The sequence below is a fragment of the Cyclospora cayetanensis genome, unplaced genomic scaffold (genome assembly GCF_002999335.1).
Source record: "Cyclospora cayetanensis isolate NF1_C8 unplaced genomic scaffold, CcayRef3 CcayRef3_contig_20, whole genome shotgun sequence".
NCBI classification, from domain to species: domain Eukaryota; phylum Apicomplexa; class Conoidasida; order Eucoccidiorida; family Eimeriidae; genus Cyclospora; species Cyclospora cayetanensis.
In genome coordinates this window covers 590-134,251 of record NW_020312148.1, presented here as the reverse complement: position 1 = coordinate 134,251, position 133,662 = coordinate 590, and the positions used below count along the sequence as shown (strand labels likewise).

At 52.9% G+C, this 133,662-nt stretch overlaps 18 protein-coding genes, 1 non-coding gene and 1 pseudogene across 19 annotated transcripts; 11 read left to right on the top strand and 9 right to left on the bottom strand.

The window, feature by feature from the left end:
* The first annotated feature begins 3,848 nt into the window (after positions 1-3,848).
* On the top strand, positions 3,849-4,232 carry LOC34622052 (small nuclear ribonucleoprotein SmD1b). Its single transcript, XM_022735233.1, has one exon. It carries the CDS (start codon positions 3,849-3,851, stop codon positions 4,230-4,232), a length of 384 nt encoding a protein of 127 aa, XP_022589005.1.
* Positions 4,233-6,557: 2,325 nt separating this feature from the next.
* LOC34622053 lies at positions 6,558-15,700 on the top strand. The gene is made up of 17 exons (XM_026337764.1): positions 6,558-6,678; positions 6,922-7,394; positions 8,148-8,272; positions 8,727-8,781; positions 9,259-9,375; positions 9,576-9,875; positions 10,246-11,444; positions 11,683-11,983; positions 12,388-12,510; positions 13,034-13,261; positions 13,503-13,868; positions 14,108-14,154; positions 14,289-14,358; positions 14,566-14,736; positions 14,867-14,997; positions 15,182-15,285; positions 15,501-15,700. The coding sequence occupies exons 1-17, from the start codon at positions 6,558-6,560 to the stop codon at positions 15,698-15,700; spliced, it is 4,131 nt and encodes a 1,376-aa protein (XP_026193549.1).
* Positions 15,701-18,802: 3,102 nt separating this feature from the next.
* Positions 18,803-23,483, top strand: LOC34622054 (glutamine--tRNA ligase). Its single transcript, XM_026337763.1, has 10 exons — positions 18,803-19,092; positions 19,245-19,496; positions 19,798-19,925; positions 20,146-20,350; positions 20,965-21,147; positions 21,528-21,663; positions 22,127-22,255; positions 22,428-22,564; positions 22,859-22,970; positions 23,079-23,483. Exons 1-10 carry the CDS (start codon positions 18,803-18,805, stop codon positions 23,481-23,483), a joined length of 1,977 nt encoding a protein of 658 aa, XP_026193548.1.
* Positions 23,484-25,413: 1,930 nt separating this feature from the next.
* LOC34622516 lies at positions 25,414-27,381 on the bottom strand. Its single transcript, XM_022735675.1, has one exon. The coding sequence runs from the start codon at positions 27,379-27,381 to the stop codon at positions 25,414-25,416; it is 1,968 nt and encodes a 655-aa protein (XP_022589604.1).
* Positions 27,382-28,748: 1,367 nt separating this feature from the next.
* Positions 28,749-29,912, bottom strand: LOC34622515. Its single transcript, XM_022735674.1, has one exon. The coding sequence runs from the start codon at positions 29,910-29,912 to the stop codon at positions 28,749-28,751; it is 1,164 nt and encodes a 387-aa protein (XP_022589603.1).
* Positions 29,913-30,442: 530 nt separating this feature from the next.
* Positions 30,443-34,481, top strand: LOC34622514. The gene is made up of 3 exons (XM_022735673.2): positions 30,443-30,533; positions 30,769-32,294; positions 32,592-34,481. The coding sequence occupies exons 1-3, from the start codon at positions 30,443-30,445 to the stop codon at positions 34,479-34,481; spliced, it is 3,507 nt and encodes a 1,168-aa protein (XP_022589602.2).
* A 1,445-nt stretch (positions 34,482-35,926) lies between these two features.
* Trnal-caa lies at positions 35,927-36,010 on the bottom strand. Its single transcript has one exon. It is a non-coding gene; the product is annotated as a tRNA-Leu (tRNA).
* A 672-nt stretch (positions 36,011-36,682) lies between these two features.
* LOC34624117 lies at positions 36,683-47,211 on the top strand. The gene is made up of 19 exons (XM_026337762.1): positions 36,683-37,277; positions 37,386-37,660; positions 37,862-38,334; positions 38,750-38,882; positions 39,055-39,132; positions 39,576-39,644; positions 39,892-39,964; positions 41,746-41,842; positions 42,415-42,573; positions 42,712-42,817; positions 43,422-43,465; positions 44,279-44,498; positions 44,711-44,764; positions 44,983-45,082; positions 45,407-45,549; positions 45,956-46,032; positions 46,443-46,485; positions 46,609-46,707; positions 47,062-47,211. The coding sequence occupies exons 1-19, from the start codon at positions 36,683-36,685 to the stop codon at positions 47,209-47,211; spliced, it is 2,988 nt and encodes a 995-aa protein (XP_026193547.1).
* Positions 47,212-52,115: 4,904 nt separating this feature from the next.
* On the bottom strand, positions 52,116-53,637 carry LOC34624116 (calumenin). The gene is made up of 5 exons (XM_022737212.1): positions 53,263-53,637; positions 53,095-53,137; positions 52,843-52,934; positions 52,663-52,723; positions 52,116-52,459 (listed from the first exon to the last, which is right to left on the bottom strand). The coding sequence occupies exons 1-5, from the start codon at positions 53,635-53,637 to the stop codon at positions 52,116-52,118; spliced, it is 915 nt and encodes a 304-aa protein (XP_022589499.1).
* A 317-nt stretch (positions 53,638-53,954) lies between these two features.
* LOC34624115 lies at positions 53,955-65,308 on the top strand. The gene is made up of 13 exons (XM_026337761.1): positions 53,955-53,982; positions 54,137-54,594; positions 54,730-54,931; positions 56,047-56,127; positions 56,384-56,497; positions 57,008-57,120; positions 57,735-57,937; positions 58,064-58,226; positions 58,535-58,682; positions 58,802-59,239; positions 60,270-60,296; positions 64,360-64,382; positions 65,228-65,308. The coding sequence occupies exons 1-13, from the start codon at positions 53,955-53,957 to the stop codon at positions 65,306-65,308; spliced, it is 2,079 nt and encodes a 692-aa protein (XP_026193546.1).
* Positions 61,939-63,327, bottom strand: LOC34624323 (AF4/FMR2 family member 4). The gene has a single exon (XM_026337786.1). It carries the CDS (start codon positions 63,196-63,198, stop codon positions 61,939-61,941), a length of 1,260 nt encoding a protein of 419 aa, XP_026193571.1. The 5' UTR covers positions 63,199-63,327.
* A 2,743-nt stretch (positions 65,309-68,051) lies between the features above and the next one.
* On the bottom strand, positions 68,052-72,816 carry LOC34624325. Its single transcript, XM_026337760.1, has 10 exons — positions 71,815-72,816; positions 71,361-71,736; positions 70,774-71,119; positions 70,350-70,719; positions 70,109-70,217; positions 69,838-69,982; positions 69,382-69,537; positions 69,071-69,274; positions 68,849-68,987; positions 68,052-68,219 (listed from the first exon to the last, which is right to left on the bottom strand). Exons 1-10 carry the CDS (start codon positions 72,814-72,816, stop codon positions 68,052-68,054), a joined length of 3,015 nt encoding a protein of 1,004 aa, XP_026193545.1.
* Positions 72,817-74,849: 2,033 nt separating this feature from the next.
* Positions 74,850-78,589, bottom strand: LOC34621696 (uracil-DNA glycosylase). The gene is made up of 9 exons (XM_026337758.1): positions 78,380-78,589; positions 77,994-78,304; positions 77,630-77,767; positions 77,076-77,139; positions 76,595-76,664; positions 76,211-76,344; positions 75,677-75,752; positions 75,178-75,276; positions 74,850-74,929 (listed from the first exon to the last, which is right to left on the bottom strand). Exons 1-9 carry the CDS (start codon positions 78,587-78,589, stop codon positions 74,850-74,852), a joined length of 1,182 nt encoding a protein of 393 aa, XP_026193543.1.
* A 1,148-nt stretch (positions 78,590-79,737) lies between these two features.
* Positions 79,738-84,859, bottom strand: LOC34621697 (ATP-binding cassette sub-family B member 8, mitochondrial). Its single transcript, XM_026337757.1, has 12 exons — positions 84,578-84,859; positions 84,329-84,402; positions 84,012-84,090; positions 83,504-83,672; positions 82,948-83,054; positions 82,584-82,707; positions 82,013-82,374; positions 81,606-81,722; positions 80,954-81,414; positions 80,485-80,626; positions 80,122-80,291; positions 79,738-79,876 (listed from the first exon to the last, which is right to left on the bottom strand). Exons 1-12 carry the CDS (start codon positions 84,782-84,784, stop codon positions 79,738-79,740), a joined length of 2,151 nt encoding a protein of 716 aa, XP_026193542.1. The 5' UTR covers positions 84,785-84,859.
* A 2,550-nt stretch (positions 84,860-87,409) lies between these two features.
* On the bottom strand, positions 87,410-91,962 carry LOC34621698 (putative mediator of RNA polymerase II transcription subunit 26). The gene is made up of 12 exons (XM_026337756.1): positions 91,759-91,962; positions 91,336-91,438; positions 90,991-91,171; positions 90,736-90,848; positions 90,304-90,494; positions 89,970-90,084; positions 89,875-89,930; positions 89,419-89,598; positions 88,861-88,961; positions 88,539-88,764; positions 87,773-88,039; positions 87,410-87,589 (listed from the first exon to the last, which is right to left on the bottom strand). The coding sequence occupies exons 1-12, from the start codon at positions 91,960-91,962 to the stop codon at positions 87,410-87,412; spliced, it is 1,917 nt and encodes a 638-aa protein (XP_026193541.1).
* An 8,777-nt stretch (positions 91,963-100,739) lies between these two features.
* LOC113147386 lies at positions 100,740-101,478 on the top strand (annotated as a pseudogene).
* Positions 101,479-102,326: 848 nt separating this feature from the next.
* Positions 102,327-103,799, top strand: LOC34621699. Its single transcript, XM_026337755.1, has 4 exons — positions 102,327-102,542; positions 102,722-102,876; positions 103,065-103,195; positions 103,576-103,799. Exons 1-4 carry the CDS (start codon positions 102,327-102,329, stop codon positions 103,797-103,799), a joined length of 726 nt encoding a protein of 241 aa, XP_026193540.1.
* A 15,841-nt stretch (positions 103,800-119,640) lies between these two features.
* LOC34621700 lies at positions 119,641-120,590 on the top strand. The gene is made up of 3 exons (XM_026337754.1): positions 119,641-119,910; positions 120,050-120,151; positions 120,345-120,590. Exons 1-3 carry the CDS (start codon positions 119,641-119,643, stop codon positions 120,588-120,590), a joined length of 618 nt encoding a protein of 205 aa, XP_026193539.1.
* Positions 120,591-120,711: 121 nt separating this feature from the next.
* LOC113147385 lies at positions 120,712-122,357 on the top strand. The gene is made up of 2 exons (XM_026337753.1): positions 120,712-120,870; positions 121,194-122,357. Exons 1-2 carry the CDS (start codon positions 120,712-120,714, stop codon positions 122,355-122,357), a joined length of 1,323 nt encoding a protein of 440 aa, XP_026193538.1.
* Positions 122,358-126,785: 4,428 nt separating this feature from the next.
* LOC34621701 lies at positions 126,786-130,385 on the top strand. The gene is given in 7 exon segments (XM_026337752.1): positions 126,786-127,101; positions 127,288-127,407; positions 127,783-127,835; positions 129,018-129,110; positions 129,265-129,404; positions 129,622-129,695; positions 130,033-130,385. Coding segments are annotated over 7 exon segments (1,149 nt in total).
* The last annotated feature ends 3,277 nt before the right edge of the window (positions 130,386-133,662 follow it).

The following is a 133,662-nucleotide window of genomic DNA, read 5'->3' as shown; positions in this document are numbered from 1 at the left end:
TCCAAGCAATAATCGCTAGCGGCGCATAGACTCTACCGTACACGCACACAACATTGCGTCTTCTTATATCGAGCTAACAGTAGTCTACAATAATTGAAATATACGATCAGCCAAACGCAAAGGCCATTCGTTTACTAGTTCAGTGCCTTACAATGTGCTGCGGTGTGAACGCTTGCGCTACACTTTCTTGAAGTCAACGACAACTCACTACAAGTGAATTTTCCTTTTGTAAGCACCGTTAAGAAAGGTTGGGCAATGAGCATTGCAGTTTTGTACACAGGGCTGATTGATGCAATAGGTAAGCCATCGTTAAACTTGAGGGGATTCTCGCTAGACTAGCTTGTACGGTAAATTGTCAGCCCCAATCCAATCCCCAAACCAGTTACGAGTAGCGCCCTTCGTCGGGGGGCCATCCAGTGTAGCCGATTACCAGCGCACATAGCGCGAAAAGGCTTCAAGAAGCTAGAAATTTCCCGAATGAGACGTCCGAGGGTCAAGCTGAGATGTCACCTCTGCTATCTGCGACTGCTTGTCTGCACGAATCAAGCCCTTCATTGAAAACAAGGTAGTAGGAGAGCTCGCATAAAATCTCCAACATCCTCAACAGGATACTAGCAGCAAGTGGGAGGCTTAAGGGGGTGACAAAAGGGCCACGGTGCTTGATAGCCGTGATTCCAGAGTAGAACTAATTCCGCATGCATTTTGCGAAGCCAATGCCACATTGCGACCGGACCCCAGCTCCCTTCAAGCCTACTGGAGAGCAACTCTACCCACGTGGAATGCTCTGTGCCGCTACTGTGTGCCTCCGTTTGCTAACTGTCCAGCTGGGCTCTACAGCCACGTGAAGTGGTTTAAAGGCCTAACCTCAAGAGGCCTTGCTGCTGGTAAGAAGCCCAAAACTTAAATAAGGCCATCAAGGCCCCCCACAAGCGTAAACTGCGTAGCCTGTACCCCCACTGGTGATGCTCTCGAGATGCGCAATTCCTTTCCAAAGCAGGCTGAGGGTTTGCAGCTACCAGCTTCTTCACAGGTTCCAAACAACCAGATTGGAGTAGAGGGCCACCCACCTGCTGCTCACAGGACAACCAAGAAGCTCCACCGTTAAATTTTGGCCGTCTTCCCAATTATTTCCAGCGTTGGCAGGCTCTAGGCTTTTATAACGCAGAACCTAGAATCAGGCACCTTGATAATATTTGTCTCCTGAGGTATCGACTCGGCACCTTGGTGCAATGAGTACTCTCTAAGGCCCTTCAGTCCTTTGAGTAAAAGTGAGTGCAGTGCCCTCTCATTTTTCTGACCCGGCAATCGGATTCGTGGCCGCTGCGATGCATTAGCACGCTTTCTGTACAAGAGCTCTGCTGTGAATAAAAGAGAGACAAGGCCTAGGAGTAATGAGTCAGGAGGTAGGGCCGCTTCTGGCGCCCACTAGTACCTGCTCTTCGCCAACAGGTATGGCATGCGACTTTGGACTTGTCAAAAGAATTGGGACAGAGATAGTGTGGCGGTTCGATTTTTGACGCTGTCCACTGAGTAACGCTGGACTTGTTTATATGAGGCTTTACGCTCCGGCCTGCGTATTTGTATCTATCCTTTAGCCTTGCCGTGCGGGGCTGGTTTACGCTACTATCACAAGAGTCTATGGGGAGCGCACCTGCGTGCCCAAAAGTAAATGCGCAATCTTTGTGAAGTCCAGTGTAAAGATGATTTCACATAAGCTCCAACAGGCAGTTCTGTGAGTAGACGAGTACCGCACAAAGCAATTGCTATGTCATAAAGATTCAAAAAGAAGGCTCTGCAACCGAGTGCGCAGTTCGGATGCCACCACAAGATATGCCTTAAGGGCTAGCACTTGACCTCTCCTTTTGAATTCTGCGCGCTTGCTTGGGCTCTGCAGAGGGAGCAGATAGTTTTAGACTTGTTCATATCTGTTGCCTTTCAGCCACAGCGTGTTCTTGCTAAAGGGGCAAAAGAAGAAGGGCTGGGGCTGGAGGTGGTTTGGTTAATGCAGTCGCATCCTCTGAGCAGTTCAAGACGATAGCATACAACCTCACATTGTGTGTTTTTGTACTCACGCACATGATCTCTGTTCTTGCCCTGTGGGAGTGCATCGCTGCTTCCCAGAGGATGGACTTCAAAAAACAGGCAAAAATAAGCGGGCGTTTTACAGCTAAATTGTATGCAAATAAAAGTATTCTGGAAAAGAGGACCGAGGGTAGCCTAACGTGCTCCTTATAAGCACTGGACCGGGTGGCCTTAAAGCAAGGGATGAGAACACATCACTTTGTGAATAACATGCGAGAGCTTTCCCCTGAGTATTTGACTGGATTTCTAATATCGATAGCCATATGGCGTCCAGAGGAAGAATACTGTGGATCTCGCGTGTTGCACGCCTGTTATGGTCTCTATCAGGAGACATGTAGCCTTGAACCCTTCAAAATGAGAAGAAATAGAACAGCTCGAATGCAGGTTGCTGGACCTTCAGAGCACGTCACTGCATCATCTGAGCGTATCGACAATGGGCTTCCAGCTGCACGCAGTAGCTTAGCGTACAGGTACCCAAATCTAATGTAGTGGGCTATGCTGCACTTCCGTACCTACTGCAACGCTGGAAAGATTCACTTACGAACTCATAATTATTGAATAGTCTATTGATTGTTTGCATGCCGTATTGATTGCGGAGTGGCGTCAACTAGACAAATGAAAATCGTTATTGGATGCGTGTGAGCAGATTTGCATCTGCAATTTGTTTCGATTGCCTGGAGTGCCTACAGTTTGCAACATAGCGCCAACAAGCTGTCCTTCCATCTCCTTCGTCTTTCAGTGCTGAGGGGCGCGGGCAGGAAAAGGAGGGAGCTCGTTAAGAAGCACTTTGAATTTTTTTTTTATTCAGTTGGTACTGAGTGTAAAGTTAAAAGTTTTTTTACGGGGACCTAAGGAGGGGCGTTACAGATGTAGTGGTACAACTAATGCATCTTGCATGGGGAAATGCCTATTTTTCAGCCAACACAGAATTCAAGCAGCCCAGCCATGCAGTCTCTGCCTAGCTAAATGTTGAGTAAACCTAACTGGTGCAGATGCTTCCGCCAAGTGCAGCCTGGCCACCTAATGCAGTAGAGCCATGAAAACAGGATGTACACCCTAGCTTGCGGCTTTGTTGCGGATGAAAGATTTGAGGCCTTCTCGAGGGTTTCCAACCCACTGAAGTTAACATATAAGCATTGAGGGAAGAGAGCTAGGTCACCGCCATACTCTAATGTGCATACGCGCACTCTGTACGCGGTGAAGCAGTAACCACATATGGGGTGCAGTAGTCTATAAAAGGCGACCTCAGTAGGTATCTGTCGGATATGCTGAAGCTCCGTGAAATCAACAAAAGTACAAAAGTGCTCCCTTTGAGCTGGAGGGAACGGCGTTAGCCCCAGTGCCAGCGCCTCCTTGGCAGCCAGGCCCCTGGTGTACGTTCAGCTGCATGCATGTAGCAGCCTAGTGGGCTTGAGGTTGAGGGTACACTACTCTGCGTTTGGGCCTTTTTTCCGCGTATAAAAGGCGTCGCTATCCTATTCTTTTCTTCATATAGACCTGCTGGCAACAAAATTCTGCCTTTGGACTGCGGGGAGCAAAGGGAGGCCGTTGCCGCAGAGAACCTCCCTCTCCCATTCACATTTGTTCGTTTTTGCTTCGTCTGTGTGTTTCTGCTTCTGAATGCATTTCCCCTTCCTCCTTCCTTCCCCCCTTGTTCCTTCCGAAACGTAATCTTGGCGTCGCCTGATTTACCTTCCAGGCACTAAACCCGCGCAGCCTAATCCCTTTAACGAGCCTCAAGCTGGCTACAAACCTGCTCATCCAAGATGAAGTTGGTGCGGTTTCTGATGCGTCTTGCCAATGAGACGCTGGTTTTGGAGCTGAAAAATGGCACAATCGTGCACGGAACTATCGTCGGTGTCGATGTTGCGATGAATACGCATTTGAAGAATGTCAAGCTCACCGTGAAGCACTCAAACCCAGTTTCCATGGATTACCTCACCATCAGAGGCAGCAATATAAGATATTTCATTCTGCCCGACTCCCTGCCTTTAGACACCCTTCTTATTGACGACACGCCCGTTCAAAGGCCCCCGAGGGAAACTGGACTGCGACCCCTCGCAAGAGGAAGAGGAAGGGGCGGCAGGGGAGCAGGTCCGAGGGGTGGCAGAGGATCAGGCCCAAGGGGAGGAGGCTTCAGAGGGAGGTAAAGCAGAAGGGAGGCATAAGATCGCCCTGGCTTGGGGAGCCTTAGGGTGTACGTTACACATGGAGTGTCTACTGACTGTACACCTCTGGAGTGCATGTGCTGTTTGGGTGCATATCCACGTGGGGCGTATGCGCATATGGGCGCTTTATGCACCTGATGTGTACTTGCTATGCGCACGTGCTGAGGTGTATGTACACGTTGAATCAAGTTGAGAGGGAAGTATAGAGGCGACACAGGAGGTTGTGGTCTAGCACCGCTCCAAGTTCTGCAGTGTGTCTGCACCTCCTACGGATTCGGGCTTTTAGCCATTTCTTTGTGGACCAATTTTGCCAGTAAATATATACATTTACAATGGTATTTTGCGGATGACAGACAGAAAAGGGCAGCCGGAGGCGGCAGAGCCCACGAAACCGTCTGCTCCTCACGAGAAAGAGGATGCAAACGAACGTCAAGCCAGTTCTCTCATTGTTGCTTTTGCTGTATTGTCAGCTATCATATCGCCGCTGGCGTAATGCAGGATTCTTGTAGGTGGTTATGTGTGTGCATGACAACCACTTCGGGACACCAGTCGTCGCATTCATATTGGATAGCGTAGCTTCTGAAAGGTTCTGTAGATTAGCTCTTAGGGCTTGGTGTTTCTTGTTGTCTGCTTAGACACACGTATATAAATCGCAGCATGTACATACGTGTGGCGTTCCAGAGACTAATAACACGCGAATCTCCTGCTGCACGCAAAGGTATTCGTAGGCGTATGCGCACATGTAGTTTTACAGCCTAGGCCTTATAGGCTTTCTATTCCACTTGCAGCCTTTTCGAGTCCATCCACTATCATCTCTGGCTTCACCTTTACGGTGTTCCGCCCTTTCCCCCAAGCGCTGCTCATCGTTTTGCTTCTTTCTGACGTCCACTCTAGCAAGGCTCGCCTGCAGCCTACAAGTATACCTGTAAGTCGCTCTGACGGGGTTACTTTTGTGTAGCAGCATCACGCTTCTCTGATCCAAAGGGTAGCAGGGTTGACTGTAGCATAAGTAGGCGGCCCAGCAAGGGGTTTGCGTGTTCACGCATGTATACCTGTGAAGACATTTGCGTGTAGGTGCTCACCTCTGAGGTGAGGCATGAAAGCTGCACCTCTGTGTGAACTGATTTTTGTGGGTGGGGACAAATGCATGGCAGAAGGCAGCCTTGTAGACAGATGCAGGCGCCTCTGAGTGAAGGACCTGGAAGCGCATGTGTAGATACAGTAAAGGCATGCGTAAAGGCGTGAATGGGAGAGCAGGCGCCTATCTGCAATGCTTATCGGCGTCAACATAAAGAGAATGTTTGGTCGGTTGAATTAAGGGGGAGATGTGGCTGCGAAGCTCCAAACTTGTCTGCCGGTACAATGCCTTATTCCTTGAGTTGAGTGCACCGGGTAGCTCTGTTTGTGTGTAACACCCAGTTGCGCACACATTTAAGCACTGCGGATCCGATTCCAAGAATCGTACCTTGCTGAGGCTTGGTTTGGGGCTTATAAAGGTGCAGATGCGGAGGAGGAAATCTAGGCAAGGCACGTACAGCCACTGTCTGTTGTTGCTCGCGGGTGGTGTTATATGTTCACAGTACACCGTAAGTGGAGGTAAGTCGCGCTTTAGCGGCGGAAAAGTTTCATTTCAGCTCTTAAATAAACTTGCTCGGCGTTGAATAGCGCATGCCAGCATACACCAGAATCCCCACCGCTACCGAACGGTCTCGCAGCCCAGGACTCCGGTGTATGGACACCTACGGGAAGTTTCGGGGTTTCCGAGAAAAATGAGCAAAATTACATGAAATGCGACACCTTGTTTGTTTAATATCTCAGTTTAAGGCGTCAGGAACTACGTGCGTAGCTATCTCATCAGCTCGCCGAACCAGAGGCACCATCGACAGCCGAGGCTAAGTGGCAGCCGCCGCTCCCGCGGCTGCACTTACCCCATGTGCAGACAGCGAAGGCTTTTAAGACCCCGAGGGAACTTATTTAGTCCTTCTGCGCAGCCAGAATACAGAAGCAGAATTAGAAGCAGCACCATCCAGCCACAGAGAGGGCAGCAGACCGCGCTTCCGGATACTCGACGTACATACACAGCACCAGGGACCGCAGTAGCAGCATCTTCCCAAGCTGCAGGCAGCCGTTCTGGTGCTTTGCTGTGGGCGTAGCGGCTGCAGAACTCGTTCTTGCCACTAACGCTGCTGCCTGGACTCGCCAACCTTGGTCACACAGCGCTGTTGCAGCAGTCTCTGCATTTGCACCAGCGACTACGAAGGCTCCGGGCGCAGGACCTGCACGAAAACGGCTGCATCGGTCGCAGCAATGACACTCCGTCTGTCAGATTGCTTGCGGTCGTTGCATCGACACCGAAGGCCCCCGGAGCAGCGGGAACCCATGAATTCTGGATCGACCACGCTGCACCCTGGAAATACGTCTGGTGACTGCGAAGCCGTCGAGCAGACGCAGCCTCAGTCACGCGCTGTGGAGACGCAGCAGCAGCAGCGACCACCCAGCAGTAGCAGCCTCCTCAGCGCAGTCCACTGCGACTCAGGAATCCCTCCTCCCGTTGCTGCAGCGCACAGCGGATCCGTCTCGGAGTGCTCCTCCCTAGCCACGTCCATGTTGGCTCGTGCCGTGAGTCACAGAGGCCCTTCCTCCTCCGCCTCGCCTCCTGCGGCGCCCGCAGGGGGCCCCTCTTCGGGGGGGGGCAGTCAGCCACAGAGCGACGAGGCCAGTCGGACCACCTCTCTTCAGCAGCTCAACTCCGAGTGCCTTACCCCTCCGCACTTCGCTGTCTTTATGTGGGGTTTGAACGACAGCGGCCAGCTGCTAAGTGGCGCACAGCCACCCTCTAACACACCTCCCGAAATCCACACCGGAGGCGACGCCGCCGCCGCCCCCGGGTGTCCCCCTTTGGGGGGCCCCCGAGGGGCCCCCCCAACTGCAGTGGAACGCTTAGAAAACAAGAGTATCTGCGGGTGCTGCCTCGGGCTGGAAAGGACTTGGGTGTGGGATGTCACCCAGAATGTGTGGGGTGGGGGAGACAATGAGGGGGGCTGCCTGGATCCGGAGGGAGAAGCATTCATTCGAAAGCCTAAATTAAGCGATGCCGTACGAGGAGCCGTCTCTGTGGCGACGGGGGAGTCACACACTATTGCCGTTCTGGATAACGGATGTAAGACGCTTGCCCACAGGCAAACACGCGACTGTAAACACACACACACACATACACATACAGGGGGAAAGAGAGAGAGAGATAGGGAGAGAAAGAGAGAAACACAAATTCTTCTTCTTCGCCCACATGCCCAAGAGTTCTTCCAGAGGGATTGCAGGCTTTTTGCCCACGCGAACATTCGGAAGCACGCGACCCTGTCGTGCAGGTGCCATATGTTGGCGCCTTACGGGCTTTTGTCATAGCGGCGCTCTCGTGGGTGGTTTGACTGCCTTCTTCTGCCTCAGCCGCCATTGCATTTGGAAGCAACGAATTCGGGCAGCTTGGGAGGGGCCCCTCAGCGCGAGTCCTCCGCACTTTTGCGCCTCAGGCCATGCAGCTGGACAGGTCGAGGCCCCTTCTGCAGGGACAGGTGATGAGCGAGGGAGGGAAAGGGGCTGGAATTTCAAAGCCTAGAGGGATGTGTCAATGTTCATGGGGTGCAGGCGTTGCGGCGGTTGCTCCTTGGGCCAGCCGTTGCTGCTGTGCGTGGTTTTTGCAGGGGGGGGGCTTGAGAGCCCCCACGAGTAAACGCAAATGTAAATACGCCTATACGTATATGCACATTTATATGGATATGTATGCATATATATATATATACCCATCGAGTGCTGTGTAGCACATGGATGCAAGTATGAAGGTCTTTGGTTCGAGAGCGGTGTCCTCTGGGCTTTGCGGTGTTTTCGTTGTGGGGGCATTAGGTTCGTTTTTGCCAGGCAGCGTGTGGCGGCTGTTATTCCCTGGCTTTGACAGAGACAGGTATGCTGCTGGCCTGCGGATCCTCATCGCACGGCTGTCTGGGGATTGGCGAGGAGACTCAAGACGGGCAGCAGCAACAACCGTAAGGTGGACGCGCGCAAGGGCGAGTGGGGGGAGGGGGGATAAAACGACAAGGGTCAGAACTAGGATCGAGGGGTTCACAATCGGGGTAGCTGGGGGGAGGACGAGGACGTTTCCAGGGCACGTGGGGTCCTGCAGCAGAGAGGCAAGGAGGGGAACAAACATGCTACAGAGCGGTTAAGGAGGAATGAGGGGCCTTAAGCAGGTGCAAAGGGCGGGGGGGACATACACAGGAGACGCACGACTCTTACCCTATCGTCGCGTGTCTTGCTGTTTTTTCTGCCTTCATTACCCTTGGGCTTTTACCGTAAAGCCGCACTCTGCTTTCCCGCCCTTTGTGTGTATTTCACCTTGTGTGACGCGTTCTCGCCTCGCATTCACTATCTCACATAGTGCCCTGCCTTTTCCTTTGCCGCATGCCCCGCCGCCTTGCGCAGAAGCGTAGAGCCTCTGCTGCGGCCGATTCCTGCCCTCATCGGTCTTCCAATTAAACAGGTGCGCTTTAGCCTGCTGGAAGCTTCTTTCTTGTCCCTTCTTGGGTGGCTCCTTCGCTTCCTGAATGTCGCTATTGCGTGGTGCATCCTCTCGCTGTCTCTGACTCACTCCCTCCCCTTCTCTTCCCACTGCACAATGGCTCCTGGGCCTCTTCCCACACGGCGTGCTGCCATCAGCCTTCACAAATACGGCTCCCTTCTCGCGCCTACCTGCCACTTTGTCTCTCTACCTGCGACTGTGGAGCCTCTTTTCTCCGTGTGCTTCTCTGTGTGGCTCTGTGTTGGGTTCCCTGAATGCTGAGCCTGGACGTCGGTCGTCTCGTGTGTCTCTGCCCCTAGTTAGTTCTCTCTGCCATTCGCCCTTAGCAGCCTCCAGGATAGCTTATGGCCGCAGCTAACGTGGTGCGTCTAGGGCCTAGGGTTCGAGGCTACTAGGCTGCTGGGGGTTTGTGGCTTGGGATGTGCGGTTTTTTCGAAGGTGGCTGCAAGCAATGAACATGCGTTGGCTCTGAGCATCAGCGGCGAAGTTTTTTCGTGGGGTTCCAACAAGTGGGGGCGACTGGGCCTTGGGGAGGCGTTCGACAGTGTTAAGAACGTAGGGTCTAATTCCCGAGGCTCCTTGCTTGTATTGCACACCCCTCTCTCGTTAGGCCTTAAAACAAAGCGCCTCCGTCCTCTGAAGAGTAGAGGTCCCTCCTCTCTTCCAAGCAAGGCCCCTGGAAGCCGTTGTCAAGCTCCCGAGGCGCGATGACGCCAACAGACTAGGATCGGCGTGGTAATTACGGGTTGTTTCAGGTATGGACTCCGACGTTGGTGCGTCTGTCTCTGCGGGTGCGCTACGTGGCGGCTAGCGACACACATTCCGGACTGGTCGTGTCAGGAGGGCTGCTGTATTTGTGCGGCAGCAACAGCTACGGCGAGCTGTCCTACCCTGTGGGCCCCCTACCTGCTTCGCGAGACAGACTGCCAAGAAATGCAGCTGAGGAAGCTCCCATTGCCTGGAGTTCCCGCTTTCTTCTCGTTAGGAGCCTCCAACAGCACAAGATCAAGGTCGTGGCGCTCGGGAGGCACTTCACTGTAGCCCTTACGCGTTCGGTAAGAAGAAAGGGGCCTCTCTCAGACTCATGGCACTGCATCCTTGCCTATCTACACCTATATCCTTGGATACGCTTGTACATGTGCATGCACATATGCCGCACTGGATCTGGCAGCTTCTCTCTAGCAAGACCCTTCGGCGGCAAGGGCATAGAGCTGCAGGGCCATAGCAAGCAGGTGCCAAGAACCTAAGCAGAAGAGGAGCAGCTTCTGCGTGCTCTTTCTTCTCTGCGCGATCGCCGTCATGTGCCTGCCTGTCAGCGGTCTTATCACCTGGGGATGGGTAGATGTGTAGATGCGTTGCTATGTGTATATATGTTTGTATATATATATATATATATGTGCGCGTTGCCGCCGGCGTATTCTGCAGGGCAAGGTCTATTCTTGGGGTGTAAATGATGTGAACCAACTGGGAGTCTCTTCCAAAGCAGTATTTCCTCTGTCGCCGTATTTGGGTGAAGAAGCTGCTCCTCCGAAGCCCCACACCCCTCAGCCTCAGCTCCTGTGGCTGCCTTCTGAAAGCTCTGTGCAGCAGCAGCTGTTCTTTTATTTGATTGCCGCTGGGCCCTTCACAGCCTTTGCTGCTGCAGTCGAGACACAGCAAGGAGGCGCGGAGGAGGGGCACCTCAATCAAAGCTTGGAAACATTCTTCAAGAAGGTGCTCTGCCGTTCTCGCTCTTCCGTCGGCTGGGAATACCGCAAACTGACGGCAGCCTCTCACTCTATTGCCATGGCGGCGCAGCTAGCCGGGGGAATGGGCAGAAGGCCTTCAATCGGAGGATCCTCTGCTGGTGGAGCCTCAGGGCCTTGTGCGGTGCAGCGGCTGCTCACACTGAGCCGCGGAGAGAGTAACCTGGTGAGTGTCGAGGCTCCCGGAGGCTCTCAGGGGCGCATGCAAGGGCCACCCGACCAGCTGCTCTCCCGGCAGGAGAGCAGCACGCAGGAAGCTGCCTCATTTTTCCTTTCGGGAGTCTCGGTAGAAGAGGTGCTGAGCCTCCTCGAGGGTGCAAGGAGCACTGGGGACCTCTCAGCCTTGCGATCCATGGTAACCCAGGTGTTTGGCGATGTCTTTCGCTTGAATTCCTCGTTTGCTTATCCTGGCCACGGGAGCGTGCCAGACTTCGAAGGCCTCACCGCAGTGTACGGACAGCTGCCGGCTGAGCTGCTGCCCCTGGTGTGCCAGAGTTTCTCGCTTGTTGTCAGCAACACAATAAAGATGGCGCAGTTCTTACGAAGGCCGGACCAACTCAAATTCATCCTTTTTATGCTTGCATGCACGCCCATCTACGCTAGCTTCTGCGAGAGAGGCTCTCAGGAGGGGTCGTCGGGGTCTACAAAGCCAGAGAAGCACGAAGACACGGGCGCGGGGTCGCAGGGAGGCCTCGCGGAGACAGGGGCAGACAGAGGTACTTCGGACAAACCCCAGGAGATACATCTGCAAGCGCAAAGGCCAGACACCAGGGGAGAACTCTTGTACACGGCAGTAATCCACATGCTCTTCCACCTACCCGCCGACGGGAAAAGAAGCTTTTTGCGCCTTGCGAAGGAATTTCCAGATTCGATATTTGAGTGCGCACAGGGCGAGGACAGATATGGGGTGGAGCTGCTACTCAAACGTGTTTTTTTCTCTGCGGGGGCCCCTAGTGTACTTTACATGTTTTGTATGTATACGATCTAGCAACTTCGCTGCGCAGTGGCGAGGCTGTGTATTTCCTCTCTGCATGGGTATCTGGGGGACTGCTGCCAGTTTTTTTGTCTGTACTACGCCTTTAAACATCTATCTCTCTGTGCTCGTTACTTTTCGCAGGACGGCCCTAGTATTCCCAGCATGCCGTTTCCTGGCGCACGCTCTCTCAACCGCGGGGTCACGCTATCGCATTGTGGACCGAGTGTGGCACTGCGCAGCCTTGCTGCAGCTGTTATACCACGCCAACCTCAGCAGCAATCGAAAGGTCATTCTAGGTGGTGGTCGCGGCACGAAGATTCCCATAGAAAAGTTTCAAGTCGAAGAAATCGGGGTCTTTGTAGACCCTATTAAGGAGGTCGGCGCCTACATTGAGATAGCCCCGAGGGCGGCTCAGCAACAAGACCAGCAAAACACACAAGCCGTCAAAGAACAGCGATATCGCCGTGAGATACACAGACACACACTTCCACATGCATACACATACACACACATTTCCACATGCATACACATACACATACACGCACTTCCACATGCATACACATACACATACGTAAAAACCTAAAGGGAAAGCGTAGACATTTGGCGGGACTGTGTCTGGACCTGGCTAGCCTTTAAAGATATATTAGCTTCTCAGCTTGCAAGAGGTGGTTTGGCAGAGGAGCACCAGAGCCAGCAATGTTTACGTGGTCATCAGGAAGCCCCGTAGAGACACCTGCCCATGGGATGCCAGTCTGTTGGTGCAGCGTCTGTCGGGCTTCAGCTACAGAAAGTGCAGACTAGGAGATGAGGCTATGACTTTAAGCCAAGCAGTTTGAATGTGTGGAGTGTGCTGCAGCCGTGCGATTGTTTGAGCTTGAGCGGGATGTGGTAAACAACAGTGAGCTGCAGTCCGGGTGGTCTCTCTTCATGGCGCACTTGAACCTTTGCCCTCTATCATTTAAGCGCAATGTAGGGAGCTATTTCAAAGAAGCAGAGTCCTTGTTTCTTTATCGTACACTCAAAATATGCTATTTCGCTCGCAAGGTGTCGATTTGGCTCTCGCTTTTTCCCAGTGCTGCCCCCTGTCTTCCGTGCTGCCTGCCATTGCCCCAAAGTGTGTGCTTGCGAGCTTCTTTTTTGGTTGCGCCGCTCCTTTTTTTCTATATATATGTATGTACATACGTGGCTGTCTTCGTACATGTGCATATCGATAGACCTACGCGTAGACATGCATGCATGCATGTATGCAATTATACCTCGCATTTAGTCCTTGTCTTTTTCTTCTGCACCAGGCGGCCTTCACCGTCTGCTTCTTTTCCTCGGTGTTCGTGTCGGTTGCGCCTTTTCTGTCTCCTCCCTATCCCTAGCTACGCGTTGTGTGCAGGGAAAAGGCGGATATATTTTGTTGCCGGCCCCCTTCTCCGTCAGTCTTCGCGTAGATCAATGAGTTTTCTTCCTCTTGTCGCGTATGTCTCCTCGTGCGTGTGCGCAGGTCTTGCTGGTAGACAACGTGTACAGACAACACCACATGTCTCTTCAGTCTCTCTTGAACACGCAGCTGCCCTTTTTAATAGTGCGGGTCCGCCGCAGTGCTGCCGTCACGGACGCCTGTCGATTCTTGGGATCCAGCGACCCCAAAGATTTGCTGCGTCCCCTCAAAGTCATCTTCGATGGGGAGGAGGGTGTGGACGAGGGGGGTCTCCGCAGGGAGTTTTTTTCCGTGAGTTGACAACATTCACGCAATCACCCAGAAGGTGTCAATTTTCACCGCGCGTGAGCGTGGTTCTAAGAGATAGGCTGGCATGTTGTGTGCGCGAAAGCCAGCGTGCGCCACCACCTTATGGCCTCCCTTCACATTCTTCGCCCCTCTCGGCCGCTCTGTACTGTGCACTGTGTCTGTTCATCTCCTGGCCGCTTCCGATTCTCCGTGCTGCCTGCTGCGTTGCTCTCTCGCTGCTCAGCTGCTCACCAGAGAGCTCTTTTCTCCTTCTAGAGGGCTGTTTTCGTACAAGTCTGGGGTCAGGACTATGTGGTTTCAGCAGCAAGATGATGTGAAAACAGGCACAGAGCCTGGCAATGCTGCCGGTGAGCTACCGTCGATTCTTAGCACCTCCGAAGGTTGCGCCGAGCCTCAGGAAGCGGCAGCCGTGGCGCGAATCGCTTCCAGAGAGGGAGAAACAGAGGGAGAAGGTGAATGTGGGGCTGATAAAGGCAGCAAACAGGACGCTGTGCCAGAAGGGAAGGCTAAGGAGTATTGGGTTACTGGCCTGCTTGCCGCAATGGCGGTCTACAACGATATCCTGATGCCCCTTAACTTGCCACTCGTCGTACGCCTAATCGCTGTGCCGGCTACTGCTGTTCTTGCTGCTGATCTTGCTGTTGCCTTCGGGCTCTTGACGCCCTCAGAGTTGCTTTTTGGGTGCATTAAGAGTAGTTGTTGGAAGCACCCGTTCGTCGGTGCGCGGGATGCATTACGGGCCCTTTCGGAAAGGGGCCCCCTATGTCTCGTGTTTTCTTGAAATGCGTTGTGCATCCCCTTCTGTTTGCCTTTCGATTCTGCGTTCAGATCTATAAGCGGCTGCAGGGCGCAGAGGTCACCCTCGACGACCTGAGGTACTGCCACTACTACTGTGGGGTTTTGGAGGCTCAAGACAGATTGCACTACTTACTTGCCTCGTGCGCACAGTTTGAGGTCCAAGAGGGTGGACTGTGGAGGGTTGTGCTGCGTCGTTTTCGCGCTTTTGCAGCGACGTTTTCCCTGAGGAGCTCCACAGTTTCGAAAAACTGCTGGAGATTGACAATGAGGCAACCTTCAATGTAGGCATCCCGACGCTTCGTAGAGCTCAACTTCACTGTATCCGCCTACAGGGTGCCTTGTATTCCCTGCCTTCCACTCTTCCTTTTGGAGCCGCCTCCGCGTTGCCAGCCAGGTCGAGGCAGCCTGAAGCTTGCACAGGGGTTGATAATGAGAGGGGTCGGCGGTGCGTACAGTGTATATGTGTGACTGCGCGCCTGGTTTTGCAGGAAGCATTTGAGGGAATGACGTTTGCTGTGGACGTAGAACTGCCAGGGGGACGCAGAGGGCAGGTGGCGTTGAAGCCGGCTGGCGAGACCGTGGCCCTTACGATCCACAACAGACAGGAATTTGTGCATTTGTACACTCGCTACCTGCTTGTCACTTCGGTTGACTGGCAGGTAAAAGAAGCTCGAGCTTGCTGTTTAGCCCACACATGCCCCTCGCTTCCCCTTACTATCTTTCCACAGTTACTCTCGCGCCGTATCCGTTCGCTTTTTCCGTTTGCTGTCCCTGCGTTTGGTTTCGTAGTATTCACATTTCGAGAGGGGTTTCCAGCTCATTGCGCCGCCTCTTGTGGGGAGTCTTACTGGCAAAGAACTGCAGCTCCTCATTTGCGGCACGCCAGAACTGGACTTCAATGAACTCAAGGAATCCTGCAGGTCTGAGCGAGGGACTAATGATTGGGAATGTAAGGGGATCGGGGAAGAATGCTTTGGGGAGTTGGAGTCACCGCTCTCACAGCTGGGCGCAGGACCATGGAGTTTGGAGTCCTTTTGGACGATGCGCGGCTTGAGGCTTTGACTTAGGGGCTTGTATTCTGTGTCTCTTACTTTCTCACTGCAGGTATGAAGGGTATGCCGCCGACTGCCCCTATATACGGTCGCTTTGGGAGATCTTGACTTCATTCGATATTTTCCAGAAGCAAAATTTCCTCAAGTTTGTGTCGGGTAAGCAGGCCATAATGTGCCTGGTGGGCTTTTTGCGTCTTCATTAGTTCGGAAGCCCTTTTCCTATCCAGAATCCGACTCCGCCGGAAGCACCTGAAAGGCCACAGCGCTCGCTTTTGTATTTTGCCACGCCAGGCCTTCAATAAGTACCAAACTTCTCCCTGCCTCATACCTCCTCCGGCTTTTCGCTGCGTGGCTTGTGGGTGTGCGTCAAGGAAGTGAGCGCTCTCCGGCCTTTGGCTTGAAGGAGCTTCGCCTGGTGATTCAGAAAAACGGCGGGGAGCCCACTGAGCGGCTTCCAACCTCATTCACGTGTTTCTGCACGCTCCTGCTGCCCGAATACGCTTCCAAAGAGAAGTTGCAGAGGCTCCTCACCATCGCCATCGAGGCGTCCGAGGGTTTCGGATTGCAGTGAGAAGCTCATCGGGCCCAAGTGTTGCATGAGCACTCTATGAAAACAAATCTTTGTAGTTCGGGGGGCACAAAGGGGCTGCATTACTGCAGGTAAAGGTCCCTCGTTTGCGGGAGGGAGAGGCCACCCAGGGTCTCTTTAGGGCAAGAATCTTCAATACTTCTCACCTCCCAGGGGCCTTGCGGTTTACCGGCGTGATATTTGCACGTTCTACATGTACGTCGCGTTGCAAGAAGCCCTGCTGACCAGGGGTTCTTGGGGCCCCCGGCAATCCGGGGGGCCCCGCGAAAAATCGGGTTGCCCCAGCACTGCTGATGGTAGTTCCTCGGCGATGTGTAGCAATCCGTCGTGTAAGTGTGTGTACCTGTCTGTACGTATGTGTGTCGCGCCGCGAGAATGTGTGCCGATCTCCTGAATGTTGCCTATGGCCCCTCTTAATGCATAAAGTAGTCCATGTTGGATAGGAGGATCTGCTGCACCAGGAAGTGCAACCTTGAATCTGTTGGGCTCTTGAGGTGCTAGGATATAATATGGCTAAGAAGTATTGGGGGGCTTAAACTGCTGGGGAAGCGTGGGATAAATAGGGCTGGCTGGCTTGGGAAGGTGTTATTTGCCTTCTTTGCGAAAAAAGTAGAGAGTCGGGCTGCAGCTTTATGGGTTTCGTGGCAGAGGGGCGCTGCACCTTTACATAACGGACTAGGAATTATCCCCGCTGCAAAGGTGTCAGTTGTCTAGTGTAACCCCCAAGTTGCAAGAATTTGCCACCACTGCCGCACAGGCGAGGAATGCAGCTCTTTCAGGTAGGCCACACAACGTCTTCCCTAGCAGCAGCAGTGCTGTACACCAACGTGGCTAGCCGTTATGACCCTGCGCGACTCTGCCACATCCTGCTGGGCCGTACGTAGCACTTGAGAGGCGGTCGCCTCTCAACCCCGCGCGCCATATCGTTTACTTCCAACTCTAAAAGGCCGAAAACTGGATCGTGCCTCGACACAGGTCGCAGCTAGCCATGCAAGCAAGTCGGGCGTAAGGACATAGTAGAAGGTGCGAACCAAGAGGCTCAAGGCTCACATTGGAAAGACGCGTGCAAAACACCCTCCGGAAAATAAAACATCAGACACGCTATTTTTGGGCGTTTAAAGATCGTCCCTGATCTGGAGGAAAATAGACGCGGCCGCTCTGCCGCGACCATCTCGTGAGGAGATTGTTAATTGCAAAGGCGGGCAGACACGTGCTAACTACCCGCAGCGCGCCATGAATTCAACTGGCTCACTGGCCTATTTGACGCGCACATTCTGCATTTGCTCCCAGAAGGAGTAGCGTCCAATACCAGGGCTGCCAACATGGGGCCAGGCATCCCAGAACCTTCCAACCATCGGATACTGAATAAATGTATTAGCTCAAACTGCGGGGGAGTGGTGGGCAGAGACGTAGCGTCCATGCGAATGTCTCCTCAAGCTGCAGCCAGGCGTTCTCTTTCTTTATCCAGACTAACACAGTGCACAGTAGCTCGTTGTTCAAGAAAGGCAAGAGAGGGCGGTTGTCGCCCACTCTTCACAAGAAAACTTTTGCCATCGTCGGAACCGGCAGCATATTGAACGAGCATTTTCCAAGCCGACGTTCCTTGATTTAGCCGCGCTCGCGACTCGCGGGGAGGGATGTGGGGGTAACGCTCGAACCATGTGGCAAGAAAAAGGAGATGTGTGTTCCTCAATAGATGCAAAGTATCGGCATTTACAGTCACACGCCCCACTTGAGAGCCTCTTAATTCAATGCAACTGCACGAACGGTTTCCAGCTAGTGGAAGCTCATCACATCGTGGCCCTCGACAAACGCTTTAATCGCCTGAATCTCTCCGAGAACTGGAACACTAACGGACCAAGTTCTCTTATCGCAGTTTCCAGCAGACTGGCTGGATGTAAACGAGAGCTCGTAAAGAGGTGTATGATCGCTTTGCTTGTCTGCTACTTTAGCTCTAGAGTAGCGTAAGCTCGATGCAAGTCTTCAGCATCTTTGCGCGCATGTACGCTGGATGCGATGTGCGATTCGCTGTGAAAGGTCTGCGTGATCCGGGGGTGCAGCAAAGGGCATTATGGCTGTCTTTTTCTCCAGTCGCCCTTCGGAACCGACGGGTTGGTACTAGCGCAAGGCATGTGGGGAAATGCGCGGAGCAGCTCACTAGCGCTGCGATACCCCATCCTGTGGCTGATGACGGCTCTGTGTCGCGAGCAGGGAGGTGGGAGAGCTCTTTTGGAAGGAGACACGTAGCTTCCTTTCTAGTTTATCATAAAACTGTCGTGAAGTGCTTCTTCTCCACCGGGGCCTTACGCAGCCAGGGGGTGGAGTGAGTGGGGACTTCCCCAAAGCGCAATATTGAAGGAACCAAATGCTACGGAGTGTGTCTGTGACGGAATGCATGGCCTTGTATACACGCATCCCCGATTTAAGCCTGCGCTCTTGCCTCGGTAAAAAGCAGAACTCGCTGGTGCTCACGGTGGGGGGGTTCGGGAGCACGCGTCGCTCGCCTTCTATGGCCCCACTTTTCGCTCTCCGCCACTGCAGGGGGTCACCATAAGTAAGCGGAATAAACGCCAATTGGACGAGCTGCCGAGATCAAGTAAGTAGCGAACCAGCGGCTGCTCGAGCTGCGCGGTGGCTGCGCTGCTCGTTGGGACTGCAGAGGAAAGTGTCTACGCATATTCAAGGATACGCTAGTTTCGGGTGTGGCATCTGAAATGCCAACGAGGACAAAGCCAACACTCTGTTTTTTTTCGAAACGTCCTTACGCAACTCCCTCCTGCACCGTCTGCGCGGGAGCTCCTGCTACTGCTACTGCCACTGCTACTACGAGTACTACTGCGGACTCCGACTGAGGCGCCGTTCCCGCTTCCACTGGCATGCAAGGGAGTGCCAAGAGGTTTCTTCCACATGGAATCCTTTTTCATGCGCTTTTAAGGCACAAGCTTCTGCATGAGCTTTTGCTACCGGCTGCTTTTCCCAAGATCTCCCTTCTTGTCGCGTGTACTGCTCCGCCCGCGGCAGTCCCCAGGCTGCGCGTTTCGGGGTATTTTCTGTGTGGGCTTCGACACTTTGCGTGTTACGAGGATGCTCGCAGCAGATAAGACCGCTGCTGTTGCAGCCTCGGCCTCAGTCGACGGCATTGCGCCGGCTGGAGGCGTGGAAGCGCCAACAAATTTCTTGTCTCAGATCATGCAACAGGATCTGGCGACGGGGAAGCACAAGAGCATCGTAACTCGCTTTCCCCCCGAGCCTAACGGCTTTCTGCATCTTGGGCACGCCAAGTCCATCTGCATAAATTTTGGCCTTGCTAAGACCTTTGGTGGCAGGTGCCACATGCGGTTTGACGACACCAACCCTACGAAAGAGGAGACGAGGTAAGGCGGCTTCGGAGCCCCAGTGTATGTACGTCGTCGTCGGGGTGTCTGAGGAGAAGCTGCGGCTGCTTCCTCGCGCGACTGGACTGCACAGCCTCGTAGCGTCGGCGCTTATGCCTTGTTTGGATTGTGCCGTGCGCGGTGCCTGGCAGGTACATTGAATCGATCCTTCGAGACGTTCACTGGATGGGTGGCTCATGGGGTTCCCACCTGTACTACGCTTCGGATTACTTCCCCCAACTGTACGAATGGGCTGAAAAGCTCATCAAAAAAGGCCTGGCTTTCGTAGATTTCGACTCGCTGGAAGAGATCCGGAGGAAGAGGGGCAGCATCACCGAACCTGGCGAAGAAAGCCCTTACAGAAACAAATTCAGCGTGGAAGAAAACCTCATGCATTTTCGAAAGTGCGTGTTCAGGCTGCATTCTTGCTGGCCCTGCTGCTCCTCAAGAGCTCCCGGCACCCCATATTGCCTTGAAACGGTCATGCAACAGAGACAAAACTCCCCCCAAGCGCCTCACGAGCAGCCACGCACACACACACAGACACACACACAGACACCCTGCACGTAGGAGGGTGTTCTGAGGCTTTGATGCACATGCTTTTTCGACGCGCACAGTCACGGGACGGAGGCGAGGATCCGGCTGGACACGCATTGGCTTCTTCGCAGAGGGCTGCTTTGGGGGGGTTGTGCTGTGTTTGTGCAGGATGCGTGACGGAGACTACGAAGAGGGGCAGTGCGTTCTAAGGGCAAAAATCGATATGAAGCACAAGAACGTCATTCTCAGGGACCCTATTATGTACCGCATCCTTAAGAAGGAGCATCCACGAACTGGTCAGGGAGGCAGGGAAAGCGAGGGGGAGGGTGGGGGGAGGGAAAAAGGTTGTACTGCGGGGGCTATCCAGTGGTATGAGCTTTTTCTATGAACCACAAGGGTATCTATATATATATATATATATGTATATGTATCTATGTATATATGCAAGCATGCATGCATGCATCCACGCAGGTGGATTCGCGAAAGCGCGCCTTTTGCGTGTGCTTTGCTTTGCAGGCAACAAGTGGGTTATATACCCAATGTACGACTACGCTCATGGTCAGAGTGATTCCATTGAGTCTATAACACACTCAATCTGCACACTGGAGTTCGACTTGAATCGGGCGCTCTACGATTGGTTCCAAGAGGCGCTGGACATAACGAGGACTCGACAAATTGAATTTGCGAGACTCAATCTCACATACACCGTGATGAGCAAGCGGTCAGGCACCTTCTGCAGGCAGCAGCTAGGGAGGGCTTACGGCTGCGATGCGCTGGAGGGTAGTAGCTTGGAGGGGGAAGGGGTTGTGTGTGAGTGATGAAAGATCGAGGACGTCGTGGTGGCAGTCTTCCGCTTGTCTGTGTGTTTGTCAGTGTCTGTGTGCTTGTTTGTCTGTGTGTTTGTTAGTGTCTCTGTGTTTGTTTGTTTGTTTGTTAGTGTCTGTTTGTTTGTTTGTTTGTTAGTGTCTGTTTGTTTGTCTGTTAGTGTCTGTTTGTTTGTCTGTTAGTGTTTGTTTGTTTGTCTGTTAGTGTTTGTTTGTTTGTCTGTTAGTGTCTGTGTGTTTGTTTGTTAGTGTCTGTGTGTTTGCTTGCTTGTTTGTTTCTGTCTTTGTTTGTTAGTGTCTGTGTGTTTGTTTGTTTGCTTGTGTCTGTATGTTTGTTTGTTTGCTTGTGTCTGTGTGTTTGTTTGTTAGTGCCTGTGTGTTTGTGTGTGTTTGTGTGTCTGGTGGCTGGTTGTGTGTTTTTTTCCGGTGGGGATGGTGCAAAAAAGGGTCCCTTTGCGCCGAAGGCACTGTATGCTGGGGGGCTGTGGCGCATGCATGTGTTGTTTATCAGGAAGCTGCTGGCTTTGGTGAATGAGAAGGTTGTTGCAGGGTGGGATGACCCTCGTCTCTGCACGCTTTCTGCCCTCCGTCGACGGGGGGTTCCTCCAGGCGCTATTCGCGAATTCTGCGAGCGTGTTGGGGTGGCCAGGAGGCCCTCCACAATTCAAGTTGAGCTTTTTGACAGATGCATCCGGTAAGGCGCATAAATAAGGCGTAGATAGCCTGTAGAGAGTGAGAGTAAGTGACAGAGTGAGTGACGGTTAGAGTAAGAGAGTGCGAGTAGGAGAGTAAGGGTAAAAAATGAGGGTAAAAAGTGAGAGTAAGAGAGTGAGTAAGAGTCAGAGCTTGCAGGACGGGATGGTGGGAGGGGGTGGTTGGTTGCTGGGGTGGGATGGGGTGATTGGGGGAACGGGGAGCGCGGACGAATAGGCAGACAAGCAAACATGCAGGGCAGCAGCAGCAGCTGCTGCTGTTGCAAGTCTAGGAAAGGTGTCTGAAGTGAAAGCATGTCCTTACAATTTGTTTGGAGCTGCGGTGTACCGACACGAGTGCGCTACGATTTTTTGCGCGCAGGGAGTACTTGGACGAGAGAGCTCCCCGGCGTTTTGCAGTGAAGCAGCCTCTGTTGGTGAAGATCACCAATCTGCAGAAGGAAGAAACACTGGCAATCCCAGTGGACCCGAAGAATGCTGCAGCAGGAAACAGACAGGTGCGTGTCGGCATGTTCATGTACTGGGTGTTGTTGCGTGGGGTCGATGGGGTGGAGAAAGACTCGATGAGTAGACAGTGGAGCAGGGTTTGTGAATTGCGGACAGAAGCTGGATGCACAGGAGGTCAAGGAGCATCGCGGGGGCAGTCTTTGATTTTGGCGAGCCGTGGCTTGCTGCGTTTGTGTTGTGTGTGCCGTTAATATTTGTTTTGGATCTTTGTTATTCGATGCCGGTGTATTCTCGGCGTAGTTGTCAGAGTGATGTGGGTGGCCAGCATATATTTTGCCCGCTTTGTTTTCGCTGTTGTGTTGACACACCTTGTGCGTTTTCGGTTCTGCTCTGTTCTCCCTCTGGGGCTGTTCGAGGCATCTCCGTGTATTTTAGGTGTGCGTGGTAGATCGTGTTACTGCGTTGCGCACGCCAGTAGGGTTTTCGGACGCGATTTTTGGGGTGTCTGTACAGCTGCCCTTCACGAACGAGTTGTACATCGAGGCGGAGGATTTCATGGAGAATCCTCCCAAGGACTTCCACAGACTGTCTCTGGGCAAGGAAGTGCGCCTCAGATCCGCCTATTGGATTAAGTGCAACGAGGTAAAGAGGAGCGTTGTTTGATAGGTGGATCGGTTGAGTCGCTTTGTCTGTGCGCTGTGCAGGGAAGCCGAGTAGGGGGGGAGAAGGGAAGTGTATTCTGTTGCCTTGCGGTCCTTGTGCTCCCTACGCCGCTTGCACGTCTGGAGAAATGTGTTACGTGGTTTGTTTGCAGGTTGAGAAGGATGCGAATGGGGATATTACGGCCCTGCTGTGCTCGTACGATCCGGAAACACTCAACTGCTCGGCAGCTCCGGATGGACGGAAGGTCAAGGGGACTATCCACTGGCTCCCCGTCAAATACGCCGTGCCGTAAGCATTAAGGACTGCCGAGTTGTTGTATAATGGTTCTGGTGTACCAGGCTTGGGGTTGAGGGTGGGTGTGCGGCGAAGCTGGGGACCAACGTTCCTTTGAAGAGGGTCTTGGGAGCGGAAAAAAAAGAGCGAGCGAGAGACAGAGAGAGAGAAAGAGAGACGTGGCGCTAGTTCGGCATTTCATGTGCGTTGTGGCGTGTTTTGGGTGGTGTTTGGCTGGCACTTCCTAGAGGGTTTTTCAAGAGGTTTTTCTAAGGCCTTAAATTTGCTGGCTGCTGTGTGTTCGGATAGGGCGGAATTGAGGTTCTATGATCGCCTCTTTACAAAGCCTTTCCCGGAGGAAGAGGAACCGCAGAGGCCGGAGAGCAGCTGGCGCGATAATATCAATCCCAATTCGCTTGTGGTAAGGAGATCCAGGGGTTTGAACCTTGGCTGGCTGTGTGCGTGGTTCGAGTCTGCTATCTCTGAGAGGGCGCCTTCGAGGAGTTGCCTCCGCTGTGTGCTGCTGCAGGTGTACAAGGGCTTTGTGGAGCCTGACGTGGTTTGCTTGAAGGCTTTCCCGCCGCAGTTTCCTGTGCAGTTCGAGCGCCTGGGCTTCTTCACTGCCGACGCCCCTTGCGAGTACATTTACTCGGAGCCTGGCAACGACACCTCCAAAGCTGCTGGCGAGAGCTCTTGGGGGTTGGATGCCAGGGCATATGAAAGGCCGCAGGGTGCCATGCCAGTGTTTAATCTCACTGTGGGGTTGCTTGAGGGCTTTACAGTGTCGCGCGAGAAGGAGGAAGAGTCGCGAAGGCAAAAGGAAAAGGATCAGGAAGCAAGGCGGAAGGCTGCAGAAGAGCGGCAAAGGAAGAAAGAACTGCGTGAGGCAGCCAAGCTGAAGAAGGAAACCGAAAAGAAAGAAGCAGAAGCGTAATCGACGGTCGCTGCGCTTGTGGACTTCTCGCCCGCTCCTTCTCTTCTCCCCTCCTCCTTCCTCGCTGCCGCTGCGCCCACCGTACAGCAGTCGTCTGGGTTCTTGTTCGCGCGTGCTTCTCTGCGCCATCGGCTTTAATTTGCAACGCATAAGTCTGTGCATCTCAACATATGTATTGCACCACGCGTGTTACGCTTAACGGGCACCCAGTGTGCGCGTTGAGCCCCCCTTTCTCGCCCTCTGCTTGCCTCTGCATCCGCAATTCCACTAGGCAGAATGGGCAAGTGACTCACGCAGCTCCGCTGCAAGCCCTTCCTGCCTCGAGGATTAAGGCCTTCTTCTCAGATTGCAGAACCAGGGTTCTAGAAGCGGCACGGCTGCGCCCAGAGGCAGCAGGCTCACGCTCTGCACACAGGCAGCAGCAGCAAGGGCACTGCTTTGGCGATCTGCGCACCAAAGAAGGGTCGCTTGGCGTGTCTGTACCTCTTGTGAAGGGCAGCGGGCTTGTTGCATGCGCTGCCACGGCTTCCTCCCGCTACGGCGTTTCGTTCTGGAGAGGCGGCATCCATTGGCAGGGGGCCGATCTTCGGGGGCACAGAGGACTTTGAGGGAAGACGTAGTTAGGTCGAGAGAGCTATCGAGTGTGGGTGTCTAGAAGTGATATTCTTGGAAGGCGGGGGGGGGGGGGGGCAGGAGGGGAAGGTAGCGTTCGAATTGCGAGAGGATGGCGTTCCCTGGAAAGGCAAGCCTCACCACAGACCCTGGCTATTTACAGTTTCAGAAGAGCGAAAGGCTCTCAAGTGTACAGGTAGGGGGTGGCTATAAGGGATGCAACTAGGGAGCAAACGAAAAGCCTAGCGAACGGTGGACGTTTGCTACTCGTGAGCTGCGTGGCCTAATGGGCTACACCAACGAGCGCGCTCGAGGAGGTGAAATAGAGAAGTCTCGCAATGGCGACAGGTGTACGGTATAGGTGGCGCATAATGCCCTCCCATGAGCGACCAGGTAGAGGCTATGCAGCCTGAGAGTGGCGCTGAACCCTATTCGTGAGATAAAAGCGACACCCCAGCCGCCCCGGACCTCCGTAAGTGTATAGTTATGCGTGGCTTTTGAGAGCTGACTCCTGTGAAACGGATGCTGTCGCTAGTTTATTCGCGCGTCATTAAAAGCAAAATATACGCACGCGCCCCCACGAATTGCGTGCGAGTCGACGTGTGCACGCGTGCGAGTCTACATGTGCACGCGTGCGAGTCTACATGTGCACGCGTGCGAGTCTACGTGTGCACCGAAGCACACAGTCTGTACGCGCGGGTGTACATACGGAGTGTGCATTTCATGCATGCATAAAAGCACCAATAAGCTATAGATATTCATACAACTGCACTCCCGGATATATGCGGAACGCGCATATGAAGCCGATTTACCTGCGCATTTGCGCGCACGTGTATGCATATGCATGCATGCGCTACATGATGTATATAGATTAAGGGATGTGCACTGGCATCCGCAGGTATTCAATCGTGCACTTGCGTAAACTTCTATCCATGTAAATACATACAGAGGCCCTATAGACGGCACTCCAAAAGTGTAAATACGGAGGGGACGCGCAAGAAATTCACAAGGAGCCGGATTTGCGCGCACCCATATGTACCGACTTACATGCATACACATACACAGAGGGCTTTTCGAAAAAATTTAGCAGGAAGTGGCCGAAGGAAGCATGAATCTAGAGCGATAAATTTAGATAAATGCATACAATCTACACTAAAGTACGCGAGCATTTACAAAATTCAGTGTGTTGCTGCAATGTCATTTCTAAGCGCGCCTGCTGCGCTCTCCTTGCTCTTGATGAACGATTGCTGTTGGTGTGTAAACAGTGGTGAGAGTGGTGGGGTTGCTTTTGTTGTCCCTATTATCCCGGTTGGAGTGTTTAGACATTGTCGTCTTCGGTGAGTTGCTCAACGGTCCCCCATGGTCCATCTCCTTCTGCGTCTTCTTCCTCTTTGGTTTGAGAGGTAAGGGCGAGGGCGTTCGAACTGCACGTCACTTGCGCCTTCTGTAAGATTTCTTGTGCCTTCCGTGCCTTGTGCTTTCTGTCCAGGAAGAGGAGGGCAGACACGAAGCAGCACACGAGGCCTCCCCCCGCTATCATGACGCCATCGACGGGCCAGAAATTTTTAGGTTTGAGGCTGAGCAGCACCTCCGTAGACAGTCGGTACCAACCGATGCTGGTAAGCGCAAAACAGCCGCCGACGAGGGAGCAAATGCCGGCCAGAGATCCGAACACCCTGTTTGGGAAATGCGTCTTGATATAGCAGTAGATGCTACTCAGGACGAAAGACGCGTACAGCCAGAAGAAGACCACGGATAGGGCACGACTAGCCAGAGAGAGTGGCATAAGGAGAGCGTACATGCACATTCCCGCTACATTCAGGCATGCCAAGACTGCACAGACACCGAATCGGTCACTAAGGTATCCCATGAGAGGCCCTGGGATGAAAGAGAGAATGTTCATGATGGAGAAAAATGCATACAGATTGCGTCCATCTGGCAGCGCCAATTGCTCCTTGTTTGATTTCGTATAAAATTCGACACGCAATAGATTGACCACGAAAACGGGCATCAAAAGAAGAAATCGCGCGTCCAGAAGACATGTGCGCAGAGTCCCTTCCGGCTGCAGCTTCGCTTCTTCCTTCTCGACTGCGACAAATGTCGCCCCCACGATTTCGAACTCTTCCTTCGTTAGCAGCAGTTTGTATTGCCGGTCGGTGCTGCTGCTGTTGTTGTTGCTGTTGGCGTTGGTAGCGCTAGTGCTGGGGGCATTGTTGAGCGTCGTATCGTCCATCCACGGCTTGAAGAAGCTTGCGGGGACCGACGTAAGGATTCGTTTCCTGAGAGAGGTCACTTGCTCCTTCCTTTCCTCCCTGCGGAAGTCTTCGGCTCCCATGAAGGCCTTTGAGGGGACGAAGAGCACACATATGAACAGGCAGATACCTAACCCCACAAGAATGTAAAAGAGCAACACCTTCCAGAGCGACGCGCCCGAAAAGCTGCTTGCCTTGAAAACTTCCGCCATGATCACTGGGAGAGCAAAAGAGAGAGAGCGGACCGAGCCCATGACTCCCATCACCGTAGATTCTTGTTTGGGGAATAAGTTCGCCACGCACAGAAGAGAGAAATAGCCAGGATCCGCCGCCATGCCGATGAGGATGAGGGCAGGGACGTACGACATGACTGAGGCAGACGCAACGGCAAGCAAGGCCCACCCTACAGCATCCACCAGAATCGCTCCTAACACCGTCATCTTAGGTCCGATTTTATCCAAAATGATTCCGCCTGCAGCGGAGAAAATGAAGTTCGCGGCGAAGGCTGCAGTGTACAGATCGTTGATGGCGTTTTTCCTAGGCGGGCAATCCATGTAGAGCTGATCGCCGACTTCCTGGTAAACAATGTCGAGGCTTGTAGGTTCGCACAGCCATAGAAAAGCCCCAGACTTGTACAGCATGTCCTGAACGCCGTTCCAGCCCCAATACGTGCAGCCTCGTAGAAAAACAACCACCAGAAACAATGAGAGAAGAAGATACCGGTGAGCGCCTAGCGGCCTCCGTTGAGACCGAACCTTTTTCACATGCTCACAGTCTCTCGTGTTCAGGCACGGCTCCCTCTCCCACTGCTTCTCCAGGAGGAGGTAGGCTTCCATGTACTCGGCAGCGACGTAGTCCGTAAGGTGCTTCAGATCACCTGGTCCGCGAATGCGCAGCACCGTCGGGGATGACCCCGGGGGGGGGGTTGCAGTAGACAAGGCCCTATCAGTCATCTCGACTGAAGGAGAGCCAAAAATCGTCGGAGGTGAGGGCAAAGACCGGACGGCATTCGCCGGCTTACACTCTGCGATCATGGCTGCAGTGAGGGGAAGGTGGAGCAGCCAACGGGAAGACGAAGTGGCACAACCGCGAATCAGCAAAAAAACAGAAAAGCGTGCGTGAAAAGCACGAAAATAAGCATAGCAGAGCAAATGGAATCCGGCAGACGAAGGGACAAAGCGGATACTCATAAAACGGGAGTGTACATACAGACCAGTCCGGCCTAGCGCGTACGACCGCACAAAAGCGACTCCACGAAAATGTGGGGCAAACTCGTCGTCAACACTTTGGCTGAGCAAAAGACAAACAAAGAGATAAAACTGTTAAATTGAAGCGGAAAACCGCACGATGTACGAAGCGGCTGACCGTAAAAGTGGCCAGAGACTCGAGGAGTGGGGCATTACCGATCAGAGAAGAACGGGCTGTCTCAAACGAACTGCTGCTCGAAGCAACAAGCTAAGCGTGCACTTTTATACGATAATGAAACCCTCTAATTTAGTGAAGAGCTATGGTATCTGCTCGTGTTCGTTCAAGCTCCTTCCGTGACGGCCGTCACACCAGCTGTGGCATCAACAGCCAGCCGCGAGCGTCTGTCTGCCGGAGCAGTAGTAGTCCACTGGTCATTGGTGATGGATGGTGGCCTCCAGCGGCAATTAATTTCGGTGTGCTTTCGAGACCACTATGCTTTAAAGACATTAATTGCCCTTTTAATTCGACGATTCTCATTTTCTCCACTCAAATAAAATAAGATGACGAAGACGAGTGGCTAGTGCACCACGGACATTCCCGTCATTGCTTGATTCCCCCGCGTCGACGGAGAACGACGCGCCTCTCTCCCCCTTTTGGCTTGTCTTTTAAACCATGAGAAAATATATCCTGATTATATGTTTTGATAAAGTAATTTAGCTATAATGGTTTTAAAAATTATGGTGATCAGGAGCAATCTGCCCTCGGCGCCCGACGAAAGAGCCACAGGTCCCGTGATTCCTTTAAAAGACGGGCCGCCTGTCTGTACACTGTGGTAATGAACCTACCCTTGTAACTGAATTTCTTCGGCAGCCCCTCTGATGGCACTCTTCTTAGGATTTCTGTACAAGAGCGCGCCACGACACGCGGGTTCTACAAAATGAGCATTAGGGGTAGTGGCCAATTGATTATTAGTGCGTGGGCGTGAAATACGGATGAAGCGATTAAGTTATCAGGAACTCTCTCTGGGGCTTGCCGGTACACTTTTAAAGGCGTTCTCCGGAAAAAATAGAGAAGTTCTTTGAACTTTGTGGGATTATGATGGGCTGTTCTGACTTCTGATGTCTGGGGTTACCAGAGCTATTGCTGCTCCCACATTTGTTCCACAACTACTGGGCCGAAAGGGGCCAATTAAAAGCGAGAGCTCTATTTTTATTTATTCTTCCTCAGTCTTAAGCTTTTTGCGATTTAAATACCTAGCCCTAGCTGACGCAAGCGCCTTGTTAGAGAGCTTCTCTGGCACGGGTTGTACCTTTGGCTCAGCGGCTCTTTTGAAAGGCAAAACCATGTCACTTGTCAAAGGCATTTTGCTGCTGATACTGCTGGGTCCAGGGCTCGTGTCTAACAGCTGTTCTCCTTTGATTTCTTCATCCAGTTCCCGCCTTGCCTGACGTTCATGTTGCTGGGGTGCTGAGGATTGCGTTTTTACTGAAGAGGCCGCCGTTTCAGACCTCTTCACCGCAGGTGATGTCGGTTCTGCTGCAGCGGGGGCATGGTCTGCTGCCAGACATGTGTCTCCCTCACTGCGAGTCGCCGCTCCTGATTTAAGCAAGTAGGCATGGAAGGCGGAAAGGTCCTTCTGCTTGCCTCTAGCAGCGTCCCTGGCTTCCTGTCTCTCGAGCTCTTGCTGCACCTTGAGCCTTTCTTCTATTCGCGCTCTATATGCAGCAGTGACGAAGACTTCTTCCGCTGCTCCCCCCTCCCTTTCCCTCTCTTTCTGTACTTGCCTCTCTTGAATTATTTCGCGTTCCAACTGCCGCCGTTGCGCTTGCACGAGCAGCTTACCTATGAAACGCGCCGCAGGGCCTCTTCTTCCCTCCTCAGAGCCCGCTTCCCCCTTGACGCCCCCTAACGGGGAAAGAGAACAACCTTCTGTGGCGCCTGCATCCGCGGCGAGGGCGTCTGCTGTGGCACCGTCTTTGGCGATTTTATCCTTGATATCCTCTGTATACCCAAGGTACGTGCGCCTAGTTTGGGCCTTATTCTGCCTCTCCTTCGCTGAGCTGCTGCCGACCTGCTCATAGATGTCATCGTATGCGAGGGCTTTGGGGTCTTGTTTGAGGAGCTCCTCAGTCCGTTCCTGCTCCTTCTTGTTCGGTTTGCGCGAAAAAAAGGAAAGCGAAGGACGAACGACAGCCGTCTGCTGCTCCGACTCCGCGGACCCCTCAGCCTCCAAAGCCTCGCGAAACGCCGCCAACGTGCCCGTTGCTGCCCCCGTTGCAGTGCCTTGTGCCGCTGTGTTTGGGGCCCTCCTCGACGCAGCCGAGTCACTGGTGGAAGGCGCATTGGACGCCTTCTTGATTGAGAAGGAGAAACTCATCGGGGAGAGGGGGGACGAGGGGGGGGCTAAGGAGGGAACTAGTGGGTAGTTGACGGTGCAGCTGGCGGAAAGCTCGAGTCGAGAATTTTCGTCCTGGGGGATCTGCTGCCCTCTGCTACGGAAAAACCCAGGAGTTAGCACGACAGAAGCAGCACGAAAGCCTCCGCATAGACGCAAGGCCAGAAGGAGTCTCAGAAGACGAGGCAAAGACGGCCCCAGACGCTAAAATGCGCCTATGAGGGAGGCTGCGGAGTAGCCAGGCTGCGTTGAACCTCAGAGTCGCAGCGCCCTCAGCAGCCTTTCTCACGGCTCACCAAGAAGGCGATATCCTTAAGAAGCCTCTTGCCGCGAAACGAAGCAAACAAGCGCGGGAAAGGGGAAGGGTTGGGAGGGTGTGGAGGCAGAGGGGGCCCCTCCAAGAGGACTCGCGGCGCCGTGCAACCAGCCCCCGAAATCTGCGTGCTGCAGGAGGCAGCCTCAGTGGCGAGCCGGCGAAACTGCAGAGAAAGCGGATAATTCTTTCAAGAAACATGAAAAAACCTTTTCGAAACGCTGCGCCTTCTGACTCGCGGCAGCCTCTGCACGAAACACGACGCATCAGAGCCCTCTCCGCCGAGCGAAGCAAGGAGGGGGGAGGGGGCAGGGGCCTCCTCAGAGAGGCCTCATGGGGGCCCCCAAACCGTAGTGCCCCTTGAAAGGGGAACAGTCATGGCGATGCTTTGCAGAGTGCGGCTTCCGCTGCTGCTGCTGCTGCTGCTGCTGCTGCTACTGCTGCTGCTGCTCGCAGCCTTGCAGCGAGTTCGAGGAGAGCCGCTGGAGTGTCTCAGACCCCGACGATTCCTTGTATCCTCTCGAGGCTGCAGGAGGCTCCTCTTTTGCCAGTCGCCTCCTGCTGTCTGTACAGCAGCTGCGAGCGCCACTGCTGGGAAGAGCGCGAGCGTCGGCAGCAGCTGCTCTGCTGGCACGCGAACGCTGGGGGGCCGACTGCTCTCCATCGACTTCAACTGCAAGACACGAACTTTTGGCGAAGCCTTTGCGCATGCTCTCGGCGGCAGCAGCACTGCAGTGCGAGGCATTCCCCACTTCTACCGCTGGCTCTGCAATCAGTTCCCCAACTGCATCCGCCCGCTGCAAAAATACACGTGGCACAAGCCCAGAAGGCCCCCCAACAACAGCAGCAACAATAGCAAGAATAGCAGTAACAGTGGCAGCAACAGTGGCAGTAACAGTGGCAGTAACAGTGGCAGTAAAAACAGCAATCCGAAGGAGGCTGCGCGGCAGCGGATATTGCAGCAGCTTTTGAAGGAGGAGCAGCTGCTGTTGCGACGTGCCGAAGCTACAGCAAGCGGCAGCAAGGCGTTATTGAGTGAATCTGCTGAAGCTTCAGAAGCCACAACCTTCAGCTTGCTGCAGCGCAATCAGGAGGAGGAAGTGCCAATAGATGCTTTGCTGATTGACTTTAACGCCTTGCTGCATCTCTGCACTCATGGCCACCTCCCCTCCCCCCTTCCCGCCAGCCTGCAGCTGCAGCAGCATCTGCAACAGCTGCAGCCGTTGCTGCAGCAGCAGCATCTCCCGATGCTGTTGCGGCGAGTGCTCTCATATCTCGATCTCCTCGTGAAGCTCGTTCGGCCGCGAACCCTTTTGTGCATTACTCTCGACGGAGTGCCACCCATGGCTAAGCTGTCTCAACAGCGCGGAAGGCGATTTAGGCAGCAGCAGCATGAGGAGCAAAAGCAGCAGCAGCAGCAACAGCAACAGCAACAGCATGAGGAGCAAAAGCAGCAGCTACAGCAGCAGGAGGAGGAGCAAAAGCAGCAGCAGCAGCATGAGCCGCAGCTCGCTACTGCAGCCAGTGGAGTAAAGCATCCTCCTGCAGAAGCAGATGCAGAAGATGGAGAGGCGCCTTTCGACATCAACAGCATCGGTCCTGGCACACGTTTTACATTTATTGCGGAGAGTCTCCTGAAGCGATTTATTTTGTACAAACAAAAGAGCAGTCGAGTGTGGGGCAGCCTGCGCGCAGTGGTGTTCAGCGGATCGGATATTCCAGGGGAGGGAGAACACAAGCTTATGCAGCTGCTGACTTGGCAATCCTGGGAGCTGCCAAGCACTGCCTTGGCTAAGGCCTGGTATGGAGAAGTGCAGCAACAGCAACAACAGCAACAACAACAACAACACCAGTCCAAGCCCACTCAACATCGACGTAGGACGCCAGCAACACGCGTGCGCCTCCTGCTGCCTCCTTCCTTTGAGGCTTTCTGCGAAACGTCTGTCAGCAACTCCTCAGCAGCAGCGGCAACTGATGCAGCAGGGGGGGAGGCTTCTGCACGCCAAACAGGCCAGGATACACTTGGCAGTCTCCTACCTACTAAGAATCCCGCGCAACAACAAATGCAGCAGCAACAACAACAAAAGCAGCAGCAACAACAACAAATGCAGCAGCAACAACAACAAATGCAGCAGCAACAACAACAAATACAGCAACAACAACAACAAATGCAGCAGCAACAACAAAAGCAGCAGCAACAACAAATGCAGCAGCAACAACAAATGCAGCAACAACAACAACAAATGCAGCAACAACAACAACAAATGCAGCAACAACAACAACAAAAGCAGCAGCAACAACAACAAATGCAGCAACAACAAAAGCAGCAACAACAACAAAAGCAGCAGCAACAACAAATGCAGCAACAACAACAACAAAAGCAGCAGCAACAACAAATACAGCAACAACAACAACAAAAGCAGCAGCAACAACAACAAATGCAGCAGCAACCTAACCTTGAGGAGCTGTTGGTTCCCTTGCCTGGACGCATCTGCTTATACGGCCTCGACGCAGACTTACTCGTACTGGCGCTTGCGCGTCACCGCCCAGGGCTCTTAATTCTCAGGGAGAAGCAGCTATCTTTGAGAGGCACGAGGGATGCAGCTGCTCGGCAGGTGCTGCGGCGCATGCACGACGCCATCAAGGAGCAGGCGCAAGACGTAGCGTCGCAGGCTGCAGGAGAAAAGAGCAAGGCGAGAGGCAAGCGAGCGCATCCGGGGCAGCTGGAAAGGGCGCGACGATCCTCGTGTCAGGAGCTGCTGCTGCCTGCCTCGGGAGATTTCCTGAAATATACGGCGAAAGACTTTGAAGTCGTGTGCATCGACACCCTGCGGCGCCAGCTCGTGCGGTCCTTGACTACAGCAGCGGCAGACGAAGCAGCAGCAGCGGCAGACGAAGCAGCAGCAGCGGCTTCCCCTTCGGCTGTTGCAAGAAGAGGCACCGGAGCTGCAGACACAGTGCGCAGCAGTCTTCGCAAGAAAGCTCGCAAGATGCTGCATGCGGCCGACGACGAGGTTTCTTGGAGGGGCCCCCTGCCTCTCCGCGACCTCGCGCCGAGTCGGTTGGTCGATGATTTTGTTCTTTTATCATTTTTCGTGGGGAACGACTTTCTTCCGGCGCTGCCACACATCAACATTTTTGCTGGCGGTCTGTCCACGCTGCTTCAGACGTACGCGAGGGCGCTCCCCCGTCTGGGGGGCCCCCTGACTCGCAAGACGCAGATCCACCTTCCCCGGCTCATACGCTTTTTCGCGCTCCTTGCAGATCAAGAGGGCCCCCACTTCGAGCCTCAGGGGCCCCCCGGACCGCTGGGAAGGCCTCTCGCAGCAGAGTACTACGCGTCGAAGTTCCCGCTGCGCGAGCTTGCGGCAGCGGAGAGTGACCCCGCTGGGCAGGGGGGGGGCCCCTCTGGAGGGGCCCCGAGGGGCCCCCAAGAGCGCCTTCCTGCTGTCCCTTTCGGGGCGTTCCGCCACGCGTTGTGCGCGCGCTACGTGTCGGGTTTGTTCTTCTTGCTGCACTATTATCACAGCGGTGCCCCCTCTTGGGCGTGGACCTTTCCTTACAACTATGCCCCTCTGGCTTCAGACCTCGGGGCCCTTAGGGCCCCCGCGCTGCGGGTGACGCTCCCGCATGCGCAGCCGATCTCTCCCTACCTGCAGCTTCTGGCAGTGCTGCCCCACAGCAGCTGTGCGCTGCTTCCCGCGGCGTACAGACGCGTGCACACCGCTCCGACGCACACCCGCGTCGAGGACCTCTTCCCGTGCTCCTTCGCGGTGGATCCCTACCCCCTCCATGCGGTGCCGCTCCCTGGCAAGGCCTCTGAGCTGACTGAGGAGAGGCATTCGACTGCCGCAGAGGGGGAGCTCGCAGCGGCAGGGGTACGAGCCGCGATGGAAGAGGGGCGAAGCGCCCTAGAGAGGGCGCTCAAGAGGAAACCGACTGAGGACAAGGCAGCGCAACTCCCGGAGTGGCTCCATCGGCCCCTCATTCCCTTCTTAGACCTCCCAAGGTTGCGGAAGGCTGCGAAAGAGGCTCTGGAAGAGGGCTGGCCCTCCCAAAAAGGCCCTTGGAGGCCTGAAGACTTTTTCAGAAACAGACTGGGAAGGCCGCATGTGTTTCTTTCCCCCCAGCTGCAGCGCAAGACTCGAAGCTCAGGGAGCGGAGTTGCTAGCAGCCTGGCGCGGAAATCGCTCGAGCGCGCGAGCTCCAGCAAAACGCAGAGGGAGGCGGGCCCTTAACGTGAGGCCTGGGCCTCACGTTAAGGGCCCCCTGCACGGGGGTTCTGCAAAAAGGCACTTTTTGCGGAGCTCGACTCACCCTGCATGCTTGCTGCGTGAAAATCGGGGGTGCGCCGCTCACAGGCAGGTGTGCCCCTTGTTGCGTGTCCTCTTGTGCTGGCTGACTGCGGCTCTTTCGGCTGCGAGAAAAATGCCCTCCCAAGGGGGCAGGGTCTACAGACAGGGGAGGCCTTCTGCTAGGCTGGCTTGAAGACTTGAGTTGGGTTCGTTTCTCAGGCTGCAGCCATGCGAAGGCAGCAGCAACTGCCCCTTATTCGTTCCACCCTGCGCACTAGGCGCCAAGTTCCTTCGCGGGAAACTCCAATGCACAAATGCACTGCAAATGCATGCAGCCCCACGCATCGTTGTCGCTGCGTCTAGGATACGCGGCGTAGTGTTCGACAGGTACAGCGACGCAGAGGACACCTGCGCGTAGTTGGTATTGGTTTCGGTGTGTAAAAGGAACGAAGGCGATGCCGCCGCACAGCTTAGACGAAGTCGCCATACCTGCACGAAATGGGATTGGAAGTCATGCTGACTTGCACTTACCAGAACTCGAGTCTGGCGCCTTAGACTACCACTCGGTGATCCGTGCAAAGTCCACATGTCTGGCCGTGCCTATCCCGTACGTACTGCTGTGGTGCAGCATGCGGAGCAGCGCAGCTGCCCTTTAAGCAGACGAGCGTCGTGTGCGTCTCAGACAGGCAGATATATCATGAACCTAGGCTAGTCAGCACGTGTCTGTGCAACGGGGCATACGCAGGCGAATGAGGAAGCCTCCGACGGTCGGCGGGTTGAGGCATCGTTTTGCGCTCTCGCCCCGAGGATTGGCTCTGTAGCTCCCTTTAGCAAAGTCTTCTGCAGGGAAGCGAGCCAAACATATTGTGTGGGATCAACTGCGTGCAGCTTGTGCTTGCAACTGTGGATCTGGTCGGGGGAGCGTGGCGAAGAGGCACGCCTATGCATATCTATACATACAGGCGATGACTTTCTGCGTTTCCCCCTCTGGCAGTTTCTGCGAGGGCAACACACTGACTAAGATCTAGGGTTAAACGGGGTCGGCGCGTGTGCTGGCGTGGCCAGTTTCAAACACTTCCCATGCATGCGTCCAGCGCTATACCCAAGCAAGCCGCGAATCGTCGGAAGACACACCGCAGCAACGCATAATCTACACGTGTTCCCCTCCCCTCCCTATAAAAAGCCACGCGACACCCATAAAACACACAAGAAGGCCCCAGCCCTTTCTGCACCGCTCTGCCACTGTCCTTTGCCAGTGCCGCCGCTACCCCCCGTTTTTCGCGAGCGATCCGATATATTCGTACAGTAGCCAAAGGCAAAACAGCGTTCCAAAAAGAAAATAATCGTCAGCAACGAACTCGGAAAAACGTAGCGGAACCTGGAAAGAATGCACGAAGTGGGATTTGAACCCACGCGGACTTGCGTCCACCAGAACTTGAGTCTGGCGCCTTAGACCACTCGGCCATCCGTGCGGTGTACAGACAAATAGAGCTGCGCGTGGTCGCAACCTCGTGTAATTACAGTTGTAGATTTGCCATTCCTTGTGTGAGCTAGAATGCTTTCCTGCGGTGTAGCTAGCTAGAGGCAACTGCGGATGCTCTCCGCCTCCGAATCGTGCCGCGCTCGAGGGGCCCCCAGCGGCGGGGCCCCTGCGTCCCCATCGCTGCCCTGATGGGAGTTTCGCGCCGATGTTGCGTTTCGCTAAATGATCGAAAGTGATGGCAAATACCAAGCCACACAGACAGAATCTTCCGACGGCGAAGGCGCCTGCGCGTGCTACCCTTCTTGCCGAATGAGCCGCGTCTGTCGAGAGGCCTCCGCCGACACGCTGACTGCACGATCCCGCAGTCGTCGCACGGCACCTGCCGCCGTCGCGCATTGCTCTCACCTCCTGGAGGCGTGCCATCGCGCTGGAGGCGCCTTCCAGTGTCTCTGTGCGCAGCAAGCGCGGAAAATGAGGTGCATGGTAGAGCCGCAATAGGACAGCAAGACAGGGGGGAGGGCGTTGGGGGCAGCTCCTTTCGCAGTGCTTCTCGAGAAGGCTGCGGAGCCGACTCGCAGGCAGGGAAGAGGCCCCTCCAGACGATCGCACAGCCACCTGTGCAGCAAGCCACCCTCAGAAGCCAACGGGGGGCCTCAAAACAATGGCGGGTTCGTCCTCAAAGGGGCTTCGAGGCAAACTTTCTCGAGGAGGAATTTTGGTGTATTTCTGCGTCTGGCTCTTTCAGCCGACAGCCTCAATGCGCATGGCTGGTGCACCTGCGTGGCTCGAGACACCCCAGGCGCCTTCGGGCATTTCTCTCTTCCCTCCCCGCACCCTTGCAGAGCGTTCGGAAAAACATCGCCAGCAAGGCGAAGCCGCTAAGCTCTTCCGCGTCTCAGGATTCCGCCCGCTGCCCCTCAAATTCGCCGCTCGAAAAGACTTCATCGAGACTTCCCCCTTAAAGGCAACTAAAGGCCTTCCACGAGATACCGGGGTCTGTGCGGAGGGCGAGATTCTCGCCAAGAAGGCTGCCCCGCACCAGCCGCGCAGGGGGGGGAGCCCGTCGACTTCTGCTGGGAGGCGGCTTCCAGCAAGCTTCTGCGAAGGGGGTGTGGAGATCGACGCTGAGGATGGCGTGCAGAGGAGGGCTGCTCTGGCGCTGCGGCTGGAAGTTTTGCGGAAGGCGAAGGCGAAGGAAGAAGCTCGCAGTGCCTTCCCTGTTGCCCTCCGCATACCACACCCAGAGCTGGTTGCCGGTAAGGCTGCCTCGCGGGGAAGATTCGCATGTAGTACGCCTCGCAGGGGCACACACTGCGCGTTATTATACCTCCAAGGCAGGCTGCTGATGCTTCGAATGCGCTCAGGGGTCTCCTACCGTCGCTTGGGCAACCCGATGCCACAGCAAAAACAGCAGCAGCAAAAACAGCAGCAACAAAAACAGCAGCAACAAAATCAGCAGCAACAAAATCAGCAGCAACAAAATCAGCAGCAACAAAATCAGCAGCAACAAACCACAGGGCCTTTGGTGAGCTCGCTCTGCGTGGGAACTTCTCTAATTGGCGGCAACGTCATGCAAGATGACGACTCGGCCTTCAAGATGCTTTGTTCTGCATACGAGGAATATGGCATCAACTTTTATGTAGGCAGCTTAGATTCTGCGTTGCTTCGATTCTGTGTTGCGCTTCCTCGAGCTTCCCGCACAGCGCCGCCGATTGTTGCCAAGCCGAAGCAGGGGGAAGGGAGGGGGAAAGGGAGGGGAAGGGGGCTGGCTCGCTGCTGCTGCTGCTGCTGCGTGCTCGAGGTAAGTGGGTGTGGTGACCTCGCTACGCTGTACGTACAGGACGTTGGCGAGTTGGACCCCCTGCCCCACTCCCCCCAGCACCACGGCAGCGGTCACAGCGGGGTGCTTCGCCAGTTTTTTCGGAAATATCGCGGTCTAGGAGGAAGCGAAGGGGCCCCCTCCTCTGCCGCAGTAGCAACTGCTGCTGCTGCTGCTGCACCGGAAGACGAGGGAGCTTTGCGTGCCGAAGCGCAGCGTCTCTGCGTCTCCGTGCGGCTGCTCAGCGGCTCTGTGGGGCCTTTCGACTATGAGCGTTTCGCTCTCGAGAGGAAGCGGCGCGAAGCCACAGCCTGCGTTGCCGCGTGGGAAGCTGCAGCTGCAGGCGCTGACAGATCCGAAATTGCAGCCGTGGCAGCTGCTGCCGTCGAGGCTGCAGCTACAGCCGTAGGCAGAGACACGGAAGGCTCCACGCGCTGGGCAAGAGCGACGGGCTGGTGGGCACGGGGGGATCGTGGAGTCTCAAGACTAACAGCGTGAGGCACCACTGCGGCTGCCGGCTCGCCCTTTGCCCCCTTCTTCTCATGTGCAGGCTGCTACACAGACGCACAGACACAGACACACACTGCCCCACACACATACATACACAGACACACTCCCACACAGACACACACACTGCCACACAGACACACAGACATAGACACACACGCTGCCACACACACATACATACATACACAGACGCACGGCCACACAGACACACTGCCCCGCACACATACATACATAGACACACTGCCACACACACACAGACACTGCCACACTGCCACATACACACACACACCTCCCTCCCCTCCGTCCTCCCTCCTCCAAAGAGCACTCTGTGTTTAGGGCAAGCTGCGCGGCCTCAAGTGTCTGTCCTCTGCTCCCCGCGGCGCACTTTGAGTGCCGATTCAGGAAAGCCCTCGAGGCAGCTGTTGACGGCATGTTGGATCGTCTGGGAGTCGACTGCATCGACCTCCTCCAGCTTGCCGAGCCACACCGCTACGTTCCCCGCCACAGCATGGGGGAAGACACGTACTGCTGGGGAGTGCGTGTCGCTGGCCTCTCACCGGCTCGCTCCCTGCTGCTAATTAGGCTGCCGAGGCTCCTAGGTGCCAGCCTGCCTTCTCCCGCTTGCCAAGTCTACAGCTCGCCGAGCGTGGCTGTGCACAGAACAGTCCTTAGCGAGTTCCTTGCGGGCTGTGCGGGTGTCTCTGCAGCTCGAAAGACCGGCGGAAGAATCGGTGTCCATTGAGGAGCAACTCGAGATGCTCTCGGGCCTTATTCGAAAAGGCAAGGTAGGAGGTGCTCCTTCTCGCGCTGCTTTCTACCCGTGCGAGAACGAGAGGGGAGGCGCAAATTCGTAAAGTGCTGTCCCTTTGTTCGGCCTTGCTGTGCGTCTCTGAACACACAGACAGGCACAGACAGGCAGACAGACCCCTATATATATGCATTTATATATATACATGTATATGTATATTTATATAGATAGATAGATAGACGCACACAGGGCTGGGATTGCCCCTTCGCGTTTTGTGTTTTTTCGGCTGTTTTCTTTCCGCTGGAATCACTCCCTAGAGCTTAGCGCCTAGGGCATACGCTAGGCGCGCAGCTCCTCCTCCGCCTTGGAGCCTCTGTGCCGTCTCGTGCCTTCTCAAGGGCAGTGTGTGAGGCAGGGCTGCATGCGCGTGTGTTGGCTCTACTGTGGCACTGGGAGCGTGCGGAGAGTTCTGGCCTTCAGGTGCGCTACATAGGCGTCAGCAATGAGACGGCGTATGGAGTCTTCAAGTGGGTGCAAGCTGCAGAAGAGGTGAGAGCAGGCAGAACTCTGAAGCTTGCAGCCTTGCGGGCAGGGAAGCTTGGCTTGTTCTGAGGTGTCTGCGCTCGGACACCCCAGCAGAACAAGGCGGCAGTAGCAGCAGCAGCTGCCTGTGTTTTCTCAAGGTCTGTTGGAAGGGCCTTCTGCAAGCGCCGCGCTGCTTGGTGAAGACGCTTTTGTGGGGGCAATCCTCGCGCCTCGTCTGCGTGCTGCCATGCGTGGTTTGTGCGTCTTGCAGATGGGGTTGCCACGGATCGTAGCTTCCCAGCACCTCTACAATATCATGCACCGCAACGAGCTCGAAACCTCCGGTGTGCTTGGTTGTATGTGTCTGTGTATGTGTGCTTTTGTGCGCGTGTGTATGTGTTTGTGTGTATGTGTTTTGTGTATATGTTTGTGTGTATGTGTTTTGTGTGTGTGTTTGTGTGTATGTGTTTGTGTGTATGTGTTTGTGTGTATGTGTTTGTGTGTATGTGTTTTGTGTATGTGTTTGTAGGTATGTGTTTGTGTGTATGTGTTTTTGTGTATGTGCTTTTGTGTATGTGTTTGTAGGTATGTGTTTGTGTGTATGTGTTTGTGTGTATGTGTTTGTAGGTATGTGTTTTTGTGTATGTGTTTGTGTGTATGTGTTTGTAGGTATGTGTTTTTGTGTATGTATGTATGCTTGTGTATGTGTTTATGTATATGTATGTATGCTTGTGCATGTGTTTGTGTGTATGTATGGATGCTTGCATACGTGTTATTGTGTATGTGTGCGTACTGTATATGTATATGTATACGGGTATGTATGTGTATGTGTGTGACTTCGCGATTGCAAGGGGGCCGGAGGCGCCTGCAGGTTTAGTTGAGTTTCAGAGCCGCTAGGACAGCAGCCTGCTACCAGAGGGGTGTGCAGTTCAGGGTGTGTTGTGTTGCGCGCGACGGCAGTGCCAGAATGGGCAAACCCTGTGCAGCACACCACTGTGTGTGTATATGTGTTTGTGTTTATATATGTGTGTGTGTTTATACATGTGTTTGTGTATGTGTCTGTGTCTGTGTTTTTGTCTGTGTTTGTGTATGTGTCTGTGTTTGTGTATGTGTTTGTGTTCGTGTCTGTGCATGTGTCTGTGTATGTGTCTGTGTTTGTGTATGTGTCTGTGTTTGTGTATGTGTTTGTGCTTGTGTATGTGTCTGTGTTTGTGTATGTGTATGTGTCTGTATTTGTGTCTGTGTATGTGTATGTGTTTGTGTCTGTGTCTGTGTTTGTGTGTGTGTTTGTGTTTGTTTCTGTGTTTGTGTATGTGTTCGTGTTTGTGAATGTGTATGTGTATGTGTTTGTGTTTGTGTCTGTGTTTGTGTTTGTGAATGTGTCTGTGTTTGTGTCTGTGTTTACATAGGTGTTTGTGTATGTGTCTCTGTTTGTGTTTATACGTGTGTATGTGTTTATATATGTGTTTGTATTTGTGTTTGTGTTTATACATGTGTATGTGTTTATATATGTGTTTGTGTTTGTGTCTGTCCTTGTGTATGTCTTTATATATGTGTCTTTGTTTGTGTTTGTGTGTATACATGTGTCTGTGTTTGTGTTTGTGTTTGCGTCTGTGTTTATATATGTGTCTGTCTTTGTGTTTGTGTTTGTGTTTGTGTTTATATAGGTGTCTGTGTCTGTGTTCGTGTTTGTGTCTGTGTTTGTGTTTATATAGGTGTCTGTGTTTGTGTCTGTGTTTGTGTTCATGCATGTGTATGTGTTTATATATGTGTTTGTGTTTGTGTCTGTGTTTGTGTATGTGTCTGTGTTTGTGCATGTGTCTGTGTTTGTGTTTATATGTGCCTGTGTTTGTGTTTATGTATATGTGTGTGTGTTTGTGTTTGTGTTTATGTATATGTGTCTGTGTTTGTGTATGTGTGTGTGTTTGTGTTTACATAGGTGTGTGTGTTTGTGTCTGTGTTTGTGTTTATATATGTGTTTGTCTTTACGTTGATGTGTGTGTTTGGGTTTATACATGTCTGTGTTTGTGTTTATATATGTGTCTGTGTCTGTGTTTGTGTTTGTGTCTGTGTTTGTGTTTATACATGTGTCTGTGTTTGTGTCTGTCTGTGTCTGTTTCTTCAGGAATTCCTGAGATGGCGTTTCGCCTTGGCGTGCCGGTACTGGCATATGGGACACTTGCTGGAGGCATTCTAACGGGGAAGTATCTTGATCCTGAGCGGTGTGTAGGCACGGCCATGCCTTTTTTGCACAGCCTCCCTTCACGCGGAGGCTGTGAAAGGGGGATGCAGGAGCTCTCGAGGAAGGGAAAGGCCTTGCGCCCTTCCCAGTGCCGACTGTTGATCTGTGTCTGCATGCATGTCGTGACGAGGGGGCATGCATGCGCTTTCTGTGTGCCAATTTACACCTTATAGTCCTGCACAGGAAGCCAGCACGCACTCTTGCATGCACATCCGCGTCCCTTGTAGAGGGAGGGAGGCAAGGAGGGAGGGAGAAAGGGCGACAGGTGGACTCGTTTGCATCGTGCATGTGTGCAAGTGCCTCAGTGGGGCTTTGGAGGGATAGTTCGCGTGCAGTAGCGTGTTGCGTGTTGGTCGTAAGGCACGAGGTGTGCGCCTAGTCAGAGCAGCGCCTCTTCAGCCTTGATGGAAGTACCCTTTCTCGGGTTCAGACATCCTGTCGCTCGTGCTGTGCTGTTTTAGGGCTGATTTTGTGCGCGCGGGACAGACGCGTGCCGTTGCCCTCCGCGTGATGCGTGTATGCATGCATGCGTGCGTGGAGGTTTCCGCGCAGATTTCATTCAAAAGGTCCTGACGTGAGGCAGGGGCAAGATGAGCTGGAAAGCGGCGTTGGAACGTATCGATACAAGGTGCCTGAAGACTTTGGTTACTTGTCGTATGGCCCTTCGACAGGACGCGCCAATCTGTGGCCTTCAACCTACCACACCCACAGGCAAGGCTGCTGCTGTATGTACACTGCAGGAGGCTGCCAAGGGAGGGTGGCTGTGTCCCCTGCGGCGTTAGAACGGCCTCTCTGAGCGACGGCTGAACACCGGGTGCTATTTCGTGCGAGTCTCCCTGTCCCCGTCAGGTCCGTTTGGAGTCAGTGGCTGATGGGGGAACTCATCAAGGCGGGCCGAGTCTACGGTCTTACAGCGGCGCAACTAGCGCTCAGCTGGGTGTACTCTCGCCCTTTCGTAAGTGCTGACTATGAAGAAGACTCAAATTGACCCTCTCCGGGAGGGCGCTTCTCTTTTTCTGTCTCTCTATCTATTTCTCTATTTAGCTCTCTCTATCTAGCCCTCTCTATCTAGCTCTCTCTCCATTTACCTTTCTGTCTCTCTAGCTCTCTAGCCCTCTCTATCCATCTCTCCCTATCTATCTATTTCTCCATGTATCTCTCTATCTATATCTATATATATATATATACATGTATACATATCTCTCTGTCTGTCTATCTCTCTATCTATCTCTATCTCTTCACACCAACACACACAGACAGACACACAAAACGCAGCGAAACCTACGGGCGCCTTGCCAGAAGGCCCCCTCCTGCTCCCGGCTAGATCCATCAGCGGCTGCCTCTGACGAAGCGCTTCTCGACCTTTGCCATAAGGACCTGATTTGCCAGCCCTTCCTTTGCAGGCAGCCCCTCGAGACGTCTTGTTGCGCGTTAAGAGGAGAGGCTCTGAGCGTGTCCTTTCGCGGGTTGTGCCTGCCTCTCTGCAACTGTGCGCCTTGTCTTCTTCGCTCAGTTGCATCCCCCAAGCGCAACCCTTCTGTGGAATGTGTTGCGCTCAGGTTGCCTCTACGATCATCGGTCCGAGGACTATGGGTCAGCTGCGGTAAGCTCTACGGGGGGCAAAGAGGGGGAGGCAGTGCGCCACCGCTGTCGGCTGCAGCTGCGAAGAGGCTGAACGCCGCGCGCAGTCAGGCCTTGTACTATGCCAGGCTCCTTTAGAAGTGGAAGCGCCACTTCAAAAGGAGCCAGGAGGGGCGCGCCTTGCTTGGCCTTGCTTGGCCTTGGCCTTGCTTGGCCTTGGCCTTGGCCTTGCTTGGCCTTGTCCTTGGCCTTGCTTGGCCTTGCTTGGCCTTGTCCTTGGCCTTGCTTGGCCTTGTCCTTGGCCTTGCTTGGCCTTGCTTGGCCTTGCTTGGCCTTGTCCTTGGCCTTGCTTGTCCTTGGCCTTGGCCTTGCTTGTCCTTGGCCTTGCTTGGCCTTGTCCTTGGCCTTGCTTGGCCTTGCTTGGCCTTGGCCTTGGCCTTGCTTGTCCTTGGCCTTGGCCTTGCTTGGCCTTGGCCTTGCTTGGCCTTGGCCTTGGCCTTGCTTGGCCTTGTCCTTGGCCTTGCTTGGCCTTGTCCTTGGCCTTGCTTGGCCTTGGCCTTGGCCTTGCTTGTCCTTGGCCTTGGCCTTGCTTGGCCTTGGCCTTGCTTGTCCTTGGCCTTGGCCTTGCTTGTCCTTGGCCTTGCTTGGCCTTGTCCTTGGCCTTGCTTGGCCTTGCCTGCCGGCAAGGCCCAGGCCAAGCTTCCCCTCCTACAAAGTACGCAGACGAAGAGGGGGGTAAGGTTGAGAGGGGGAGAGCACTGCATGCGCTGCGAGAGGCATGTGATTGCCGCCGGATTAGCGGGCAGGGGGCGTTTTTTCTGACGTTGGCCTTCAGGGAAAGCGTGCGTACCCAAAACTATGCGCTGCCTCCGTCCTTGGAGCGCCATCTTCATGAGCTGTATCTACACTACTCCGCGCCAACAATGGGCGGTCCTCAGTTGCTGAGCCAGCTCCCCGACGAAGAAGCAAAGGTGCAGCCGCCGATACCGCAGTCCGATTTCATGAAGTGGGGGAAGCAGCCGATATGGAGTGGTGGGACGTACTGGGAAAACTGGGTAAGTTTCAGCGCATGCAGCCTAGGCGTTTTGGCGACAAGAAAGAGGTCTATCGCGCTCGCCACAGTCGGCTCACACTGCACACGGCGGTGTACATACATGCAGTAGGGCGGGCCGCCTGCTTTTGGGGGGGGGAACGCGCTGTTAGACGTTGCATGCATGGGCCTCCTTTGCTCTGCGATTGCTGCATCCTATGCTTTGCTCTTCCTTAGCCGCAGCCCTTGCTAGCAGAAAAGGTGGCATACTTTGACCGAGAGAACTTGGCGGTGCGCCTTCCTCCCGATGCACGCCATTCAAGTCCTCCTTGCTTGAAACGAAACCCCTTGCGCATGCGTCTCCTTGCTTACTACTTGCTCTGCATGCCTCCACAACACCACTTACACGCACGCGCAGAAAACAGCCTAGCTCCCCCTTCCCCCCCAAAATGTCCGAAGCCTCATGCCTCCTAACATACACTTTGCGACGACGTTTCTTGCTGCCGCAGCGCGAAGTTAGGGGTGCCGCCGGAGCGCTAGACGATCCCTCAGACGAGGGTGTCATCAATCTGCGATTATGGAGAGAGAGGCTCGATGAAGGCCTTCCCGGTAGGAGAAGCGGGGGTGCCTGCTCGTCACGGGGGTGCCTGCTCGTCAGCAAAGACATCGCGTATCCTGCCAGCTGCGTGCACTGCCACAAGCCACTGCCGCTTCTCTCTCTCTCTCTCACGCTTTGTCGTAGTGACAGTGGCCCTCTGTGGGGTCTCTTGCTACTGCTGCTCCTGGTCCTATTTCCGTTCCTACTCCTGTTTGTGCTTCTACTCCTGTTCCTGCTCCTGCTCTCGCTCTGGCTGCCGATCGATGGCGTGCGGCTTGAATCCACAAAGACAGCAGTGCGCAGAAGTCTAGCCATGGCATGTGAACCCTTTTCAGGCGAGTACTTTGCCGTCAAAGAGCAACAGCTGTTTGGATGGGACACGCATACTGTGGATGGCGACATGCTACGCGATATGACGCCTGAGGAACGACAAGAGCAGCACCACATGGACTGGCATTTATGCTGGAAAGGAGGCAAGGTATGCAGATATGCGCCCCTCCCCTACCGCCCCCAGGCCCCCAGAAACACGGCTGCAGCAGTGCACGCTCTCTTGCTTTTAAAACAACCACAAAGGGGGGTGTCGAGGAATGAATCCTGCATTTCCAGAGCACGATGGTGGAGCTGTGTCGTTGATTCTACGCTGCCGACTGGTTCACCCCGTGCGGCAGAGCCTAGTGGGGGGGGCTATTGCGACGTCTTCGCGTGCCGGACTCTCTCTCTGTGTCCCAGCTCAGAGGCTTGCAGCCTAACAGGAGACACGGTGCTTCCTTGAGATGCTGATGCGTCTGAACGTTTTTGCTCCCTGTCGGTCCTGCACGCCTGTGTAACTGGCCGTCAGAAAATGATTGTTTGAATGAGCCTGTTCTCCGTATCCTGCCCCGTAGGTGCACCGCGTGCCTACGACGGATGCCATGAAAGCCTTCTACAACAACCGCAAGGCCACCAGCGAAGTCATTCACAAGTGCGCTGCCAGGCCTTGGTTGGGTAATCTATAGCCTGCTTTAGCGCATTCTTGAACGCGCTCGAAACGGGTGTTCACACAGCGCAAGGTCCCCGAGTCTTACACCTCGACCCGCCAGTATCCGCCGGCAAAGGGCGCCTCGCCAGCAGAGTAGCCTGTGTGTAGGGAGATCTAAGTGGGGCCTCGTGACTGCGGCTTCGCTGCTGCCGCGACTTGCTCTATGCAGCAGCAGATGGTAGCTGACTCCCTGCCCGTGGCCACAGCTCTACAGAAGGCTAGCTGCGAAACGGCTAGCTGCGAAAAGGCCAGCTGGCTGTTGAGGGGATGGAGCTTTGTAGCCTGCGTATTTGATAGCAGCAACTGAAGGCCCAGAGGTGATGTGAGGATTTCCTGGGGTCGGCTGTGTGCAGAAACTTCAAGGCCTTCAAGGACTTGACGCTACACCGTGAACAGGTAAGGCCGCTAAAGACTTTCCGTGAAGCGGTCTGTCGAAGCGCACAGAAACGCGTCCGCGAGGCTCGCAGCAGCACGAAGGATGCGTCTGTCTGCGCTGCGTAAATGCGGTGGCCTCTGCAGCTTGGAGAGCTCGTGCCAGAGTTGTGGAATCGATGGGACTATGATCTGATCGCAAGGAAGTGCAAGGAGAAGCATGGCATCGACATAAACGACCCCCAGGCAAGCACTGAAGAGCTCTTCTTTTTGCCGCAGAGCGAGGGCCTTGCGCGCAAAACTTAGCAAACAGGTCCACGAAAGACACTTTGCTGTGGCTGGCAGTGAACGCATGCACCTGCACGCCCAACTAAAGCACGGTTTTGTCCAGGCGCTGCTTCAAGAGGCGCATAAGGAAAATTGAAGGGAAGCCGCAGAGGACAACACAGCGATCTGCACTTCCCCTCTGAATGTGTGTTTGTTCTTGGCACGCGATCACCTGCTTCAAGGCGAAACTGACGCAATAGATTGACGAGGCTCCCCACGCGGTGCATGCAGCTCTGTTTGCGTGTGCGCGTGGCCTCTGCGTGCTGCCTGCAGCTGTGGGAAGACGTGGAATTCGGAGGAACCAATGCGACGCGCAAGGATCACGAACGCATAGCCTACACCCGACCCTTCTGGTACTTCGAACATGGCGGCTATCCGGACAAACCGGTCGAGCAACAGACAGGCGCAGAGTCAGATTCTTGATGCCTGTTAGTGCGGGTAAAAACACACACGCTCTCCGCGCGCGCGGAAGCGATGTCTGCAAAAAGCAGCGCGGGTTCGTCATACCACGCCTGCCTCATGACACGGAAGCAATGTAGTGGAGCAACCCTATGAGTGAGGGATGTACAAGCGACGCACAAGGACGCGCGCGCCGAGTAGCTAGCCGGTAGGCCCTGCAGCGCCGCGGCGTTCACATGCGCATTCTTTTGAGGCCACTTGCCTCGTATTGCCTTACCTAGAGGCTCCTGAATGGCAGTTGCGCCTCCACACAAAGCTCCTCAGAGCAACTTTCGAGCGAGCAGACTTCTGCTGTCTCCATATAACGCTCTGCGAAAGAACTGCTCGAGGCCTGGCGAGCAAGCAACGTTGTACCGCAAGCGCCTGACAGCAAGCACACACGCATTCTTCAGCTGTGGTGTGCTTGTGGACAAGATAGCAACCGTCATCTGCGAGGCCTTTCAAGCGTCCCCATAGCTGATGCAGCTACACAGCTCTTTCGAAAAGAGACATGTTTGTAGGGGCCAGTAAAGACAAGACAGACACAAGCCATCTGCTCCAACTTGGCCACGCGTCCACAGGAAGTGGGCAGTCCTCAAAAGCAGGGGGCACGGTGGGAGGGCGCAAGAGGCGGGGAGGAGGGGGACCTTTAGGTGCCGTACAGCGCCACGAAGCTATGCACCTTGAGTTTGCTACAGCGTTTAAAAGGCTGGATGCGCTCGCAGAGTGATCGATCGTGGCTTGGTGTCTTGCCCGCACTGCCGCTTTCTGCGACATGCTGGACTCCGTGGATGCTGTATACCATCGTACTGATATTTTTCACACTTCAGTGCACGAGATTTGGGTCGCCACGCGGTTCTATATAGTAGTAGTGCTCTGCCGTCTGTTGCGAAAGGGCCAGCTGGACGGCATGGGCACAAACAGAGGCTCTCGTTTGGCTATACACGCCACATATGTTACAACAGAGGCTCAAGGAAGCAGCCATCGAGACAAGCGAATTCCTACGGCGCGTTAATACCCTTTAAATGCAGCCAGGGCGAACTGAAATACGAACTTAAAATCCCATGGCATCGTATATGCGAAGCCCTTCTTGCATCTAGCCATCAACCGTGCAGCTGATTGCCACAGTAGAGTACGCCAGACGACTCTTCCTGCGCAAGCCTGCGGCGCTTTCTTAAGGGTAGGTAGCCTGCGAAAATATTGTCTTGCTGCGATTTCAGTGCTTTACACTAAAGAGCCATCGTTTGTGTTGATGTACCCGAGTAAGTGTGATTACAGTGAGCTAGATGCGTGAGTTGCACCTCCTCACGCCTCGGAGATTACCCAGGGCTTGCCCTATTCGCCACGCCGATAGTCCCAGATACTGTGCTAGCTGAGGGTCTGAATGAACACCCTCACAGATGCGCTACAGACGCAGCAGCAAAGTAACACTGTGTAGCATTCAAGAGCCTAATGGCATTCCAAGGAGCATCCACACACGGACGCCAGACTGCGAGCTGGACTCTGTCCTAAAGTAGAGTCTGTAGGCAGTGACTGTGTGCAACAGCGCTGTTCAGGGTGAGTTTGCACATCCCTTACTTCAAACAAGATGACGCAAACCGTCTGCCTCATTGCGAGGCCAGGAACCTTGTAGGGGTACCGGCGGGGGGCCTCACGATAGGGAGAACAACTGCCAAAGTGATCTGCCCACAGCGGCAGAGGAGAGGGGCACCCACTAAAGGAGTTCTGCCAAAATTTTTTGCACGGAATTTCGATGTGCAGCGCAGCTACTGGGTTAAACGTGCATGCCTTCTTGGCAGACGCTTTCGTCGAGCGGTCAAACCCCATCCTCTTTTACGAGTAAATCTCTTGTGTTGAAATGCCGCCTCCAGTGGCCTTCAATATGCAGGCAGTACGGATCACGAGGTGCCTCAACCGGAGACAGCTGCCCCACAGTTTGTAACTGCTAGCAGTGCGGGCACAGCACCAAGTCTGTATGAGCGTTTTGCTGCTCATGGAAAACACAATCCAGTAAATGTAGAAACACGTACAGCTTTCCGTACTGTAGCCTAACGAAAGCTGTAATTTACCGGCCCTTGCCTGGCATGTAGCCTATTCAAAGAAGAATGTAAGACCTTTAATTAGAATGCTTTGTAGTAAAATTTACAACCTGCGTGCATCTAGCACAAGGCTGGAACAGACTATCTCCCATAGAGCCGGCATACTTTACCATTCCCTCGTTAAATGCCTTTTATTTCTCAGCTCACGAGCCCTTTGTCCTCGCAATCAGCCTTTTTGCCAGCATATTCGCCTGCCAAGCCATAGGCGGCCTGCATGCGTCCCATGCCGTTCGACTCAAAGCACCACACTGTATCCCATGCATACGCTCTGGAGGGTGTATGCTGGCCGCCACACTGTCAACAGTTTCCAGAAATATGCATCGCCAGCGGTGCATTAGAGTAAAATACGATGAGATCGCATCTACACACTGTCTCCAAGGGAGCCAGAAAACCGTCTCTGCAGTTGTGGGAGGCGTGAAAATTGCAAGGACGCAGGATGCAGCTTAGTAGCCTTGAAGAGGCCGGCTCTCCTTACCAGGAAGCACCTGCACTTGGTACTCCTAGCCACTGCTTAGCGGAAACGCATGCACGCAGGGTCGTCGACCGTAAACCTGCGGGGACGCATCTGTGACCTAGACGGCAACAGAAACTAGATGCTCGAAACTGTTGCGAAAGGCGTCGTTGGACTTTCCTCGTGCTGTGCACGCCACTGAAAGCACAGCTAACTGCTTCCTCCCTCTCTCTCACAGATTTCAAACACTCTTGTTTTTAGGCGCGTTGTCTGACTGTCTTCAGCCTTGTACTACGGCCATACGTGCGCATACGACGACTACAGGCAGCTGCTTTTTCTCCCGCAGTGGAATTCGAAGGTTTTAGAGTGGCAGCGACTGGCGAACGTTGGATTGACTTTTTGTGCCATGGACAAGCCCTTTGGTATCCTCAGGCCAATATATGCCGCCCTTGGCGACCCCTGCGAAACAGCACGCTCATAGCAAGGCTTAAGGTCAAAAGGCAGAGCGAACTGCACCAGTGAGCTTCAAGCACTTGATGTGGCCAGCAGTGGCATTCAAGGCAAGCAGGGGCCCCCTCAATGACCCCAGAACTCCAAAGCGGTTCAGCTGCTGCTGCCGCTGCATGCCTGCCGCATGGGCAAGTGACTGGCCAAAGACTAAAGCGCCTGTAGCTGCAGCCGCTAGAGCGCGCTGCTGAGTCGCCTTCAGTACCTGCTGCTGCAAACCCCCAGCGGCAGCAAGGCCTCCCTGCCTTGCCAACACCATTTGCGCCAACGAGCACAACATGCGCCATCAATTGTTGCACTCGAAGCAGCCGAAACTGCCGTGCGCGCGTGCTATTGCTGCAGCAGTAACAGCGCGAGGCAAAGCAACAGGAGCAGACAGAATCACAGCAGCTGTCTCGCCAGTCAAGGAGTAAGAACGCCAAAAAACCCGATGGCAGTGGGGGAGTGCAGCACCCCAGCAGGGATGGCAACCACTCGAACGGCACAAGTGGTTTGTTGAGGCATTCGTTGGCAGTCGCCTGCTGTTGTTGTTGTTACTGCGCAAGACCCTGCTGCCCCACTGCATGCTCAGAACGTTCCGTTTGGAACGCCCTCCCTGGAGCAACTGCTTTCACTCCTGTTACCCCACATGCCTCCTTCGAAAGTGGAGCTGGTACTGCCCTTGCTGCTACCAACTCCTGCCAGCTCCCGTCGACCTCGGAAGCAGCGAGCCCGCCTCCCAGCAGCAACGACAGCAGCTAGCCGTTAGCACCGCCAAGCTGGCGGAGGCAAGTATACGGCCATGTAGCAAAGGCCCCCAGCGTGCTACAGCGTGTCAAAGCTCTAGGATACATGCATTGGCTGCTGCGCTACGCGGGCGAGGCAGCCCTTCGAGGAGTGCACAGACATAGTACGTTTTGACCAAAGATTATCTGTAAAGTAGCCAACGAAGAACGCACACATATTAGGCCTTTTCGCGTCTCTTCCCTTGTCCTTCCTCTACACTGTCGGGGACGCCTGCCACACGCAGGTCCTCGAAGCAGAGGCTTTTCTGCGGCGAGAGCGAAGCCAAACGGGATAGGCAATAAGTCAGCATACACACCCCTGCACGACTAAGGCACCGCCAACTGTATCGCTTCCGCGCTAACAGAACTCAGCCCCGCACATTTGGCCGCCCGCCCCTCCACTACGGCTCTCCTTCCAACCGCTTCGTGAAGGCAGCTCTCACTATACCAGCAGACTCAGTTGTGCCTCCCAAATACCCACAACGGAGCCTCTTGATGCCGCTGGCGGCCTATCCAGCAATTGACTAGCTGGCTAGTCAATTGCTGGCCAAATCGCGCCTCTTATATTGCTAGTCGAGGCGCTACGTGCCCCCTACTCTCCGACCCCTACTCCCCAACCCTGCGAAATCACTTCTACCCCGCTTTCCTGCTCTGTACACATAGGACTCCTAAAGCCAAGGTCTGCGCGATGACGCAGCTAGCCAAAGCAGGGCAGCAAGCCCTGGTTACGGGGACTGCTAGCGGCACACAGGCTAGCTGGCAGATTGTGTCTGGTGATTGGTTGTCCCCTGTCCAAGTGAGCTCTTGCTTTTGGCGCACGCTCCCCCTTACCGGTTTGTAACCAGCTAGCGAACTCGCCACCGAGTTAGCCAGGAAGATTGCTGCCCTGACTTGACACATGCCCCCTCGTGTGGGTGTCTCATACTACCTACGCTCGCGGAAGGAGCAGACGTGTCTCTCTAGCTGCAACCGCTGGCGCAAGGATGCGCGCGCGTGCAAGCAAGTGTGTGCGAGTTTTGTACGTTGACTGCGTGCTTGTTGCGTTTACGTGATGCTAAGCCTATTTCTTTACAGCTCGTCGTGCTTGAGTTCGTCTTCCTCCCCCGGCCCGACGCTAATGCCCTGGAAGGGAAGCTCAATGCCTTCGTATTCTTCGGGGAACCTCAAGAGTTCTCCGTTGTCGGTAAGCATAGACACGGAGAAGGTCTCGAACTTGTCTTGCCACTGGTCCTTCGTGATTTTGCCGTCTTCCATCTCGGCATTAAGGGCATCCAACATTTGCTGGAGGTCGTGCGCGTGTGGATCCTCAATTACAGTCCGAAGCTCTGCTTCGTCTATCTTCCCATCGCTGTTCTTATCGTATGTCGAGAACTCCTTGGTCAGTTCCTCTTTCTCCGGATCTGTCAGCGTGCCTGAGCACCGCAAGCACGTTGTATGCATACAACACTTAACTACGTACTAAAGGTCTGCTGTATATGACTTGTGCGCGCTCGTGCCTTCTAATACAAGCACACATGCAAGAGACATCCTGCCGGGTGCCGTTGCTTGCCGCATTCAGACATCACAGGGCCGGCAGGCGGCACGGAAAAGTTTCACATAGTTTGCAATTTTTTACCGCCTTCGTTGAGTAGAAATTCGTCAAGAGAGATCGATCCGTCCTTATCCTTATCTTGAGCCTGCACAACCATAGCGCCCGTCTTAACCCTTCAGTTAGACCGAGGAAACAACACGAAAGACACCCCACCCAGCCAGATGAGGAGCTATTCAAACTGCAAGCCTCCAATCTTCGACTCACCGCCATAATCTCATCAACTTCAATTTGCATGAGGACATCGTCCTTTCCTGGATCCATCAGGATAGTCACCTCTTCCAAGCTCAGGCTCCCACCTGCGCGCATCAAGAAGTATTTGCAGCCCTCGCGAAAACTCGAACCCAACAACACCCACCACGTCAGCTAAGCAGGCGACTAGACCAACAAGGCTCAACAGGGATCGGAGGCCTCTGCTGAACCCACTAAGAACCCCACGGCGGCAGTGGACATTCTTACTTTTGTCTTTATCCACCGCTACAAACCTCTTGTGAACCTCTTGCTGCAGGAAGGCGAAGCACAGAGAGAGGCGCCGAGAAACAATTTCACTACTCCTGATGTTATGCCTCCCCGACAGCGGCTTCTTCCCCCTCTTCATTCAACTGCGATGGAGGGAAAAGCACTCACCTTGTGCGCTTCCTGGTTGGCTGCGTCGGCGCCGTCTGTGTAGGTAACCTCGAGCTCTTCCAGCGTAATCTTTCCGTCGTTATTCTTGTCAATCGAGATGAATTCCTGCTTAACTTGGTGCTTGTGCATCGCCTCCTTAAGTTTGGTACTCCACTTCTCCGCCTCATCCTTCGAGATTTCGTCATTCTTGTCCGTGTCCACGAGCGCAAAAATAGAGTCCATCCTCTTCCTAATCTCCCGCAGACTCAGCTGCATTAACTCAGCAAGCTTCTCGCCGGAAAGCTTGGGTGTCTGCTCCGTCGGACTGCTGCCTTCAGTGCCGGCAGACATCAGCACGACAACAGCGGCGACTGCCGCAGACGTAGTGAACTTCATGTTGATCCAAAAAGTGCAAAGCAAACGCAATCAAACCCGCAACAATCAGCAGACAATAAAAGGAAATAACCGCCTCCGCGAAGCATGAGAAATAAGCTTCCTCCAGCCACAGTCCGCGAGACAGAGCGCATAGAGCAGCGCCACAGCCACAGCACCAGCCCCCCCCCCGACCCCCCCCCAAGAAAACGCAGAGCCCACAAGCCATTCGTTCAAGCCTCCCTCGTAACTCGCTAGAAAATGATCAGAAACACTCAATAAGCTGCAGAAACCTTCTTTTCGGGGCCTTCAAGAGTGCCGCGTGTAGGCGAGGCTCCGAGATGTGCTTGCTGTACAAGGCGACTCCAGGCCAAGCAGCCTTATGAACACTGAGCCTCGGACCAAAACTCTCGATGTGGATTCTTCGCCACCCCCTCGCCACTGACGCCGCGAGTCCAGTCTTCTCCTGCTGTAGACCTCAGAGCGTGAGCCTCCTGCGTGCTCGTGGGAGCTGCCTCGGCAGGGGATCGATCCCGTGCTGCCCGCGAATCCTTGAGCCTCAAGCCACCGGCTAAGGCTTTGGCTCGGGGGCGTATAAGGCCACAAGGCTCTCGGCAAGGCCTGCCTGGGGCCCCTGTGGTTGGTTGGTGGGGAAGGGAGGCAGCCGCTGCGATCTCGGTGAACACGCAGAGCGAGAGAATGGAGACGACTCCGCTGCCTCTGGGAAGGAGAGCTCAGCTGTTGCGGCTTCGCCCCTTATATCAGCGCGTTGACGTGCTGCCCTTCGCTGCAACTGCCTTCGCGCTGCTTGTCTTAGCCTTGAGGGAACATGAGGCACTGGGGAGTCAAGACGCAGCAGAAGCCCCCACCACAGGCGCAGCGCATGCAGACGTTCCCGGAGGGCCTGCTGCATCGAGGTCTGAGGCGGCTCCCGTGCAAACGGGGGATGCAGACACGTCGCCTTCCTCGGACTTGGCAGCCGCAAGCAATCCGAAGGAAGAGGCTTTCCCGTGGATCCTGCAGACGCCTAGTTCGATCGCGCTGCTGCTGCTGCTGCTGCTTTGGCTCGGCTTGCAGCTCTCCAGCCGCTGGACCTTGCGCTTCCAGCGCTGGAAGAATTTTCAGCGCTGCGACCCCGCAGCAGCTGCTGCAACTGCATGCACGGGCGGAGCAGGAACGGGAGTCGCTACACACGTGTTCGTTGCTGCCGGAGCCGAAGAAAAAGACGACTTCTTAGTGCCAATTGAACTGCTGCAGCTTCAACAAGCGGCCCTAGCGACTAAGGGAACGGCATGCACTGCAGGACCCCCCAAGACAGGTGCCCCCCACAAACGCCGGCAGCAGCAGCAGCAACTGGAGCAACAGCAACACGAGCAACAGCAGAAGTTTGCGCTGCTGATAGTCTTGCGGGGGCAGCGCTATCTATACGATTTGAAGGCAGAAGATTTCTTTCCAGTCACGCCGCCGACGCAACTGTCACTGCGCAGATACTTGGGGTGGACAGGCCTTACCGAGGGTCCTTTGTCCTCTCCAGCAGCATCAGCAGCAGCAAGGGGAGTTGCAACAGGAGAACCAGAAACATCGGTTGCTGATGCACTGATACGCTACGGCCGTAATGTGTACGACATCCCTGTGCCCCCTTATCAGCAGCTGCTGATGCAGCAGCTCCTCTCGCCCTTCTTCTGTTTCCAAGTGTTTTGTGTGTCGCTTTGGCTCCTCGACGGATACTGGAGTTTTCCACTTTCAACCCTCATACTCCTGGTCGTTGTTGAAGCTCAGGTCTGTCGAGAAGGCTGGGGGGGGGCGAAGGCTGCTGCTGCTGTTTTTGCTGGAGTTGCTTTTGCTGATGCTGCTGTTTGTTTTGCTGCTGATGTTGGTGTTTTTTTCGCTACTTTTGCCGATGCTGGTGTTTTTTTCGCTACTTTTGCCGATGCTAGTGTTTCTTTCGCGTCTCTTGCCGATGCTAGTGTTTCTTTTGCTGCTTTTGCTGATGCTAGTGTTTCTTTTGCTGACTTTTGCTGGTGTTGTTGCTGCATGCGCAGCGAGCTGGGGGGGGCCTGCGGCTCCCTGTGGGGCCGCTGCTGCCTTGCCTCTGCAGTTGTGCCTCCCCTTCGGCAGGCAGCCTGCAGCTGCAGCTGCCTTCGTGCGTTGTTACCAAGAAGCCTCGTGAGCTGGCCTAAAGGCGTGACAGCCTCTTGATTACAGAGTGTGGTTCGCTTCATTCTCGTTCGCTGATGCTGCTGCAGACGGCCCTTAAGCACAAGCGGGAGCTGATGCGCGTGCGGGACATGCAGCGGAAGCCTCCTCCGGTGTACGTGCACCGCAAGCACTGCAGCAGCGGCAGTAGCGGCAGTAGCGGCAAATGTACGTGGCGGCTTGTCGATTCATCTGAACTGCTGCCAGGAGACATTTTCTGCTGGGAAGTTCATGCAGGACGCGTTGGGGGCCTTTTGGCGCCAGCCGATGCCCTGCTGCTGCAAGGCACTGCAGTCGTCGATGAGTCTCTCCTCACGGGTATGCCCTTTCAGCCGGCTGATCCCTGGATGACGCACTTTTCTTTATTATCTCTCTATGTAAATCTCAGACTTTCGAGGGTTCTGGCCGGGGGGGGACGCCGCAATCGCCGCGCGGTGCGAATCGAACGCCGGGACAGCCTTCTCGACCCCTCATATATCCGTGTCGTGCAGTAGCTAGCTAGCTAGCTAGCTACTGTCTTGACCAGCTCACTTCGCGGCTGTTTGCTTGCGGCTTGCGGGGTTGTTGCTCGCAGGGGAAGCGATTCCACAGGCGAAGGCAGGGCTGTCGCTTACCGCCGCAGATCCAGAGGCCCTCAACGAGGCGCTCGAGTTGCAGGGCAGGCACAAACAGTTCGCTGTATTTGCTGGTAAATTTCTTTCGCCCTTGCTTCCTTCGCCTCCGTGGGAAGCGCGTGGGGACGCCTTTAGCGCCGCCTCCTGGAAGATCCAGAACACTCACACACACGCATGAACGCATGCAAGCCCGAGGGGCAAGCAGGCTGCTGCCAGGTGCAGGCGGCCAGCAAGCTGTGGCTCCTTGCAGCTGCGCTAACGCCCTATCCGTCTTGTTGTGTGTGTGTGTGTCTGCTTATCTCCATGTCTATGTATGTGTATGTCTTTGTGCATGCCTAAATCTATAAGTATGTGTATGTGTAAGTATCTGTATGTGCTGTCTATGTGTATGTCTATATGTGTATGTGTACATGTATGTCTGTGTTTTTATCTGTGCATATCAATGTATATATGTATACGTATATCTACGTCTATGTGTATGTGTGCCCTTCTATCCATATCTGAATATATATATGTATATATATATATATATATATATATATGTCTACGTCTATGTCTCTCCCTCTCTTTGTGTGTGTTTGCAGGAACCAGCCTGTTAGCTGCAGAGAATGAAAGTGATCGTGGTTTAGGCTGCTGCAGACCGCCGTCTAACTCTCCCGTGTGTGTTGCCGTTCGCACAGGATTCGCCACTACCGAAGTGAGCCTGTGTGACTGCATCATGCCCTGTTCTTCTTCTCTGCAGCCTTCTGTCTGTCTTGTCCATGCCTCCTCCTCTCCCCACATGCTGCCGCGCTTTTCAGCTCTCCTGGCGAATCGCATTTCGCCATGGTAGCAAATATTTCTTTGCCGCAGGCTCCGAACTGCCGTGTTGACTGCCTTTGTGTTCCTACTTGCTGCTTCGCTCCATCCCATGACCTCTCCTTGCGTGCCTTCCCCCCTCTCCGTCTGCTGGATCGCGCTGCTGGGATGCGTCGTTTTTTTTCTCGGAAGGGCAAGACGTCTGCGTGCTGCTCTTACTCCGTCTCCCCGCCCCCATCATCCGCTTCCCGTTCTCCTCCTCATGCTGCCTGCTGCTGCTGCACAACGCCAGTGCGTCGTCTCTTTTTTCTCCCGCTGCTGTGGCTGCTGCAGGGTCAGCTGCTGCGCACGTTGATTGTCACCACGAGTCCGCCTCGCGCCAGCAGCAAAGAGGGCTGGACTTTTCTCGCGCTGCTCGTTCTTCTGGCTTTGTTCTGCTGCGTCTACGTGGCTCTCACTGCGCCCCTCTCCCCCTTCTCCTTTTACCACACGGAGTTGCCCTCGGTGCTGCAGTGGCTGCAGCCCGACGTGGAGCACTTGCAGCAGCTGCGAGCAGAAAACAAGCGCTCTCCAAACACCTGGCGCCTCCTGCTCACCCTCTCCCACATCGTCACCTCCGTCGTGCCCCCCGAATTTCCGATGCTTCTTTCACTGACACTGTCCGTCGGCGTCCTCCACCTCGCGAGGGTCGGCATCTGCTGTACAGACACCCTCAAGTAAGGCGCTGGTCTGGAGGCGGCGCTTCTGTTTCCTTCGAGAGCACGTAGCACTCACATATTGAGATGCATCCTTTTGCGACAACGCACTGCCTCTTATTCCCGCTCCTGCTTTTCCGGCTGCAGACTCGCTGCTGCTGGTGGCGTGCGGGTTACTGCCTTCGATAAGACAGGGACGCTCACTCACCACAGCTACAAGCTCCTGGGTGTCTTCGGAGTAGGCAGAAATCCAGAAGATCTCGACAGCCAAACGCCTCGGCAGAGGCAAGCCTCCATCCTGTCGCAACAGGTGCGCTGCAGTAACTGCATGGATACGGCCACGAAGAGCAGCTGCCACATAAACTCTCATAATCGATGGTTTTAGGATATCGGAATTCACCACATCTACATTCTACATGTGTGTGCATACATATATATATGCATATGTATTTAGATAATATATATACATGCGTGTATTCATATATACATATATATGTGTATGTGTATGCGTGCTTCTGGGAAGACAACCTCGGAGCTTCTCCCTTCCCACGCGCCTGTGTAGTATGCCCCTTATGCTGCTGCTGTGTGTTGCGGCTGCTGGTGCTGGTGCTGCAGGAGTCACCGCTGCTGACAGCCCTCGCAGTAGGATCGTGTCACTGCCTCAAACCCGATAGCAGGGGTGTGCCCGTCGGCGATCCACTCGAGCTTGCGGCCTTCAAGAGCTTTGGATGGCAGTTCACCTCGCAGAAAGCTGCCGCTATTCCTTGTCAGCTGCTGCTGTTACGCGCGCACATTTTGCTGTTCATGCTGCTGCTGCAGCTGTTCATGCTGCTGCTGTTGCTGGAAATACTTCGCCAGTGCCGTTGCGCAGTGGAAGCACAAAAGCGCCGGCGAGGGGGGACTGTTGTTGTAATCGCTGGCGTGAAACTGTGTTGTTGGGAGAAGTGGACCTGCCGTCTAGTACGTGTGCAATGCTTAGTTGCTGTGTTTGTTTTGCTATGCATGCTGCTGCAGGTGGGAAGAAGGGGGAGTCGGCTGCGCGGCTGTCGCTGCTTTTCTGCTTCCCGTTCGCTTCCAGCCTGCAGCGCACAACGTCCGTTGCGGAGTTTCGCGTCTCGAGCGAGCGCTGGCGTGCCTGCCGGCAGCAGCAGCAGCCCCAGCAGCATCAGCAGCAGGAGGAGGAGCTGCACGAGCTGTTGCATCGAAAGCAGCAAGGCTACATTGTTGCAGTGAAAGGAGCTCCTGAGCGCCTGAAGGGGTTCCTGGCAAAAGTTCCTGCCTTTTACGACGCAATGGCAGACGCCCTCACAAGCCGAGTGTGTAGTATGCACCACGCCTACCTGCCTTGCTCGCTACTGGAAGACCAGTCGGTGCTGCTGTTGCTTCTAGTTCCGCTTTGCAGGAAGAAAGGTGTTGCGGGAGATGTTAGCCATGCTTGGCCTCCCTAGGTTTGCAAGTGCGCTGTGCAGTTCCTCTGAATATCGGTGCGGCTGCTGCTGTGCAGGGCCTTCGAGTGCTGGCCATAGGAGCACGCGTGTGTTTCGCGAATCCTCAAGGCGCTTCTCGCGATGCTTTAGAACGAGATTTGCTCTTCTGCGGCTTCCTTACCTTCGCCGCCCCCGTCAAGCCCGGAGTTCACCACGAACTGCAGCTGCTGCGCAAGAGCGGCCATCAAGTCATCATGCTGACAGGCGATCACGCACTGACTGCAGCCGCCGTTGCTGCCGACGTGGGCATTCTGCATGCTCCTAGCCGCTGCGCAGCGTCGAGCTGCTGCGGAACCTACTCAGGAGAAGAAGGAGGAGGAGAGACGGTGAAGAAGGAGGAGAAGAAGGAGAAGAACGAGGACGCGTCGAGTGCCGCCACAGCCGAAGGCCCCGCGGATCCTGTCAAGTTGATGCCACTCTTTCTCTCACTGGCAGATCCAAAAAAGTTGGTCCTCAAAGAGGAAAATGTCGAGAAGAACGTCCGATCTCGCCACACGGGAGCAACAGCATTAACAACAGCAGCATTGGCGACAACAGTAACAGCAGAAACAGCAGCAACAACAGTACCAGCAGGGGACAACTACGAAGGCAGCAACGGGGGAAGCGACTACACGGGGCAGCTCGAGTGGGTAGCCTCGGATGGCAGTGTGCGCTTACCTTTTGCCGCAGCTATCCGCCCCTTTCCCTCCAGCAAATACGCCTTCTGCGTATGCGGCAGTGTGCTGAGACTGCTGCAGCAGCACAGGCGGAAGCAGCAGCAGCAAAGGGTGTCGGGAGCGCATGCAGGCGTCTCGGCTGCTGCCGAGTCCGCCGACGTGCAGCTAGCAGCAGCGGATCAGGAGCGGCAACACCAGAGGGATGAGGAGGAGCAGCTGCAGCTGCTTCGGCTGCTGGTGCGGCATGTACGAGTTTTCGCACGGCTGTCACCTCATGAAAAGCAGCAGGCTGTCGAAGCGTTCACCTTGGAGGGCCTTCCAGTGTTGATGTGTGGTGACGGAGCCAATGATATAGGCGCTTTGAGAACTGCTGCAGTCGGAGTTTCTGTCCTTTCCTCGACGCCGTCTGCTGCTGCCGCCCCTGCAGCGGCTGCAGCGGACGCCCCTGTTTCGCAGCAACAGCAGCAGCTGCAGCTCGCGCTGCAAGCGCTGGACGTCGGCAGTGCCTTAGTCCCCCTCGGATCCGCCTCCGTGGCTGCCTCCTTCACGTGCAGGGAGTCAAGCATCAAAGTCGTGTCTCGAGTGGTATCGCAGGGGCGCTGCTGCCTTGCCTCGCTGCTGCTCATGCATCGCCTCACTGCGCTGAACTGCGCCGTCACTGCGTTCTCCCTGTCCGTCCTCTCTATGGACGGTGTACGACTGAGCGACACCCAGGCAGCCCTCGACGGCTTGCTCTCCGTTATTCTTTCGTGCTTGGTGAGTGCCACACCGGAAGAAGAACAAACGCAGGCGCTGGAAACAGAATCCGCAGAGCAGAGGCAGCACCTACAGGAGCAGGAGCAGCCCGTCTTTATGGGAAACAAGCCACCGCCAAAGTCCGTATTGACTTTCTGGGGTACCTTGTCGCTAGTCGCGCAAGGCTGTCTACACGTGTTGTGCCTTTCTAGGGCATGGGCCTTAGCCCGCACCTTTAAAGACAGCAAAGATCCTAGCAATTTGACCAGGGGAAGCAGCAGGAGCAGCATGAAGGGAGAATTGCTGCTGGATGCGGATGAGCCTTTCGAGCCTGACGAAGTCAATACAGCCGTGTTCTACCTCATGCTCTGCATGCATATCTCGATCTTTCTGTCAAACTATGAAGGCGCTCCCTGGTCGCTGCCTTTACGGCACAACAAGAAGCTGTTTGGCCTCTTGCTGCTAGGCCTTAGCTGCCTGCTGCTGCTGCTCTCGCAGCTGCTGCCGTTTGTCAACCAAGCTCTGGAGCTGGTTCTATTCAGCGACGGCACCCTTGTGCTGCAGCTGCTACAGCTGCTGCTTCTCGATCTTTTCGTGCCGTGGATCGTTGCTGCCGCGTGCAGAGGAGCAGCAAGCCTCAGCGAAAAAAATCTGCGTCCTCTGGCCGAACACACTGCAACCCCGCCTCAGCAGCACCGGCAACTGCAGGACAAGAAAGAAAACTGACCTCAGCTGCAATCGGCATTTCGTTTTGAGTCAGAGGGAACGGGGGAAGAGGGTTTTTAAAGCAGCCAGCAACGGCCGCTCGAGCTTCTAATAATACCGCAGCAGGTGTCGTTTTGGTGCGACCCTATGGAAATGTACGACAGACTCTGTAGCGCCAGAAAAAAATGCTTAGCTACTTAATTTTTCCCGAATCAACAGTTGCCTGTGCGCGGCGAGGGTGTGCTGCTGCTAGTCTACCCAACAACTGCCTAGTGCCTAAGAGCTAGAGACAGTTGTTGCAACCCCCCAATGCTAACGCAGTGCCCGCACAGACATTCACGCTGCTGCTGCAGCGAGCGCTGCCCTTTGCATCTAGCAAGCCCCGCATGCACGTGCCACACGCGCGGGGAAAGCTCTGCAGCAGCAGCCGCAGCACTAGCTAGTCGGCTATTCCGAGCGACTGCGCAGCAAAGAGATCGTAGAAAGAGGCGAGCTCTTGCAGCCTTATGGTTTCGTCCCGAACGGCTGCATGCAGCTGCTGAAGGTGTCTCGCCACCTGCTGAAACGCTGTCTGTTCCTTATCTACTGCAGATGCAGCACGCGCTGTCTTTGCTGCTGCTGGAAGCGAAGCGCCTGTCGATGCCAACGACACCACAGAAGCAGAGGCAGGCCTGCTTGCCCGTTCGTCTGCCTGCCCCCGCTGCTGTGGCATATTACTGTGCAGCAATGACAAGTCTTTTATGTCTGCGAGCGACACCACACGGGGAGTTGCTGCTGCCTCTGCTGGAGCTGTTACTGCTGTTTCTCCTGGAGCAGCTACGGCTGCTGCCGTCGCTGCTGCTGAGGGGCTTGCCGCTGAAACTTCGTCCACGCACCCGTGAAGCTCTAAAGCCTTCCCGCCGCTACCTTGCTCCGTCGCTGTGTCTGCTGGTCTTAACCCTAGCAGCAACAACAAGCTATCTCGCCCTCCCGCAAGTTCCTCTAGCTGCTGCAGTGCAGCAGCAGCAGGGCCTTCTTTGCACGTAGTCAGCAGTAAATCTGTGGGCTGCTGCCGTTTGCTGCAGCTGCTGCCTCCACTTGCAGCAGCAGCATCAGCACTACCTCCACCAGCATGGCAGCTGACTCGCTGCAGCTGATCGAGCAGATGCGGCGCTTCCCTGCACCAAAACTCACGCAGTTTCTCTACCGCTGCGTCATGAAGCACTGCAACGGAGGCACACAGCAGTCGCAGCTGCTGCTCGTCTAGCTGCAATAGCGTCTCTTCTTCCTGCTGCTCTCGTTGAACGTCCTCCTGCTCTTGCTGCTGCCGCTGCTCCTGGAGAGCACCATGATCCTCTAAGCTGCCGAGGGGAACCTCGGATGCTGCGGGAGTGCCCGTTGCAGGAGACGCTGCTCCTCCTGCTGCTGCTGTGGCATCAGGTACTTGCGGCAAGTGTATGCACAGGTCAGAGCCTTCAAGGGAAACAAACGGAACCGCAACTCGGGGAGCAGCAAATGGCTGCTGCTGCTGCTCCTGAACCGCTGCAGCTGGCGAGCGTGGCTCCGCTGCTTCTAGGCGGGGGTCGTCGCTACCATCAGCAGCCGTGCACGCGGAGAGAGCAGTGAGCTGCTGCAGTGCGTCATGCAGCTCCTTTGGCATCGTCTCCGCAGCCAATGTGGCCGCTGTAGCTGCTACGTGCTGCAGCCCCGCGCGGCACATCTCTGCGTTGCCGCTGCTGCTGCTGCTGCACACTTCATCAGCAACACCCCGCAGGTCCCTGTACAGCGCAGAAATAAGGTTGAATGCGAGGTCAGAGCTCGCCGCTGCCTCGGAATCTGCTGCTGATATCGCTGCAAAACCTGCAGGAGCTGCAGCAGCATCGGCTGTTGCGGCGCCCTCTGCTGGGTGGCGGTGTACCCGCGTCTGGATACGGCTCAGCGGCTGCATGATGCAGAAACAACAGCAGCCAGGAGTTTTCACATGAGTTGGGAGCTGCTGAAGAGCAGCTGCGGGGGCGAGCAGGCTTGCTTTCCGAACCCCAGCATCCGCCGCTTACGCCCGTGCTGCTGCTGCTGTTGCTGCTTCTGCACGATGTTCTACGAAACAAGAGCTCGCGGCCATGAACAGGCAGTAGACAGCCGGGTACTTGAACGATTTTGAATACGATCTTTCAATGTTGTTGCATGATGTAGCCGCAGTTTCTGCTCCAACAGTGGCCCCGGGGCTGTCTTGAATTGGGTGGGTGGGGTGGTGTTCCTGGTGGTCCTGGGCATGTGCCGCAGCGGCAGCATTTGGGAGGCAAAGGAGCAGTTTCCAGCGCGCGTGGCATCAATGCACAGCACATAGAATTACGTTGGCTCGCACCGTGGACGCATTCGCGGGGGCATTGTGCTTGTCGGCGTCTCAAAGATCCGCGACGTGCCTGGTCTCCCCACCCGCTGTGCGTGTTTTCTGTGGAAGCGTCCTCTGCTGCCGCTATTAGTGCTGCTTGCGCTGCGACAGCTGTGTCCAGTAGAATCAGCAGCAAGTGCAGGAGCACCCGCAGCCGTTTCGAGGGGTTGTTGCTGCATGCTCCTGCCGCGGAGGAGGAGGCTGCCGCGTGTAGAAATGGAGTCTTTTGCGCTCTCACCCCGAGCTTCATCGCAAGTGGTGGCAACTCATGCTGGGGGTGCCGCCCTCCCTGCCGCCTCCGATTACGCCACTGCAGCAGCGCAAGAAGTCCAGCAGCTGAGAAGCCGCAGCCCCCTGCTGCAGCAGCAGTCGAGAAAGCTGCAGGGGTGCTACCCCCAGAATCGGCAGCGACTAGCAGAAGAGCAGTCAGAGCCGCCGCAGGCAATCGTCCCCAAGCCGCCTCCCCAATGGACTCGGGGGGAGAGCGAGGAGCAGCTGCAGCAGCAGCTGCAGCTGCAGCTACAGCTCGAGCAGCGCCAACAGCTGCACCACCAGCAGCGCATACAGCAGGAGCTAGAGCGCCTCGGGCAGCAAGCCCTTGAGCAACGACAGCTGCAGCACCGTCCACAGCTTGCCTCGAACGAGCACCAGCAGCAGCACCAAGCGTCTGTCGAATCTGCAAGAACACCCTTGAGCAGAGGAGCAGCCCTTGTGACGTCAGGCAGACGGCGCAGCTCTACAGGGGTAGCCGTTGCAGGCTGCGGCGGTGCAGATAATTCAGCCTGTGCCTTTGCCGAGGCTTCTTGGCCAATGGCTGCTGCCCCCACAGCAGCCCCCCCTTCTGCAGCGGGCGCTGGCGTTGCTGCGGCTGTCTCTGCAGACTCACCAGCAGCAGCACCTGCAGCGCGAGAATGGCCATGCAGCGGCATGCAGCAGCAGCTGAGCAGCGTCTGCTGCTGCTGCAGCGAAGAACTGCGGGATATGGGGCCCTGCGGAGTGGAGGGCTGCTGGTGCGGCGCGGCAGCAGCTGCTGCCGCAGCAGCAGCCGTCTCCACCCCTGGAATCAGCTGTATGTACAGCTCGCGACTCAAGGTTCGCATCGCGATGCAGCAGGAATGCAGCAGCAGCAGCAGCAGCGCGATCGGCTACGCCAGAAGCCTTTGCTTCAGACTGTACAAATACAATGAGGCACGCTGAACAGCACAGCTTCCCCTCTCCTCCCTCTTCCCTATCGAATCGATCTTGCCCCGATAGAGCTCTACGCCGCTCCTTAACGCGGGGGTCAAACGTGCTTGCGCAAAATACCTCTTTTGACGCCTCTGTATCACGGCACCTCCCCCGTAATGCCTCCATGAAGGCACCTGCCTCTGACGTCTGTACATCGGCTGCTGCTGTGCATGCATGCTGCGCTCGCTTCAGGGACTGCGCGTCGAGCTGAGCGACCCTGACTGCCCCCCCTTCCTCTTCAGCTGCTGCATTAGCAGCACTAGCTTTGCCGCCTTGCAGCAAGAGCAGCAGCTGCGCGTTGATTTCAAAGCCTTCGGCTTCCGTGTATGCCTTTCTCTCCCCCCAGACATTCGTCTGAAGCCCCCTTTCTGCACTGCATGCGCAACAAAGCCACCCTTTCTGCTAAACCACAGTCCGACTCCGACGTTCGCTTACCACAGGGGCTTCTGTGCATCGAGATTTGACAATACATGTGCCTCCTCAGGTCGTGGATCTCATAAGGGAATGCATTGCTGACGCCGCTGCTGAGCCACTGCAGCAACGGTAAGACGTCGTGGGGGCGCATGTATGCTACTACTACTGCTGCTGCTACCACTACTACTAATTATCATCATAATGATAAACATACTAGTACTAGCACTACTACTACTGCTAGTAATACTAGTGTTACTACTACTACTGCTACTACTATTGCTGCTACTACTGCTAGTAATACTAGTATTACTACTACTACTGCTACTACTACTGCTGCTACTACTGCTAGTAATACTAGTATTACTACTACTACTGCTACTACTACTGCTACTACTACTGCTGCTACTAGGGCTACTGCACGGGCGTAGGCGCGAGTGAGATTTGAGGCAGCTTCCCAGCGTTCAGACAGCTATCCCTCATGCGGACTGCACTGCATTTGGGGTGCAGGCTTGTTGCTGTGTTGATTCTTTCTCCGGAAGCCGCTGCGGCGCAAACGGCTGCCGCGTCTGCTGCTGGCTTGGCAGGTGCCTCTACAGTTGCGGCAGTCCCTGCTGCGACTGCTGCTCTGCTGCCCGTCGGAGATGTCGGTGAAGCAGCGGCAGCGGCAGGATCAAAAGCCGCGCCGACAGCAGTGCTGCGTCTTATAGAGACGAACGCCTTTAGGGAGATTGTCCATCTGTACTTTGACCTCCAAGCGGGAACAGCCGCGGAGGTGTACAGACACCTGACTGCGCACCTCCAGTATTTTCAGGTCTGATCTGCAACTGCGCCACGCCCCTTGACACAGGCCGCAGCTGCTGCCTAATAATTTTTGGAATGAGGCATGCTGTCCTCTCGTGCATTGTATTGTCGCTGTCGCAGCGCAACGGTGCCTCTTTCCGAGCAGTGGCAGCGGACATGCAGCGAGAGAATCGCCAGTTAGTGCAGCTGCTGCAACAGCAGCACCAAGAGACGTGAGCGGCTGCTGCAGCGGGCATGCGCCTCTCCCTTGTGTATGTAGAAGCAGCGGCAGGAACGGTTGCAGAGTCTCTCTTTGATCATGGTGAACTGCCGAAAGCTGCGCGTTCGTTTGCTTGTGCGTTCAGTGAACTGGCCTTCTTGCAGCTGGAGCAGCAACACCAGCAGCAGCACCAGGAAGCCCTGCTTGCCGCAGACGAGCAGAAGCGGCAGTTGCTGCTGCAGCAACAGCAGCAGCTAGAAGAGCAGCAGCAGCAGCACAATGAGCGGTGGAATCGGCTCGCACAGCGGGTGCAAGGCGTGGAGCAGCACGCATCGCAGGTGAGTTGACGCCTCACCGCTTGCGCTTCTGCAGCAAGGGGCTGCTTCCTGTCCTTTAGTGCCTCTTTGGCGTTGTGCTTGCTTGCTGCGCTGTTGTAGCTAGCAGCCACGGCGTCCGAGCAGAAAGAGTGTATCGAGGATCTGCAGAGACAGCTGCAAGAAACGCGCACTGCTGCCGCTGCTGCTGCTACGGCAGAGGCAGCAGCAAAGAAAGAGGCACGCCAGCTGCAGCAGGTGCACCTGCAGCAAGTTCAGCAGCTGCAGCAGCTGCAACAAGAAAACAAAAGTCTGCAGCAGCAGCTGGACGCCGCAGTAGCGGCAGCGAGGCTTGCCGAACAGCGGGAGCAGGAGAGCACTACTCAGCAGCAGCTGCTGCAGCAGGAGCTGCAGCAGCGCACAGCGGAGTTGACGCATCGATCTGCGGAGGTGGAGCACCTGGTGAAAGAGCTCGAGAAGGTCGGCAGGCTGGGTGGCTGGCTCTCTCTTTGCATGCATCACCTCTGTTGCCGCATGCTTGCGGGGGTAGCAGCGGCAAGGCAGACAGACAAGCAGACAAACAAACAAGCGCAGACGCGCACGAGAAGAGCACCTCAATCAAAGAATGCTAGCCAGCTTAGCGCTTCTTCGCCTCACCTAGCGGGTGGTGCTTCGTTTCCTCGAATTTTTGCGACCTTGCTGCTCTCCATTCTGTGCGAGGCAGCTGCTTTCTTGCGCATTGGCTGCAGCAGCAGCAGCAGCCAATGCTACTCCCTCAGTGCTGCGGGCGACTGTCTTCAGGGAAACTCCGTTGTAGCCAAGCTGCAGCAATCAGTCCGCAGCAGCAAGGCCAAGGCTAAACAAAACGCCGCAGACGCTGCAGCAGCAGCAACAGTAAGTCTTCCGGAAAATGCGAGTGCCTTCCTTCCCGCATGCCTCTCGGGGTCGCATGCACATGCTGCTCTCCCTTTGTCGCTGCTGTTGCAGGCTAAGGAGGCAGCTCAGGCGAGGCTCAAGGAGTTGGAAGAAACGCAGCAGCAACGAGATCAGCAGCAGCAGCAGCTCGAGCTGCAGCACCAGAACCAGCAACGCCAACAGCAGCAGCTGCATGCAGAGTGCCAGACACTAGCAACCCAAGTACAGCGGCTGCAGGCCGAGCTGGAAGCCTCCAAAGAGAGTGAGTTTTTTCGCGTGCGTCTCTGCTACTGCAGCCGACTGCTCTGCGCCTAGCAGATCCTTCTTGCCCCTTTCTCCTGGACTTGCCACCAGTTGCTTTTCTGTGGAGCGGCAGTTGCCGCATGGCAAGAGGGGGGGCAGGCTGCCTTCCCGTCGCATGCAGGCAGCCCCTTAAAGGTGGTGGCAGCAGCGCTTGACTGTGCTGCAGTGAACGCGCGCTTAAACAAGGAACTGACGTCTCGACAGTTACAGCTGTACCTAGACCGCTACGCGACTGCACCCCAGCAGCATGCAGCAGCAGCAGCAGACACAGCTCCCACACCTCCGGGTGCAGCCTCCCCCACCACAACGCCTCTCTCTCCACGCCAGCAGCAGCAGCCGCCTTCAGTCCAGCAGCAGCTGCTGCTGCGTCAGCAGCACCAATTTGCTACAGCGGCGAAAGCAACACTCCCAGCAGCAGCAGCGGCAGAATCCACAGTCAAACTGCTCGCCGCGCTGCGGCCTACGTCTGCAGCAGCAGCAGATCGCCGCTTCTAGCACAGCTTCCTACACTCCCCGCTGCAGCAGCAACACGCGCACAGTCCAAGGGGGAAAGGGGGCGTGTGCTGTGCTGTTCCCTTCTCGCAACTCTGCTCGCTACGCAGCTGGTGTCGTCTACCCACACACAGACACGGCGGAGCGCCAGCAGCAGCAGCCTGCCCGCTTCCCTGCCTCCCTCCCAGCAGCTGCCACGGCTGCAGATGTTTGGCAGAACAAGCACCGCAAAATTTTGGCTTCGAACAGGCGGCAATCGTCGAGAGCCGCTGCTGCCTCGTGGCAGCGGCAGCACTGCTGTCGCGGCTGTTGCCTCGTATCCTGCAACTGCAACGAGAGCCACGCAGTCAGGATTTTTCCAGGGCAAGGCATGTGTGAAAAAACGTCGTTCACTCGTCACTGCCACCACCGCTGCGACGGCAGCAAATTGTATCCCTGCTCCTGCAGAGGGCCTCGCGTCTTAAAAATAGCGGGAAGACGTTGCATATTGCAAGGACTGTGGATAAAGAAAGTACACTACAGCAGTGTGCCTGGCCTCAAAAATGCTTTTTTCATGCGGAGTTGTGCTATGTCTAGCTGCTGCGGCGATGTTGCTCGTTGCATGGCACTAGAAAAATTGTTGCTGCACAATGGCATGACACTGCCCAATAAAGTTTCTACTGTAACTGCGCCTTTGCGCATCACAACGGTAAACCCGTCTCTAGCGTGGGCAGCTGAAAGATGTACAGTTGTTCGCCAGCTACCAAGACTGATCCGCTACTCTTTCTCCACAAGGTTCTCATCGTCAAACACGCAAGCTGCTGCCCCTACTGCCGTTGTAGGCGGCCCTGCTCATGCTGCTGCTGCTGCTGCTGCTGCTGCTGCTGCTGCTGCTCAGCTCCGTAAAAAAGAGGGTCGCAACAGCGCAACGGCGAGACCGCTGCGGCAGACGAAGTTTGCGGCATGGCCGTGCAAGCGCTTGGACTGATATCCGGTATGTACAAATACGAACGCGTGCCGTGTCTGCGAAGGGCGGACCGCAACGAGCAGCACTAGTGGTGCACATGAAAGAAGGCTGTGCGAGGGGAGCGGGGAGGGGGGCCGTTGCTGCTTCCAAAGATGGCAAAAGCTGGCTGCAGAGGCTCGCCGCTAAGATCCCGCAGAAAGCCAGAGGTGTGGTTGTTGTTGCGTTTGAGGCGCCTGCTCGCGAGCGAGCGAGCAGGCGCCTCAAACGCAACAACAACCACACCTCTGCCCTAAACGCGCCCAAGCAACGAGTCGCAGCAGCGTCAAAAGCTGGACTGGCATACTCAGCGAACTTACCCAACCCTCGACTCCATGAACGCATCTCCCCCGAGAGCTCTAGCATAAATGCGCGTCAAGGGTAGCCCAACACCCCAACCCGAGAACAATGCGGCGCCTGCAGCAGCAGCAGCAACCGCAACAGCCACAGGTGCCACGAGAGAGACTCTCGAAAATCCACTTAAAAGGAGCTCAGGCAAAGAGCCGCAGCTCTGGACGCAGGGCCGCACTGCAAGACTGACAGCTCGTAAGACTTAACGGCGCAACGACTGCTTCTGCAGCAGGAAGCTACCTGGTTGCGCCTTCATCAACTTCTCGCTCGTTATCGTTCTCGTGCTGTACAGGAAGCGCCAGGCAAGCTGCTGCTCCGTCAAGCACAGGCCTTCGCCGCTGTCGCTAACCTGCAGCAGCAGCAGCAAACCGCACGAACATGCGTGCGCATGCACGATGCAAGCACCGCAGCCGTGAGCCGATGACAGCGAACAACAGCCCCAGCAGAGGCAGCAGCAGCCAGTGCATGCAGCGCGGCGCACTTTGACGACGACACCCGACTCGGCCGCAAAAATGAGGTGTATATCCACCGGCAGCATAGAGGAGCACTGCTCCTTCCCCTCCCGTTGCTGCTCTTGCTGCTGGTCCTGTGCGCGGGGTGCATCAGGACCATCGTAAAGCGACGGCAAACTGTAGATACACTTGGACTGCCGCACAGGCATAGAATCCCACTCTTGATGAGCGTGTTGCTGCTGTTGGTCTTGCTGTTGTTGCTGGCCGCTCTGCTGGCGCTCGCGCTGCTGCTGCCGGCGCACTGTGGCTTCGATGGCGTTCTTTATGAGCTCGAAGCAGCCGCTGTACGTGTAGGCAGGCGCACAGCGAACGACGATTCTCTTGTCCACCGCAAACTTGCTGCTCCAGCTGCTCCCCGTGCCCGTGCAGGCGCTGCAGCCGCTGCTGCTGCACCTGCATGCACCGCTGAAACTCCTGAAAGCGTCGCTGCCAAAGACGGGGGCCCCCCCCTCGGCTGTACGAACGCTCCCACCACTGTTGCCGCCGCTGCTGCCAGTGGCAGTCTGCAGAAGACTGCCCTCCGGAGTCGCAGAAGACGCTTCCTTGACTGCGTTCTGCTTGCTGCCGTCAGCAGCTCCACTCGCGCCGTTGCGAATGCAGCAGCATATGGAAGAGACATAAACTCGGATGGCGGGAGCACAGCCCAGACTGGTGAGTGCCATGCGCTGAGCATTCGCCGCAGCGCGAACTACCAAAGAGTCAAGTGCACACTGCTGCAGAGCAGCACCCGATGGGTTCCCTGCAGCGCAACAACAGAAACAACACCTCCCCTGGTCTTGCAGATGCGAGAACGCGCGTCGTCAAAATGCGGCGCAAGGGCGCATTTCCTTTCCTTCCCCCCGAGAAACCAACAGCGAACGAAAACGCGCATAAAGCCAGTGAAACTCGAAAAAGTAGACCGTCGCCTGCCCCCACCAGCTGCAAGAAACACACAACCCCCGTCGTGATGCACGTCAACAAAACACCCCGCGACAGCGTACAGCCTTCGAGAGCTCCAATACACCTCTCCCTGAGAATCTCTGCTGCGACGCGCCCGCAGAAAAACGTCTCCAGAAACTTGTCACACACAGCCAGCAGCGCTGCCTGCTGCTTCCTCGTCGGCTGCGTGGTGTCTGGACCCCCCAAGCCGACGTTTGCGGCTCCCCATCCGCCTGCCAAGGGGCCGATGTACTCCCTGACACCCCTCATCAGTTCCCCGACCAGTCCTGACTGCCACTGCCGCAGTTGCAACAGAGCTTTCCTCATTTCTTGCCTGCTGGGCGCAGGCGATACTGCAGCCGCTGAAGGAGAAAGAGGTGCTGGCGCCGTCGCTGCTGCCGCCGTTTCTGAGACAGCACTGCCGCAGGATGGCGAGGACTGTTGAGGCTGAGCCGTCGCTCGTGTGGCTTCCTCCTCCTCGGCCGCTTCTCCTGCGCGCGTTGCCTCCCCTGCTGCTGCACTGACAGCAGAGGCAGCACTCGCTGCTTCGCTACTTGCCACTGGCTGGTGGAGCTGCTGCTGTTGCTGCGGCCTGTCAAAAAGCTGCTGTAGAAGTGCAAGACTCGCCTTGTAGACTTCCGTGGCTGCACACAGTCCCCTGCAGTGTCTGTACAGCTCTGGCTGCAACAGCGCGAGAGCGTGCAACTGCTTCAGGCGCTGCCTGTACATTCCTGGCAGCGTATGCTGCAGCTCGCGAGCAACTGCGGCGTCTACCTGCTGCTGCACCTGCTCGTCCTGCGGCTGAATCTGCTGCTGCTGAATCTGCTGCTCTGCAGACAGAAGAAGCGGCTGTAGCGGGACGGGTGGATCCGGAGGAAAAAGTGCTTCCGCCACTGCTGCATCCAGAGACGAGCAGATCGCTGTGCTGCTGCTGCTGCTGCTGCAGAGGGTGTCCACAGAGGGCAAAGCCCACCAGGCAGCAGCAAACTGCTGCAACTGTGCTGCTGCCGCTGCTGCAGTAAGGTCCGAACTGTTGCTCTCGCACGGGAGTTCACTGCCTCGGAGTCGCCGCTGGCTGGTGCGAACAGCAGCCGCAGCGGAGGCAGAAGCCACGCGGTACCTGCTGCTGCTGCTGCTGTGGCTGCTGCTGCTGCTGTGGCTAGTGCTGCCGCCAATACCACATCCACGAAAGGATGGAGGCACTTGCACTGGTCCTGTCACTGCTGGTGTAGTTTCAAGACCAGCGGTAGGTGGCGACTCGTATCCGTCGCTGCTGCTCTCAGTGCTGGTGCTGCTGCTGCTGTCGCTGCTGCTGCTGTCGCTGCTGTTGGTGTGAACAAGGCGAAGCGAAGAAAGGGGTGGCAGAGGGGATGCAGCCTGCTGCCGCAGCAGCAGCGCGGGAGGAGAAACGGCAGCCGTTGCTGCTGCTGCTCCTCCTCCTCCTGCCCCCGCAGCTGCTACTGGTGCCGTCGTGGCTGCTGCCGCTGGTATCCCTGGAGCAACTAAGGCGGTAACCATCCTTGCGCATAAAATTGGTTTTGTTTTCGCTGCCGCTGCAACAGCTGATGCTAGGAATGCTGCCGCTGCTGCTCCTGCTGCAGATGCGGTCGGGGGTGCTGAGGCTGAGGCTGGTGTTGTTGCTGCGGTGCTGCTGCTTAGGAGCCGCAAGCTGGCATTGCCTGCAGTTGCCATATAGAATAAAGTACATGGGGTGAGAGCGGGGAGTTGTTTCAGGTGCCGCGGTTACGGCAGCTGCTGCAAGTGCTTAAGATGCAGCCACTACCATGACAAGTGCAGCTTCCCCCGCTGCAGGTGCTCCCGCTAAAACTCCACCTGTTTCTGCTGCTGGTTGCTAATGCTGTTGCTGCAGCTGAGACCCCATAGAGAGCTGCCCCTGCGCGCAGCAGGGGTGCTGCTGCCTGTTGCTGGCTACTGCCGGACTCATGTTGTCTTTCAAAAAAAAGGCGACAGACGGAAGAAGGCACAGAAGCGCGCTATCTCCTCCAAACAAAAGAAATGTCACAATCACTAGTTTTCTACAGGACTGCGTCGTGCTGCTGCTGCTGGAATCTGCCTCTGCTGCCGCTCCTCCAGCTGCGAGAGCGACGCAGCGCCGCAGCTGGCCCTGGTACCTCTAACAGCAGCAGCAGCTGCAGCAGTGGAGCACAGGCATGATGATGGCATTATCGGCAGGAAAACTACCTTCGTATCCTGCAGTTTTCGTATGAAGAGAAAGGAAGGAAACTCTAATTCCGAGAATCTAAATAATCCTAGACTTTGGGAGCTGCTGAGCCCGACTTCTTCCCTTCTACTGGCGCGGTGTGAACTGGCGCTGCTCCCGTCTGTGCACCCGTCTGCTCGATACTATGAATTTCTAATATCCCATTTCAAGGCTGTTTTGCTCCGGAACTCTGTGCAATTCCTGCCATCCGGTATGTGTGCACCCCTAAAACCCCTCCACCCACGCGAACACGAATACCCCCACCACTGACCCGCCGTTGCAGTGGAGGCGCCAGCGAACAGCAAACCAGCCGCAGCGGCACCCATCTCAGAAGCCGCTGCAGCTTTTGCAACGAGTAAGGTATTAAAAGGTGCAGCATCCACAAACGCTGGAACAGCAACGTCCACAAGCACAAACAGCAGCGCGAGCAGGCACATCCGCACAAGCAGGCCTTGCAGGAGCACCCCCAGTGTGGTCGCGAGCAGCAGCGGAAAATTGACCATCTCGTAGAGATTTAGGCCAATCGATATCTCCCTAATAGCATCAACACCCACAGTGGTAGAGGCAACAACAGGAGTAGCGGCAATGCTGAGGCTGTCAGGCTTCCGTGCTTCTTTTTTTAGAAGTGGCTATGGTCGCTTGACAGCTGCAGGCAAAGCAGAGCGTCGATTCAATGTGTTCTTTGTTTCCTTGATGTTCCTCCTGCCCACAATATATATTTACACAGCGGGAAACCCTCGACTGCTGCAGTGGTCCATGGAGCGCCTCCGCTGGGTTGAAGTACCTCCCCAGGCGGATCCAGCTATCCTCAGAGGAGGGAGGCCCACAGAAGACGCCGCCAGAAGAGAGACATAATGAATTAAATGATAATTTTAGAAAAAACAGATTTGCGTCTGCGATGCGTCTAGAGTGTATCGACGATAAACAGCCTTGCTCAGTAGACGTAGACACTTGACTACCTGGGGAATCGGGCGGCTAGCCGCCGCATTTAAGCTACTAGAGAACTTATTAGACTGCGCGTTTACGTCTTTCTGGTCCATAGGAGCACGTAGCTAGCTTCGCACGCACTCGAACGCGCCTGCGTCGCAGAGTGGCAGCAGTAGTATTGCCCTTGCACATGCTCGTGAGAGGCTTTTGCCGGCCCGGACTCACAGCAATAAAGAAAGAAGGTATCAAGATCGGCTCGACACAGCCTCGTGTAAAAAAGGCGCATTGCCGTTTGTACGACAAAGGGAATGGCGATGAGAAATTCTCCCGCCCCGCTGCCGTGACCCTTCGCCAGCGACTCGCTGTGTGTGCCGCACAGACACCCGGAGCTCGCGTTTCCAGCCTACGGCTTGAGCTTGAAGTCGATGGGCTCCTTGCCCATTTTCACGAGCAGTTCGTTGCACTTTGCAAAGTGGCCGCAGCCTGAGGAGACGGGCAAAGCTGCCTCCTACGCCATTTGTTTTTTCCCCTACCTTTCTGAGAACGAGGATGTGTGACAGCGAGATTTCAAAGTAGGGATCGAGGGGGGCAGATATCCAAAGCCGACAGTTTGGAGAGCGGCTACGCCCATTAGGGTGGAATTGCACGTCGGGGGCCACGGAAGCAAAGACAGCGACACAACGAAAGAAGATGGCAGGCTGGGGAGAAGGGAAGGGCAGAGAGAGACATACCTGCGAAGAAGCGAACGGCGAGGGGGGAGGGGTGCCCAGCCTTTAGCAGGGAGTGCCGAGAGGGAGAGACCCCCGCCGATTTTTTTTGGGCGGCTTTTCCTGGCAAAGCCAACGGCACAAGAAAAGAGAGACTCACGTGGGGGAACGCAGGAGCTTCCTGCATGCGTATCAGTGTAGGTCTCTTCACAGTGTAAGCCATGTTCATGGGGTACACCCGCGTGGCATGCATGCATGGCTGGCGATGGTCCTGCTTTCTGCAGCGAACTCCCTACCCACGCGCACCAAGTGTAAGAAGCTATCGCGCCAGGCCCCGAATACACGCGTTCAGAGAGGCACACAGAGACAGGAACTCTCTATAGTGATGCGGGCAGAAAGTGCGCGTGCGAGAGAATGCCTCATTTTACACGCGACCGAGACAGAGACACCGGGATTAGATCGTTCCCTAGAGACCAGCAGAGGGAGGTACAAATCGAGGGCAGGTGTCTATCCGCTGTGCTACCCCAGAGAAGAAAGATGACCCCCGAAAGTCTTGAATTGACCACCGACAGCACTTTGTCTGTAAACCTTTCCCATCCCTGCACACAAGGCAGCGCACAAGCGCGCAGGGAGGCTATTGCCCGAGCACTGACAGCTCTGTCTGATCCCTGATGCCTCGCATAGTAGCTGCTCTCAACAGAGCAGGAGGCTCAATAAAGGGCCCTTAGGAAGGCTTGCAGAGGAAGTGCACCGAGGGGCGCCTTGCCTTCCCTGGCCCCGACGAGTGCGTTCAGTGCAGTGCCGGGGAAGTGTAACTGCCGCATGGCGGCGATTACGTTGCACTCCGACGACAGTGTAGCTACACGCTACCCGGCGTGAAGGGACGTCCGGTGGTGCTTTACGCCGAGCTACGTGTTTGAACGGTGCTCTGCGCGGTTCGCGCGCGAGGCTAGCCGAGACTAAACGCTGCCAGCAGCGGCGCTCTCGGGGACTGAGGGCCGCTCTCCCCGTCCAGGAGCTGTCTGGCGCGCACAAGGCCAGTGCAAATGCGACGTACAAAATCCTTGTGAGCCATTGGCGTGTCTCTGCGGACGGTGAGGATCGCGTTGAGCAGAAAAACACCCTGAGACGCCCAGGAAGTGAGATCGCCGTGCGGCAGCGGCAAGCTCGAAGACCCCGGCAGGCTGGAGTCTGCAGCAGCAGACAGCAGCGAGGCGCAAGACCAGGAGGAGACATTTTTTCACCGCGACAAAAGGATCCCCGCGAGGCAGCGGCACTACCTAGGGAGGACGAGGAGTGCATGGAAAGGCGCAGTCGCTTGTTTCTCGGCAGGGCCTAGGGCTGTTCTGCTGCCTCCGCCGCGTCGGCTGCCGCCGCTGCTGCCTGAAAAGCAGATCGAGAAACTGCGAGCAAAGGGCCAAGCGCGCGAGAAGAGACTCACCGATCTCCTTGAAAATATTGAGGAGGCTTGGGGGGGGGCGCACGCCACGGGCGACAGAAAAGCACAATCCCTGAGGAGAAGGACAGCACACTGCGCAGCGGTACATCAAGAGGGGCTTTTTTTTCCGAGTCTTCGCTGGCAGGAGAGAACTTCGAGGTTGGCTAGCTTCCGAAACCAGCCTCAGCCATGAAGCAGAGCGCGCAGTGGTGAGCACAGGCACAAAAAGCGATCGCAGAGCGCGCTGGCGGCTGGCCGTCAGAAGCAGGATGGGAGCTTGGCAAGCCGGCGAGGAGCACGAGAACAGGTCTAGCGACGCAGAGAGGGGAAAGGCAGCTGAGGGGCACTGCTGCGCGAAGAAACGCGGAGCCGCTAGGCAAGAGCCTCTTGCCTAGCCGCCAAGGCGGCTTTGTGCGCATGGGAAGGGAGAAAAATCCCGTGAAGCAGCAACTTTGAGCACTCGGTGTGGAGCTGCTCGACTTGCCATGGCCTGGCCAGGCTGGTGATAGGGGTCCTGTCCAACAATGACGACTCTGACCTTCTCCAGCCTGCAACGAAACAGCCCTTCATCGGGTGACAGGAGCAGCTGTGTGTGGCAGCCGAGGCAGCGGCAGCAAGGGCAGCTGCCTTTGCACGGCGAGACACGACGGCCAGATGCTTTGCCGCGGGGAGGGAGAGACAAAACAGCAGTTCGCGAAGGGTTGGTCTCGCAGAGGGGGAGGGTGTGGCGCGCTGCAAGCCCTTAGGGGACTGCTCGAGACAAGCGCCTAGCAAGAAGGAAGCTCCGCCTCGCAGAGACAAGGGTGGACAAGGAAGGCTCAAGAGGGAGCGATATATAGAGAGAGAAGTCTCACACACCAGGAGGCGTGTGTTAAAGAGACTCTTTCGGACAGAAACGGCAGGTGCCCCCCAAACAAGGACCCACTGGAATCACGCAAAAGTGAGGCGAAGGATGGAGCACAGGGAAAAGGCGGTTGCGTGGAGGAAGACAGACAGAAGGAGAACGAAAGAGGGGAAAAGCGAGAAGTAAAAACCCACGGCGTCGCCCTAAACGCGTTAAACACGAGGTCCTCGGGAGGGAAGATGCTCCCCGGCGATCTGCGTCTCTCAGCTGCGACGAGCTGCAAGCACTTCTGCATATATGGAAGCGCTAGCTCCTCCTTGAGAGCTTCATACCTGCGCACACGATTGAGAGGCACCGCACGGGGCAGCAAGATGCCGTTGCCACACGCAAGTCGTGGACTGCATGGCGGCAGGCAGCTGCATTTGCCTTCGCATCATTGGCCCTTTGAGGGGCCCATGCCGCACGAAGAGCACTCAACAACGCCAGCAGCAACAGCATGCATGCATGCATGCAGTTTTTTCTCCGTTTCGGTGCTCAGGGTTCGAGGTTCACGAGTACCAGCTGTCCCCCATGGCTTCCCTCCACATCTTCTCCGCCGCATCGAAGGAGACGAACTGCCCTGTGGGGCAGACGACACCACCGGTGGAGCTCTTGATGGCAGCAAGGGGCCCTGCTGCGGCTGCTGCTGATCCTGTTCGAGCTGCTTGCCTGGCTTGTGTCGACGCAGCGCCTTCGGGCGCTGCAGCTGCTGCCTGTGGAATCCCGGCTATTTTCACCGCAACAGCACAAGCAATACCTGCATCACCATCTGCTCCACCGCTGGCAGCAGCAGAAGCAGCTCGATCCGCAATTCGTTGCTCTTGCTGTCGCTGCTCCTCCTCCTGGCGAGTGGTGTGCTGCTGCTCCGCCTTTTGGCCGCCGTCCTGCTGCTGCCGCTGCTCTGCAGTCTCCGTCGACGCCTTGGCAGCCACAGGCGTCGGATTCTGGTTCTCCCCGTCGCTGCTGTCAACAGTTATTTCCGCTGGCACCCCTGCCGCGCACTGCGTGAGCTTCTTGGGGGCTCCTCCGTTGGGCGAGACTTCCACGCCCACGGTGCGCGGCGCCTTGACTGCGGCGAAGAAGTCGCTGAGAGTCGACTGCCGCTTCCTGCTCATCCTCAGCAGACACGGGGGTGGCTGTGCGAGGCTCGGGCTCTCAAGAGGGCCCCCAAGGCAGCAGCAACGAGGCCCCTGCAGAGGCGCAAGGCGACCTCTAAAAGCTACGCGAGCGCCTCCGAAGGACGCCAGTACGAAGACGCAGAAGAACCTGACCACGACACGGCAGGCATCAAGCGGGAGCATTAACTTCAGGGTTGGAGGAGGGCAGAGGGCAGCTTCCCAGGATATCTGCGAAGGGGCCTCCGGGGGTGAGGGAACCCTGCAGCTGAGAAAAATCGTGGTCTTCTCTTACGTGTGTGGCCCTTAACACCTTAAGTTCTCGCTCACTGCAGTATTTGTTGCTTCTTGCGTTAGGAGCTGGAGAGGGGGCTGCAACAGAGCCCTATGCAGGGGGCCAGCTCCCGTTGCCGTCGTGTACCACTAACCCCACCCGAGAACCAAGGCTGTTATAGCAGCGGCGCGAGGGGTGGTTCTTTTTGTTGCTGGAATTCAATGTCCGCCTTGTGGAACGCAAGATTTATTGGGCACAAGACGCCTTGAATAATCTCCTCATGGTTCGACAATTCGGGAGGCTCTGCGTCTTCGGGTCCATGAGAGTCCCTTCTGGTGACCGCTTGACCCCCAATCAGCAACCTGCTTTACTGCTTTTAGCCGACTGCTTAATTCAAAACGCTAACAAACGGGGATTACAGGCCGATACTGGCGTTCTGGGTGGCTGCTGGCAATACACTGGCTCGAGGAACTCAGTTCGCGCTGGTAGAGTTCGGCTGCTCTTGTGACACTGAAGTACAATGGATCGGCCGGGCATACCACCACTCCTGTGGGGAGCTTAGCTTAGATCCATAATTACTTGCCTTCAGTGCTGCTTTCATTGCTAACTCGGTGGCCGTGCAGTTCAGCACGTGCAGCACTCCCATTGTGTACCAGCTTAACGTTGACGAGACTGCTTTTCCAATACCCTTCACATTTCAGTGCTTGTCAACAAATACGCAAAATTTATTGAATGACTTAGCTCTCAATGTATCCTATCCTATTTCCTGTAGGAAAGGGCTACTGATGTGCTGCAAAGACATATCTGGTGAGCCGTCCGTCACAGTGCCCATGAGCGACTATGGGGGTTCATGACGCTGCACACGCCAGAAGTTTTATTGCTTCTTTAGAGTCTGAATTCTGCGGGCCGGCGCACAGGCGATGGCAGCGCTTATTCGTGATGAGATTCTCATTTCGTGCAAAGGTTCGTGTAATCTGTTTGCTATTGTCTTCAAGAAAACTTCAGCTTGAAACCTATACACATAAATATATCAGGCGTTTTTGCCTCTGTCCTGTGGAAAAGAAAAACGGCGTCTCCCGATAGTTGAGCAGCAGCACCCCTAGCCCCTCGTGTATCGGCAGTTGTGTGGCGGTCCTGGGTGACGAGCTTAGATACACCCCTGGAACAAAGGCGAGCCTCAGAACTGCTGATACTATGCGCTGCTTCGAGGCAAACGAAAGGCACCGGGCTTCCTCCATTAGTAACTGCACTCAGTCACGGCACCGCCTGCATTGAGTCATTCGATTTAGCGGCTACGTTAGGGGTGTATGTGCCCCCGACCAGCTCTGCATACTTTGAGCGCTTGTTGCTCAGCAGCTCCGCTGGAGTCCCCTCCTCTGCAATGCGTCCATCCTCAATGAATGCCACCCTGTCCACCTGCCTGAAGCTCTGAGACGCGAAGGCGGCAGAAAAAAAAACGCACCACCAACCCTAAGAAAAACGAAACGAACAGGCGGATCCAACTACGCCAGGCACAAGCCATAGCGCCCCCTTCCTACATATTCGCAATCCTCGACTTTGCAGCCAAGGTCCAGAAGACCGAACAATACCCTGCACCCCTAAGCCTCATCTGTACCCTTACCGAGGGTTTGTGAGCGATAGTGATGACCGTGGTTTTGCCTTTCAGTCGCTTCAGAGTCTCTGCCAGCGCCGCCTCGCTGTCGGCGTCCAGGCAGCTCGAAGCCTCATCCAAAATCAACAAACGTGGGTTCCGTAGCACGGCCCTGCAATCAGCAGCTCAAACAATAACTCTAGGCCTCAACTCACAGCTTCTGCGCACCTTCCTTGCAGATGCCTCGCCAAAGCCTCCTGCGATCAAGAGCTCGTAGCCCTCCCACAGTGTCAACTAGCCAGCAATCCTTCTACCCCTCACCACGCTGGCCAGTTCGCTTCTTAGCCAGCTTCGCACACCTTGCCAGCCAGTTAGCCGGCCTTCGCAGTCCCTGCTTAACTTGAGGGCTCGCTGTCTGAGCACCTTTCCCGCTTGTTTGCGTGTGCAGCTAAGTAGCTCGTCTAAGAAGTCTAGCCAATTGGCGAGTGTCATATAGTACCTGGCGACCGCAATCCTCTGCTTTTGTCCTCCCGATAGTCTGACTGCCCCTTCGCCGCAAAGGGTGAACAAACCATCGGGTAGCTGCCTAATAAATGGAAGTGCATTTGCGGATACTGCTGCAGCTAGAACACGCTGCAGCAGCCCCGAGGGCCATCCTGCAGCCTCAGGGTGGCGCAGGGTTCGTTCCAACTCCGCCTCATACGCATCCTCCTCCGTTTCCCCGTGCTGCTGCATTTGCCCGTCATGTCGCTGTCGCTGCTGCTCAAGAACGTATGCCCTTTCGCGCTTTCGAATCCAGGCGTCGCTGGTGTCTTCTAGGGGCCTAAGGCCGTAGGCGATGTTGTCCGCGACACTCCGCTTGAAGAGCAGAGGTTCCTGCTCAACGTATGCCACGGCTTGCCGCAGGGCCTTCATGTCCACTGACCGCAAATCCAGTCCATCCATGAGCACTGCCCCGCTCTGCAGGCGCATGCGCAGGGATTCACACCGTGCTGGTGACTCGGTGGCTGGTCGCGGCTCTGCTTGCAAGAGAACATTTGTGCGCGCGCAGCGGCTCGGCCCTAACAACTGCGGCTCCTCTCGAGCCTGCGACTGGAAAGGCTGAAGCGCTAAAAACCCTTCTGTAGCTTCTGCATGCGTTAAAGTCGGACCTGTGGATCGTAGAAGCGTTGCGCCAATTTCACGACTGTCGATTTGCCAGCGCCTGATGTGCCCACAAGGGCCAACACCTCTCCCGGTGGAACCCGGAGCGAGAAATTCTTCAGAATCTGCATCAGCAACGGCGTTCTGATTCGCGGTAGCAGTTCGATGGAAGCAGCAACAGCGACAACACAGCAACGCACCCACCAGCAGAAACGACCGCAGCAGCCACAGTCAACCGAATGGCGGCAGCAACAGCAACACCAGCACCGAAAACACTAGCAACAGCGGCTCCAACAGCACCGAGAGCCACAAGAAGGCAGGCGCTACGGTGTCTACGAAGACGTGCGCTGCAGCAACCCCCCTAGAACTAGCACCACGAGCAGATTCGTCACTGCGTCGCGAAATCAACATTTACCAAAGGGCTGCGGAGCTCATCAGAAGCCAGCGACTCTTCCGCTGCGTTGTTAACGGGGGCGTAAGCAAAGGATACGTCTTTGAATTCCACAAGGGCAGGGCCCAGCTTCTCAGCAAGGCCCCTAGGGCCTTCTGAGGGGGTTGCCTGAGAACCAATCGTCCCCAGAGCGGTCCTCGTTGCGGCTGCAACTGTGGGCCGTCTGTCCACGAACTCGAAGTAGCGTTCAGAGGCCATCAAGGAGTACTGTAGGTCTTTGTATATGTCCGTCAGGGCGTCAAGCCCCAAGTAGAACTTTCGCATGTAACTCCTGAAGGACATGAAGCGACCGATTGTCAAGCGGCCCTGCACCACCGACGACATCCCTGCGCAGCCAACAAGCAGCACAAAAGGGGATGGCCCTTGGCAATGCGCTGTAGGCAAGCCAGCGTTCCCAGAGCTTCCTCCGTCATCGCCGCCTTCCAAGGACACCTATGGGGCCTAGCACGCCCCCAAGTTGCCCCTGCATTGCGACCCTTTGGCAGTCCGTATGCAAGGGAGTCTTCGACGAATCGACAAACAGTGCGGACCATACCAAAAGCAAGCAACCCCAAGTCAGTGGCCAACAGGAGCAGCTGCTTCGTTTGCTTAAAAAACGATTCGGCGATGACGCTCTCGCGCAGTACTCGCATAGACGCATCTTGGCACGCGCTGTATCGCTGCAAAACCCAAACGGCAGCAACTTGCTTGGGCAGGTGCACTAGGGGCAAACAGAGAGACGGGACTTGTAGTTGTCTGGCTTTGAAATGGCATTTCACGCGGGTGCGCAGAGTCGTGGTCTTCAAGTGTCAGGCTGCCTGCGATACCAGGTCAGCGCGAGTATGTACACATGCACACAAGCGTCCGCGCGCATGAAGCTGCGCAAAAGGCTCTGTCCCTATCGGCTTCCCACGGCTGACCTTGAGTTCAATATCCTCCGCAGCGTTTGCCTTGACAGTATGTACGTTGGCGAGGACCTCGGTGGCGATCGCAGAAATATCCGCGAGAAGGTCATTTTGCAGCAAGCCTGCATGCGGATAAACACACTCCGATTCATGTGTGCGCCATAAAAAGGAGCACATGCATGCACTTTCCGTGCAGATGGAGTTGTAAATGCACTCAGATGGCGAACATGCCGAAGCAGACTCCGAACCGTAGACTATAACCCCAGAGTCGTACAAATACCAGGCTAAGCCAAGCTCCGTCGTACAATTCTAGGCTTATACACCCTAGATGGTGAGCATTCGGAGCCAGAGAGGTCACACAGACAGGTCCCCCAAAAAACACGTAGCCGCTTATTGGAGGGCTGCCATCGGTATGGGCTTGTGGATCAAGGGCTTCTGATGCAAAAAGCGGCGCAGTCGAGCAAGTGGCAGTTAAACCCTATACGGCGCGAGTTGTAGACTTTACGTCTCAGGCTCAAGGTTCGCCTTGGAACCCAAGCTTTCAAGGCTTGGAGCTCTTGTGCTGACGCACCTAGGATGCCGATGGCTTTGGCTGCGCCCCCTGTGCCTAGCAAGACGCAAGGGACCGCGAGCATTCCGAGGGCAGCCATTTGCGGAGACAATGTAAACATCAGGAGTCCTCCCGCGGAGATGTTCAGTAGAGCAGAGAGAAGCCTCTGCGCGCCGCTTGTCACAACTTGCTGCAGCAAACCGTCCGAACAGGCACAGCGTGAATAGGCCCTTGGAAAGAATGCAAATTACGAATTTCTGCTTTCTTCCCTCGGCTCAGTGGGGGTTCGCTGTCTACTGTGATGCCCGCAGATGCGTCTCCTCATGGGGATGCCCTGCTGAGGCCCCTTGCACAGGCACACCGCTCCCTGGCGAATTCAGGAAGACTGTACGAAAAACTGAAGCAAGGGTCGAGCATGTGTGTGTAGCGCGGGATTAGGGTTTGGGTTGCACAGCTATACATGGCTTGGCGATGTGCCCAGCCTCGAAAGTCAAGAACCTTCAGCTAGAGGCTATCGCGCGTCGCTCACCTGCATATCTTCGGTGTCATTAACGATGCGGCTAGCCAAGGTCCCGGTGGAATGCCCATCGAAGAAAGCCGCCTCTTGACTGAACAAGGCACCGCACAGAAAGTCTTTGCGAATGGCTCAAGGCCACATTCACGTCTAGAGAAGCCTGCGAGTGTGTGCGGACTGCTTCCCTCGTGAAAAGAGGCAAGTGTTGCCCCTGCGCTTGCACTATTCTGCACACGCGTGCCCTTTGATGGAAACGCACGTTGGAATGTACACGTGTCAACGCAAGCTACCAAAGAGCAGCACTCAGAGCGAGTGGGAAGGACAGGCCCTACCGCAGAAGAGAGGCAAATAACCGCTTCTGCATAGCCACCACCAATCGCCAACGGGCGCACGTGAAGAGGGCATCCTGTGGGCAAGCGCAAGCGCTAAAAGCTGTGTCTGGTAAAGCAGAGGAACAAAGGTCGGTGAAGGAGAGGCTACGAGAAAAACAGGGTGGAAAGAATCAAGGATGGGAAAAGAACCGAAGAAAAGCCAGAAGAACAGACAGACGCAACTGCAGACGCCGCGCCGTGACAGCGTACCCTTGTCACAGCTCCAACAACCTCCACAGCCGCTGCTACGGCAGTTCTTAGCACCAGCATCAGCAGCGCCCTATTTGGCTTCGACAGCCTCGGGAGGCTTCCCTTGACAAGCAGCATATCCGACTCCCCCTGCAGGAGGGAACCTCCCCCCAAAACTTCCCCCCGCTGAGCTAGAGCAGCGGCGAAGTCAAAAACCTGGCCTAACATGTACGAGCGCGCGAATGAGGCTCCGCCAACGAGGAGAGAAAGTGCAGCGGCAGGGACCAGCAGCCGCAACGACAGCGTGGAGCCTAGTTCCCTGAGAAGCCTGCATTAGCACCAGCACCAGCATCAGCAGCAGCAGCAGCGTCAGCAGCATAAGCTCGCAGCAACATCAGCATCAGCTGCCAGCCCCAGTGCAGCGGCGAGAGGGAGCCGAAGGGGAGCAGGGACTGTCTGCAGTGGCAAACATCCTTGGATTTGCAGATGCAACGCAGACTAACCTGGAGAGACCAATGGCTCGCTGCTTGGTGGCAACATTGGACCTGCAATGAGCCCTCCGGCGGAGGAACCCCATTACCTGATGGGGTGCCGCCGCTGCAGCAGCTCGCACAGCTGAAAGAGCGAGATGAGAGCGCGAGGCTGCAAAGCGCAGCGCTGCTTTTGTGCTGGCCGCTAGTGCATGCTTCGCTGCTGGTGCTGCACCTGCAACTGCAGAGGTTGCAGCAGCCACCACACGCCTGCAGAGCGAAAGGGCGGGGGTGCCCTGGCGCTCTCGACAGGGCGTTTCCTCGTATCCATGAAAGGGCCCACGTCCAGGTGTCTGGAGAGGGCCCCCTGAGGGGGCCCCTTGGAACGGCGGCTCCCCGATGCTGGCACGGCGGAGTACTCCCGTGGCGGGTGCGCCTCCCGCCCCTCGGGGCCCCGAAGGCCGCTCCCAGGCGCTGGAAAGGGGAGAATTGCGTCTAACGACATCCAGTGTCTGTCTCTGTTTCGCTACAAAGGACCAAGGGGCGCAAGGCACTCGGCAGCCAACGACCCTCCAGAGACAAGTCTCGTGAACGGGAGCGTGCACCGTGTCTTCCGGCAAAAGCAGGCAGCTGCTGCGCGGAGTTGCGGCGAAGCCTTGGAGGGCAATGAGCAAATAAATCAAAAGCTGTCGCGAGGGCAGTGGAGAGGGGGCCCCCACCCTCATTTTCGTGTGGGGCCCCCCGTGGCCTCGATTCGACAGACAGGGGTTGGCGCGGAGAGGGCCGCTTTGCGGGCCTCCACTTCAGAGGACGCCCACAAAGCGACCGCATGCCTTAAATCGAAACGGAGACAAAAACGCGCAGAGGGATACGCGCAGACACACGCGCAGAGGCACACGCACAGAGAGACATGCAGGCCCCAGGAGGGGCCCTCGAGGCCCCCGCGGGGAACTGATTTTGCTCCTCTGGGGTAGCCAGCTGTTACTTAGATGAATGCTACGCCAGCTGCTACAAAAAAGACTCGACTTAGCATAAAGACGAGGGCTTCACCTAGGGGATCCCGCACACAGGCACGGCTGAGTGGCAACATGTGCGTTGAAGTCGGTATTTTTGGTGGCCATGTCTGCACGCGCGCACCCCCACACACAAGGACAGTTGCGTAATGGCTCACGAGATTGCTATCTCTGTACTTCGTGATGGCATTGCGTTCAGAAGGGAAATTCACCTCAGCCAATATTGGCAGAGAGCATCTAGCAGAAGCATGCAAGTCCTCGAGACTGGCCCTTCTTAGCGCGTATTCCGCCAGTCAACACCGTCGGGATGCGAGATGAATCCTAGAGCAAGGGTGCGGCAAATGCTAGCTTCTTTACTCATCGGGAGCCAATTTAGTTTCTAGGAGATGCAGTAACGGAACACTGGTGGGGCCGTGGCTGTAGTAGAATGCATTTTACGGTCAGCATACGGCCCAGCAGGCTCAGCTCTCAGCCAACCAAAGAAACAGATTTGTCACCTAAGCTTTCAGGTCGCAAGAGCCCTCAGGCCGGCTTCTGTCATTCTCGCAGGAGTGGTGTGGTAGGCTGCTGCTGGCTCTGATAACTGCACACGAATGCTGCGAAGGGCGTGCCTCCTCTGTATCAACTCTCCGTGAGCTTGCATGGCACCACCTTGTTGCCTTGCATGCTACAAAAGGGTGATAGCTAGTAACATGGGAGGGCTCAGTGTGGCTCGAATGCTACAAGCGCTCAACTGCATGCCTATCGCTAGCCCGCCACTTCGTGTACGGCACTCTGCAGATTTGGGGGAAACGGCAGCACGCTGCTCCTAAAATACAGTCGATTTAGGAAGAACTACACTCTAGTTGTTGCCGCAGCAGTGATTAACCTCGGTCACTGAACGCTTCCAGAGTCGCCCGTGCGTCCCATCGCATTCCCTACACCCTGGAGGTCTGGTCACACAATTGAGGTTTTAGCATACGGCGCAGGCTCATCCCAGAGCAGTGGACTGGCAGCATTCCACTACTACGCTAGCTGCACATTATTCCATTCTACACTGGCTTCCGATAGCGTAAAACAGTTCCTCGATAAAGTGGCAAGACGCTCATTACATCAGCCCTTCAATAATCGTCAGTAGATGACTATCGCTATGTCCATGTACAGCTATACCTACAAATGTTTTGGGATATCTAAGCTGCTCTGTTCATGCTTTTGCTTAGTATTGATATGCTTGCATCCCTTTATATGAGTATATGCGATCGTGCGAATCCCTTTAAGAATCTACATCTAGCTCCGCATGTTTCGTCATAACTTGCGAAAGTAGCAGCTGAATGTTTTAGCAGGTGGCCATGCTCTCCAGCCAAAGTGTACTTGGTGTGCTACTAGAGGACCTACAGGGGGGTTTCTTGGGCGTCGGCAGCTGCCAAAATTGCATGCAAGTGCTCTACTTCCCCACGGAGCCTAATACAAAGGTCCTCCCGCTGCTGCTGCCACTCCCGCTGCTGCCGCTGCAATTTCGCTACTGCGTGCCTTCCCTCTTCCTGAGCTCTTTGGCATTCACTTTGAGCCTTCTGCAGTAAGCGCAGCAACAAGAACCTCAGGGCAAGTATGCGTGGGTAGACCGCATAGAGCTATGGGAGTCGAAGCACACCCGAGAGGCAGTAGCACACCCCAACTACTGAAGAAAACAAAAAGGCTATGGATTTTGGAATGGAAATCAGGGTCAATCCACTCGCATCTAAGATGCAAAGCACCTTGAGTTCATCCCTAACTTGAATATGGGCTTCCCGAAGGGCTCTGAGGCTTGACTCATGCTTCGCGGTCTCTGCACGTGCAGCCTGCAGTTGTTTCTGCTGATGCTCATGTTGGTGCCGCTGCTGCTGAAGCTGTTGCAATAGCTGGTGCTGCCGTTCCTCTGCACACGCTGCTGCTGCTGCTGCTTCATCTTTAAGAGTTTCTGTAGCTCTCATGTGGCTCTGCTGCTCTTCCATCAATTGCTGCTGCAGTAGCTCTAGCGCATTCTGCACCAAACCCGGATAATCAACGACCATAGCTTTGTTAGCAATCGCAACTGCTGCTATCCATTACGTATATTCCAATAAAGGTTGGAAACTTTTGATGAAAGCATTAGCTGGGAGTGTCACCAAGAAAAAAAGAATACGTACGTGCATGCATCCATACACAGGCATGTTGATAAAATAACTGCCCGACTGTACGAAGAAGTGACACGATTCGCTCGGCTACTGGGGTGTCTATGAGGGGTACAACTGCCCCTCATTCGCTATGCATCATGCTCAGGTTCTATGGTACGCCTTAACGTGTCCATGTAAAATAGTTCGATTACCAACGTAGTAGGTGTGCGATAACGACTATGGGAAACAGCCTTTTTCTATTATATAAGAACCACACAGAGGCATTCGGGGAGCATAGCGTTCAGGCTTTGTAGGGGTTCACTAAGAAGCTCAGACTGTGATAACAAAACGAAGCTATTCTTGTAGGCAATCGTCGGGTGTACTAGACCTGTCTCTTGTCCAAGAGCTCTCTCTGACGCTTCTGTTCTGCTTCTGCTGCTGCTGCTCTCGCTACCAGCTGGCACTGATTAGCACGCAGCTCCTCGAGCTCCACCGCTGCCACTGTCGCCTCCTGCCGTGCTTCAGCAAGGCATTGATCCTGCTGCTCCTGCAGCTGCTTCTGCAACTGCCCTGTCTCGCGCTGCTCGTGTAGCCTCTGCTGTAGTTCTTCCATTCTGAGCAAAACTCTCGCAGCCGAAATCCTCGCCACACCCACTAAACCTCAGACTCTGTGCCCAAGGCCCCGTCGCGACAAAGCGTGAGCACCCTACTGATGATTGGCCTTCTCCAACTCAGCCTTGAGACCTTGGCTTGCTTTTGAAGCTTCCTTCTCCTCCTGGTGACGGCGCTGCGCTTCACGCTGGAGCTCTTGCTGTAGCTCAAGAATACGGTTTTGCTGTTGCTGAAGCTGTTGCTGTAGCTGCTGCTGCTGCTGTAGCTTTCCTACTTGCTGTTGCATTTGCCTGTCTTTTTCTTCTAATAGCTGCTTTTGTAGATGCTGTTGCTGCTCAAGCAGTCTGCCAATCTCTACCTGCAGAACTTGTTGACGGCGTTCCGCCATCCTCTGCTGTTGTTCTAAGGTTGCTTGTATTCTTTTCCTGTCCTGTTGGTGCTGCTGTAGCCTCAGTTCTGTCTGTTGCAGCCGTAGTTCCCGCTCCTGCAACCCACGTTAAACGTAAAGATGTCTTGAAAAGAAAGCTAAATCCGAGGCACTCGAACTCGACTCATTAAGTTTGCTATCCAGTTAACGTAATTGCAAGCATCAGCGTGTTTGCAGGACTATACTTGAAATATATACCAGTCCTACTAGACCCGTCATTTGGCCTTACTTGCAGCTCATTAAGGAGCTTTTCATGTGCGGTCTGGTTCTCCTCAAGCTGTTGCTGCAGCTCCATGTGCTGCTGCTTGTGCTGCTGTTGCTGTTGTTGCTGTTGCTGCAGCTGCAGCCTATGCTGTCGTGCTGCTACGCGAAACTTGCACAGCTGTTGATACCTCTGCTCAAGACTGCCCTGCAGCAAAGTGGAGCGCCTATTGGTTAGCTAAGCCCGAAAACTCACCCCCTAAACCCTCAAAGTTGCTGAAATCCGCAGTCCAGAGCTCGCTATCCCGTATATGCTTGCAGCTTAAGAGCATTCGCAAAGCCCATTGGTTCTTGTGATTATCCCACTTTCGAGCAGGGAGCTGAATTGGTGAGCAATGCTTCACTGATGTGGCCAGCTAGTTGGCAACTTATTTTGCTGTCTCTTGGGTTAAGTGAAGAGGTCGCTACCATGCATATAACAGACTTTCAGTAACGCGTTTTCCTTGAGTAGGTGCCGGCGCTCATCTTGCATAAAGTTAGCTGGAAGCACAAACCAGGATTTATGATGTGAGCATTAACCTGCAACCATAGATCTTATGCCGGCGGGCGATATCGTGTGCTCTACGTGTAACCTAGCAGCAACTAGAGCACCCAACTGACATTTGACTATGGCACTTTGGAGCTTGCAGATGCGCTGTTTGAGAAAAAGATTTTCCTTTTTTATGTCACTCTGTTTCCCAGCGGAAGATGTTATGTCCGTTTCCAAAAGCTGCAGCAGTGGTGCGCTTTGCTGCGAATAAGACATGCAAAGAAACCTCAAAGCTTCAGGACCTCAGCTTCTTGCTCTAAAGCCTCATGGCCTACTGTCTACTGTCTTGGAATAGATCCAGGGCTATCACAAGGCATGACCGACTTGCTCAGTGGTCTTGAGTTCAGCCTCAACCTTGGATGCGCAGTCCTGTACATGTTGCTTTTGCCTGTGTTGTTCATTCTGATGACTGTCCTGCAGAGTGTGCTCCTCGTGTGGTAGTTGTTGCAACAGTGCTCTGTTATCCCTGCAGCGATTAGCTATCTGACGTAGACTTGAGGGCCTCGCGCCATTTCCTGGAAAAGGCCACCACCCAGCCCCGTCAACCACACATACACAACACCGAATGTGTCACCGCTCTGTGACTGCACAAATAAATAAATATGTTCAGCAACCTCCTGAAAAATTGAAAGCGGCATGTCCAGCTCCCTTCAATTATTTGCCAGTCTGGCATGTAGATAAGGGAACAAATGCCGTCGGACCATCTCTGAACCACAACAGCTACGCGGTAGAGCGCTACATCAAAACTCGACTTGCCGGTGATGTCAAGATCAGTGAGATGTTTGTTGGCTTTGAGGGCAGTGGCCAGCCGCGCAGTACATTCTTCGCCCAAAAAGTTGTTCCTTAAGTTCAGCTTCCTCAGTTGCTTGCTGCAGGGACAACATGCAGTCTGATCTCTGCTTCATTGTATAAGGACCAGATGGCCACTCCCGAAACCAGCACTTTTCAAGGCTCTAGCGGAAAACATTGTTACCCGTTCAGGATCTAAGATTGTGTTACTAATTTTTGCACCCATTTTTTTCGACGACGCTAATGAGGTCATCAACCGTATCTGGCCCCAGCTGGCAGTGCGCGAGGGAGAGCAGCTCCAAGGCCTTTAGGCAGCAAGCAGTGTCGCATAAGCACCGAAAGGAGGGAAGTAAATTTTCACCTGCAAGAGCTGGCAAATGAAAAGGTAGATTTCGTTTGAAGCCTTGGTTAGAAGACACAAGTTTACTCCTTACAGCGCTGAATGATCTATCGCTATATGTTTCCAGCAAGAGTAATCCTCCTCATTTTGCATTGGTCAGCCCTCCTACGTAGCCTCCGGTTAATGGAATTAAGGATTTAAGGATCAATGCGCTATACAAGAAGCACCCGTGGTGATTGGGTTCCAGTCTAGCGAAAGCCGCTGAAGGTGCTGCAGCCCACGGACGGCGGGCAGTAGTTGAGAGAGCCCCTCAGAAGAGATATTGTTCGCCTACAAAATCAAACCAACCACCAATACTGTTTAGCCAGCAGTTAAAAGAATACTGTGGAAGTATTTAACATTCCTACGCTTTTTAGGTTGTGCCCTGTCGTTCCTTTGTGCTAATGTATCCTTGTGGGCAAGCATGATGTTAAGGCTCTCTGCCTGAGTGGCCAGTGCGGGTAAACAAAGCCGGGTCAACAATCTTAAAGAGCACTAGACACTGACACTTGTTTATGACCTAACCAGAAATCCGTTATGTGGTTTATAGCATCTGCAATTTTAAGCAGCCGTAGCATTGGGCGTGAAGCCTTCAAGCAGAAACAACACACCGAAAGGTCCAGGGTGCGTAGGCCTCTGAAACTGTAGAGGTGTATGGAAATCGCAGTACAAGCCTTGTTCCCCAGATATTGGTGCGGCAGAATAAGTTCATCCTTACTGCCTTTCACAGCTGCAGCAGCAAGCGCCTCCTGCTGCCGCTGCAGCCAAGACCCAGGGTTGAATATGTTAGCCTCCAAAACGCTCCTGCTGCCCATTCTTTGACGTTTTATGGTGTTCACCTCGCACAAATTGCCTGTATTCCAGCAAATGGACCTGGCCAGGCTAATGACCCTTCCCAAACCCTAGGAATTTTGCCTCAGCACCAAAACGTCCCTGCCTCATGACCTGGATGTTGCAAGAGTCACTACGGTCAGTACCTAGAGGCGTGCAAGACCACACCGTCTAGATCTCCCCTTTGAGATGAACTTCGAAACTTCGTTGGGGCACCAAGTGGATTTTTCACGTCCTCTTTGCTCCACACAAGCTTTTCATATTAGGCCGACCAGATCTTTTGCTTTAAGCTCATTAATGTGAGGGAGGATACATGCATCGGGAGCCCACGGACGACCATGTGGCTCATGGGGGTCACTTTGCAAAGACCGGGCGCGCAAAGGCAATAAAGATCTGCCATGCCACTAGCCGCCTTGTTACTTCTTCCCTTTAAAAGTTCAAAGGCTTTTGTGTGTGTTAAGAAGTTAGCTAGATGTATGTAAGGAAAATGTGAAAACAGCGAGGAACAGCTCTGGTCCCTCCCCCTCGTTTCTTGTATGCATACACAAGACACTTGGCCTATTCGACAAAAAGCTGGATAGTGTGTCTTGATTTCATTTCCTCGCTTTTTTAACCTTACTCAAGGAGCGATATGGTGGGGAAATTGGGAGCGTTGCCGCTTTTTGGTCCCGAGCCAGACATTGTTCGATGGGGCCCTGTAGTCCGTTGCTAGCATTTGTTGGGCCCTGCTTTACTGCAAAAGCAAAACCCGATAAGAAAAGTCTATACTCCCCAAATAACTGTGTGAGTCTATATTTTTTCGTATTAACGTAAGCCACAATGTTCTTGCCCGGTCTTCCCCCTAGTTCGCAAACCGTCCAAAGAGCAGTGCTGCAAAACAGACTTGGGAAAAGTCCAGCAAAGCCCTCATGGGCTAAATTCTCTGCTCTCTGACTACAAATTCCTGAAAACGTTGACCTGCTTACTCCTGATAGCACTCTGGCATTGGAGGGTTTGGCACGAGTAACGGACAGAACAATTAATGCTACAACGTATCGATTGCTCCTTTCTCGTGTCCTTTGGGAAGATTTTGGAGAGGGGTTAAAACCTCTTTAGCGTCTGAAAAATAATGTATGTGCCTGCGGGGTTGTGCATTGAATGGGCAAGGATTCGAGTACTGAAAACGGCAAGGTCGCCTTGAGCCGAATAGATCACTGTGGCCTGCAACTGGCCACTGGAAGTGTGTGTGGTGGCACTGTTTCCAATGTAATAATTCTTTTTGTGGGTACAGGCTTAGCAGAACTTGTAAATGAGGCATTGTAGAGGCTCATGTTACTCTTCCGTTAGTGCAGCTGCAGTCGCCTTGCACAACTCCCCTTGTGTTGTCATATGCAGCATGCTAATTTGGGAGAAGCGGCAGAATGTTCTGTGGTGGAAGTGCTCTGAAAAGTGGAAGCTCTGTGTTGAAAACTCCGAAATACTCCAAAAGGTACAAATAATTGACAAAGTCCAATACCAATCCAATCGGTTGTGCCAGAACAGCTTATCAATGAAGGCTCACTTGCTTGTCAATTACTCTATTGAACTTAGCATTAAATCATCCTCAGATGACATGCAGGGACCTTTTCGCATCAGGGTACAGTGTTCACGTGCCGCCATTCGTCTAATACATCTGGAGCTGGTCTTTAGGAGCTATCTTGATTCTGTAGCCTTGCCATAGCTTGACACCTCACACGTACATAGGCTAGGTTAGCAGGGTTGTCCAGAAAGAACTACACGTGTATTACTACGTGAGTCGAACCCACAGGCAGCCTTTAAAAACTATTTTCGCCGTGCAGCTGTCCTTTTTTTGTGGGCTGTACCTCCAAGACCAAAATGCAACAGAAGCCCCATTTCATGTATTGTTAAGCAACAAATTATAGCCTCTTTGCGCAAGAGCCCCACCATTTCAGCAAGTTGCTGAGAAGACTACCTAGAAAACTGTGGTCCCATGGAGCTCAACTGGAAGTTCTCTGGCCGTGTATTTTAAGGGCTACGCTATTTTCCCGTGGCCCCGCTCTGTATTAGCTTTTCGTCTGCTCTTGCCGCTGTCTGGCACAGGCTTCCTTAAGTACATGAGTGCACCGGTGTACACAAAATACCAGGTCGGCAGGTGGGCACTGTGGGGCGCAAAATGCCCCTAATCTAGGGGATCTGGTTATTCTGGTGGCTTTCACTGACGAAGTTATTTCGTGGTGCAGGCCACGTGCACTTAAAGTAGATGCGTCTTCTTTTCTACCGCAGCTCCTAATTGCTGATTGCAGTGAAACTGTATACGGTTTTCCGCAAGATCTGATAAGTCGCTGGAGTACTAATTGTTTGGTGTGATACAGAAAGCCAATATATTTGGTTCCCATTCTCCTGGGCTGAGTAGTGGTCCTTAAGCGGAACAGGCGCCTCCGATTCTCTGGCGGCAGCACCATACATCAGCAACAACTGGTACACGAGCTCGCGTGTAGCATACATGTAAGTCAGCGTTGCTGTTCGGTGCTACTGCTCTTGTATACTATTCGCTGCAAATCAAGAATAGCTGTGCACTATACGATTATAGGTTGAGCAGCTTTTACATGGTTGGTGTGCGCGGTGGTGGGTGCGTGCTTGGAACATTAAAAAAAGAAGGCATGCCTGAATGCTTACTGAAACCATTATCATCACAGTCTACAAAATATGTGGGTTTCAGAAGCAATCATAGTGGCTTCCTTTCTTACAGTGAGTCAAGTACTTTTCCTTACGTCTGAGCCGGTTTATTGAAAGCCGGTTTGCGAATGGCGAGACCCTGGAAGGAGTAGCGCCGTTCATATAGCTTGCTGGCATTATTGTCAATTTTTTGCTACTTCCGGACACAAACATTGGACTTGTTGGTCCATGATCGGCGTGGCCACTGGAAAGACTATAGTCAGGTTTCTGAGAACGACTACTGTTTTAGGTGACCTCCAGACATACATTGCATGTCTGCCATTAGCAGCCATCTGCTTTCCATCAACATACAAGTTCTGCACTTTTGTAAGCTCTGCGGGTCAATACTTTGCCGAATTATAGCAAGGTTATATGTTTTGTGCTCATAGGCGTTCTTTTTGGTGCTACTTGTGCCACGGAACTTGGGGTTCTTTATTCTTGTTAGGTAGAAAGGGTCTATAGGGTTTATAATGAAAGTAGAGGTGGTGCTTGGCTCCTCCTGCTTCCTGTTTCTTGCTTATGTCACAATCGAGTAAATGTTCGTATTTGGTAAACAAGCGTTACTGGTTGAACAGGAAGGAAGTGCATTGGGATCGACGGCAGCGCAGGGACTGCTCAGTTCCTTTAGCCTTAAATCGTTAGGTACAATCTCAAAGAGATGGGATATATCGAATGTTTTTGTCGTTATACATTAACTGATTGTCTGCTCAAGCACAACAGACTGCTTATGTCTTACGATGTCGAAAAAGCCACCGCATGCCTTGCCGGAGTGCAGCTTGGTGCGGGACCAGGGTACACCCTCGATGATATGATTTTATATACCACCGGTGGAACACAGGGTAATCGAAAAATTTTTTAATATACAGCATGAGGCTTTTCCTGCATTTGATGTTTTTCTAAGAAAGATAGCGATTTCTTCGATTTAGTGCAAGACTGCCGCCCGATTTGTGCTGCGCTACATGACACGACCGGCTGGCATCCACACTGCGTGGTCTGAGTCTTTAATTTTTTGTGAAGCCTGTAGAGGCCTCTATAGCCCCAAGAAATACTTGCTGAAGCTAGTCGTGGTGCCGAAGTTGCAGACCCGTGATGGCTAGCTGTGTGAGAACCTGGGCTTGTGGGCCCTGCAGCTACCTCCCATCTTCCTAGTTCACTGGGTAGACTATAGAAATATCACGATGATCCATAGTTCCACTTGAATGTCGGAGCCTAACGTGTGCCCAACAATTTGATGGACGAGCAAGCCACAGCTAGTCGTTAGAAACCTTGCATGCTACACGTGCAGGCCAGAATAACGACTGAACATAATCGGGATGATTCCCAATGGAATGATTGGCCTCTTCTCGAAGAGAGCCATACCAAAGGGCCTTGTTCTATGAGTAGACTGCTTAGGAGCACCAATGCGGAACAGCTTAAGATGATGAGGTCAGAATTTGCAAAACACGGAGGCTGCTTAGACTTGCAAGAGGTGAGTGACACTGGGCTCTCTCAAAATTAAGATATCTACCTAGAACAGCTGCTGCATCTTGTGGTCACAATAAGGCGCGGGCAGCTGATGACCTATAAGATAGCTATTGGGGAACGACCCACATTGCCCTTGTACAAAGGGTTAGTTCTCATGCACCTGATTCTACTTGGATCGGCTGTTCCAACCTTAAAGCGTGTCCTTCATCGAGTTATCAAAATGATCAGTCGCTTTGTGGCCTTTATACGGCGCTCGCTGAAAGCCGGAATGATGTGCTGTCATTAGTTCGCTGAGATGATGTTTGAGATTACCTCTTACAAACCACCGGAGAGAACAGGTCCAATGGTGAGTCGATCCAGCCATGTGCTATCTCGAAAGTAGTGCTCTGCATGTCGCTCACTGGTTTTCCTAGCTCTTGCAAAGCGGTCAAACTTTGCGATAGGTTGTCTCTTGGCTCCCGAAATCATTTCTGTGATACAGTATGACTGAGCTCATCTAGTGGGCTTTAAAATAATTCAGCCTGTTGGTAGACATGTAAGGAAACGGAAGTCCAGACTGTCTTCTCAACGAAACTGATTTCTTTTCGAAGACACCTATCCTATGTCGAACTAAAAAGGCACTACATGCAAGTGCCCGTAAGAACGTCAGCTCTGCAACAAATTATTTAGTACAAAAGTGGCTAAATATCTGCCATTTCTGAAGTCACCCACTGTATTTTTTTCAGCTGTCGCAACAGCCGTTTGAGGCCGAACCGGTTCTTGGCGAGCATGATGCAACGAGTTCTCGCAAGACATCAACTGCCCCATCTTTCGAAACCAGCGACAAAAACTCTTTTCGTGAAATTCCTGAGTGCGAGATGGCTGACCAAGGTACAGTGGCTTGAATTTCGGCGCTCTCTGCTCCAGTTTTGATACGAGGGTTGACTTTTGTTGTTCCCGTAGACCAGCCAATATGTCCCGTCGGTCCCTGGCTGCAAAATACATTGCTCTAGCTGCAGATTATGGCTAAATAATTATTAAAACGTTTAGACGTGTACCGAACACTTCATTGGGAGGCATATGCATGCGGCTGCTGGTGTAGCTCTCTTAAGCCGAGCTGCTCTCATGACTGAAGCATTTGAGGCCATCGACGTCCACGACGAGGGCGTCATCAAATGGGAGGTTAGATAAGCTATGGCCTTTCGTGCTCATTGCTGCATATGCAGAAAGCTTTTTGCTATCGGGGCGTCCACTATACTCTGGGATGGTCTGCCAGGGGTCAGAGGCTTTGAATATCTACTAACCATCTGCAATGGCGATGCTGAGTATAATTCAGCCAGAAGATATGGTGGCCTGTGTCTGCAGTCCATCACAGAGTACTTGGAGAGGAATCTGGCTTCAGGCAGGTTCTGAACCACTGGGGCACATTAATGGAATGAATCCCTGACACTACAGAACCGTGCTGCTGTTTGTTTGGCCCGTTAGCGAAAGGTTTTCCGTTGCAACAGTATTCACTTAAAGTGAAAGAGATGCGCTTTATTTGCATGTGAATGACTTCTGTACAGCTTTGATGGCAGTGACGCTCTCCATCCCGTGCGCTTCACAATGGGAACCGGTCCTCATGAAGCAAACGGGCTGTGACACCAGTTCTGCCTTTTTCAGCAATGAGGCTAGCGCTGCCTTCAACATTCATCAAGCTGAAAAGCGAAAGGCCGCTCTGCAGCGCGCATAGACCTATTTTGCGCAAACGTTTCCGTTAATATTCCCATTGATACGCAAATAAACCTCCAGCCAAACTTCGTTCGGCTTGTAGTGTAGATCGAATCGCATCACTGCATCACTCAAATCAGTTTTACCAACATTTTACCAGTTTTTGTTTGGTGCCCGCATGCAGTATAAATGTACAGCATCAACGCCAATAAAGCATTCACAAGACCACATTAAGAGGCAAGCGCATCGTTGTGCTTAATGGTCTAGCAGTGACCAATGCGCGTAGCTCGAACAGCAAGCGTCATCACAGAGCTAGAGAGCTTTCAGCTTGCTTTCTTTCTAATTATTTCCTAGGAGATATTTTGTCTCAACTATACAACTATTTTCTGCCGCAGGCTAATGTTCGCGGAGGCGGTTGACAAACTCTATTGCATTTACCAGTCGTCCAAGTTTGTGCACATCTTAAACCCGATTACAGTGAGCAAGGGCAGAAAATTGACCCCACCACTGTGCTGCGGCAAAGGAAAATTGCCGCCTAAATCAGTCACTACTAAGGCTTGTGAAAGTCCTTAGACCTAACTGCTTTCGCCTTCTCAAACATCGAAATAAATCTGGTCGAGTGGGTTATACGCAGAAAAAAACCCTTTGTCAAGTAACTGCTCAATCGGGTGAATTATTAGCAAGACTCTTGGGCATACCCAAACCTGAAGATGTCTCAGGAACAGCAGCCAAATGTCTACGTCAGCTGTAGTATTCCCCGCGATATCCCTGGTTGCCATTTGTAGTGTGGTGCAGGAGGTGTTATGGATATTTGCTACGTGGACACATACGGCAAAATTGCTTTGGCCGGTACGACGACTAGCTACAAACTCCAATCACAATCTATTCCTTATCACGACACCCCATGCATGAGTAGGACTAGGCCACATGGTATTCTTTAGATACAAAAGACGATGCTTTCTCTGTATAGCATCCATGTCCATAAGTATCACACGTGCGCATGCAGGGCACGACAACAGCATTCACATGATGACCACAAACGGCCTGACGCTAAGCAAAAAGCTATCCTGCAAGCACTATCCACCGAGCTGTCTTGAATGGATGACTGGCGCTAACAAACTTCTCAGGTGCGATTGGGCCGCCTATTGGGCTTGCCGCCAATATTCTTCGTTAAGACGGCCACCACTAGATGATTTTATCCCCTGAATCCTAGAACAGTCCATTAGGTTTTGTGGAGCTAAAGAACGTACGACATACTCACATAGCTTGCCGCACCAGATAAACGCAGTTTGTCAGGAACATGATGGCTCCTTGTCGCATTCTCAGTGGGTGCATCGAAGGGAGTATGCAAGTCTGGGACTTGGAAACATGTTCTGAAATTACCAGCAAGAAAGCTCACAATGATTTCGTAACTAAGATTCTGCATAGCCCTGGTGAGGGTAGCTCACATCCATTGCATCATAGTTCCTTGCACAATGGAGTTATTGGGAGTATGCTTACATAAAAAGGAGAACGCTTCGTGTTTTCTGTGGTTCATGCCGTAGTTAGACGTGCTGCTCATATCATCGCTATACATGATTGGGGTTGTGTTAAAGGTATCGCCCTAAAGAGCATCCAACCAGTTTAACATTATGGTAACTACTCGTAAGTATTCACGCACCATGTAATATTGCCCCATACAAGCAAATTTTTTAATGCTTCTCGCACGTTGTGACAATTTTCGCCGCAGGTGAACGTGTTTTCGTCACCGCGTCAGCAGACTCTACCATGAAAATATGGGATGCTCAGTTGTTAGAGTGCAAGCAAGTGCTTACCGGACATACTCGCAGTGTTACCAGCATCGCGTTGTCAAAGGACTACAACTGTCTTATCAGTGCTGGTTTGGATCAAGTAGGGCAGAATGCGCATGAGTCTCCCACTGCGTAGTGTGTCATATTTACATACTCGTGGTATACGTTCAAGTATAGGTTCAGGCTGCCTTAACATCAAACGGTACCCCGACACATCCCACAGAAGGCTCTGTTCCTTGTCCTTTGCACTCGTATGGTGCATCTGTCCAGAATGCAATGGTTTGGAGTCCATGCAACCTGAAGAAGCCCGTTTGCCACTTGAGGGGACACCCGTATTCCCTCTGCGGAGTAGTAGTTGTCCCTGGCACCCCACAAGTTGTTACCGCAGACGTTTCGGGAACATTGCGGCTTTGGGACCTCCGCAACTTCAGGTCGTTTCAGACATTTGGCGGCAGTATGCAATCACTGACTTCATCATGCGATCAAACGAGTAACCGCAGTAGGAAAGAGTACAGAGAGTCTAGGTTAAAAGCCGCCATGGAGGCTTTATGTAATGCTAGCTGGTGGTGGATCGGCGAATCAACCCCACAGAACTGTGAAATTTGAGCTTATGTCGACATTACAGTACCGCGTAGACGCTCGTATTTAAGTCATGATATAGCTCTCCTAGTAAAATGCGTGTGACAGATGAAGTTACCCGTCCAATGCAGCAACGCTTCCCCCGTTGTTTTTGTGACCCCGCACAATCGCACAAGCTGATTTCGTGGGATATTCATATCAATGGGATGAATTACATCAGTTTTGCATTTGTTTACTGTATATAGGAGCGACCGGTTACGGGGATATCAGCGCTGTTTGCGCATTGCCTCCGTATAAGCAGTAGGCATTTGTCAAATTATCAACTAGCATACCAGGAGAAAGAGCTGGTTAGGAATCCCACCTCACAGCCGCAAATGCGCTTGCCGGTGCACATAGCAGGCTTCATTTGAGCTCTACTCATGACTGCAGCGTAATCTGGATATTGTTGCTAGCTGCTGCTGCGTTTCCGTAGGATTCTCACTGGAGGGTCAACGCTTGACGTATATACATGCCAGGAGATGTCGGCAACTGAAAAGCGCTGCACCATGCCTCGAGATCTGACAGCAGCAATCCACAATCCTCAGTATAACAGTATTATAACCGTCGGCAAGACCTCCGTGCTTTCTTGGGATGCTGCTCAGGGTCATATTTCTGGGGTCCGCCTAAGCTCAGGCGTGTACATTAAAGCATCTAGTCCCGTATAAGCTCCGTAGCCTTTTTGCTGAATCGCCTTAATACCGCAATAACGCATGATGTCTGCTGTTGCATACACGCATATGAGAAATTTAGGTCCTCCACGATGTTGAGGGAACTTGCATAACAGCAGCAAGCCTGGACTCCAAGGAACGGAAGCTCTACATCGGATACAGTTCCGGTGTCATATCATGCTTTAATGCGTCCACTGGCGCGGAGCTTTCAAAGGCACAGTCTCACTCAGCTGAAGTGACCCAAATTTGTCGCTGGAAAGGGACCAAATGCTTTGTCTCGGCCTCCTCAGATGGGCTCTTGCTTGTTCAGGAAGAAGCTGCCAAACCGTCGGTACCGTACTTTCTCCTTATTATCTATCCCGTGTACCAGTTGCAGCTGTTATGATATATATTAGCTTGTATGCCTTGTACTGCTAAGGGCCCAGCTGCTTCCCGCTTGCTGCTGTACTAAATTAGAACACTTCAGTGCCAGATGATACCTTCGTAGGTTAGAGCATGTGCTCCATTCCGCTTGTTGTGCGCACTGCGTCCGCAGGGGTCAAAAGGCTCACGTCATATTTCAAGCGACGGTTGGTAAAGAAGGTGTCTCGTGCATGACAGTCTGCGATGACTCTAAAGTGCTGGCTTGTGGGAGCGGCAAGGCCGTGCATATCTTCTGCCTCCACAGGCTTCAGAAAGCGAACACAGTGGAGGGCTTTTCGTGAGTCAAATATACGATGTTGCGGAGTTTGATATGATCATCGGCTTGAATAGTCCGTCCCAGAAAATGAAATGGTCTTAATGCAGTCTTCGGTGTAGATCTATGCTTCGTAACCCTTTAGGGCAGGCACGGGGTAGAGCCGCTTTGCAATATAAAACCCATGACGTTGGTTTGCAGGTGTGCTGATTCTTCATTCACTAACCGAGTGGGATACACTTACCACTAGGTATCTTTTGTGCCCTGTTCCGCAGGTCCTTAGTGCAAGCTATCGATTGTGCTCCTTCAGGAGAATTCCTTGTGGTTGGGGAGGAATGTAAGTAACGATGCATGCGCGTAGTTCGCATCACCTGTTTCTTCCTTCTGCACACGCCAACACAGATTTTTTGCGCACTAGTCGATGCCTTTATTTTGGCACTAAGTCAGTCCCCATTTATTTTTCTGTGATGTGAATACGTGGATCTACTTCGTACTAACCCTAAAAATATAGGTCTGCACGTTATGACAAGTGGTATTCTGACCTTTTCCCGTATGAAAGCATGGCTGTATTGTTCATAGCAGGGCTCACGTGAGCTTTACTCGCTTGGATCACCTGCTCTACTGAGTTGGTGTGGCGTGTTGAGCTTGCAGCTGGGGTCATTTCTGTATGGCGGCACGGTATTACTGAGCAACAGCGCACGTGGACATTCTTTTACTGTTGGGAGGATATATCCCAGCTAGAAACGCTAATGTGTGACGGGGTTACACTTGAAGATCTGCGAAACCAAATAGACGGAGGCCAACAGACAGTAGAGACAGGTCAAGCCATGAAATTTACGTATAAGCGCAGATTGTTTTCGTCGGCCAACGATGACCACGAGCTAATCGTACCTGCAAGCACCAGAGCTGTAAAGGTCAACAAGTTCCAAAGTGATGCCTTGCAGGTGTATACCGCGGACGAACGGGTGAGCTCAGCTAAGTTTTCTCGTGTCCATCTTTTCCCTAAGCCTGCATGATCGATTTGGACAGCTTGGCTTAGAGATATCGTATTTGTCTCAAGGCTATCCTGCGCAACAGCGGATAAACGGTTTCTAAGTATCACACACAACAACCACGTAGTTCTATGATCTAATTGGCTTCCCAGGGCAGCATTAGGTTATGGGATCTTAGTAAGGTCCAGGAGCGCTCTGCGCTGGAGGCGCCTAACACACCTAGTAAGAATCGCGAAATCATCAGGCTCGTGGGTGAAACTGAAGACAAAGTTAGCCGCTGCGACACCAATGCTGCGTCAGCCACTAAGTAAGGGTCCATGTGTTTGGCACATCCCACAGTGGTTTGGGTGTCGGATGCACACGTAAACGCCCCACAGCACTCCGCTACATAGACCCAGCCATCTGCAGTAGTCTTAGGGATATTCTTACTCTTGAATTCGCGTCGCAGCTGCAATAAAGTACTGTACCGGTGGTGTTTGCTGTTGAAAACTGCAGGATGAGGCGGGGTGTCATGGCTATGTACTCCAGAACGTTTCTTACCCAACCTTCTAGCGACTGGACAGATAAAGGCAACGTCGAGCCTGACGGAATCTCCATGCTACGCAAACGGAGGGATGGAACTCAAGGCATGTACACTTGACTACTTTAAGTTCGTCTGCACCATACCGCTCATGTATTCATTTTTCCGGCCCTGGTGACTCGCAGCCTCATGTGCTTTTAGTCTCCTTTAGTTCCTGTCAGCGGCTAGAAGACAGATGAATCCGATTTTTCCAGCTCCTTTATGTGCGCAGAGTCCCAGTCAGCCAAGCGATTCCTGGGTAGGAAAAAAACAATCAGCCAGTACAGGTCCTGCCTATATTCTTATATATTTCTGCAACTAGAGCCATAATGCCGCTTCCAACTTCCTGTTAGTGTTTCCTACGTGACATATACTTCGGCACATAACTTCATACATCGACGCAGTGATGTTTGGACAATAGAGGCTAGTGTCTGGAATGTTGTTCAGAGGCCGCTCTTCTCTGTGAAAGCACAGGACATGATGGCGCAGTGATGGGACTTGACCTCTGCGATGCCGAAGCCATTCTTGACCTTGCATATAAGGAGGACGGCTCCGGCTCCGCAGCAAACGTTTATCCGCGTTGGGTTCTCTCTGTTGGAGCCGACCGGGTTGTCAAGGCCTGGACCCTTGATTTGAAACCTCTTGGGCAACTTAACCAGGTCAGTGCATAAGGACCTGCCCATACTGGCTTGGTTTGTCAGCCACGACTGCGCGGTAGCGTAATCTGGCTGCCGCCGGCATGCTCATGTCAAGTGCACATGCATCAGCCAGCCTCTTGGCTACTACTAAAAGCAAATTAAGCATAACTCAAATTGGTGTCCTGTACCGTGGTGAAGGAAACTCCGCAGATCTGGACTCCACTAGGATGTGCAAGTACAGAGCACCGTAGGATCATGCGTCGGGCTACTGGGCTAAATCTGAAGGCGATTCGTCAGAGGCTTATAAGTTGTCCTTGTAAAAATCAAGATAGATGTTGCAGCAGTACAGCACCTACAGATGACACAAACAAGCCACGCGCAAGTCAGATCACCGGTAGGCGTCACGAACTTAGTGTACTCCATGATCACAAGCCTCAGCCAGTCCTGTTCAAGCAGCACCAGTCAGATGCGCTATCGTTGACAGCCCTTTACTTGCAGAATGGAAGCGAACACGAGCAACCGCGCCCATAACTGCAGGCCGTTTAGCTGGCTTTCATCTCACAACATGGCCTCGGAGGTACAGCCATGCATCAAAGCACTTAAGTAACCTCCAAAAGCCTTCTAAGCGTTTCAAAGGAGACTGGAAACTCTATCTCATCTAAAACTTTGTTCCTTGTTAAGTTATCAAGTTCTAAAAGCAAAACTTTCCTTCCTTTGCGTGTGCACAGACATAACCCCTTAACAGTCGACGAAATCAGGGCGGCAATAAAGTTTGAACATGTGAGTTTCGTCCGTGCACCTACCCACAGCTAGATGTAGAACCATCGTACCCCTCTTTAAGTGAGATGACAGAGTAAAATTCCTCAACATATCCAAACCACAGTGCATGAGGCTTCGATTATGATGTGAGCGTGGGGCTTATTTCGACTCATTCTGTGGTAGTTGCTCGGCGAACTACTGAGCAAGTAAAGGTGTTGGGCAGCTCTATCGCTGTGGAGGTAAGATTCATGAGGATTGGCAAGTAAAGCTCTGACCCAAGCACAAGGCTCACAAAAAATACATGGCTGAGAAGGCTCCCAATGGTCACAAGCAGTCTAGATCCCCACCCTAAAGATGCTATTTTCGGCAAAGAGCCTGGTTATAGTCTGGAGGTACCCCAAGAATCCGGTGAAGGCATCATCAAGACACACCTAAGGCCCTCGGAAAAGTGTGAAGTGTAGTCACCATCGCCATATTGGCCTTGAAGAGTGATATTTGCTCTAAAAGTAAACCATTATTAGTGGCATATATAGCTGCCACACGAGGAACAAGAATGCTTGTGCCTCGAGATGCTACACATTGTTCCATTGACCTGTATGGGACCAGAGGCGTAGAAGAAGAATCGCTCATCGCGTGATACTCAATACGCGGCCTCTTCTTAAATTTCTTTCAAACTTCGCAAGTTCAAGTGCCTACCCGTAGCGATCTAAGGCAACTTGCTCTAAGCAGCCTTATTTGCCATTTTTCTAGCCACACATGGAATTCGTTGGCGGCTGGGAGTTGTCTCAGTTGTGATTAAAACTACAAACTTGAAGTCGGCAAAATTTTTGCTCCCCAGAGTCTTCTGCAGCATCAAAACTTGATATATTCGTTTCAGCCCTCTATGATTGAAGGATTAGTTCTTACATGCGTCGACCAATTTTACGCATCGCAAAACGCTAGGAAGCCTCTAGGAGAATGGCCTGTGGCTTGTGTGGAGGCCCTGCTAAGATAAAACCTACCGCTATTTAGAACCCCGCTCACAGTAGCTTGAACTTTTCGAAAAGATGTGGTGCACAAAAAGGCGCTCCCACAAACCTGCATTACTCAATGTTGCAGCTCTCAAAAATTGCATTATCTGTTCTTCCTTATCGAAAGAGATTTGCTCACCTAGGCGCCATATCAAGAGTGACTCAGGCTTTACTTCTGATGCTGCTCTGGACCCCTATGTGTAGTGAATTACAGCTTCGAAACACTGCTTTCGCTGCACAAAGTGCAGGTAAATGTCGTGCAGGTGACTGCCCTCGCGTTGCGTCTTTTTCCCCTCTATCAGTCCCGAAAGGGAACTAAGAAACTTGATCATTAATCACCAATTTGAAAAACTCCAAGCCCACTAGAATCAAAAACGCCCATAGACTCCGCGCAGCCCAACCAGCAGCCTTCACGCTCATCCCTGCTCATAATCTTGTGGGGGAGGAAAAGGCTTCTTGACAAAACGCAACCACCAGAGGCAACTCGCTCTTCAGAAGCTATAGATATGGTCTTCCTCTCAGCCATAGATCCCTCACGCGATGAGGTAGAGCACTCAACGTAAGATGTGTGCAATTCACAAAACAGTCGTGAGTGCTAAGATCAACATTACATTCAGGCATCCAGCTGCATCCTTTGCAGAAGACAGCCTGCTCAAAGCAGTGACACCTATACGATACAATGGTTTGCACCACTGTAGTTTATCAGGGTCCCCAATTTCTCCCCACATGGGTGTGCAGATGCATCAGCATCAAAGTACAAGCTAATCAGTATCGTGCGTGGAGAGAATGACTATGGGTAAGGATGCCAATGCTGACTTTTTTGAAACTGTGTCCCTTTCCAGGTGCATAAATAACGAATGGGCAGATAACTTCTCAACTGGCTACTTGTGACTAAAGCAGCACTGAAGCCCACTTCGCCAATGGAGAAGCTATTACCCCGAAGTTCCCACTGTGCTGCGGATATACCAGTACAGCCCAAGATTCTTTTCAAAACCCAGGCATTCTTTAGGGGCTGAAACTGCGCAGGCTTCGGTGTTTCTTCGAAGCACTGACACTGGCTAGTTTACCCAGTGAGACAGCGTGGGATCAGATGATCTAATTCGTCTTGATAAAGTAATTGCATTCAGTCAGTGGACGACATTGTTTCATCTTACGGGTGAATTTTGCTTGGGCTCTAGAATTGTTGGGCAGACTGTCGTCAGCTTTGGATGCGAATTGCCAGCATACAGCCTGCATTGAAGACTGTTGCTGCTTTATCGTGGTACGCAGGCCTCTGACAGAACCAGAAGTCATCAGCATACATCATGTCTAGAGCCGGGTGCTGTCGTGGACTTGGGATGCGGAGGGAGGCAACAGGATGGCTGAGGAGCTACTTGGCCAAGAGCTGTGCCGCCTGTTGGGGTGCTGTCGAGTCTCATAGGGCATTTGGATTATCCCTAAGGCCTACAGTGTAGCCTTCAAGGTGTTATTAGGCGGGCATCCTGAAGTTTTAGTAGACGACAAGGGTAGCTTTGGTGGTTTCATTGCGGCCCGTGGCGCCACAGACCTAGGAAGACGGCGATCAGCGAGAAGTGGATTTCAGGCTGCTAGATAATGCTTGGTTAACTACATTCTAAAGGTATTCACTGGTAATGAAAGGATTTCTTATGCAAATGCTCACAAAACTGCTTTTGAAATGGAATTCGGATTAACTCCAAGCCGCAGGTGACCGCACGGCCTACTTGCGAGTACATGTTTATGTCGATTTACGTTGCTAGGAGAGTATACAGCTTTATCTTTACACTTCTAGCAAGTTCTGGGCATAAATATGAGCTATGGATGTCCGATAACAACCTGTTAAAACTATATGGCTGCCTGATGTGAGGATTGCAGGAGGCGCCCGAGGCACATCGACTAATGTTTCAGCATATAAGCCGCCACTGCTATCATAGCATTCACTGGCAAAGAACACACCACTAGACCCAAAGTTCATTTGTTAGGAGGCAGCCCAGTGTATGATGCTGACTCACCTTCGCAGAGGCCAGACACCCAGCAGTGAACTGCCTGGACAACCCACCCAACCTGCTATGGCTAGCCGACTAGCCACGCCCACAGCAGGAGGCCTTCCACCACTGGGCGCCCAACGGGGGGCATCTAGGAATTGGGCAATGCTTGCGCTGACGCGCAGCGGCCCACTAGATTGTGCACTCGCCGGTTGCGTGTGGAGGATGCAACAGCGGCTCCACGGGGTGATGGAGGAGGCCTTGACACGCATCGCATAGTGCTGGCATCTGTTGCTGGTCTGGTAGACCCTGGCAATATCTGTTGCAAGCCTCTACCTATGCTGGCTGATGCATTCTTTAGGGAGTACTCGTGCAGATGCACCAGCATTACTATGCACTGGATCTTACTGCAGAGAAGTGGCTGGTTGACGGCTTGGTCTTCCTAATAGCCACCACTGCTTAACTCAGAGGCAAGTTCTAGATCTAGTGCCAGGCACGTGGCAGGACTTTAGCTCTCTCGTCTCCCAGCAATTACGCGTCGTACCAGTGTGATCCAAGAACAGCTGGTTGAAGGAGATAAAAGATGGCGGAGACTCTAAGAAGGTGGTCAAGAAGCAGAGGAGAATGAGCCCATGATGGCCTCGCCTAAAAAATTCTTCCTATCATGTTTTATCGACTATATTTCTGCTTTAGAGAACGCTTAACTTTAGACTCAATAGAAAAAAGTACAAATTCATTGGATGCTTTCCAACAGTGCTCCCTCCTTCCCCGGCATGCACCTCTCACGGTTCCTATATGAAGGAAGAGGGGCAAATGAAGTGCGCGCCTGACACCTTCTGCGCAAAATCAGAGAGCATCAAACAGCATCTGGAGCGCAAAGCCACAACCTTTCGTCTTATTGTACAGAGCTCACATTACTCTGCAAAAAAATAGACTTCAGTGACGATATACGCATTAGGCAATTGTACTTATTCTGGATAGGATTACTGGTGTAGTATAGAGTATTAAATGATGGTTGTCTCTTGTGCTATATTTCTTTTCCGTAGTTGCATTAAAGCACACTCCCTGGCGTGCCGTAGCTGAAAGTCGAGACCAAATGCCTGCAGGACAGCAAAAGAGTTCCTTACTTACTCCCAACCCCCGGTAACCACGAAAGTGTTTTAAAATGTGAGAAAAGCACGGTGGGCACCAGCTGCTAAAGAGGCTCTAAAGGACGAAATATAGACACTAGCCGACAGCGATTTGGAGAATAAGCCGACAATATCGCTCCGCGAAGATGGCTCGCTGTCGTCGGAATGCCGAGATTCGTAAACCTTCCGGTGTGAGGAAACAGAAGCCCAAATAAAGTTTCGCGAAATCATCTGAAATTTTACAGTAGTCTAGCAGTGGCTTCACGCCTCTTAAAACATCTGCACGTCACCGTACTCGGTGCATGCAGCATAGTCGACTTCCAAGCCGTTTATGAGGCATGAGCAGGGATACAGTTTGGACATACCAGAGAGTGTCTGCGCATGAAAATAGGCCTAACAAACATTTCGAAAAGCTCACTGTTATTACTTTCAGGCAGAAACCATACGTCTAAGTAACTACTTGAGATCGATCCATCGCAGGGGAATGACAACTACCAAGAAAAGCGAGGAATGCCGTTCATGAAGAAATGCATTGTACGCCAGTAAGCCACACTTCCTCATGCTGGAAAGAAAATCCGCAACTGCTATTTTGTGAACCACTGAGAGTGAGGCTGCCCCAGGAGTTTTGCCAGCTACGCCTCTACTGCGTCCTACGCACTCAAGGGCCCTTGACTTCAGCACTTTTACAGCTCCTTGTTGATCCTTTTGCCCTTATTCGAGCCACTTTGCTGCGCAGCAGTCTGCAAATAGTAAAGCTTTGAACTTCCGTGGCCAGGCAATTTTTGTATTTGTCTGGAGCAGAGTAAGACAGAGTATTGATTTTTGAGGAAATGGCTCATTGTCCTGGTCTCCTGGTCACGGACTTCTGATAATCTAGTTATACCTTTCGTAGAGCTTGGTGATTAGACGAACCCAATTATGTTGGCTCGGGAGAGCCGACCGCCACTAATCGGAATTTCATGCTTGCTTTTATTCGGCCTTCCACATATATTGTGGTGCTGTAGCCACCTGTTCTCTCAGTTCCTCCTCTGCTTTCTGTCTAGTACCGTACCACCATGTGCAATGCTGGATGGGATAGGGGCTCTTCAGGGTAGACCAGGGACCCGGGAGGGTGGCGGGTAGACCAGCGTACTATCGCGTCCTAAACCCACTCGGCACTAGAAAGAATGTCAAGCCAATCACTTGGACTCCTGTAATGACCGAGTCGTAACTACTGCACAGCAGTGCGGTTGGCGGGGTCGTTTTGTCCACATGCTCCAGGGTAGCGAGCTCGGGTTTAAAGTTTGTCAGAAAGTTGTGGGAAATCACGCCTGGTGGTAAAGGGGCTTGCTTGTTTCCTGAGGGGTACGCTGCGGAGACTAATCAACATATGGTAGATGCATTGGTGTGCTGCTACATGTGGCAGTTGCGCAGAGGAACGTGTAGGGATAAAAAAGCTTCTCACACATCAACGTGCGGGTTCTCAGGGATTTGACTGGCGCGAATGGATTGCAACTGGAGTGTTTCAGTGAATGCGTTGCTAGGGTCTGTGTATGTTTTAGTACGCCCAACTATGCGTGCGTGGACGCAATATGCCTAAGCTGCTAGATTGTGTTTTTTGCGTGCGTTAGGGATGTTTTGTGGAGCATTAGAATGAGATGGGGGGCCCAATTTTTATATAATGGTGGTAGGCCTTTGGGCGTTTGGCTATGTGCTGTGCAGCGGTTAGTGTTGCTAGGCAGTTGCTTGAAGAGGGCACTGCATATGTGGAGTATTGGGCGGGGATGGGATATGTGGGGGTTTTGAGCAGACGCGTATGATTGTGGTGATAGGTTGTTACGGGTGTGGGCTGCCATGTACGTGGGCCGAATAGTTGAATTGGTTAAGGCTTCGGAGAGCCGCATACTGTGGATAGTGGGGGCGAATTGTTTGGTGGTTGTCTGCAGGGTGCGTGACCTCTGGAAGGGCACTGTGTGGGTCATGGCAGAGACGTAGAGGAGTTTTGGTGGATGATAGAAAAATTTATCAGTGCATTGAACATACTTATGCATAATCACAGAATATTTGGGGGGGTCAGGTAGTACGTGGGTGCTCAACTGTGGTGGTAAGGGGTTGCTTTTTCATGGCTGGTAGGCAGCGGAGAGGAGTCAACAGTTGGTGCATGAAAATGTGTATTGCTGTATGTGCCAGCTGGACTAAGAAACATGTAAAAAGAGGCGCTATCTAGTTTATCGATAGACTGACGGTTGCTGAGCGATCTGATAGGCTTAAATGGGCAGTGACTGGAGTGCTTTGAACTAGGGCAATCCCTTGATGTGTGTATGTTTGGTGGGCCCAGCTATGGAAACCTCAGCCTTGCATACCTGCACTGCTAGATTCCATGCATTTGCATGAATTAATGGCGTTTGTGTCACGGTAGGCAGAGGGTCCAGTGTGTATGTGGTGTAGGTAGGTCTTCAAGAATTTCGCCGTGCAGTGGTAAGCGTTGCTATGTAAGCTGTTGAAGGAGGCCTTACATCCGTGGAGTAGTGAGCAGCGAGGCAATATGCGTGGTGTTTTGACTACACTCTTTGCATTGCAAAGGTGGGGTCGCTATGGATGCAGGCTGACGTGCGCTAGTTTGAGTAGTTGCACTGAGACAGGGGTTGGTGATGAATGTACTGCGGATTGTACAGGCAATTGGTTCGTTTTTCTACGGTGTGTGAACGGTGGGCCGACGCTGTGTGGGCTACAGCAAACGGGTATGTTAGCATTTGCCGATATTCAAAGTAGGCGTGGGGTGCGATTATTGCATCGGGCATGCTTATGAATGAATACAGAAGGTTTGTGGCTGGGCAGGAGGTATGTGGGAAATTATTTGTGGTTGCAGGGGCTTGCGTTTTTCCGTAGTTGTTGAGCTGCAGATATTAGGGACCAGGTGCTCGATGCATTTTGCGTGCTGCTGCCTATGCCAGCTGGATCGGGCAACATATATGGAGGAGGCGAACTCTAGTCCATCAATAGGTTGATGAATGCCTAGTGATCGGACTGGCTCAAATGCATAGCGATTAGAGCGTTTGAGCAAGTGCGTTGCTTTGATGTGAGCATGCTTAGTGGGCCCAACTGTGGGCGGCTGAGCGCAGTATGCGTGAACACGCAGATTGTGTGCTTTTGCGTGCAGTAACCTTGTATGCGAAGCGTTAGAGTGATGGGCAGGGAGTGATGGGCAGGGCACACTGCTCATGTAATGGTGGTAGGCCTTTGGGCTTTTGGCTATGCGTTGTGCAACGGTTAATGGTGCTAGAGAGTCGGTTGAATGGGGCACTGCATTTATAAGGTATTGAGTGGCGATGTGACATGTGTGGAGCTATGACTAGACGCGTCGGATTGCGAAGGTGGGGGCAATGGTGAAGGGCTGCCGTGCACTTGTGTGGGGGGTAACACTCAGCGAGGTACGAAAAGGCTCTACACTGTGGATTGTGTAAGCGATCAGTTTAAAGGATGTCTTAAGGGTGCGCGAATTGTGGACGGGACACCACGTGGGTTAAAGCAGACAGCATGTGAGGATGTGTGGTTGATCGAAGTAAGCTGAGGAGTTCATTGGTGCATTGGGTATGCTTATGCATGAGCGTGGCAGGCTTGTGGCTGGCCAGGAAGTATGTGGGAACGCACCTGTGGTAGTGGTGAGGGTTGCGTGTTTTGTGGCTTGCGGGGTGTGGATACTAGCCAACAATTGGTGGATGCACTTGCGTGCTGCTGTATGGGCCTCCTGAACAGATGCCCGTATTAGGAGGAGGGCGATATTATATGGATGCCCAAGAATAGAGCAGAGGTAGAGTTGAACCAGGTGAAGTTAAATAGCGGCTTGAGTGTTTTAGCCGGTGTGCTGCTTCGATGTATGCTTAGTAGGCCCAACTATGGGTGCCTGGATGCATTGTGTCTAAGCTGCTAGTTTGTGTGCTTTAACATGGATTAGTGGTGTTTGCAGTGTTGCTAACATAGGCGTCCAGTCTTTATGCAATGGTGAGAGGGCATTTGGCTATGCTTTGTCCAGCGTATAGTGTTGCTAGAGAGTCGGTTAAAGAGGTCAGTGCATTTGTGGAGTAATGAGCGGCGATGCGATATGTGTGGAGTTTCGACTAGGCGTTTGGTGCTGTGGTGCTAGGGTTCGCTCTGGAGGCCTCTGCCGCTCAGTTGGCTGAATAGTGCTGATGAGTGGGGGGTCGGAATGCGGCATACTGTGCATTGTGCAGGCGATTGTTTTGGCAGTTGTCCTAAGGGTGCGTGAGCTTTGGACGGGACAAAGTGTGGTTTAGAGCAGCATATATGTGAGGCTGACTGGTTGATAAAGTGGGCACATGAACCCATTGGTGCATGGGGCATGCTTATGCATGAGCGTAGAAGATTTGTGGTTGGTCAGGAAGTATGTGGGAACTAAACTGTGGTGATGAGGGGTTGCTTGCTTTGTGTCCGGTAGGCTGTGGATAGTAGGCAACAATTAGTGGATGCATATGAGTGTTCCTGCATGTGCCTGATGGACTTAGGAACGTGTAGGAAGCAGTTGGCATCGAATGCATGAGCCTGTTGGTTAGTGCTGAGTGATCGGACTGGCTTCAATGAATAAAGACTGGAGTGTTTCAGCGACTGCGGTGTGTGTGTGTGTGTGAGGAAGGTAAGGCCCAACTATACCCGCCTCCAGGCAAAATACCTAGTCTGCTAGTTTCTGTGCTTGTGCGCGCATCAGTGGTGTTGGCATCGTGTTAAGGTAAGGGGAGGCACATAGTGCTTCTGCAGTGATGGTAGATCTTTGTGCATCTTGCTGTGCTTTGTCCCGCAATTACTGTTGCTAGGCAGTAGGTTGAAGGCCACCCTACATTTGTGGAGCATTGAGCGGCAATGCCATAGAGAGGGGTTTTTGAGTAGGGGCTTTGGAACGCGAAGGTAGGGTACTTGTGGCTGTGGGCTGACGTGTGCTTATCCAAGGAGAAACTGGATAAATCTTAGAGAGTGGCTGTAATGTGGATAGTGGGTTTAACTGGTTCGGTGGTTGCCAGCACGGTGCGCGGACTGCCGAAGGCCAGTATGCGGTGTAGAACAACCTTTGTGTGCAAGGCTTATGAGTTGATAAAAGTAGGTATATGAACCCATTGCTGCGTGGAGCATGGTTGCGCATGGGCGCAGAAGTTTTGTGGCTGGTCAGGATGTATGTGGGAACTTACCTGTGGTGGTAGAAGCTTGCTTGTTTTGTGGCTGGTAAGCTTGGGAGACTGAGTGGCATTCGGTGTATGCACATGTGTGTTGCTCAACTTTTCAATTGCGCGGTAGAACCTTTTGAGAATAGGGACTAACAGATGCATATACACGAGTGTGCATTGTCAGTCATCTGAATAGCTCAAATGGATGGAGACATGAGAGTTTCAGTGAGTGCGTTGCCCTATATGTCTACTTTTTGCTCGGCCGGAACTATGCGTGCCTGACGCAACATGCTTACGCTGCTGGTTTATGTGTTTTCCCCAAGAATTAGTGGTGTTAGCGAAATGTTACGATCAGCAAAGTGACTCCAGAGTTCATTTAGTGCTGTGAGGTCTTTGACCATTTCAGAATGCGTTGTGCAGCAGTTAGTGTTTCTAGGCAAACTACCAAATGTAGCAATGCATTTGTGGAGTATTAAGCAGCGACACGATATGTGTGTGCTTTTCACTACGCGCTTGGGATCGCGCAGGTGGGTTCGTAACTAGGCCGGGTTGCCGTGCACTTTTCGAGTAGTAGCAGTGAGTAACGGTTAAGAAAGCGCAGTACTACGGATTGTGCAGGTGACTTTTTTGGCGGTTGTCTGCAGGGTGCGTGACCTGTGGACGGAAAACTTTGTGGGTTAGAGCAAGCATTTATGTGAGGATAGTTAGTTGTACGTTGGGGGTCTAGGAGGACATTGGTGTATTGGGCATGCTTTTGCATGAATATAGGTTCGTGGCTGGTCAGGAAGTATGTAGGAACTTAGCTGTGGTGGTAAGCGTGGCGCTTAGTTCGTGGCTGGTAGGCTGCAGATATTAGGCAACAACTGATGGGTGCATTTGCGGGTAGGTGAATGAGATGGCTGCGCAGAGTGAGGCATTGACATTGGCCGATGTGGTGTGCATACAGAAGAATATAACAAAATAGGGACTGGATTAGGCGAAGTGAATAGTGCCTTGAATTTGTAAGCTTGTTTATTCCTTTGACGTGTGTCTGCTGTGTTAGGCCTAGCTATGTGTGGCTGGATTCAATGCGCCTGAGCTGCTACATATGTGCTTGTGCGTAGATTATTGGTGTTTGGCACGGCCAAGGTCAGCAGAGGGTTAGTGGGTAGCAGGGGCTGTAGGTAATTGGGCATCTCGCTATGCGTTGTGCGCGGGTTACCAATGTGCTGCAGCTAACGTAACATCCACCCCAACACCAGATTATCCACGAGAACGCGCACAGCTAAGGGCATCTGGTAACAAATAAAGAGGCACACCGACGCGCAGCTACTCTCTAGATGCCACGGTGGAGAGCAGCATGTTGAAGGTGCAACAGCGCTTCTTTAAGAGGAGAAAGGTGGCTTTGACAGGCATCTTTGCGTTTATGGTGTCTCATGCTAGTCGAGAAAGACTAAGCAGTCCGTGTTGCAAGCATCCACCTTCGATCTGCAGGGCTGTTTCAAGCAGGTGGCTAAGGCAGATGAAGCAGTACTACAACACGTCGCATTTTACTGGGAAAAGCTCTCTCGGAGTTTCCGGCCTTCCAGGCAGTGATTCCTTGATAGGCCATTGCACGACTAGGACAATTTTAAGATTCAATGCTAAGTACGTGAAAAGACCTCCACTTATTCGTCCTGCAGGGCTTTGTGGTTATGCCAGTGGCAACTACTTTCAGCTGGCCGATGTAGATAGAGTACGCAGATGTCCTAAGCAAAGGGGGAAAATCCCCGGGATGAGATGCTTAAGTGTTTGTTTCTATCGCGCCCTCATTACGACATGTTATTGAGTTTACTACAACAACCTTTCAATTCAGGGGTGGAATTATAAGAAACTATTCTAACTGAAGGCAGTGAGTGCAGCAGCAATGTGATATGAGAGGACGACGGAACAATTCAAGAGAGGCTGGGATCGAGCCTGAACTAACCCGACAACATCAGATGAGATTGAATATCGAAGGCCTGAAAACTTCGGCAAAACGGCCAAGCAAAGGATCGAACCCGGCCGCAAGTGGCTGCCTGCAAGACCAGCGATTCGAGAGAGGGCTGCCGTGGCCCTGATCAGAGAACAACCCCCAGCACACGAGGCTGGACAAGGTGCTTCACGTGCACGAGCACCGGACATCGCCATCGAAAGTCCCAAATGCTAAAGACTCGACAAAACCTAAGACTTTTGATGCTACAGCCACGGGGTACTAGAACACTGGGCAACGTCGTGCCTCTTGCAATGACAGACATCAGAAGAGGAGCGCGGGTTTGAGAATGGAAAATCGAGCGCACAAGGCCAAGCCAAGAAAAATAGCAAGATCTAGGCAGCTCAAAAGAAAGCACAGATACGCGAAAGGAAAGTTTGGTAGTAGAATTGAATAATGTAGGTCCCTGAAGTGCCCCCCCAGCGTCGACCCAGTCACCCTACAAGCACACCAACAGCTAAGGCCACAAGGGTTCTCTGCCCTCAGTACTTCCGTGGAAAACTCAGAAGGCACAACTGGATGAAAGGTCGAATTGGCCCTAGAAGGCGCAGATCGCGGCGGTAGGGTGCAAAGGCTACTACTGCCCCGTGCGTACTTAGTCTCGACGGACGGGTGCCCATACCTAGGGCATAGGTTCAGGCGGTTTCTTAACAAGCACCAATAAACATTTTTGAAGTACCACGTTAAAGAAGTGAAGATCGTACCAGGCTTGACTGTACTCCAGCAGACCCTGCAGCTCTACCTAAGCCAACAACTCTACACCCTGCCTCCTCCCTCCAACACCCGGGGCTTCCAACGGAAAGCCATTTGTGGACTAACGCTTACTGAGCAGTTGCGATGGTGTTTTAAGCCTCCTCAACACGATGGGGTAGCAAGGGTCTGCAATGCAAGATAAAGGCTTGCGATTGGGTAGCCCAATTTCAACGGCACTCTCCTCAATCTTCCTAAAAGCCCATGCAAACCTTTTGAAGAAGACCTACTTTTCCTTCCAAAAGTCAACGTGAAGACTCCACAAATACGCTCCTCGGATAGAATCTGTGCCCACGCTTTTACGCTAAGTGGGCCGGCTGCTGCATGCCTCCAAGGCGGTTTGCATTGTCCATGACAATGGTTGTTACTAGAAATCGTTCAGTGCCCCCAGGTAATAACCAAGTCTATGAGGAATTAAGACTTATAAGCTCTTCGGTTACTGACGATTCTATGTGCTTTTCGTTGTTGTGTGCAGGCCATGTTGGAGATTTGGGGAAGTAGATCTTGATTCGCCCAGTGGGGGCCAGCGCCGCTTCAGCCGCAAGCAGTTAGCCAAAAACAAGGTTTCTGTTGTTTGCTCATTCGTCGACCGTGCTAACTGGTAAGCTTCCTCTCCCTTGTTAAATTGAAAGACGATCCTTTCCCATAAGCACTCTAGTCACGCACAATGGCTTTGGACTAAAATATAGACAAGATTGCACCTGCGCTAACATCCTTTAGGAGCGGAGGACCGTGATAGACTAGGAACTTGCAGAGCCCCTAATTATGTAGATCTTACGTTTTCAAGGCGCGCGTTTAGCTGAGAAGAAAGAAGTTGGAAGCGTGATATCAGTGTTACTGCGCAAAATGCATTGAGCTGCCTCCTGGCGACTATTGTTGGCACACACCTCCCTCAACGTCTCCAGCGAATTTTGCGATAGTAGCAGTGGCCACTTAGCTGAAAGTCAGATGATACACCATGGGTGTTGTCCTCGCTCTTGGCATCGGCCGGCAGCACAATTGTGGGGCACCGTTACCCGATAATATTAGTTTGTGCTGCCTACTACGCATGGTTTCAGCATACGAGTGCAGCACAGTAATATTTAAGCAGCGGCAATTGACCTTTGCAGACAGGCTTGGTCATCCGTAGCCCCACTCAGTAAGTCGCAACTTGCATCAGGGATTTACGTTTCTCTGATGCGCCTTCTTTGCTGGCTACGCAAGCTGTTCCAACTGGGCCGCGTCCCATTGCTCGAGGGTTTGATCTTTTACATGCGCTTAAAGTTCGGAAGTAAATAACCCATGCTTTAGTAATAATCAGGTGCGCTATTGGGGGGTTGTCTGCGGCTGCTTAGAAACAAGGCTTTTTCTACGGCTTTCTTTCTCCTTCGCCTTTGACCGTAGACTAGGGCCAGCTCACACGGCATAAAATCCTTACGTACTATGTCCCGATGTTGGTGATTTTTATGGACCAAAGACGTAGAATATGCGCTCATTTGCTTCTGAATGCAGCAGTGTAGCATTTGTGGAAGCCCCACCAGTCGGTGGTGAAATCACTAACGAGCTGCCCATCCCGCAACCACCTGAAGCGCCTTTTCGGGCTTTCTCGGCTGTCCCAAAGCTTGCTGTTGCTGATATTGCAGAGGCCGATGAGTCCAGGCGTGTAACAAGGGCTGGTCTGTAGTATTCCCTCTAGACAGGGTGGGGCACAATACACAGACAGATATACTGGTCAAGTCCATTTTATTCCAGTAACCCTGGCGCACGGAGTACGCGTTGCTCTTTTCCCGGGGAGACCAAAGCAAGGTAGATCTTCAGCCGGGCTGAAGAAGTGTCCAAGTGCTTGTCCGTCCTTGCGGCAGAGATCTATTCCTGGTCGGCACCTTTCCATTGACACAACCACAAGCACGTAATCGGCTGACGGAGCTGATTAAGTTAGTGAGCAGTGGATCTATTGCAATCACATCAGCTCGCAAACCAAGACCAACCTTCCCAACATGCGCTGTGGCACATTAACTTTCATAGCCAAGCGGCTTTCCCTCCGACAGTCTTGCTGAAGAAACTTAGACTACTGAAATCCCCAGACAACTGTTGTAGGACGACTCGACATCCCGCTGCATCAAATCAAGCTGTATTCTCAAAAGCACTGCTCCATCTAGGTCTCTGTAGGGTGGCACCTAATTTTAAGCTTAGTACAACATAATGCAAAGATTGTAACTGTTTCTTAAAGGTTACCGCTTTCGGCTTGCCTTTACCCCCCGTGATTCCAAGGGATGGAGAAAATAGATGTAAGGCGCGCGTAGTGACACCCTCTAAGCACTCTGACCATTCACGGCCGCTTGCAGGTAGCCTTCAAAACACATGCACACAACAGTGCTTTTAGCTGTGCTTTAGAACAGACGTTGGAATAAATTATGCTTACACCCAGACCAACGACTCAAGTCTCTACTACCTCGTAGTTGAATACAATTTTTGTAGTCGAAAGTCTCTATACACTAGCCCGCTACAGAGCATGTCTGAGAGCTGCACATTAATGTTAGAATCTACCGCTCTCATTCGTAGTTCTAAGAGTTGCACAGACTTGGCTTTTTATAGGTGTTTGTAGAAAGTTATCAAGGAGTGTGGAATTGTTCAAACTTGATGAGTCCTCCCAGCACATGTACTACTACCTGGAGGTACGGGAAACTTCGGAACTCGGAAGGTACTCGAAGATTTCTTTGCAGTGGTTACACCCTTGAGAAGCTAGGACATGGAGCGGAAGTTATCAGAAAATAGCTGTTGCCATTGAAGGGCGTGGATAGATTATATTACCTCGCTCCGAGAATATTCGAATGGTTGTAATGAAAGCGCAGGGGCATGCAGCCACCAAAAGCCCCAAAGCTTATCCTTTCTATTGGTTCAAAACTGGCGTTTGTATACCCTACATATTTTCGGAGCAACATTCTAAACGACACACAATAAATCGATCAATTTTGCTGAAAGACTCGGCAAAGAATGTATGGGCTTGCTGAATCCTCCAGCCAATGTAGTGTATGAGCTGCATCGCGCAAGCAATCGCGCAAGCAAGGTAGTATGTATCGATACCGTTGTCATGCGAAGCCTGTAGGCCATCTATAAAGCAATGGAGGGGAAAACTTCCGCAAAACGCTGGCTTCTTACCGCAATTTCTCAGCCTACTGGCTACTCCCGATCAACACAGGAGCAAGTACCTGTAATATTAATTCATGTGGATGTCGATAATACTATGATTGCATCATCTAGGTATGCCAAAAAGGCGACGCATGCCATAAAAGGGGAGCTGTTGGATACATCTGCAAAAAGGCTTGCCTCTCACATATTAGCGGAGACAACGTGGGGGACAATAAATGCCAAGTCTGGAGGATGGTTGCCGGTATGTTTTGCACAACAAGAAGCATTCCTCTGCCAAGCTTGAGCATTACACTGAGGAACCAGTAGCCTTGTCCAACGATCCCACGTTTTATAATCACGCAGACTGTTTCAGTGAAGGAGTTCTTTTGCCGTTACTGCAGGGCATTTCGGGTGCTCCAGCACAAAATGAAGAACGGTTGTCGTTTGGCGATTACTTGCGCCTTCGCTACAAAAGCTCTGCTAAGCAAATATCAGATGCAAGTGTTCGACAACTTTAGTTCCATCGCACATCTTGCATATGCGGAAACCCGCAAAACTGGCAGGCAGTAAATAGCGCACCAAGCAAAATGCGGGAAAGGCTCAGGCTCACTGGGTGAATATTGACTAGAACAAGTACAATAGAGTAGCAGCATATAGGTCGAGAGCTGATGTGCGTGTCGTAGGGGTGCTGAATAGGTTGAAGAGGCAGAACAGCACCTTCAGGCCTTCATGAGTGGCAAAAGCACTAAACAGATGCGGCGCCAAGCTGGAGGCAATGCACGAGGCCATACAACAGATGGCGCTGCAGCAAGTCTTCTTGAAGACCACAGAAAACTCTTGAGGCATTTAATGCTTCCACCCACTGTATGCGTGGCATTAGGTTGTGAATCCCCAGATCCGAACATGGTGCTCGGTCGTGATGACGGCGTCGTAAGTTTGTGAATTCTTTTAGCGTCAGTTTCCCCTCACGCATTTGTGCGAAGTCGACTCAGTAAGGAAACTAGCTTCCCATGGCGCCCATGGAGAAAGATGAACTGCTGAGTTGCATGCGACGAGCCCTCAGATGGTTGAGTGTGGGCAAGAGGGTGAAGTGGCATCCTGTGAGCTAGATAAAGGAAGCAAGGAGGAGGCTAAAGCTGGAGCGCAACTACTTCTCCCAGTCCAGCTCAAAAGCGGCTACTGGCGGATTGTTCCTTGCTTGTTGAGCGTTCTTTTTGCCTTTGCAAGAGCACGTAGAGCCTTTCGCTTGGTGCTTCACACACGGCGTCCCTGTGGCAGTGCATCTTTAAGGGCATTTTTTCATGAATTCAATTTGATTTGCGAGGGGAAACATCCCGGCTTTAACGGGGAGAACATGACGAGGCAGGTATGGCAATTCTCGTAGCACAACCAGACACCACAACGTGACTTCAAGAGCGCCTGCGAGTTCACGTAGCTTACTCCGGTTCCTCTTGCTAGATAGCACAGCTCGAAACCACCTTTGGAACATGTTCTCTTTAGTTCCTTTAGGCAGTGCGACAGGCCTTGCATGTGAGCACAATGCAGGTGTTTCTAGATGGTACACATGGGAGCCCAGACCTGAGAATTTCAGAAGCCTCTCTGGCTGTCCTAAGCCTTCCTCATAATGAGCTTAACGTTGGTGACAATACAGAGGTCTGCCAAGGTCTGGATCCATTGATGCCACAGAGCCTAATTATACCTGGTGCAAGACGGTGCTACACGGGAATTCAGGAAATCTACGCTGGCCTAATATATCAGGAACTAGAGGAAAACAACGCAATATGCATCATACACAGTCCAGCAGAGTCAGATAGCTTACATATGCATAGTGGTCACTCTAAGGGGTTTAAGGAAGGACTGGGTGCTTCAGGTAGCATTGTAAGAGCGGAATTCGTCTGTGGTGAAGGATGTAACGCAGCAGCTGACTCGCCTAACAAGGGTCCCTTGGCTGAGTTACCTATCACGTTCCCTCTAACAATCTTGGCCGATAAACAGGATGCGACGCACTTCCACATGTGCCTCTCCTCTCCAGGCATCCTGACGGTGGTTGATGGAGTGTCCTACGTTCCTACACTTGTGCCCGTTGATGTGTTGACACAGCAGCCCCTAACGCTTGAACCAATAGTGTGGACAGGCTCTAGTGAGAAAGAAATGCCTAGTTCACAAAGTACTGCACCTATGGATAGCTGGTTGAGAAGTGGTCGGCTAGAAATCGGAGCTGTCGCGTCTCGCGTTGCTCCTAGTCCCTGGGAGTACTTCACCTGCTCGGATTGTCTTGTTGCGGGCGTCGCCATCTGTGAAAAGCAGAGGCAGCAAATGGCAAGAGAGGCCAGTGCTCTTGTGGAGGCACAAGCAAATGACATAACGGCCCCCACACTGGGGGTTGCAACAATGGGTTCGCACCAAAAACGCGCTGCTGACTCATGGAAGTTCGGGAACAACCTCTTAGGAGTCCCTGAAGCAACAACAGCTCGTCAAGTGATGCACATCGAGCCGCTTGCTCTTCAAATGGAAGATATAGCATATCTCATGGAAACCGTGGTTCCTGTATTGTATCCTGCATTGGAAGAGACGCTGCGAGACCGCCCTGAGAACCCATTGGCATCAATTGCTTTCTATCTCCTTAGGCACGCCACAGGCTATTCGCGTACATCCACTAGCCTTCAAGAGCATGCAGCACCTTCTGGCATTTACCCGTTTGCATTGTAGGAGACTCATGATTTCATAGTCCTACACGTGCCATAGTACTCGAAGCGCACACTTGGGACAGGACCACTATCTACCACACAGATTAGATTTGACTAAGAATTACTAAGGAATCGACCAAACGGTTCGATCGTTCGTGTATCTTATTGCTTGCAGAGTATTTCTAGTTTGAAGTACAAATATGCAATGTTGTCTGGGTCCGCGCTAACTATCATCAGCGTGGATGCTGAGAGTGGTTAGAGGGTGCAGCTACGCGTATCCTAGCTGACCTTCTCCTCTCACACTGGGGCTCTGGCGCGGATGGGCAGGGAAGGACAGGAAATCTCTTGAAAAACACTCAGTAGCTTGCCAGTTAGTTTGAATTGGGTCTAAAATTGAGTGTATCCGTACAGAGACCTTAGACGGAGCCCTACAGATAGTAGCCCCACATGGCCGACGTAACTGTTCTCAGCTCATCCATTGGCTGTGAATGCAGTAGAATGTCAAGCTTTCCAACAACAGTTGCCCGGCTTTAACCAAGTTATTTGGCAATTTAATTTTGACTCTCGTTGGCAGCAGTATACGCGGAACTAGTTTTTGGAGATGGAAATAGGCGGTGGCACAAGGCATGTTTGGGTACCGGGGTCAACCTTCAAATATCTCTGCACTCATTATCTTCACAGCTGTCAGAAAGGCATGACATGTCAGCCGGGTCATTGCATATGGACGTGCTAATCATCAAATGCCAACTAGCAAGGTATGACTGCTGTAAGAATGGGGGAGCACTCGAAGAGTTCATCAGCCGGTTGGAGATGTTTTTGTTTCGCACCCTCCAGACAGAGAAATACGTGGGCTGTCTGCCCGGCTTACTAGAGAATGAAGCAACTGACTGGTGCCTCTGACTGGTGCCTCTATTCATGCAGAAGAAGTCCTTTGCAAACAGGGAACACCCTAGGTCAGCCCTAATGTAAGGCCTGACCCATTGCTTTATGCAGAAATCAAGAGAGAAAAAAAGACGTAGTGAGTGTAATCTGTCACCAACAACCACAAGGGTAAGAGCATGAAGCACAACCAAGCAGAGAACGACCTGCGGTGACAACATAAAAGCGACGACTCCGCCGTTTGTACATCCTGGCTTGGCTCTGCAGGGCCTTTTTGCGCAAATCACGACTTTAATCCTTCGTAACATGCTGACTTCACTTTAAGCTAAAGAAGCGCGTACTGTGGTTGCGGTGTCCTGGCAAGCGCTCTTCGGCAGAGAAGTATGCATTGGCATGCTAGACTTGTACATTCTCAAGCCGCACAATTCTAAGCCCCACCTTTCGCAAAGGCTCCCGTTTCCTACGAGTATTTGGACTAATTTGACTATAAAAACCATTTTGAGCTCCCTGACGTGAAACGTCAGAGAAGCATCTATGGCTTTTTTTGGCAGACCATGCAAGTATGCCTGGTTCGTCGCTTGCTTCAGTTGTTCCATGACTCAGGAAGTCCCCCAATAACTCTTAGCTCGGGTCTAAAAGCTTTGCGAAGTCACCAGGAGTATCATTACAAAAAGGATTCCGCAATATGTCCGTGAGGTATAGCGTGCCTTTGTAACCTGCCTACGCATTGACCGTACTCTGATCAGTGTGAGCCATCCTGAGGCAGATGGGCAAGCATAGCGCACCAATCTAACATCGCAGTATTCATGACTGTGCGCTCAGAGAAACCCAACTGCCTAACTTGATTTATGTTCTCTACTGAGTGGGTTTATAGCACAACAGATGAGGCGAAGCTCTCCGAAACGAGCTTGGACCTAGTGGCTCGTAATCCGCAGCCATCCTTGGCAGTGGAAGAACTCAAAGAGCTGTTGCCCGATGCAAGCGTACGCATAGGTAAAGCTCGAACACACATGCGTGAATTTGTCCCAATGGCAGCTGGCTGTGTTTTCGGGCCTGAAGATTCGGGCCTCGTGGCTCGGCTTGCTTATGTGGTACATCCAAGGTGACCAAGCAAAGAAGCGTCTTCCAGGCTGTTCGGACAATTTGAGATTCTTGTGAAAAGCATTGCTCATTTTGTTTCGATCAACTTCCCTACAAGTTAAAGGTCACAAAAATGTTACTATCACCTTCCCCTCAAAGTTGCAACTTTCAGCGAGTCATTTCCAGGCTGTGCCGTGTAGGCATGGAATCTGTATAGAACGGGGGATCCCCAGGGAGCCATGGATGTGCTGATTTCTAGGATTACTGAACTCCAAGAACACAGTAGATCGAAGTTTCCTTCAAAATAGAGCTGAGAATGTCAAGCTCAGTGATTGACGAAGGATCAGTTGTAATTTCGCTGTATGGAGGATAATTTGTGGCTCGGCGAATTCACAACCGTACTGGCCATGAACGGAACTACTCGCGTTCCTTCGTATCTGTGCTTCCTCAACCCGTATTCCCTGTCTGAGAAGCTTACATTCATGAATAATTACGTACTCCTCGAAACGTCCCAGTTATTATTGTAGGTACGTGCACTACTCTCAGATTTACATGCAGACACTCTAAGGTATGTTATTCCCACATTCTTCCCAAGCGTCTTTTGAGGCATCGATATTGACTATGCTCCATGCTCCAGTTGTTTTTGCATGCAGACCGCGCTCTATGAGGGAGTTGTCACTGCTGACCAAGCGTGCCTTTTGATTCACTTTACATAATCGACTTTCTTCTCCGTAGCAGGGGCCCACCCCTTCAAGGGTACGAACGACAGCGAATCATGGCGCTGGCGCAGTGGTCTTGATTTGGTCCCTTGTTGGTTTGTTGGCTAGTGCGTACGTCTCTCTCTTTTCCCGTCTACTAAGCTTACTGATGATGAACACATTTTAGTTTCAATCGTAGTGTTTCCCGCGTTTGTGCACGCCCGGGAAGTGGTGATCGGGCGGTAAGCCTTTGGCTGTCCAACACACAGTTCGTCCCGACGACAGCTACGCGATAGGAGTTGGTCATGCAAAGGAGGAAACGATTCAGATGGCAATAAGGCACTAAGTCGTTGCCTACTTTACGCTGCATTAGCTGGAAATTAGTAAACGAGCGACTATATGATTTGATTGCTCGTACATCTTCGTTATTGCAAAGTACCGTTAGATCGGTACAAAAACTCTCAATGTTGTGTGGATGTGCATGAAATGCTATGCACAACTACACGTGATTGCTCGGAATGCATGGAGGGCGCAGCTACTTTCGCTTGATCTGTCCCTCTCCCCTCAATAGTGGCCTTGAGAGTCGTCCAAAATAGCTCCTGCCTTTCTCTGCCCACGCCACCTAGACGTGCTAAGGAGAGAGGGAGTGATAGGGCTCGCTTGGCTGCACCCTCCACGCACACTCACAGTCTTGACAACCAGTTGCACATAGCATCTAGTGCACACGGACGCAACGTTGACCGTTTTCTTACCGATCCAACGCTACTCTGGAGTAACTAAAAGGTAAGAACAGTCACGCTAAATGGTCCATTTTAAACTAATTTCCAGCAAATACAACATGAAGTAGAGAGCGATTTAGTGTCTTTGAGCCATCTAAATCGTTTCCCACTATTCAGGGTCTTCTTGTATCAAGCTAACCCTACACGACAATTTAAAAATTTGCTGACAGGGTAATCACTCACTTCTTCACGTATTCTTAGCAAAAAGTGACTAATACAGGGAAAGGGTTGAAGTATGGAGTAGTCTGCTACGTATACGGCCTCGGAAAATCGTGACACTGTAAGCTACCTTTGTCTCATCGTGAACGCCCCCACGAGATCTTTGTTTCTATCACGATTCGCGCTACACAGAATTCCACATACCATAATATTTGGAGGTATACAATCTTATCCCGGAGTTTCCAGCACGAGCATTCTCACATGAATTCTGTGCATCCGCTACTACATGGACAAGTGTGCAAACTGCCCGTAGCGATAGCCCTGTAGTTTTCCTTAACAGTCAGGCGACAAGAAGGTAAAGACAAGTAATAGAAAGTTTGAGGAAGTTTTATGTGTGGGAAAGGGTTGATAGTGCCCACTTTTACGGGCTTTTTTTGGGGCTTTCTTTCGATACTGCACGTGTTGGGAGTTACGTGTTCTGGTAGACGCTGACCGTGCTGTTTATCTCGATTGCAGTGGTATTCTGGACCTTATTTCTCAGTTTAAACCAGACGCGAAACTATTTCTTTGATTTCCGTTTTCGCACACCTGGGCCGTGTTCTCTTTTTTCTTCTCAAGGCCACCACTCTTCATTACACACCGTTGAGCATCCTGTGGCCCCCCTGCATGAGATAGAATCTATGGTAAAGACCGTCCTTTGCTGTGACAACACCATCCTGACTTCTCTATTTTAAGGTGTTCAACGTTGAAAGTGAATAGGGCCTCCCTAGTATTACTCATGAGCATGCACCACATTGGCCAATGCACCGGCTGTGGGCTGTGAGCTAAATAAAACCACTTGGAACACCAGTTACAATGAAGGTCAGCCCTCCTGATGGTATTGGGATTCAGCAGGCCACCCTTCTGAATTGGGAATCTGCACTGCGGACTCGCTCGTTCCACGTCGAATTTCCAGAAGATGAGGAGACGCCAGCTACACACACAGTCTCTGTACAACGGGACTTTGTCAGAAAGGATGGTGGCCTTAACCTTGAGCACCGGTTTTGGCGGTCAGGGGGTTATGTTGAGTTTCTAATCAATGATAGGTTTCACGCAATCCTTTCGCTGCGATGGATGCCCCTGGTTGCCCTCGTGTTCATCACGGTGGTCATTTGCGCTGCAATCCTATCGAGTTAGTATATTGAAGTATAACTTAGCTTTGAATAGTGCACTGCATCCCACCTGCCCCTGTTTTTGCTCTGTAACAACCAAAGTTGATTACGGGAACGAGCAACGGTGTACGTGATAATCTCCTCAGCGATCCACACAAGCATTCATCAACAAGCACGCATGTGTGGACTGCTGCCTGTGTTTGCAGTGATTCTGTTTCTGGCTACGGAAGGAAAGGCGGAGGAGTGCCTAGGGGCTTCTAATTCGCAGTGGGACTACTTCTTCTTCGTCGTCGAAACAATGTTCGCAATTGGCTATGGTAGTCCAAGGTACGACGATCATATAACTCTACATATGTGGATCTCTTGCTTCGTGATGTTACTAGTGTCTGGGATTTTTGTGTAGTTGCACCTCATGCTTATATAGAGCAAGGTTGCGGATCATGTAGCACAATGAATGGGCTACGGAAGTTTCCGATTTTCCTGTGGAATTTTATATTTTACCTCATTAATATTTAATTCGACGGCGCGTTGGCACAGAACAAATAATCTGGTAGATTAAGCGAGTGAATGCCGCTTCCCCTTTCTTGCGCAGGTATCCTTCATGTCGTGTGTCAAGCTTCATGGTGACCCCAATCGTGGTGACTGGTGTCCTTCTAAATTCACTTATCCTAGGCCTTGTATTCCAGAAATTCTCCTCTGCCGCGAAGAGGAAGTGGGCTCTGGCCTTCACTGAGAAGCTTGTCGTTTCCAGCGGGTAAGGTGCACAACGCTTCTCGATATACTTTCTTTGGGAATTACATTACAGTAACTCCAAATGATGTACTTTTTTTAAAAGCAGGCGGAGCCCTGTGGTGCGTCCAGTGGGATATGTATGTGCATTCTAAATAGCTATAACCTGGCACAGCATACAACGCTACTTTTGGCTCCCCAGTATATGTGCGGCTGGGACATCAGTTGAGGTGCACGGAATCATGTCCGCTGATGTAGATAGCGTCTGGCTAGCACATATATGTGCCGCAAGCCTAAATACACTCTCATGTGGCTATGTTAACACAGACAGCGTTTAGTGTGAAGTAATACATGCATTTATGCATCCAGTTTTTTACTGGAGTTGAATAAGTTAACTTGAGTTTTCGTTGCCTTTTTGCGGGTTAAGGGAATATGCAAGTTCGCAACGGCGCTCGTCTGCCAATGGATTCATCGTCGACTCAAGCACTTTGACGTCATCTCCACCTCACCGACCCACGGTCGAAGGCATCAAGCAAAATCCTGCAGGGCCTAGCAAGGCTCCTTTGCAAGAGCCACTACTCCAAGGCATCCCGGAAGTGGACTGTGAGCACCTACGATAGATATTTACCAGCGATAAGTGATTAGTTGACCGTGCTTGACTAGGACAAGGGCTTTCCCTGGGTGATGATGCGGTGGGTGGCTCTGCTCTGTAGGCTCTCCGCAAAGCAGGAAGGAGGGACACGCATCTCCCAGCACCTCTGAGAAGACTGCGCATGAATACCGGAGAGATATGCCGAGTCACACGTACATGGCTAGGCCATCAAATGATTCATTGCTACTTAAAAGCTACCGATGGGGCTCAAGAAGTCCTTCGCCTGCCGAGACAAATTGTGGTACGACAACGAGTTGCCGCAGTCTTCCATAACCTTGGGTGATTAGCTGATAGAGGTTCCGCATTCTTATTTTGACTTCGCACCATGTGTGCAGGCAACAAGGGGAATTTGAAGATTTCATTTCGCGTCTTGAACATTACGGAAACATCGTTCTTCAACCCTAGGCTTGCCCTGTACCTTTTGGTGAACAGCTTTCGCGGTTGTAGTCTTTTGTTTTAGTATAATATAGGCGCGTTGCTTTGCTAGCTCGTCAACTGCCAATGCCGCATAAGCGGATATCTGCACTGTATGTGTGCCACTCTGCTGGTACATAGGTACATCGCCGAGGGGGACTTTCGATCCGGCAATTTTCCATATTCCACACCGACACACCCCTGGAATTTATGGCTTTACCCATTACTGTCACTGTAAGAGTGACTCATGAACTTGGTTGAAAGCATTGCAAATTAACAGTGAAATGGTGTACTTTCTGCTTTATTTCAATGCCTCAATGTGCCTCGGAAAGTTTTTGCAGGTTGGAGCCTTATTGTGGTGTAGGCTTGCTACAACTTTGCACTGCAGGTCGATCAGAACGATGCTGGAAGCCCCCTACGGGATGTTACTGAAGCTCAGCTACGTAGTCATGGTCACTGCTATGAGCTGCTTGTTCTTTTGTCTTTTACTGACAACCGGACATCCCGCACAGTGGAGGTCAGCAAAAGGTATGAATATCCTTCCTGGATTGCGTTGCAGCACGACTTCGATTTGTGTAAAGGGGCCTTCGCAGTTGAATATGCTCGTTGAAAAGCCATGAGCTGGAGTACGGTATCTAAGTGTATTCCACCGTATTAGCTCCGATGGGTATTGTTGTGGAAGCATGTATGGAGCACGTGGGGAATACGCAAATGCTTGTGCACTTTGCCGTGTGTACTGCCGCAGTTGGCGGCTAAGCACTGCTGTGTGGAACGAGACGTTTGTGCCTATCGTGCGTCAGTCCGGACCACAATCGTCGCGTAAGGTTGTCCACAGAGCCACACGCCGGTTCCCAAATCACGAGGCGATTGCAACGAATCTATGTATTTCTTTGATGGGAAAAATGGGGGACTCATAGTATTACTATGCTTCGAGAATTACTCCGGCTGTTGGGCGGTGGATGAATAGGGTATCGAGTTTATCTCCTTTTTTACTTAGGCAGGAACTCCATCGCCTGCATGCTGCCCTGCATGACAGCCGAGGGATAAAATTCTTTCTAATGCGTAGAGCTTAGAGAGAACAGATGGGGTTCCTATCTATATCGCTTCCATGATTTAAGAACCAGTATCGTATTTGTACATTGATGCTGTGATACAGGGGCATTTGAGATCGATGTTGACAACCTAAGTACTACGCGAGTATGTTTATCCATCACTGCCTCTCTTACACTCGTATCCAACCCCGTTCATCAGCAGGCCAATCAGCTCACCTCCAGGAGGGCTTGCAGTATGCGTTCGTTGTTTTGTTATATTTTTGTTGCAGGTGGTCAGTACGGATTTATGATTTCTCCGGTCGTCGGCATTATTATGCACGGGATTGAAGATTCTGGATTTGTGCTTTCGGCGAGTGGGCTGGAGCAGGCAGTGCTGACCACAGACAATAGCTTTGCTCACTTGCTAGATAGTAGTGGCAATGAGCAAGCGATTGCAATAAGGCATCATGCCATTTGATTCCAAGGGGCAACCTAATATCGATTTGGGTGGCCAGACTACGCTTGTGCGGCCCCGCTCCTTTCTAATAATTAGCGTGTGCCACTTTAGTCTGAAGTATGTATAGCTTGGACAACCTTGTGGAATTCGGTGTTAGGGGTATTAGTCACATGTTTCACCCAGATATTCATTTAAGTTTGTCTGGCTAAGTGGGATAGCTCCTTTAGATTCCACGCAGCAAGGACACGGCTGTTCAGGCATGCAAACTGAGCAGAATTGGGACATCACCTTGAGAACTGGCTATCATTTTGTCATGAGAGCGCTGCTAACTACTGAACGGGGAACAGCAAAGCAATCTCATACAAAATCATGATAGGCAAAACATAACATATATGCGCAGAGTGGAAGGAAGCCCACATTTCGCACACCTGACGCTTCAGGACCTGCTCTCCTAAGGCTCAGGATGTTTATCACCCCACTCTACTTTCCACTATCCAAAATTGCCCGCAGCGGTGAAGATGGCTTTAACAGCAACAGTGTTGAACTCGTTAACTACGTAGCGGTGGCCATTTTACTCTCCCTTGACATTTGAGCCAGTGTTTGAGGTGTCACTGCAGGCAACAGGCGTTGGGACCACATGAAGGCTGCGTCGTTGTTCGTTCTGCCTATTCCTGAAATTCAATCCTACTTGTGGTAGATGGAGCTGCTGATTGTCATGTACTTGCTAAGGCAGTCAGAATAGGCAGAGAGATGTAGTGCTACGGCAACGCTACGTATTCTACGGCATGCAGCTTCTCTTGATGCTCTGTTCTAGAACATTACCTTGGGAAACCCGGCTATGCGGTCAGGCATACAACCAATAAAATTACCTCTCCCTCGGACTATGATTATAATAGTATGTTTTTGGAAGTCAGCATTGTCAGTAAACGGGTCGTAAACGCTAGGTAATTGCTCTAACTCCCCTGGACTACAATGCGTCTATACAGAAGGCACTAAGCAGGACCTCAACTCTTTCAACAAACTTAGTTTCACATAATCAGTAAAATGGTAAAGCACCGACGCTTTAATAAAGGTGTCCGATTGTCATTTTTATTGCAGTGTAGCGGTAGCTCGATACAAAATTAGCTCAATGTGCATGCGTCAGCTAGGTGCTATGTGTAGCTAGCTGTGATTGGTCGGAGTGCTTAGAGAGTGTACCAATGCCAACCCTAGTTCTACTTGGCCCCTTAAAAAGGTACAACTGAGGGACTCGGGGAGCGAAATGGGAAGTCCTCATGACAAGCACTCAATAACTTCTTGTCAAGTGTATATTGAGTGTAGCGCTAGTGTGTCCTTATAGCGATCTTAGATGGAGCATTACCCTATGGAGTCCAGTCATGCATGATATGAGCGAGTAAGTTGCAGTTAAAAGTCTTTTGAGGTTTGGCTAATTCAGACGCTAAGGAGGCGCAAAACGGGGGGAGCTCTTCTGCCCGGCGATACTGGGCCCTTCAGGATCAGAACCGAAATGGTTTTGTTGATAGGCTTCAGGGCTACCTACGACCTTATCTCTCTCCTACCAACTTGAGTGCCAGCAATTCTGAGCAGACCTTATAATCACTACTAGAAGGCGCTCAGGGCCATGGTGATCACTGAACACCCTATCAGGCTCGACTACACCAGGAACGAGCGCCGCAGCACCAAGGCAGCTACCTCCTCTGTGATTGTACTGCCTGTAGGACAGAACTGGACACAATGACAATTAGCTTATTACAATGGCGCTGACATGCGCGATTCAAAATCTTGCCAAGTCTTCTTAACACAATAAAGTATCAAGGGTTTCCAATGTGCACTGAAGCACGGGTGTGAAGTTCCGTAACTCGATGGCTACAACTTCTTAAACGCCCTCAGAGTCTCATGCATACGGTATCCTGCTCATGAATCTAAATTAGTATCATTAACGGGTAGAGGACAGTTATAGACTATTGGCCTGCAAGACCCCTAGCTGCTTGGGTGTCAATGTATTGCTCCGTCTGCGCTCTCCGTAGGGTCGCCCTCAGCTTCACACTTGATATAAAGCTTAATAAAGAGGTGTTTTTTGTCAAAGTATGTTCTGCTTTTTCTGCATAAGTTTTACAGAGCTCCCGACGGTATGAGAGAGGGGCAGCTACGTTTGAGAGTTATTGCACCGCCTATGCACTCTCAGCACTCACATCTGGTTGCATTTCGAGTGTGGAGCGCACATACACACACGACAGTGAACTTTTACTGCGAAGTGCTAACACTTCTCTGCATTAAGAAATTTGAAGGGCTAAGTATTCCCGAGCCATTTTCTACTGAACTACTTATATTCACTTCAGAGCTAGTAAAGAATTGATGAACTGGTTTGTCTGCTCTTTAATATTTTATTTGCAAAGTACTACATGGGTTGAATACATGAAGGCAGAATGTTGTGTGAAAATGCGCCAGGTGCTATGTGCAAATGCCGATAAATGTTCGGAGTGCTGAGAGGGTGTAGCAGCGCGCACACAAGCTGCCCCTTTTGCTCATATCCGGAGGTCCGAGGGACGCCACCAAAAAACAGGAGAACCTTTCTGAACAAACGATATGGCTGCAGTAGGAATCGTGAACTATGGAATCAAGAGTCCCTATACGGAGGCCCTAGATGGAATCTTACAGTTGAGACCACCGCATGGTTTGCTGCAGCTGCAATCCGATAATTTACATGTTGTGGATGCAGTGGGATGGCAAGCTTTTCCCTACACCAGCTGACTGGCTTTGCTCACCCTAGTTAAAATTGAGTAATTTTGATTTTCTCTGCCACCAGCCGCGGGGAATTGGTGACAGAAGTTGACGGCTGCACGACGCGTAAGAGGGCGACCGAGGCCGGAAAGCAAAACACCATGAACGTAGCCGCTGTACGGTAGGTTCAAATGGATGAGCTCCTCATTAAGTAAATGCATATGGGTGCATTTATGAGAATATGCCAGCCAGGAAAGCGTGATGACGGAAAAGATACGCAAGCATCCGAAGGTTCCATTAGCCGGCTGGAGATGTATCTCGCGTTTTCCCTCCGAGATGCAGAGGAACGAGTGCTCCCTGTGCAGGGCTTACTATAGAAGCATTACTCTAATGAAGGCTCTATTTATGCAGAGAGACTCACCTGCCTGCAGGGACCACCGCATTTCAGCCTTTCGTACAACCCTCGATTCATTGGCTTGTGTCAAAATCAGTTCAGAAACAGCCTTCGGGGAAACTGAGAACGAGCAAGCATAGGAATCAACTCATAGTTCGTATGTAGCAAAATATCGGAATACGC

Coding starts and splice junctions, on each gene's coding strand:
- LOC34622052 (XM_022735233.1), top strand. CDS start 3,849: ATGAAGTTGGTGCGGTTTCTGATGCGTCTTGCCAATGAGACGCTGGTT.
- LOC34622053 (XM_026337764.1), top strand. CDS start 6,558: ATGACACTCCGTCTGTCAGATTGCTTGCGGTCGTTGCATCGACACCGA. Junction 7,395..8,147: donor GGGAGTCACACACTATTGCC/GTTCTGGATAAC, acceptor TGGGGGCATTAG/GTTCGTTTTTGCCAGGCAGC. Junction 14,737..14,866: donor TCACTTCGGTTGACTGGCAG/GTAAAAGAAGCT, acceptor TTGGTTTCGTAG/TATTCACATTTCGAGAGGGG.
- LOC34622054 (XM_026337763.1), top strand. CDS start 18,803: ATGCTCGCAGCAGATAAGACCGCTGCTGTTGCAGCCTCGGCCTCAGTC. Junction 19,926..20,145: donor GAAGGAGCATCCACGAACTG/GTCAGGGAGGCA, acceptor TTTGCTTTGCAG/GCAACAAGTGGGTTATATAC. Junction 22,971..23,078: donor TCAATCCCAATTCGCTTGTG/GTAAGGAGATCC, acceptor GTGCTGCTGCAG/GTGTACAAGGGCTTTGTGGA.
- LOC34622516 (XM_022735675.1), bottom strand. CDS start 27,381: ATGATCGCAGAGTGTAAGCCGGCGAATGCCGTCCGGTCTTTGCCCTCA.
- LOC34622515 (XM_022735674.1), bottom strand. CDS start 29,912: ATGAGTTTCTCCTTCTCAATCAAGAAGGCGTCCAATGCGCCTTCCACC.
- LOC34622514 (XM_022735673.2), top strand. CDS start 30,443: ATGAAAAAACCTTTTCGAAACGCTGCGCCTTCTGACTCGCGGCAGCCT. Junction 30,534..30,768: donor AGCCCTCTCCGCCGAGCGAA/GCAAGGAGGGGG, acceptor TATCCTCTCGAG/GCTGCAGGAGGCTCCTCTTT. Junction 32,295..32,591: donor TCCTACCTACTAAGAATCCC/GCGCAACAACAA, acceptor CAAAAGCAGCAG/CAACAACAAATGCAGCAACA.
- LOC34624117 (XM_026337762.1), top strand. CDS start 36,683: ATGGCGGGTTCGTCCTCAAAGGGGCTTCGAGGCAAACTTTCTCGAGGA. Junction 39,645..39,891: donor GGGTGCAAGCTGCAGAAGAG/GTGAGAGCAGGC, acceptor TGCGTCTTGCAG/ATGGGGTTGCCACGGATCGT. Junction 46,033..46,442: donor ACCAGCGAAGTCATTCACAA/GTGCGCTGCCAG, acceptor GGCTGTGTGCAG/AAACTTCAAGGCCTTCAAGG.
- LOC34624116 (XM_022737212.1), bottom strand. CDS start 53,637: ATGAAGTTCACTACGTCTGCGGCAGTCGCCGCTGTTGTCGTGCTGATG. Junction 53,138..53,262: donor CCAACCAGGAAGCGCACAAG/GTGAGTGCTTTT, acceptor GCCTTCCTGCAG/CAAGAGGTTCACAAGAGGTT. Junction 52,935..53,094: donor AGCGGTGGATAAAGACAAAA/GTAAGAATGTCC, acceptor TGATGCGCGCAG/GTGGGAGCCTGAGCTTGGAA.
- LOC34624115 (XM_026337761.1), top strand. CDS start 53,955: ATGTGCTTGCTGTACAAGGCGACTCCAG. Junction 57,938..58,063: donor TGCTGTACAGACACCCTCAA/GTAAGGCGCTGG, acceptor TTCCGGCTGCAG/ACTCGCTGCTGCTGGTGGCG. Junction 60,297..64,359: donor TGCAGCTGCTTCGGCTGCTG/GTGCGGCATGTA, acceptor GGGGAGAGCGAG/GAGCAGCTGCAGCAGCAGCT.
- LOC34624323 (XM_026337786.1), bottom strand. CDS start 63,198: ATGTGCCGCGCGGGGCTGCAGCACGTAGCAGCTACAGCGGCCACATTG.
- LOC34624325 (XM_026337760.1), bottom strand. CDS start 72,816: ATGGTTACCGCCTTAGTTGCTCCAGGGATACCAGCGGCAGCAGCCACG. Junction 69,275..69,381: donor CAGCAGCAGCAGCAGCAGCA/GCAGCAGCAGCA, acceptor CAGTCTTGGTAG/CTGGCGAACAACTGTACATC. Junction 68,220..68,848: donor TTGCAGTTGCAGGATACGAG/GCAACAGCCGCG, acceptor TCCTTGTTTAAG/CGCGCGTTCACTGCAGCACA.
- LOC34621696 (XM_026337758.1), bottom strand. CDS start 78,589: ATGAGCAGGAAGCGGCAGTCGACTCTCAGCGACTTCTTCGCCGCAGTC. Junction 77,768..77,993: donor GAAGCCATGGGGGACAGCTG/GTACTCGTGAAC, acceptor TCGTGTGCGCAG/GTATGAAGCTCTCAAGGAGG. Junction 76,345..76,594: donor CAATATTTTCAAGGAGATCG/GTGAGTCTCTTC, acceptor CTGCTGCTGCAG/ACTCCAGCCTGCCGGGGTCT.
- LOC34621697 (XM_026337757.1), bottom strand. CDS start 84,784: ATGTTAGGCCAGGTTTTTGACTTCGCCGCTGCTCTAGCTCAGCGGGGG. Junction 81,723..82,012: donor ATGAGCTCCGCAGCCCTTTG/GTAAATGTTGAT, acceptor TTGCTGATGCAG/ATTCTGAAGAATTTCTCGCT. Junction 81,415..81,605: donor AACGCTTCTACGATCCACAG/GTCCGACTTTAA, acceptor ATGCGCCTGCAG/AGCGGGGCAGTGCTCATGGA.
- LOC34621698 (XM_026337756.1), bottom strand. CDS start 91,962: ATGGGCAGCAGGAGCGTTTTGGAGGCTAACATATTCAACCCTGGGTCT. Junction 90,849..90,990: donor AGCGTCGTCGAAAAAAATGG/GTGCAAAAATTA, acceptor TTGTCCCTGCAG/CAAGCAACTGAGGAAGCTGA. Junction 88,040..88,538: donor AGCTCTTGGACAAGAGACAG/GTCTAGTACACC, acceptor GGTTTGGTGCAG/AATGCGCTAGAGCTACTGCA.
- LOC34621699 (XM_026337755.1), top strand. CDS start 102,327: ATGTGTGACGGGGTTACACTTGAAGATCTGCGAAACCAAATAGACGGA. Junction 102,877..103,064: donor AATGCTGCGTCAGCCACTAA/GTAAGGGTCCAT, acceptor TGAAAACTGCAG/GATGAGGCGGGGTGTCATGG. Junction 103,196..103,575: donor ACGGAGGGATGGAACTCAAG/GCATGTACACTT, acceptor AATGTTGTTCAG/AGGCCGCTCTTCTCTGTGAA.
- LOC34621700 (XM_026337754.1), top strand. CDS start 119,641: ATGGAGGGGAAAACTTCCGCAAAACGCTGGCTTCTTACCGCAATTTCT. Junction 119,911..120,049: donor AGTCTGGAGGATGGTTGCCG/GTATGTTTTGCA, acceptor CCGTTACTGCAG/GGCATTTCGGGTGCTCCAGC. Junction 120,152..120,344: donor AGCAAATATCAGATGCAAGT/GTTCGACAACTT, acceptor GGTGCTGAATAG/GTTGAAGAGGCAGAACAGCA.
- LOC113147385 (XM_026337753.1), top strand. CDS start 120,712: ATGGTTGAGTGTGGGCAAGAGGGTGAAGTGGCATCCTGTGAGCTAGAT. Junction 120,871..121,193: donor TGAGCGTTCTTTTTGCCTTT/GCAAGAGCACGT, acceptor AGCACAATGCAG/GTGTTTCTAGATGGTACACA.